The sequence below is a fragment of the Salvia splendens genome, chromosome 2 (genome assembly GCF_004379255.2).
Source record: "Salvia splendens isolate huo1 chromosome 2, SspV2, whole genome shotgun sequence".
Taxonomy (NCBI): Eukaryota; Viridiplantae; Streptophyta; class Magnoliopsida; order Lamiales; family Lamiaceae; genus Salvia; species Salvia splendens.
Genome location: NC_056033.1, coordinates 41,680,526 through 41,794,351, shown reverse-complemented (window position 1 = coordinate 41,794,351; position 113,826 = coordinate 41,680,526). Strand labels below are relative to the sequence as shown.

General features: G+C 37.8%; 16 protein-coding genes, 2 long non-coding RNA genes and 1 pseudogene across 30 annotated transcripts; 12 read left to right on the top strand and 7 right to left on the bottom strand.

The window, feature by feature from the left end:
• Positions 1-3,799: 3,799 nt before the first annotated feature.
• Positions 3,800-6,409, top strand: LOC121770942 (ankyrin repeat and SOCS box protein 12-like). Of its 3 annotated transcripts, none has more exons than XM_042167721.1 (8): positions 3,800-3,825; positions 4,073-4,212; positions 4,462-4,593; positions 4,697-4,836; positions 5,130-5,219; positions 5,466-5,591; positions 5,788-6,131; positions 6,240-6,409. In XM_042167721.1, exons 4-7 carry the CDS (start codon positions 4,711-4,713, stop codon positions 5,944-5,946), a joined length of 501 nt encoding a protein of 166 aa, XP_042023655.1. In that variant the 5' UTR covers positions 3,800-3,825; positions 4,073-4,212; positions 4,462-4,593; positions 4,697-4,710; the 3' UTR covers positions 5,947-6,131; positions 6,240-6,409. The 3 variants fall into 3 exon arrangements, with proteins under 3 accessions (XP_042023655.1, XP_042023668.1, XP_042023662.1); XM_042167734.1 differs by having other exon boundaries at positions 6,223-6,409; XM_042167728.1 differs by lacking the exon at positions 3,800-3,825 and adding an exon at positions 3,965-3,982.
• An 11,793-nt stretch (positions 6,410-18,202) lies between these two features.
• Positions 18,203-18,784, top strand: LOC121780120 (transcriptional regulator SUPERMAN-like). The gene has a single exon (XM_042177642.1). It carries the CDS (start codon positions 18,203-18,205, stop codon positions 18,782-18,784), a length of 582 nt encoding a protein of 193 aa, XP_042033576.1.
• Positions 18,785-21,796: 3,012 nt separating this feature from the next.
• On the top strand, positions 21,797-23,227 carry LOC121792924. 2 transcript variants are annotated; one of them, XR_006048960.1, is made up of 5 exons: positions 21,797-21,927; positions 22,250-22,526; positions 22,602-22,716; positions 22,794-22,885; positions 23,033-23,227. It is a non-coding gene; the product is annotated as an uncharacterized LOC121792924 (long non-coding RNA). The 2 variants fall into 2 exon arrangements; XR_006048959.1 differs by having other exon boundaries at positions 22,602-22,885.
• Positions 23,228-25,225: 1,998 nt separating this feature from the next.
• LOC121792923 (UDP-rhamnose/UDP-galactose transporter 2-like) lies at positions 25,226-27,952 on the top strand. The gene is made up of 5 exons (XM_042191063.1): positions 25,226-25,682; positions 25,826-26,010; positions 26,647-26,847; positions 27,142-27,303; positions 27,387-27,952. The coding sequence occupies exons 1-5, from the start codon at positions 25,553-25,555 to the stop codon at positions 27,741-27,743; spliced, it is 1,035 nt and encodes a 344-aa protein (XP_042046997.1). The 5' UTR covers positions 25,226-25,552; the 3' UTR covers positions 27,744-27,952.
• Positions 27,953-28,427: 475 nt separating this feature from the next.
• On the top strand, positions 28,428-32,123 carry LOC121792922 (chaperone protein dnaJ 10-like). 2 transcript variants are annotated; one of them, XM_042191061.1, is made up of 11 exons: positions 28,428-28,859; positions 28,934-29,029; positions 30,036-30,095; positions 30,282-30,364; positions 30,476-30,635; positions 30,768-30,897; positions 31,057-31,215; positions 31,287-31,465; positions 31,538-31,618; positions 31,692-31,787; positions 31,873-32,123. In XM_042191061.1, exons 2-11 carry the CDS (start codon positions 28,943-28,945, stop codon positions 31,930-31,932), a joined length of 1,095 nt encoding a protein of 364 aa, XP_042046995.1. In that variant the 5' UTR covers positions 28,428-28,859; positions 28,934-28,942; the 3' UTR covers positions 31,933-32,123. The 2 variants fall into 2 exon arrangements, with proteins under 2 accessions (XP_042046995.1, XP_042046996.1); XM_042191062.1 differs by having other exon boundaries at positions 28,428-28,863.
• A 6-nt stretch (positions 32,124-32,129) lies between these two features.
• On the bottom strand, positions 32,130-35,617 carry LOC121792920. The gene is made up of 10 exons (XM_042191060.1): positions 35,561-35,617; positions 35,025-35,119; positions 34,890-34,965; positions 34,756-34,812; positions 34,083-34,352; positions 33,615-34,000; positions 33,433-33,532; positions 33,298-33,351; positions 32,995-33,213; positions 32,130-32,911 (listed from the first exon to the last, which is right to left on the bottom strand). The coding sequence occupies exons 2-10, from the start codon at positions 35,081-35,083 to the stop codon at positions 32,615-32,617; spliced, it is 1,518 nt and encodes a 505-aa protein (XP_042046994.1). The 5' UTR covers positions 35,084-35,119; positions 35,561-35,617; the 3' UTR covers positions 32,130-32,614.
• A 3,173-nt stretch (positions 35,618-38,790) lies between these two features.
• LOC121770331 lies at positions 38,791-39,697 on the bottom strand. Its single transcript, XM_042167082.1, has one exon. The coding sequence runs from the start codon at positions 39,433-39,435 to the stop codon at positions 38,938-38,940; it is 498 nt and encodes a 165-aa protein (XP_042023016.1). The 5' UTR covers positions 39,436-39,697; the 3' UTR covers positions 38,791-38,937.
• A 6,606-nt stretch (positions 39,698-46,303) lies between these two features.
• Positions 46,304-48,148, bottom strand: LOC121766965 (galactan beta-1,4-galactosyltransferase GALS1-like). Its single transcript, XM_042163191.1, has 2 exons — positions 46,930-48,148; positions 46,304-46,818 (listed from the first exon to the last, which is right to left on the bottom strand). The coding sequence occupies exons 1-2, from the start codon at positions 48,054-48,056 to the stop codon at positions 46,458-46,460; spliced, it is 1,488 nt and encodes a 495-aa protein (XP_042019125.1). The 5' UTR covers positions 48,057-48,148; the 3' UTR covers positions 46,304-46,457.
• Positions 48,149-52,827: 4,679 nt separating this feature from the next.
• LOC121792919 (squamosa promoter-binding-like protein 14) lies at positions 52,828-58,388 on the bottom strand. 2 transcript variants are annotated; one of them, XM_042191059.1, is made up of 12 exons: positions 58,035-58,388; positions 56,549-57,190; positions 56,199-56,392; positions 55,741-56,028; positions 55,190-55,647; positions 55,013-55,087; positions 54,817-54,924; positions 54,623-54,740; positions 54,344-54,479; positions 54,115-54,259; positions 53,459-54,034; positions 52,828-53,368 (listed from the first exon to the last, which is right to left on the bottom strand). In XM_042191059.1, exons 2-12 carry the CDS (start codon positions 57,160-57,162, stop codon positions 52,973-52,975), a joined length of 3,108 nt encoding a protein of 1,035 aa, XP_042046993.1. In that variant the 5' UTR covers positions 57,163-57,190; positions 58,035-58,388; the 3' UTR covers positions 52,828-52,972. The 2 variants fall into 2 exon arrangements, with proteins under 2 accessions (XP_042046993.1, XP_042046992.1); XM_042191058.1 differs by having other exon boundaries at positions 55,190-56,028.
• Positions 58,389-62,976: 4,588 nt separating this feature from the next.
• LOC121792917 lies at positions 62,977-64,262 on the top strand. Its single transcript, XM_042191057.1, has 2 exons — positions 62,977-63,475; positions 63,672-64,262. The coding sequence occupies exons 1-2, from the start codon at positions 63,133-63,135 to the stop codon at positions 64,166-64,168; spliced, it is 840 nt and encodes a 279-aa protein (XP_042046991.1). The 5' UTR covers positions 62,977-63,132; the 3' UTR covers positions 64,169-64,262.
• Positions 63,967-69,682, bottom strand: LOC121792916 (squamosa promoter-binding-like protein 16). 4 transcript variants are annotated; one of them, XR_006048957.1, is made up of 12 exons: positions 69,450-69,682; positions 68,330-68,918; positions 67,984-68,174; positions 66,999-67,732; positions 66,829-66,903; positions 66,635-66,742; positions 66,440-66,551; positions 66,127-66,262; positions 65,909-66,053; positions 65,266-65,832; positions 64,431-65,188; positions 63,967-64,108 (listed from the first exon to the last, which is right to left on the bottom strand). XR_006048957.1 is itself a non-coding variant. In XM_042191054.1 (11 exons), exons 2-11 carry the CDS (start codon positions 68,869-68,871, stop codon positions 64,769-64,771), a joined length of 3,030 nt encoding a protein of 1,009 aa, XP_042046988.1. In that variant the 5' UTR covers positions 68,872-68,918; positions 69,450-69,682; the 3' UTR covers positions 64,234-64,768. The 4 variants fall into 4 exon arrangements, 3 of the variants coding, with proteins under 3 accessions (XP_042046988.1, XP_042046990.1, XP_042046989.1); XM_042191054.1 differs by lacking the exon at positions 63,967-64,108 and having other exon boundaries at positions 64,234-65,188; XM_042191056.1 differs by lacking the exon at positions 63,967-64,108 and having other exon boundaries at positions 64,234-65,188; positions 66,999-67,636.
• Positions 69,683-73,995: 4,313 nt separating this feature from the next.
• On the bottom strand, positions 73,996-81,929 carry LOC121792915. Of its 2 annotated transcripts, none has more exons than XM_042191052.1 (8): positions 81,608-81,929; positions 76,761-79,583; positions 76,519-76,680; positions 76,242-76,421; positions 75,865-76,059; positions 75,397-75,495; positions 74,717-75,313; positions 73,996-74,620 (listed from the first exon to the last, which is right to left on the bottom strand). In XM_042191052.1, the coding sequence occupies exons 2-8, from the start codon at positions 79,575-79,577 to the stop codon at positions 74,258-74,260; spliced, it is 4,413 nt and encodes a 1,470-aa protein (XP_042046986.1). In that variant the 5' UTR covers positions 79,578-79,583; positions 81,608-81,929; the 3' UTR covers positions 73,996-74,257. The 2 variants fall into 2 exon arrangements, with proteins under 2 accessions (XP_042046986.1, XP_042046985.1); XM_042191051.1 differs by lacking the exon at positions 81,608-81,929 and adding an exon at positions 79,727-79,841.
• On the top strand, positions 80,466-81,975 carry LOC121792918. Its single transcript, XR_006048958.1, has 2 exons — positions 80,466-81,348; positions 81,539-81,975. It is a non-coding gene; the product is annotated as an uncharacterized LOC121792918 (long non-coding RNA).
• Positions 81,976-88,510: 6,535 nt separating this feature from the next.
• Positions 88,511-89,008, top strand: LOC121780112 (flavonol 7-O-beta-glucosyltransferase UGT74F1-like). The gene has a single exon (XM_042177635.1). The coding sequence runs from the start codon at positions 88,511-88,513 to the stop codon at positions 89,006-89,008; it is 498 nt and encodes a 165-aa protein (XP_042033569.1).
• Positions 88,960-90,129, top strand: LOC121775837 (mogroside IE synthase-like). The gene is made up of 2 exons (XM_042172914.1): positions 88,960-89,014; positions 89,235-90,129. The coding sequence occupies exon 2, from the start codon at positions 89,277-89,279 to the stop codon at positions 89,922-89,924; it is 648 nt and encodes a 215-aa protein (XP_042028848.1). The 5' UTR covers positions 88,960-89,014; positions 89,235-89,276; the 3' UTR covers positions 89,925-90,129.
• Positions 90,130-90,792: 663 nt separating this feature from the next.
• On the top strand, positions 90,793-93,134 carry LOC121766958 (cell division control protein 2 homolog D). Its single transcript, XM_042163186.1, has 8 exons — positions 90,793-91,082; positions 91,636-91,777; positions 91,880-91,941; positions 92,032-92,143; positions 92,230-92,323; positions 92,426-92,495; positions 92,580-92,718; positions 92,800-93,134. Exons 1-8 carry the CDS (start codon positions 90,862-90,864, stop codon positions 92,890-92,892), a joined length of 933 nt encoding a protein of 310 aa, XP_042019120.1. The 5' UTR covers positions 90,793-90,861; the 3' UTR covers positions 92,893-93,134.
• Positions 93,135-98,665: 5,531 nt separating this feature from the next.
• On the top strand, positions 98,666-100,162 carry LOC121766945. 3 transcript variants are annotated; one of them, XM_042163175.1, is made up of 3 exons: positions 98,666-98,725; positions 98,868-98,998; positions 99,293-100,162. In XM_042163175.1, exon 3 carries the CDS (start codon positions 99,305-99,307, stop codon positions 99,830-99,832), a length of 528 nt encoding a protein of 175 aa, XP_042019109.1. In that variant the 5' UTR covers positions 98,666-98,725; positions 98,868-98,998; positions 99,293-99,304; the 3' UTR covers positions 99,833-100,162. The 3 variants fall into 3 exon arrangements, with proteins under 3 accessions (XP_042019109.1, XP_042019107.1, XP_042019112.1); XM_042163173.1 differs by having other exon boundaries at positions 98,707-98,777; XM_042163178.1 differs by lacking the exon at positions 98,666-98,725 and having other exon boundaries at positions 98,766-98,998; positions 99,297-100,162.
• On the top strand, positions 99,913-104,159 carry LOC121780103 (annotated as a pseudogene).
• Positions 104,160-106,280: 2,121 nt separating this feature from the next.
• Positions 106,281-108,000, bottom strand: LOC121766930 (AT-hook motif nuclear-localized protein 27-like). Of its 2 annotated transcripts, none has more exons than XM_042163160.1 (2): positions 107,634-108,000; positions 106,281-107,515 (listed from the first exon to the last, which is right to left on the bottom strand). In XM_042163160.1, exon 2 carries the CDS (start codon positions 107,490-107,492, stop codon positions 106,707-106,709), a length of 786 nt encoding a protein of 261 aa, XP_042019094.1. In that variant the 5' UTR covers positions 107,493-107,515; positions 107,634-108,000; the 3' UTR covers positions 106,281-106,706. The 2 variants fall into 2 exon arrangements, with proteins under 2 accessions (XP_042019094.1, XP_042019099.1); XM_042163165.1 differs by having other exon boundaries at positions 106,281-107,449.
• Positions 108,001-113,826: the final 5,826 nt, after the last annotated feature.

The following is a 113,826-nucleotide window of genomic DNA, read 5'->3' as shown; positions in this document are numbered from 1 at the left end:
GCTCGCCGATCGCAATAGTGGACGAGCGCGACGGACGAGTGGCTCGCCGATCGCTCGTCCGCCGGCTCGTCCACTATTTGTGGATGCTTTTAGGGCATCCACAATGGATGCCCGATCTCACGCCCGATCGCCCGAGATCGGGCTCGGGCGTCGTCGGGCATCCACTGCAGACATCGGGTGTCTTTGGGCGCGACTGATAGATCGGACATCCATTGCAGCCCAGAGCCCGAGCCCGAGCCCGATTGGGCGATTTTTCATTTTTTTTTAATTCTTTAAACCCTTATTCAACCAGTATAAATACTCAACTTTCTCTTCACTTTTCATACACCAATACTCTCTACTCTTCTCACTTTCTCTTCTCTACTCTCATTTTCACACTTTCAAGAATGGATCCAAGTCAATTCCCAAACCCCCGTGGTGTCGACGATGATATGCCGATGTTTGGATCGGAGGCGGTGCCCGGTGGCCCGACCACGAAGATTACCGGGTCGAGATGTCTGGATCTGTAGGGTCCACTTTCGTTTCGGACTCTGAGTTCGATCCGTTCTTCGACATGGACGCGTATCGGGTTGAGGACATGGAGCCTAGTTGTGGGCAACCTCCTGCCCTTGAGCCGCTGAGGAGGAAGAAGAAGATGGCGCAGAAGGAAAAAGGCGTCATCCGTCCCACTCCCACTCCCATCCAACGAACCCAACGAACAATACGCAACAGGCGTATTGCTACGAGTTGGAGGAGTACGTGAAGGTGGCTCAGTGTTGGGTCGATATATCGGAGGATTCGATATGCTCCAAAAACCATACTTCGACCAGGATGTGGGATCGCATTGAGACCAGATACAACGAGGTGAAACTAAGTTGGGCGTACAAGCGGACCAAGGTTCTGCTGCGCAAGTGTTGGGATCAGATCAAGCTCCACGTCAACAAATTCTCCTATATTTACAACAGGAACAGTGACGCAAGGGACATCGGTGAGAGCATGAAGGATGTCCTCAAGAAGTCGATGTCAGAGTACCATTCGCAGTTCGAGCATTTCAAGGTGTACAACGTTTGACTGATCTTGAAGGACAAGGCGAAGTTCAATTGAGAGATACCGGTTGGATCCTCCTCAGCTGCGAAGCGGACGAAGACCACCGCCGCTGGCAGTTACACGAGCAGCGACCCATCTCCTGTGGATCTGAACGCTGAGCCGAAAGGGAGTTCCGGCACGCCTACGTCTACTTTTAGATGTCCCATTGGTACCAAGGTTGCCCAAGCCCAAGCCAAAGGGAAGGCAAAGGCGGTCGCGTCTGGATCGACTCCCCCGCAGGCTGCGCCTCTTCCGTCTACTCAGCTCGTGGCCTCAGCGATCGAGGAGTTCGGTGGTTTTCACGAGGTGGTTGAGAATAGGTTTACACTTGACGAACAAAACAACCTTCATACCGAGTCCGATCCGAATGCCTAACGGAGGACTGAGAGGATGATGAAGAACCTGAGCTAGAAGTTGAACTTAGATGACTAGTTAGGTTTTTATTAATTTAGCAATGTAGTTTTTTTTTAAGTTTTTTTAAGTAATTTAGTAATTTAGTTTAGTAATGTTTTTTTTTTGTTTCGCTAAGTATGATGTAGTTTTTTTTAATTAAGTAATATAAGTGTTTATTTAAATTTGTAGTGTTTAATATAATATATTTTGATATTTTATTAATTAAAACTAAAAATAAAAAATAATAATATTAAAAATTAAAAGAAAGATTGGGACCCCTACGAGGGCATACCATCCATTGTGGATGATCTTATGCATCTTTTTTGGAGTATATAAGAGCACCCACAACCGTGCTCTTGCCAGAGAGCACGGTTGTGGGCACGACCCCACTTTTTCTGCCTGCTCTTCGGCAAGAGCACAACACCCACAGCTGTGCTCTTCCGCAAGGACGAGCACAATTTAATTTAAAATTCAATTAAATAAAAACATTTCCATAATATTAAAATTCATTAAATAACTGAAATAATATTACAAATTACAAATAAAATAAAAAAGACATAATTAAAATATTAAAAATTAAAAAAGACATAATTAAAATTGTAAAATAAAAAAAACCAATACTCGTTGCCGAATTTCGCTCACATGTGTTTGATTAAGTCTTCTTGTAGCTCAATGTGGTTCGGGTATCGCGCATTGCGTGCCTTGTTTCGAGCGTCTCCCCCACCGTCGTATGCCGACCTCGGCATGGGGGAGACCTCGCGGTTGAGCTTCCGGCTTCATCCTCGTCGTAGAAGCTAGCCGCCCTCGGTCCTTCGTCGGCTATAATCATGTTGTGTAAGATAATACACATGTACATGATGTCGGCGATATTATTCACGTACCAGAGCCGAGTCGGGGCCTTCACAGTGTTGAATCGGGCTTGAAGGACCCCAAAGGCTCTTTCGACGTCTTTCCGTGCGGACTCTTGACGCTGCGCAAAAAGAACCCGTATTGGGTCTTGCGGATTGCTGAGCGTCTTCACGAAAATCGACCACCTTGGGTATATACCATAAGCGAGATAGTAACCCATGTGGTATGTATTTCCGTTAATGGTGAAGTCGATCGTCGGTGCTACACCATTCATCACATCATTGAAGAGTGGTGAAGAATAGAGCACGTTCAAGTCGTTGTTGGATCCGGCAACGCCGAAATATGCATGCCAAATCCATAGGCGGTAGTCGGCGACCGCCTCAAGGATAAGTGTTGGGCAGCCGCCTTTGTGACCGCTTAAGTGTTGCCCCCTCCAAGCAGTCGGACAATTCTTCACCTCCAATGCATGCAGTCAATGCTGCCAAGCATTCCGGGAAAGTCATGGACTGATTCGTGAAGACGAAGCAACCGTTGGTAATCATCGGTGGTGGGTACCCGAAGGAATTCATCACCGAAAGCTGTACGAACGCCCTCGCAAAAATTTTTTAGACAAAGGATTCCAGTGGACTCACCGACATGCAAATACTCGTCGAAGAGGTCGACCGTTTGTCCAATATCGAGTTGTCGGACGTCACACGTACACTTCTGCAACGGCGTGATACTTTGCCGGCCGGCTGCATCTGGACCTGTTTGGAAGAATTCAACACGTGTGGACAATGTGTTGACAATTCGCATAAACAAGCGCTTTGACATGCGAAAACAGCGCCTGAAGTAATATGCCGGAAACCGCGGCTGGTCGACAATGAGCCTTTCGTGGGCTCCCTCCCGGTCACGATGAATGTAGTGGTGAGTTGATCTAGTTCGTTGAGGAGGAGGAGCGGAGGTATTCGCCGCGACATATGCTTCATAAGCGGCACGGTGTTGTTCGTAGTATTCTTGTTCTTCGCGCTCCGCTTCCGCCATAAGATGGGTGAAATCCATTTGAGGTTTTGAGTGAGAGATGGATGTGAAGATAGGTTGTATGAAAATTATGAATGAGAGATGAATGATAGATGATTTGATGTGATAAATGGATGATGAATGTGTGTATTTATAGATGATTTTGGGGGAAAAAATAAAAAAAATACAGAAAGACGGGCAAAAAAATGGTCATATTTTTTGGATTTGAAAAATATTTTTTATCAGTTTTTATAATTAAATACCGATTTTTTTTTAAAAATAAAAATATTCAAAGGCAACGCCTATGCCGCTCGCTGGCACGAACGTGCTCGATGCATCGAGCAGCGCCGTGCCAACGGCGCGAGCGCAGCGGCGGACAACCTCCTCCGTGCCTCTGGCACTGACGGACGGCCGTCCGTCCACCATTGTAGATGCTCTAAAGTAGCTGGAGCGGGTACTCTTCTCATTTTCAAGTAATCAAAATTTGAGCCATGGCTGCTCTCTCCCCCACTCAAATCGGTACATTCATCACGAAATCCTTCTCGTTTTCGCTCTATTCAAGCATAACTAAGTAGCTCTTCATGAATGATTGTGTGTATTTGATTTTATTTTGTTTTTTCGCCTTCTAGTACGTGTATTTGAATTTTGTTGGATACGCTTGATTTCTTCACGCATGGTTAGTGTGCTGATTTCTGATGATTTCTAGTTCTTGGTATGCAACATTTTGCGCTTCGATTACTCATTTACCGGTTGATTGAAATGGCAGGTGCTGAGATTTTGAAGGCTACTGCTGATGGAATCATTAAAGCACTCAAGGGTGGAACGCTGCTGAAAAGGGAAATTTGGAGATTTTCACACTCTTAGTGGAACGCTTCGGAGTCTTTGTTGATATCCAGTCTTACTGCGGTTCCCTCTCTCTCTCTCTCTCTCTCTCACTCGTGATACTTATGTGGAAGTAATTTGGAATTATCTGCCTTCAACACTTGTACTATTTGATATGATTCTTGATTTTTTTCGTTTTGGGGATTGGTAATGTGTTATATTTGAAATAGTTTGTGATTCTTGATTTCTTTTGCTCCGGGGTTTGTATTCTTTGTGACTCTAAGTTGTACAACATTTTTTTTCATATTGATTCAAGTTTATAAACTGATTCAGGGGATACTCCTCTGATAGAAGCTGCCAACGCGGGACATATCAATGTTGTGGAATTTCTGATCATCCATAAAGCTCAACTGCAGGCAGCGAACAAAAAGGGATTCACTGCGTTGCATTATGCAGTTCAAAAAGGTCAGTGGTTATTTTGGCCCATTTTTGCTTAGAAGATTGTGATGTCAAGAAAAAATTGCCAGGATCCTTTTTCTGTTGTATTCTAAATGATTGTTTGTTGCAGATAACAGGGACCTTATGGAATTGTTGCTGAATAATGGTGCTCCTACGGAGAAAGATTCTGTGGATGGAACACCTTTACAAATTGCTGCATCTCAAGGACAACTCAAGTCTATCAAGTTGCTGCTGAAATTTGGAGCGGAGGTTGGCAAGCACAACCTTGAGATGCATTCTTTTGTCGATAAATGTTACTTGTCTAAAATCCATTTTTGGCGCGGTGTCACTTGTCGTATTAGGATTTCAGTTGCTGTAACTTAAAAAGAGTTTCATAGATTTATCATGTATAATTTGGTGAAATGTAACCAGTCATACTGTTATAATCCAGTGAGATTGATGTACTATTAACTAATGAGGATATGTGCCTCTGTTAGCATATTATTGTTTGATTGATGCAGCTTACTATGCTTATGTTTCTTTTGTTGCTTTATATTTTGCAGCCGAATTCAAACATTTCAGCAGTTCAGGACTCCCCTCTTATATCAGCAATCAAGGCACTCTCGTATGAATGTGTGAAGCGTCTGATTAAGGTATGTTGGTGAAACTCAAGTTATTATGGACTTCAACTTTGTTATTACTTGGTTAAAACTCTAGTGATAATCCTAGCATCCATATATGCGTGTTAAATGCTGTGTGATAGGTATGCTAATGCTTGTAATGTGCTATTTGATCTCTTTAGCTGTAGCGTAATCACATTCGTCTGTTTGTTTAATTTCATTAGCATCTGCTACTATATCTCTGGTAAATTTATTCTGTATCCACCTTTTTCTATGTAGGCTAAGGCTGACCCAGACAAGTTTTTATATGGGTTAACTCCTTTGGCACATGCAGCAAAACTACCGGACACGAAATATCTCGAATGTTTGATTGCTGCTGGAGCAACTCCTCATAAACAATGCACAGTTAGTTTCTACCTATGATATTATTAGTCTTCAACCTATGATATTTTCATCCCATTAATAGTTGCAGACACCCTATACAACTGAGATTTCCACTTCGTCTTGGTTATATTTCACCTAGCAACCTTGTTGTTTCTTTCTGGTGTTATCAATTAATTGCCTCTTGCACTGACTCAACACTGATAATGACGACGTTCAGGGTCGCACAATAGCTATTGAGGAAGCTGCAATGGTAGATAATCGTAAAGCTGTTTCGATTTTGTTTCCATTAACTGCAAAGCTTCCAGGGTATCAAACCTGGACTGTTGAAGGCATAATGAAGTACAATCGTTCTGGACCAGCAAAAACCTGTCCTTGAGTCTTGATGCTCCATATTATGGAGGAAATTCAGTTCATCATTACTCTTAACCTAAGGTCTCTCTCTCTCACACACACACACTCACTCACTCGTATGTTGTACCACATATCTTGCAGAGAGAGCAATATAAGAAACGTTACTTGGAAGTACTTGAAGGTTTAGGCAACAGAAGAAGGTATAATGAGGTAACTATTTCCCCTCTACTCCCAAATTGTTGTTGTTAAACTGTCCTAAACTAAGACTGTTCAACAATGTTGGTGATGGTGTGATGAGTAGGCTATTTTTGGTGGCAGAGTTGCTTTGTTTGAATACTTTTCTTGGCTGTATCTGACAAGCTGCCCGGGGGAGGTCATGATCTATTTCCAACATTTCATGTAGAGAGATAGAGAGATGCTTTGTTTGTGTTGTGTGTACAAATACATTGGAGCATATAATACTAATATCAACTGCAAATATTGATTGATCGTTTCCATCATGATATCATTTGGTCTCTCCATTTTTTCCCAATTTAAATAGTTTGATGCTTTGATATATTGGCAGCATTCAATAGTCAACAGGGGGTAAGTATGTTTAATAATGTTATTTTTATCTCTTAGTGGTTTTGCTATATCATGGGAATATATAATAAAATATCCCATGCGATATTTTACAAAAAATATACTCCATGTTACTAGTAATCTCACTTTTGAAATAATTTTGATTTATTTCATGTTTCTCCATTTGACTTGAATTCATAAATGATTTGACCAAGTTTCTATATTCAGCTTCTTGGTCAAATTTGTACTTATATAGTTTTGTTTTGAATATTTCTACAGCCAGTTTTTTGTGCGACAAGTATGAATATATATATAAATATATAATTGGGGAGTTTTGGGGTATTTATGAAAATACCATTTTAGTTAAAAATTAATACGATCAAATATAAAAATGGCTGATTAAACATATGATTAAATGTAAAACGTGTGATTAGGAGAATTCTAATAGTAACTAATAATGTATTTCTTTAATAAATGGAAGACAATGACCATTGGAATTAAATTTAATTCAATAAAACCTAATAATATGAGTAGTGGTTGAACTTCTACGTACATTTGGTTCAGATTAAAAAAGTTTCCATTGAGAACGGTTAAAATTTTTTATGTCATTTTATTACTCCCTCCGTCCCGCTTAATATGACACATTTTCCGTTTTAATTTGCCCTAACTAAGATGACACATTTCCTTTTTTGAAACTTTCTCTCTCCAATTAATACACCCAACAACTTTTTTTCACTCCTATTAAAATATTCATCTTTCTTTCTCTCTCTATTTTAATAATTTCACCCACCTTTCATCTTTCCAATTAAACACTTTAACAAATAACTCCTAAAACTCCGTACCGGCCAAGGAATGTGTCATCTTAGCCGGGACGGAGGGAGTACTACTTTAATTTATAATAAATTAGATTGGAATCACTAAGAGTCAATAGAGAAGAATATAAAAGGAATTAGAATGCCAAAAGCTACTAGATTTTCTATAAATACCAATTCTGTTAATTAAAATTGTAATGACCGTGGTGGAAAAAAGTGCGGTGATTCTCATGTGTTGCTGCCTCAGACGTGCTATCGTCGTCATGAACTGAAGGTTTCACAGCGACAGTCCAACAAATGCGTTGTTGGAGGAAGAAAGAAAATGAACATTACTCCTGAGAGAATTGAGAAGTTACCGGAAATAACAGATTAAGCATGGAGGAGTTGCTGGAAATTGCAGGCGGTGAAATGTGGAGAAGAAGATGGAGGAGGAGATTATTTTTAGCTCAGTTTATTTAATTTACATTTTTGTAATTTATTTTTGTTCAATTATTTGATGTTAAGAAATTACTTATCGGGGTCTTTGGGGTTTAGCTGTTTTATGATTTTGGGTTTCTTTATCTTATTTCGCTCAATATTCAATTTTTTAATTTGGCAATATTTATTAAATTCTATTTATAATAAATTGGTTTGGCACAATCTATCCCTATAATTATGGATTAATTAGATTAAATATCATGTTATTTGAGTGTTTAATAGATATAAATAAGTTATAATCTATCCCTATAACTATGGAATTCAAATATGGACGGAGTATTAGGATTTAATCTCAAGATATAAAATCGTATTCATGAATTCATTTAAAAATTAAAATTAATTGTAGAATTACTTCAGTTGAGTTAGTTGATTTTTTGGTACAATGTTATTAACAAAAATTGTGTACTAATTTAAAATGATAAAATAAAAAAATAAGCATGTGTTTAACTGGAAATTAATTGAAGATGTACAATGCAAAATAAAATAAATTATCTCAATACATTACATTAATCTAACTTTTCAAAAGAATGCGTAGTTAGAAGTTTTGAATTGTGATAATATTTTAAAAATCGGACCAGATAGTGTGTGAACCGGCAAGTAGAGGATTAAAAATCAGACCAGTGTAGTGTGTGAAAAATAGATGCCTCTACCATAACTTTTCACTTCATTTATAATAAAAAAATGCTTTTTACCTTCCAAATTCAAAACCTATAAAACGTCCCCTTAAGTATGCTAAATAGGCCAGAAAACTGAATATTAAATTTAAAAATTGATTAGCGTTCAAAGCTATAATGACAGATTTTTTTTCTTCTTATAATGTAGGTAGGGCAATATTAATTGTGGAATTTAAATATTGAATCACAAAAGACATTTAAATGTTTTTATGATAATAGAAAATAATAAATTATTATTATGCATATTTCAATAAAATTAGAAGTTGGAAATATTTTTTTTGTTTTTATGATAATTAGGCGAAGAGGAAGTGAGAAAGTTTATGAAAATTAATACTAATACATATCTCTATATAATTGAGATGAAAGTAACGGTTTAGATCCAGGGTTCAATGTTTAGCGTTTAGGGTTTATGATTAATGGTTTAGGGTTGAAGTGTATCGAGCCATTCTAATTGATCTCAAATCTAGAAGCTAATAGGGTTTAGGGTTTAGTATTTATGGTTTTTTTTTTAGGGTTTAGTATTTATGGTTTAGAGTTCAGAGTTTAGTATTTATGGTTTAGGATTCAAATGTATCGATCGAGTCACTCTTATTGACCCAAAACTCTCTTTTATATATGTATAGATTTGCACAATTTTTTTTTAAAAAAACAGAATGTCATCATGTTTTTTTTAATTAAAATTGCACTTTCTTGATATGAGCATATAATCAGATTTACAACCAAGATTCATGTAAAAAAACCTCAACTATCAGTAAGGATTATCAAGTAGGCCGACCCAGTGTAAGATATCGAATACATATCTAAAACCCCTAAAATAGAATAAGTGATCAACAAAGTAAAATTGAACTGGGGCGGAAGGAGAATTTTATTGATATTTGGCTCATTTGTTGGTCATGATGAGTATATTTTAAAGTTAAGGGTTTGGGATTTAGGTTTCAAGGTTTGAGTTTTTAGTGTATAGGGTCACTATATTGCAATGAAATGAAGCTCGACTAGGAAGTGTCTCACCAGTGCAATCTTAAATTATTGCAACGTAAAGTTGCTCCTGCAGTTATAACTCAACGGTTAATTCATATTTTCACAGAATTAAAATGCCTTTTAATTTTAAGTCTAATATTTAAATGTCAACACAAATATGTGTTGAAATTTTAATGTGATCGTATTGACATTTTTAAGAAAAGTTAGCATTTAAACGCACTCTTGTGGCCATGTGGGGTTAATGTGATTGAAAAAGTATAATCCAAAGTAAGAGGATGTCGAATATTCTTTTGTTTATCATTTCTCAATTTTATTTCGCATAATGAAATAAATATGAAGAAATTAAAATGACCCGTGCATCGCACGGGCGTGATACTAGTTAAAAGTAAAACGCTAGTTTAAGTCGACTATTGTTTGAATTAATGTTTTGACTAATAATTATCGACGAAAATAGAAAATGAATAAGTAAGCGAAATTTGTCCTTCCAATCCAAAAGTAAACTATAAAATTCCTATATGAATATTATAGTATTATAATATTATATTTTTGTTTGCTTATATACTTATTAATGATTCAATTCAACAATGCACACCGAAAAAGATTTTTTCATATATCAAATGAACTTATGAACTACTAGATCATAGTATCAAAATATTGTTTATTTGTTTATTAGTATAACACTAAAACTATTTGTACCGTTGTATGTAGTCAAAATTTACATAACTAATTTTATATTTTAATATTCGTTTTACTCATGATACAATTATTATATTTAATCAAATTGTTAATTGTCCCTCTTAAATAAAATCATTCATACATATCAGGCTAACAGCATCCGCTCATCAACATTGAAATACGCGAAAATGGAAATTAAACTTTTTTGTCGAGCTTTTCGGTTTTCTATAATAGTTTAATTAAATATATTAAGACTTTCCTTAGTAGTAGTATTTGATTAACACCGTTGATTTAAATTTAGATATCTCAAGACCAAGATTGTCACATGTCATTTGATTTGAGAATGCATTAAACGAAAAAAATACAAACAGGAGTGACCGAATTATACATGATCCAAGAAGACATTTCACAACTTCCTCAGCAAAATTTATTTTAGAATCAAAATAAAAATTAGCATCAATTTATAGAAATTTAACAAATTCAAGACCTCCTAACTTTTCCGTAGTTTATGAATATTAATCTTAAAACACTGACATGGAACAAATTATTGATCTTCAAATCTTACTAATAATATTTATAAGAAATTATATTTTGAATATAAAATTACAAAATTGCATGTAACTCTGCCAGTGACAAGTACGCAATAGATAATCCGATTTGGAATAAAACATGCCAAAAAAAAATCCATTTATCTAATTTCATTACATCCACATTATACAAATTCCTACTTCCAACATAAGAGCTGATAATATCTCTCCCTCATTTGGTTTCGACATTTATTCTTTACTATATTTGCTAAAAACAATTTTTAAAGGATCACACACATAAAAAAGAAAGGAAAAAAAATTACAAATTAATTGATTCATGAATCAAACTAAAAAAAAAACAATTATCTTGTTGTTGTTGTTGTTGGTATTGTTAGTTTCGAAATTGTGTCGCTTTTATTTAGCGACACCAAAGCTAGCCATTTGCTTTGGGTAAGCCACCGACGGATGGGACTGACCAGCAAAGTTTCGGCTACCGACCGAGGCCATGCATGGCTTCCCTTCGCCCCCGGGGACCCACGTGCAGCCGCTAGGCGCGGGCGGCCCAGTCGGTCGCCCCCTTTGGAAGGAAGGCAATAGTAGGTTTTCGCCCCTCTTCGTCATCCATTGCTCCTCATCTTCATCTAGAATTCGAGTCGCTTGAAAAGGTTGTACCATAAGCACAAAAACTAGTACCGTGATGGCTAAAAATGTGACAAACCTCATCTTGGTTTTGGATTTGGAGTACTCTATTTAGCTATGAGAAAATAGAAATTGTGGGTTTTGGAAATTGGATTGGTTTTAATATGTGATGTTTTGAGAGTGTGTTGTGTGTGTATTTATAATGCATGCAAGAATGGAAAAAATTGCCACACACATTGGTTTGTTTGACCGTTGACCGAAGGATTTTCACATGAGATGACGAGGAATTGAATTGGTCGTTTTATTGAAAGAAACGGTTTGTATTATTATAGTATTAGTTTTAATGGAATAATATATGTTTGCCACAAAGTTGACAAGTTTATATTTCGTATACCCCCTTTTTTTATTGCTCTGGTAAAAGTTATAACAAGTCAAGAAAAATTATTGACAAACATAATTCCTAATTTTCGTATTTTAGAATGTTTTTTTTGGGTTTGAAGTAAACAAGATATTATAATAAAGAAACTAAAGCGTGTAACAAGTTGTTTAATTAGTGAATGCAAGTAATAAAAAGAAAAATTAGTTTCGGTTTGCTCTATTATTATAAAGAAAAATAAAATCCAATAGTTAATTAGGGTTTGGCATTTGATAGGATAATTATAACACATTTCATCGTCAGCATGACAGAAGGGTGCGTTATGAATGCCCTTATAGAAGTGGGATTGTTGTGTGAATTGGAGGTAAAAATGAATTATTTAGAACTTTATTGAAATGAATAATTTTTATATTGAATTTTGTATATTAATATATTTTATAAAGATAAAAAATATTAAACTTGAAAATGAAACATCTTTGATTTAATTATATTATAAATTTATAATTATAAATAATTTTTTTTGTAATTCTATCAAGATACGTGTAGAAAAAGAACAAGACCTTGACTAAATTATCCTCTTTAAAGTTGAAAAACTTTCGTCCACGTAAGAATTGGATAAATATTAGAAAATGGAGGCCATAATTCTTGGTCATTTAATTTACTTCCTTGCATATCAATCCATTCGTTTTGATTATGTCTATACAATTTCATGGAACTATTGTGATCGTGCATCCACATCCGTGCTCTTGCCAACGAGTACGAATGTGGGCCCGGATCCACTTTTACTCTCTGCTCTTAGGCAAGAGCACAACACCCACATCCGTTCTCTTCCGAAAGGACAAGCTCAAGGGTCCCACCATTCTATTATTCAATTTAAATAAAAATATTTCCGTAATATTAAAATGCATTAAAATTACCCGAAATAATATTACAAATTATAAAAAAATTAAAAACTACATAATTAAAATCCTAAAAATAAAAAATACATAATTAAAATCCTAAAAATTGAGATTGAGAGAGTTGTTTGGTATAGTGTCATTTTTTTGTGTTTGAAATGAGAGTATTTATAGATGAAAGTATGAATTTTGGGGTAAAAATAATGAAAAAATAAATTAAAAGTGTGGAAAAAATGGATATATTTTATTAGGAAGTGGGAAAATATTTTTTTATTAAATCTGATTTTTTCATATTTTTTCAATTTTTAAAAAAATAATAATAAAAAATGATAAACCAACAGGCCAATCAGAGCATGCCACGTCGACGCCTCGTGCTCTTGCCGTTGGCACGGACGTGCTCTATGCATAGAGCAGCGCCCTGCCGTCGGCAGGAGCACAGCGGCGAACAGGACTTGTCCTTGCCGACGGCAAGAGCACGTCCGTCGGCAAGGACACTGCTGTGGATGCTCTTATATTCTAGTCTCTTGTTCCTCGTTTTGTCCCTTCATCTCATTTTTGTCTTATAAGTACTACAAATCTTATTTCAACAAACGAAACTATTTAATATATATAATATTGTATAATACAAAGTTGTTTCAGAGCTTACAATAAAATAACATTGCCTTACGTTCATCATCCAATTAGGCCTGCCCTGAAATATTGATTAGTTGTAGACTCAGAACAAATTAATATTTTAATCGCAAGATCAACAAAAATAATTTATGGATAATAATTCTTGTAACTCACATGCACAACTAGAATTTGCCCATGTGATATATAGACAAACTACCTTAGTTTTTAATTTTACTTTAGAGTTAGTTGTTTATAAAATCACTGATTAAACACAGATTAGTCCACATCTTTTAAAATATAAAAAAAGATTATGAGTTAAAAAATTATCAATCGTCCCATCCTCACAATTTTTTCAAAAACTTCAAAATTTATATACAATATAATTTTCATTTCTTAAACTCAAAACAATCATTTAGTCATCAGATTAATGCAAAATTACATCAATTATTTATCAACCTCACCAAATTTTTACACATGTACACTAAATTAGTATCGGATTTGATCAACCTCATCAACGCTCCACACGATTATAGACATGAGTGGATGAAGCAGCTATCACGTTTGACAGGTGAACTTGAATATTCGAAATAGGTTTCCCATTGTGTGCTGCTATAATGCTTTTCACATTTTGAAGTATGAATTTATCTGTGTAGTCTTAATTTGCTGTATTCGGAATAGTATTAGTGTCTTAATTTTTCGATTTTATTTCAAACATTGGCTGTTCACGTTTTGCAGGTGAACTTGAATCTTCGAAATATGTTTTCCATTGTGTGCTGCCATAATGCCTTTTCACATTTGAAGTATATATTTAGCTGTGTTGACTTAATTTGCTGTTTCAGACATTGTAAGTTTAAGTTCTTCATTGCAGGTTCTTCAAGTGGATGCCAAATACCCTGCTTCAAGTTTAAGTTCTTCATTGCAGGTTCTTCAATCTTGAAATTATTGGCTATCCATCCCACTTCTTTTTCCTCAAGACATTTGATGATTATATATATACTCATGATTGATGAAACATGGGAATTCATATTTGTCACGACCGCCCTTCTAGGGTATAATAAATGCGGCGATCGCGACTTAAACGGACTTAAATATAACAAGGAAAATAGGCTAGGGTTTCATCAAGGAGGTTTGACCGACATACTAAATGAACAATTAAGTATAAAACAAGAAGGGGACTCGGGTTTAAATAATGAGTTGGGCCGGCAATTAATACTCAAAGGAAACGATTAAGAGTTTGACATTATATAACAGAATCACAAGAAAACAATAACCGGACAAATTTAAGTTCGGCCTAACAACTAATAAGTAAAAGAAATATCGCAGCGGAAAACGACCAAGAGAAGGAGTGACGTCATGTGTGAAGATACAACGACACCCATAATTCAAAGATAAACATTTAATTCTTCAAGTTACTTGCTCAACACCACCAACCTCTCGCCGCCGCTCAACCTGCACGTAAGGAAAACACATGCATGGCTGAGTACTATAAAGATACTCAGTGGACTTATGCCGAAAACATTTTCATAAAAATTATTATTTATCTATCATGCCATACGTAAGTAACCATCGGGGTTTAGCTTTAGAAAGACCCGAGGCACTCAAAATCATTTCCCATTGTAAAAAGTTGACTGATCAGTCATTTTCCCATAGACGTTAGCCATATCCGCACGTACATGACAAGGAATGCGGCCGCAAACCAGGTCACTAGACCGGCCAACCCGTACGCTGACACACGGTCTACCATTGATGTACACTAATCCAAGTAGAGTTTGCGGCTCTACGATGACCCGAATTCGATTTAAATAATAGTGGCAAAAGCCACATCAGATAGGCACGTTAAAACCAAACAAGGCATGATAAACACAATTTCTTTCTCATCGGTAAAATACTTAGGACATCGTCCTTATTTAAAAGAAAGCTCACCTCGACTCCTTAGATTTCAAGTATTTCCTTTCCCTTGCTGTCACGCCGAGAGTGCGAGTTATCACCTTTACATTATGTGTATCACAATCAGTCTCAAATACCGACTCAAAATCATGCATGTCCCCAACGTTTCCCTTTTTCCCCATCTTTGAATAACACATCACGTCATCACATATATAAATCATGTATATCACTTATAACAACATAGTTGTTTTTGTAAGGATAGAAATCTGGCAGCACTGCGCAACTATTTTATAAAAATTATTAAAAACTCACCCGACTTCCGTTGGGGCTAAAATTTTACCACAATGTAATAGACTCATCAAATAACTTCCAGTTAAATATTCATGTCAAAATAACCTTTTTAGGTCGGTCAAATAAAAAACGTAATCTACTGGTCGAGAAAACATTTTTGGGCAAAATTGCGCAGTCAACTTCAAAAATTCACCAAAAATTCATATTTTATCCAAATGAGTTGAAATTCACACACAACATATAAGACATCATGTAGTTTACTCAGAAAGAAGAATAGAATAAAAAGGAGTTCATTTGGTCGGTCAAAAATGTGTCGGAATCTACTGTCCGAATCCACAGTTTTCAATACTTAAAAATTCGAATTAGGGTTTTATCCCCATTCATTCAAACACAACCTTTTCATGGTTTTAACACACAAACATGCTTAAAAGAGTCCTCATACTCATGTTTTCATATAATCATACATCATTCACCAATGATTCATTAAATCTTCATACAATTTCATTCAAAACGCATACACACATACAAATATAAATTCTCACCGATTAAATCCTTACATTTGAAATCCCTACACTCACTATATGTATGAGGGAGTCAAAAGAATGTTTAGATGGAGAGGAATGAAGAATAGAGGTTTGATTGTACCTTTCTTGAATGAAACAATCGGTAGAAACGAATATAACTCTTGATTCTTCAACAAACTCTTGACGAATCGAAAGGATCTTGAGTAGAGTAGAAGAACAAGTGTGGGAGGAGTGGGGAAGAGAGAATGGGCGTGTGAGAGAGAGGGTAGGCGTGTGGGATTGGGTGGCTAGGGTTTAGATTTTAGTTTAGTCTCTATTTATAGAGTTGAAAATAAAATATCCCACAATTAATTTGAAGATTTGGGAGAATAAATTAAATAAAGATTTGAGGGGATTTGAGGGAGATGATTGGCGTGAATTTGAGGGAGGAAATAAGGAGAAATTTTCGAAAATCTTGGCTATTTAATTAGCCTTTGATTTAATTTGGTATTTTCATGGAGCAGAATAAAATAATACGGAGCAGAAAATTAATAAAAATCCTCCCACATTATAAGGAAGTAGGCGTGTGATTTGGCCCTCCCACAAGGAAAATTTTCCAAATCCTTAATAAAATAAAGTAGGGAAAGATTTGCTAGGACATTCCAATTAAAACATGGAAAGAAATAATTAAGGGATCAAAATAAATAATGAATAATTCTCTCCTCCCAAAAATTAGGAGATTTCGAAATCTCCCTTAGGAAAATAGTGGGAGTCGATTTTTACATAGGAAATAAGGTAATTAGGCTTTAGGATTTAATTTGGATAATTATCCCAAAACAAATAATTAAATCCAAGAAATAAAATTCCTCTCTAATAATCAATAGTGGTCGAATTTTCTCAACAAAAGGGCAAGGTAATTATTTATGAATCTAATTAAATCTCACCCCCCTTAAAATATAATTCACCGCAATATATATTTCATTCCACATCAATTAATTTAAGCCACGTCATAAAATCAACGGATTTGACTCGGTCAAATCAAAATTAGGTCACCACAGCAAACACATAACAATTCGTCATTTAATCGCGGCAATCAAAGTAATAAATACAATCGTCTTAGGGTTCGAAAATTAAGGTTCGAAAAGTGGGGCGTTACAATATTGATGTAATAATCCCAGGTATTGTTTTGTAAGCATATCCAATACTACTGATTTGGCAGAGAGCATAGTGTTTATATGGATGAAACTCATGATCATTCTCTTTTGAAATTATAGTTGTAATGCATGTAACAGATTCAAAAATTCTATACCTTCAGTGTAGTGATAAAAAGGGAACTCACAGACCATACAAAGATATACTATATGAGAGGGATCAAACGAGTCACCTCCTTATCGTGAGTCTTGTGAGTTCCTTTTTTGTTACTGCGCTGGACATATAATGGTGCACCAAATTCGTTCGTACTATAATTTATTGAATACTTGAAAAATATATAGAAACTACAAAGAATCTCTTTGAACGAGTTATTATTGAATACAGAAAAGGAGCAATCGTACAACATATTTTGGCACCATTTCAATGTTGGCATTTATGACATGTTATTAAGTACTAGCACATGGATTGTCCACTTTTTACTATGTTTCAACACCCTTTTCTATATTGACATATAAGTGTCCATAGTTGCACACAAACCATGCACATTAATTAATTGCATTAGCTAACATAATGAGAAAGTTAAGTTAAAGTTAAAATTGCAAATTTAGTAGTAGGATGCAAATGGCATTACCAATTTTCTTCACAATGAATCAATTAAGTAAATATTACATCTATAATCATTTTTTAAAACAATATATTTGGTATACATCATTTCATAACTAGATATGTAGAGCTTGATTTCAGCCATGTCATCACCACAAAAATGAACTGATTGACAAACTTATTCTTTTGAATGTGTCAACTCCAACTCTCTCTCTCTCTCTTTCTCTCTCTCACATATAATCAATAACTCCATTAAAATCTTGATGAGTTAATTTGTGAGAGTTAGTGCAAGCAAGAATTCTTAGGACTAAATATGATTATTCCCTTGAGGTTGTCAAAATCTGCTAACAATCACAAAAAATATGTGTGTGAAGAGTGGTAAAACAGCCACTAGCTGATTTCACCTCCATTTAGCAAAAAAATAACCCCACTGCAACCCTAATTCTCATTGTACTCATTTTTCAAGCAATCCCCATTTTTGGCAACAGACAATTTGCAGATGAACTACTACAAAACTCAACCACACAACCCTCAGTTGCAAACCCCAAACCTAATTCATTATTATCTCCTTTGCCAAGAAATCAAACAAGCCCTCCTCCCTTTTCATTTTCTCCATCTATGGACAGATATTCCAAGTGGGCTTGTGATCAAAGGCTGAGAGATTCTCGAGACGGGGCGAATCTGAGCTTCGAGAGAGACCGGGCCTACGGGTTCTCGTGGCCCCAGAGGAACTATAATTGCAGCTTTTGCAACAAGGAGTACAAATCTGCTCAAGCTCTTGGAGGTCACATGAATGTGCACAGGAGAGATAGAGCAAGAATGAGGCTTTCTCCAAATCCTAACCCTTACTCTAACCCTAACCCTAGTTTGTCGTCGTCGTCATCTCCATTGCCCTCCACAACTAAGTTCTTGCCTTGTAATGTAGAACATCTTGCTGTGATCAGCTCACCCTCTCCACCTCCTCTCCGAGAAGACGAGTTTGGAGCCATCGGCCGTTCCTCACCGCGCCAAAGCATGGTGAAATGCAACAATGGTGATGTGGAAATGCTTGAGTTTGCTAGCTTTTCAAGAAGAAATGATGTTATTAGATTGGATTTGAGCTTGGGTTTGATGCAAGATGCAAAGGAGGATTCGAATTCGGATTTGGATTTGGATTTGGATTTGGATTTGGATTTGGAGCTTCGACTTGGTTGTTCATAAAGATGGAATCGATCATCATCATCAAAACAAGTGTGATGTATGTGTGGTATGTCCAAAAATGTTTTTTATTTGGACCTTGAATTTGTTACATCTTTCTTCTCTCCTCTTGAAATTTCGATTACCACTCTCTTTAAGTAGAGACAATTAAAAGCAAAAAATTAAATAAAATGAATTGCAACTCACCTTTTCTTTTCTTCTTGCTTTAGAGTTGTGTGACGCCTTGGATCGGTATATGGTTAATTTCTTATGTTTTATTTATGTAAATGTAATTACAAATATATTTCTCTCATTTCCGAGTTCTAACTCTTCAACTAATTTATTTATTTTTTATTTCCTAAATCAAGCTTGTGTTGATCAATTTTCTTGTTTAATGAAAACTTTCCTTTTTGCCAATTAATGTGTAATGATGATGATGCATCATATTTGGGAGAGAAGCATCTCATATAACTTAGCCCTAGTGTTTGGTAGTATAAACCAATAAAGTATTTTCTATAGCTCATATTGTCCCCTTTATTTTTGTATTTTATTTAGCCGTGCATATACCATATATAGTTTGAAATAATAATCCCATCATTCTGTATACACATATAATATGAAAGAAATATGAATGGCACGGCGTGTTGTATACCAATTTTGTCAAAAATGCTATCTATGTATGGGTGCCTAACCCTTCCAAATTTATAATTAAAATAAATTTTCTAAAAATACTATGCATTTATTAATTACAGTAGCTGGCCTTTCACAAACTCATGAGTCATGAGCAGTCCAAAAAGATTATTTATTTAAGAAAAAAAAGAGAAAGAAACATCCTATAGTTTCAATTAATTCCTTTCAGTGCCCGCCGGGAGTAACGCAGTTGACAACGGAGGGGCAGATCTTCCTGCAATTAATTCCTTTTAGGAAAAAAAATTGGTAAGAGTACTATCAAGAGTACTATCAAAATAGCATGAAAGAGGGGAGAGTACAAGCGCTGCAGTGCAGGGTACAAACCTATGTAACACAAAGGAAATAGGGATATTGCCTTTTCCAAAGTCTGGTCTTTTGCATGTTCCCAACGAAAGCATCATCACCTTTAGAACACACACAATTTCTTCCCTTTCTAACCAAAGTAACACCAATTCCTACCTCATCACTTTCTATGTATTATGCCTTCAACCACACATTTCCTACCTTATTCATCAATTTGCAATCAACATGTTTTCATTTTCAAAAGAGAAAACCAAGAAAAGTTCAAGACAGTGAAACCCCAAAACAAATAAAACTGTATAGAAAGTTACCAGCATAAATTTATTCTGAATAATAAATTATTTCAAGATTTGCTATGAATTAAAGGATAACTACTCATGTTTTATTTTTACCTAAAACTTAATTCAACTCATTTTGACTTGTACTCCTCCTTAATAACAAACTCGTCTTAAACCGACTTGGAAAAAGAATCATAAAAAAACCCGACGTGTTAGCCCAAAATCCAAATATTTATGATTAAAGTTGACATGTAACCCAAATGACATGCAATCAAATAGCCCGACATTCAAACAGGTTGGCACGAACCCGAACGGGTTGACCCCATGAACATCCCTAGTGGGCATTTCCGCTCCCTCCATTTTTCGACCATGGATCGGCCACGGGACCGATATATTAATATGTACTCCATATATAAGAACGTTTGTCTAAGAGTTGAAGATATATACTCCTTGCAATAGAGAGAAGAGGGGTTCCACCAGAGGTGAAAAATGATAGACAAAAAGAGGTAATAATTTCAAAAAGGGTGACAGTGGGAGAGGGGGTTCTATTTTTAGTGAAATGAAATTAATAAGACAAGCTGTGATCATAGATAGAGGTATGGGTATATTATATATGAGATAAAAGGAGCAATGGGTAGATATTGTCACCACCTTCATCTTATCACCATTCACATTTAATTTCATATTACTTATTCTATGCTTGTCCTTTCCCAATCACTCATTTTGTACTACTCTCTATTTTCACTCTTACATAAATAATTCATCTTCTATGAATTCTTATACCTCCTCCTTGTCGTGCTAGGATGAATTTTAAACACCAACTAATTAGTTTAAGGGTATATTTGACTCTAAAATCAGATCACCTAAAGGATTAAGAACATAAATAACTAAAAAAGTAAAAAAAAAAAATCATACTCTCTCTTCTTTAATTTATCAGTTCTTTATTTAATCAACTACATAATAAATTAATAATTATTTAATACTTCATGATTTGTCATTCGAAAGGTATAGAACATACAAGAATTATTAATCTTGTTATTTTATTTTATAGGCAATTTCCCTTAATAAAAAGTACAAGGAACAATCCTATGTCAAAAGCAGACGTAAATAACGTTAAACATTAACGTGGCCGAATTACTTGCTCAAATCTCAATGGGCTAGGCCCAACTTTTCAAATCAAATCTGATTTTTAGATTATTAATTAGCCAGCAAATTGGGCCTGTTGTGTAAATAGCCTTAAAAACTGAGGTGGAAGTCTGGCCCACGTTAACAAAAGTTAAATAAATTCGAACCATTTGAAATTCTTTTTGCTATATACTTACTTCTCCCTATATAACTCATTATTTGTCTACGAAATCATAAATCATTTAATATTACAATTTTCACTTTATAATTTTTAATAAATATTTTTTTTATTTCTATTTTTTGTGCATAATATTTTGATATTGTCTCCTTAGAAAATTGAAACTACAACGCGTCGCATTGCATGGCGAGATGAAAATTACGTGTCAACTTAGAAAACCAAATTTACAACGCGCCGCATTGCATGTGAGTTGAAAATTACGGGTCACCTTAGAAAATCGAAACTACAACACGTTGCACTGCACGCGAGATGATATTCACGTGTCGCCTTAGGAAATCGAAACTAAAACGCTTCGCATTGCATGCGCAATGAAAAATCACGCGTCGCCTTTGAAAATAGAATTTACAACGCGTCGCAGTACATACGAGATGAAAATTGAAACTACAACGAGTGAGATGAAAATGACTTTTACCCATTTTTATGACTTCGTAAAGAGCTCCCATTTAACTTCTATTTTCACCACTTTCAAGAAGAAAGCCAAACTATTCTTCACTCGATCGTCTCTAGCTGCTGAAGCTCAACGCTCTCACCTGAAGGTTTAATCTTTTTCACTTATTTCGATCCCCATGTGTATGATCTCCAGATTGTTGTAGGTTTATTTTGAGAATTTGGATTCTGAATTTCGTGAATCTATTACTCCATTTTTGCTTCAAATTGAGCTTATTGTGTTCGAATTTACAGCCTATTGTGTTGATTTACTCTGTTTTATTTTTCTCATAACTGAAATTAAAGGCTGGATTTAGGGGTTTGGTCCTTGAATTTGTTTCTTTGCAATCTGACAACGACACTACATGTATTGCACCACACATGTTTGAGAAAATGACTAAACCACACATGTTGCCTTACACCTTTTGTTAGAATGGCCGTCCAATTCCCTAAAATAAGGCCAACAGCAGAAGCCGATTTTCACGTGATGGGCCGCCCGTTGCCATGGCAGACGCAAACCAAGATCAGCTTCGGTGTTCCTAAACAATGCACTGAAGCTCAATTGTAGCAGTAGCAAGAAAGCTGCTGCCATCAATTCAAATTGTGAGTTTCCTGCAGATAACTCTCCCTGCATCACTCGCCTTCTTGCTGAGATTCTCCGCGATCCTGTTTTCAAGATCAACGATGATCGCTCCACATTTATCCCGTGGTAAGTGACAATGTAGCTTCTTTTACTTGTCGTTTTTGGTGCTACTGCTAATTATCGAAGGTCTGGCTATGGCAGGTACCAGGCGAACCAAATGCTGAGCTGATACGAGCTCCATCTCTTATTTATTCAATCTACTCACATAGGGAAAAGATTTCGATATGATCTCCTTGCCCTTGAATTCTGCAAACTTGTTAGTCTTTCAAAATACGAAAAGATGCTAGTTTTATTAGGCACGGGATATTTCAAAATACGTACCCTTTTATGCAGGTTGGTGTGGAGAAGTTCGTGATGTTATCTTCTCAGAGAATGGAAGTGTGGCTTTCGTTTATAGGGTGACTGTACGGGGTGTGGATGGCGAGGTGCGTTCCTTTCCTTTGCGTATGTGGTTATGATTTACTTCGAATAGGATGGACTTTTTTCGATGTACAATTCGTGTGTGACATACATTATGGCTTATATTTCGTGCATCTGAAGCTAGGTAGTAAATGTTTCTGTTTAAAATGAAGGTGCAACTGTGTCATCTGGCGATGGCGATATCGCCGATCCGGCTGCAGCAGCAGAGGAGATAGCATTTTGCAGAGCAAGCTCTAGATTTGGTCTTGGTTTGTACCTTTACCACCAAGATTAATGAGCTTATTATCTTCCTTTTGGTTTAATATATGTAACGCTTTTCATTTAATTGCAATTTCATCTTTACTTTAGTTGTAGCAAGTTGAAGCTAGATGAATTATTCAAAATGGCGATAAGTATGATTGAAATCATCCACCAAATCTGGAGTCGATATTTGTTTTAGAGAAGAAGACAAGATTTATGATTAAAAAAAAATTAAAATATTTAAAAATTACTAGTAATTGTAAATCAATGAGCTGGATCATAATGTCGTCGTTTTGATCTATTAGACATTCTGGCTTGCGAAAACGAAATCATTTTCGGTCACCTATTTTATCTGACGAGCTACGTATGAATTGGTTTCGTCGGGATCGTCAGTCATGAGAAATCTCAAACAACAATAAAGTTTGTGATTTTTATGACCAAGTTTAAGTTCGTAAGAAAATTCGCAATATTTGGGTAAAGATTGTGGTATGAGCGACCAATGAAGTCTTTTAATGACATTCTCCAGTTTTGTTTTTTTACATGGATATACACCTCATTTTTATTTAGATACATATTTTTGGTTGTATTAATAATATTTTAATATTTTTGTTTATTTATAAAGTATCATTATTTCTTAGTATTTTTTTATCTGGATAAACACCTCAATTTTATTTTAATTACCAGTACTTTTTTTGTTATTCCAGTAAAATTTTACTAATATTTTTGCTTATATACATGATTTATATTGGAGATTATAAAATAAGAAAAAGTATAAAATGAGATGTGAGATATGTAAGTAGGGTAAATGAATTGTTTTTTAATGCTAAGCGTTGCTTATTAGCCTTAGATCTGACTTAGTGTAGAGTGAATTATTTAATGAAGTACTAATATTAAATAAATAAACAATAATTGTAGCAAGGTGTTGAGATTAGAGTGGCGGAAGTCGGTAGCATATGAAATTTTTATAAAAAAAGTCAAATTAATTGAGTTGAAATATTAAACACTTATGTAGATTTGAAGCAATTATTCTCTTATTCCAACAAATACTATACTACCAATGAATCAGATCTATGACTAATATACGACTCTGACTTTTCTTCCCCAAATCTAAATCGAGTCTATATGAATATGGTACTACTCCTATTATATTTGAATTTGCAGCATCCTCCACATGCTTATTTTCCCTCATATCCCTTTGTATATTATCTTCCAAATTTAATTCATTGTTAGTAATTAAAACTAAAAATATAACATATAACTGTCCCACATCGGTGTCAAGATAAAACTGAAACTAGTATATAAGTCTCATCGGGCCCCTCCTCCTATCACCAATTGGTTTTAGGATGGAACCCACAGATTTCTATGATCCATCTACATTTCTAGTCTTATACATGAATCAAACTACATTCACCAATTTTGGATGGAATAATTACAATTAATATGGACATTCCATATTGTGTTGAAGAAAACTAAAAAAAGGGAATAACTTAAAAATAACTTTATCTTTTTATGAATAATTAACACTTATTATTAACAAGGTTGGGTAAAAGAGAGACGGCAAACTTTAAAAATTAGTCAAAAAATTCAAGTAGTATAGCATTATTTTTAATTTTTCTACATTGATAGGTTTACATTAGATGATGCGAATATGTGCTAAGCTTTATTTTTCGAATCATCAAATATTTTCAATGTAAAGATTTGAATGGAAATATACAATAAATATGATTTGTCTAACTGGTAAAATTACACTTCATAATTTTATCATACTACAATTTGACCCTCATATTCCTATTAATCATCTCAATTTTGCTATTTTTGTCTAACCCTTATTAATTTTTTTGTTCCACTTTTATTACTTGTATTAAGTGAGCATCATATAGTATAGACTCAAATTGATTAATCTTTTTCTTTCATCTTTTAATAAAATTAAATAATTTCTTGAAATCGCGATGAATTATGAGACAATTATAGAGAAAATAGGGTTACTATATTGTATTGGATTGGATTTGGCTCTAGAAAAGGAAAAAGTATATTTAAATTTTTTTCTCAAGATTTCGTCATCAATGGCGCTGTAGTCGTATAAGTATTCGCCCTCTCTCTCTTCTCTCTCATTAAATTTTGCGCATCAGTTATACACAGAGTAGTCTCTCTCTCTCTCTCTCTCTCTCTCACACACACACACACACACACACACACAGACACACGCGACGCATCAATCTGTGTGTTTGAGTTGTGATGTGAGATCGATCGATCTATCAGTATTTCCGCCCTTACTTCGAGTAGCGGATGCGGATCTACTCACTTTGCTTTCACACTCGAAGCCTTTTTTGATTTCCTTCTCAGCAAAGCGCTGATCGCTTCTTCGCTACTCCTCCATCGCTAGTAAATAGGCGACGCGAAGTTCAGTTTTGAGAGAGAATTATTATTCCAAAATGGAAGCTGAGAAGAAACCTTCAGCCGTTTCAGATGTTGGTGCCTGGGCTATGAATGTCATCAGCTCCGTCGGAATCATCATGGCGAATAAGCAGCTCATGTCCACCAACGGCTATGCTTTCAGCTTCGGTTAGTGTTTTTTTTTAAAAAAATTCCGATTTGAATTTGTGCAATTTCTGCTTCGATTGCCCTGTTACCGGATCTCAAGTTGTTCAAATCTGCGGCATTAATATAGTTGAAGGGCAATTGACCGAATTCTCTTCTCGCTGCAGCGACGACATTGACTGGTTTCCATTTTGCTGTTACCGCACTTGTTGGCATGATTTCGAATGCTACGGGGCTTTCTGCTTCGAAGCACGTCCCTTTCTGGGAGCTGCTCTGGTTCTCGATTGTTGCAAATATGTCTATTACAGGGATGAATTTGAGCCTCATGCTAAACTCAGTTGGATTCTATCAGGTATGGATGTTTTGATCTTCTTCGCATATGAATTCCTGCACCAGATCCATCTGGTTTTTCGATTTGTATCTGTTAATGTTTTTCATAAAAACCTATCTGTAACTTTCCATAAGTGGATTTCGTTATGCTACCTTTTCTGATTGAAGAGCTTATAAATTTTGAATTTTAAAATTTGAATTTTCTTCCTTTTTTGAACAATCGGGGAATCCTCGTTAGGATTATACGACTTCTCAGTAACCTATATATCCACTAAGATGATTGCATTGATTTCACTCATCTATATCAGTATATTGATCTTACATCTATCTACATTGATTAAACCTTTTCAAATGAACCCTAATTGCTTAACTACAGTGATTTAGGAACACAACTCAGGAGTTTGTCGTAGTTAATATGTAGGGGCGTGCAACTCCAGTCAAATGGATTCAGAAATGTTGAAAAGCATTCAGTTGTACTGATTCGTAAAAATATTTTCTGTAGCCAGTGTGACCTCTTTCTAGGCAACCACAAATTTCAAAAGGCATTTTGGAATCTAATTGATGGATTGACCAATTTCAAGTATTTTGCCCCCTTCCTAATCATGCTATGATAATTTCTTTTGCTGGATTCTGTTAATTGTCTGGAGTTTTTGTGCAGATTTCAAAATTGAGTATGATTCCAGTGGTCTGCATATTGGAATGGATCCTTCATAGTAAGCAATACTCAAGTCAAGTTAAATTGTCTGTTGTGGTTGTGGTTATAGGCGTGGGTGTTTGCACTGTGACCGACGTGAAAGTGAATGCCAAAGGTTTTATATGTGCTTGTGTTGCAGTTCTTTCCACCTCGCTACAACAAATAGTGAGTAAATTGCCACTTTTTCTACAATAGACTAATACAGCAAGTCTTCTTTTAAATGCACATTAACAAATTTAACTTCCAAAGTTGACATATGGAATGCAACGGAGGATTTGGTTTAAACCTCCTTGGCTTATCATGTGTTTTTCTGGCTCTGAAAAACTACATATCTTGTGAAATGAGTTTTTGACCTTGGTATTGCTCAACTTGTGAGTAGAAACACAAGAATGGGTTTAAGCTCTTCAAACCGTGTTTCTTTTCTGCAGTTATATGACTAATGATACATTTTGAATGCAGTCAATAGGCTCCTTGCAGAAGAAGTACTCTATTGGATCATTTGAGTTATTGAGTAAAACAGCACCAATTCAAGCTGGCTCCCTCCTTGTGCTGGGTCCTATAATCGACTATTACCTCTCGAATAACTTAATTCTGGACTACAAGTTTACCACCGGGGCCCTGGTAAAGCTTGAATTTTGATGTAACTAACTGCACTAAATCTAACCTAACTTGAATTTTCTAACTTGAGTTTGAATAATGTGCAGTTCTTCATACTTCTTTCGTGTTCTCTAGCTGTGTTCTGCAATGTCAGCCAGTATCTTTGCATTGGGCGGTTTTCAGCTGTTTCGTTCCAAGTTTTAGGGCACATGAAGACGGTGTGCGTGCTGACACTGGGCTGGCTGCTTTTTGATTCCGAGCTTACAATGAAGAACATAATGGGGATGGGCGTGGCGGTGCTGGGCATGGTGATCTATAGTTGGGCTGTGGAAGCCGAAAAGCTGCAGCCTAAGATAATAGCCAGTGCAAAGCACAGCTTAACAGAAGAGGAAATCCGATTGCTGAAAGACGGCCTGGAAACGGCTCCGATCAAGGATATTGAGCTTGGTCAGCCCAAGCAGTAGCCTCCCCTTGCTTCCACCACCACCACCACCACCACCACCACCACCATTTGTGTAGTAACTTACTAGATTTGATTTATCTTCTTTTTTTTTCATTTTAATTTAATTAAGGACAAAGGGAAGTTTACCTGTAAAAGTGAGAAATTCGTTTGATTGTGAGACACTGCAAGTACCTGTTTATTTAGAAAGCTTTATATAGTTTCATTTGATTAGTTGGTATTGGAGTGAAGGCTTCCCTTTTTGAATGGGTTATATTCATTTAAATTACAGAGTTTGGTTGATTTTTTTTTATTATAAAACAAATTATGAAGTTTTTATATTTTTCAATTCTCTTGTCTAGGGTAGCATTCGACTGAAAAACTAATTTTAAAAAAAATCAAATCAAATCATATTAAAATGTAAATTATTCAAAAAATCAAACCCGAAAAACCCAGATTCTAATGGAAAAAACCGATTTGAACACATAAAACTGAAATTGCACAAGTATATCCACAAAATTCGAAAAACCAAAATTAAAACTACAAAAATTAAACTCTAAAAACTGAAATTGCACAAATATATTCAAAAACTGAAAAAACCCAATAATCTGAGATTAATCTTCTATAATTAGCATAAAAAGATACTATTGTCATATCAACCCATTATCATACCCATAATCTTCATAATATCGAAATATTATAGTGGAGTAACATTTTTTAATACCAAAGTTTGTTTAATACCAACTGACATTTTTGTTAATGTTGAAAAAACAAAAAAAATAGTAGTTTTCATGATTTAATCTGAAAATCAAATGATTATTGTTGATGATTAGTGAATGCAAATGTATATAAATGAATTGAATGAGATGCAACAGAGAGAGAGATGGGGAAGGCGATGGAAACGCGTTGTATTGAATTACATACACACACGTGGTGTGGTGAAAGCGAGGGAAACGGCCATCAATCGGATGGATTGAATTCCGTTTCCAGCTTAGGTCTTCATCGTTTTCCAATTCTATTCCTTCCCTTCGATTTCGAATTTCCATTTCGATTCATCGCCGTGTTTCCTAAGTTTGTTTGATCGATCGATTTCCATCGCATATACATTCGGTAATTAATTATACAAGCGGCTGCGGTTGAAGTAGGTGGCGATTATCTACTAATTACGATATTTCATCTTCAATCAACTCCGTTTTGATGTGATCCAGTTTGTAGGGGTGAGGGATGGTGAAGGAGACGGAATACTACGATGTGCTGGGTGTGAGCCCCACCGCCACCGATGCCGAGATTAAGAAAGCATATTACGTTAAGGTATTCATTCTATTCGCTTCCAAAATGTATTGCTGTTGTTTGTTTCGTATCAACATCAACTGTACAATCATTTCCTTTTTCCTCATTATCTCCATGTAATGCCAATACAATTACATCAACCTAAGGTTTATGAAAATAACCTTGTATTTATTGATTTGAGGGAAAAGCCAATGTGAAACAATGAGAGGCCATCTAGGAGCAGAGTAGACAATGGAGAGGTAGTTTTGGAGGCAATGTGCCATTGAAAACAATCTGATTAAATACTTGCGCAGAAGGGATGGCACAAAGTAGGACTGCCATTTTACGACATGGAGTAGAAGTTAGGTGTAGGGAATGTGTGGTGTAAAATGAGGTGTTTGAGAAGTTGGCACTTCTTACACCCTCAAGTGCTTTATGTTTCTAGGGTTGGAGAGGCCACATTCTGTTACGGAGTAAAGGAAGAATGCAAAAGAACAAGTAGAAAGCGAAAACAAAAGACGTAAAACTTAAAGAAGAACAATCCTCCGAGGAAGGCCTAATAATCCTCAAAAGAGTCCTACGGCTGATACCGTTCCAAACACTTTCCTTTCAGAGATTTCTAGCTCTTCTAAAGAGGAGCTATTCATAGTACCCCTCATACGAACTCTAGACTAGGGAAGTAAATCAACTTAAAACTGAACAAGGAAACAAATTCTGAAACATGGAGTGTAATATCGGGACAATCTATGCACTAATGAAAACAATCTCAAGAGATAACGGTGATCTCTATCTTGATCTCTATCACATTCATCCGTGCATATGGGAGTTCTCTGGCATTTTTCTAGCATTGACTGTTGGAGAAGGGCCAAAGGAAAGATGCCTGATTAGTTTAGAATAAACTAATTGCTATATTGTGTATTCTTTCTTTTGACTGATTTGATGTTCTTGCGTGCTCCCTCATGATTTCTCATTGTTGTGAGGTCTCTTATTTTCATTCTTCTTTTCACTTACAAATGCATTATTAAGTGGGTATGGTTGAATGTTGTAGGCAAGGCAGGTTCATCCAGATAAAAACCCGAATGATCCTTTGGCTGCACAGAACTTTCAGGTTGACCTACTAACTATGGTTATCATGTGTCTTTTAAGGGCATCTAGTTGAAACTATGTTATGATAACTTAAAGCATGTCTCTTGCTTGTTACCTATTAATTACAAGAATCACAAATGAGGCAGCAAATTAAGGCATTGTTCTTGTCTTTTAACATTTCCAATCAGTGTCTTGCCTTTGATATCAGATACTGGGAGAGGCATATCAAGTGCTGAGTGATCCTGGACAAAGACAAAAATACGATGCTAACGGGAAGGCTGGAATCTCAGCGTGAGTGTGTTTTGTTTATGTGCATTCTACAAAACACATTGTCCTGAAATTATTCAAACCCTTTGCCTCCATTTGAGAATGTGTCTCTTTGTTGCTAATTTCTTTCAACAGAGACTCAATTATTGATCCTGCAGCAATCTTCGCCATGCTTTTTGGGAGTGAGCTTTTTGAGGAATACATTGGCAAGCTTGCTATGGCATCTATTGCTTCCTTGGATGCTTTTTCAGAGTCTGAAAACATTGATGCAAAAATGTTGCAGGAGAAGTTGCGGGTATTAAATGCCTTATGCTTCCTAGTATATCGTATCATTTCAAGCGTATTATGTACATCTATCTAATTATATGCTCTATATGGTTTTCTAAGGATATTTCTAAGTTCTAATTTCTACTCTTTACATCTTTAGGCTGTCCAGAAAGAGAGAGAAGAGAAGTTGGCTAATTCACTTAGAGATCGACTCAATGTGTATGTCCAAGGGAATAAAGAGGAATTCATTGCTCATGCCGAGGCCGAAGTAACTAGACTCTCCAATGCTGGTAATCATCAATTGTTACATCTTTTCCGAATTGGTCACCTGCAAATTTTGTTGCTCAACATGTTGGAATGCTGCAAACCATGCACTTCATTTTAGGCTTTATTTCTTCAACTTGGACACAAATAAATGCTATGTTCTTAACAACTTAACATCCTTGCAGCATATGGTGTGGATATGCTGAGTACCATTGGCTATATATATGCAAGACAGGGGGCAAAAGAGCTTGGAAAGAAGGTGATTTATTTGGGCGTCCCGTTCGTTGCTGAGTGGTTCAGAAATAAAGGACACTTCATCAAATCCCAAGTAACTGCTGCCACAGGTTAGTTAGTTTAAGCATTGCTGGTTTGGCATAATTGCCTTGATGAACTATCAGTGGACTGGTGCTGCTAGGTGCAATTGCCTTGATTCAGCTGCAAGAAGAAATGAAAAAACAGCTGAATGCTGAAGGAAACTACACCGAGGCTGAACTTGAGGAATACATGCAATCACACAGGAAGTTGATGATCGATTCCCTATGGAAGCTAAACGTGGCGGACATTGAAGGCACACTCTCCCACGTTTGTCAGATGGTTGTTGAAGAGTTTCACTTTCGATTTCTTTATTCGTGTTGTCATTCACCTTGATGGATTTTATCTTGGTAGGTGCTTCAAGAGAGCAATGCAAAGAAAGAAGAGCTGTGTGTAAGGGCAAAGGCCTTGAAAACCCTGGGCAAAATTTTCCAGGTGAGCAAATGCATATTCATATATATTAGTAATATTCATCTCGGTTATATTGAATGTTTTGTTATTTCTTCAGAGGGCGAAGGAAGTTAATGGAAATGAAACTGACAATATACCAAATGTTCCAAGCATCAAAGCAGGTCCAAATGAGGCAAGCAGCCAGAATGCAGAGGTGGATTTTGGTTAGAATGGAAAATATAATTTTACTCATTTCTTCAGATTGGATTAATGACTTTCATATTTATTGACATTTACAGAAGCCCTCCACAAGTGTGAATATCCCAGTGGCATCAGGTGCTCAGGGTCAGGGACAATGATCAACCTTTTTAATTTTGGTATTCTAAACTTTTTGTCACTTTGTATCTACTTGTTTACTAGTATTTCCTACTTATGTTGTCACTATTAAACTAAGTGGTATATATATCTAGGTAGGTTATTATATTGTATCATTAGAGCATTTATAGATTGATATTTAAGAAGAGGAAGTGGTCAAAATATTGACGAGAAAGCGCAATTTAGCTGGTAAGGAATTTCTAAATATAAAACTATTATTGATTCTCGTTAAAAAAACATTAAAAAACACCAATTCCAGTATTCAACCCAATGGGGTTTCTTGGTCTCGTGCCGGTGCCGATGTTGGTGCAATTTGAGGCCCAACGGAGCTACGTAAACAACACTCCGGGATTCGTCTACAACGCTACCCCGTCATGCACCTCCTTGGTCATGTCGGGTCTCCTTATCTGAGAAAGCTGCGAGGATTCATGGATCCCAATCTCGGCTACCCCTCGAGCTGTGTGGCTCACAAGGTCATCAGTCTCCGAGCTCTTCCTGTGCGGCAGGGAGGATGATACATCCATCACCTTCACCCTACTAGCTACTTATCTCTATTCTCAGAACAAAGACACCCCTGTTTTTCGCAAATCATCGTTGCACGCACGGGTGTAACACTAGTTTATACATAAAAATACAGTTACGAGATAATTAAAAAAATGGATTTGGCTATAATTCCTTGTGGATTAGAAATCGAAACGACGAACTCTGCTCCAACCAATTCACGTACTTTTCCGGCCTACCCTTAACGCAGGCTCTCACCGATTTCTGCTGAATTCCAGGCAGGCATTCGCTCACCACTTCCACGAGCGCAGCCGTGGTCATCGACATATCTTTGGCGTAGTAGCAAAGTATTTTGGGCAGATACACTTTTGTTTCCTTATGAACATAAACATTGGCTAGTATAAACTCTTCCTTTGCTACTTTCATATCCTCAAACACACTGTTTGCTCTATAAGTTCGAACCTGCAATTAATTCACTTACTTAATGCAACCAACTGCAACAGCTCAGTATAACAGAACAAGTGACGAATCGCCCATAGACATACCGCGGGATCTGAATACGCCCCCGATGAAACTGCAAAATGAACCAGGGGTTCCGGGTATTCAATGGCGAAAGCATGCCTGCTCTTCCCACCCTTCACCTTCTTCGGAGACACAAGTGTCTGAAGAAGGCTTACCGGTGAAGAATAGTGCGATGTGATCCCTAAAATGGAGCTTTGTATGTCGTAAGCATTAACGCAATGGCCACCAACGTTATAAGCAGCCTGAGATTCAAATCACCAAATTAAACAATCGTCAAAAAAAGTTCATCAACGCGAAAAGGAAACATGTCGAGTTTAGCAAATTACTCTCGCAATCGAACTACTTTTCAAGTATTGTTTAGTCCCGTATGCTAAATAAGCCTGCAGCGAAGATCGAGACAATGTTGGTTATAGATTCAATTATATTCACCGTATCCATCAAAAAGGTTTCGAAATCCATACATGCATCACCAATGCGTTGTGAATATTGATCCAGAATGCCAGCTTCTCTTCGCGTCTCATCTTCATCGGCTCGACAATCTCAAGACTTTTTACAAGAGATCTGCAGTGATGAAACTATAGCTAATTACAGCTTGTAAAGGAGAATATTGCTCGAGACGATATGATTATGGAGTTATCAGTACCTGAATCTCTGAAGCATTACATCAGCATGTTTATAAGTTTCATCGTCAACGCATAACTTGAGTACTTCTACCATACCAGCATACGGTCCATTCTCCTGCTCAAAATCACAACTTTGTGTAACTTCTTCGTTGCATTGAGGACTCCAACTTCCAGATAAATTTCTGGGAGAAAACGTGGTGGAGGAGCCGAAAGATGAAGTAGATGAAACCGAACAGCCTTTCTCAGTAGCCGTGGGGTTGGCCAATTTGCAGTAAATCGACGATATACATCTTATGATGTCTTCTGACAGCCTAGCCGGACAAGTTAGGGCATCATCTATGCGAGAATTTCCAATATGATCTGCAAGACTACGCTGCTGGGAATAAGCCCTCTGCTTCTCCTGTAACTTTTTTCACGAAACGAGATATAAACATGCATGTTCTTGAGGAAGAGTAAATTAATAAAGATGAGAGGCGAGGCATATCAACCCTTCCAGCATAAGATGATGACTTTTGAAATGAAACTTGAGCCAGATCATGCGGTCCAGCTAAAGAACTTGTTGGGGAGTCTTCACATTGTCGATCTTTCTGAGATGGCTGCTTTAATCGACCTCCTCCTCGAGGTGTTTCCACTAAGTCTTCTGTAACCCTCGGGAGATGCTGCTGAAAAGCCGTTCGGTAGAGGGAAAGAAGATGATGCTCCAAACGCGATATTTCAACCTCAAGTGTGGCAATCTCTTGCACCAGTTCGGCAGAAGGCTGCAGTCAACAATCAATGTGCAACTAAGTATAAAAAGTTCTCAAAGGCGAACTGCTTATATACATACATATTCATGACATTCTTTTGAGCTAAAACCGTAGCTCATTGCTACTCGAAGAATCAGAACAAGTGCAATTTTATAAACTTCAAGATAGTTATAGTTTTGGTCTGGTTATATACATACATATTCTTCTCCAATCATAGATAAGGTAAGCAATAGTACAGCCATGGAGAGCAAGGAAACTACTGAAACTCGCTCATAAACCAACCCAACGAGCCTCCGATTCTTGAACGTGGGTCGAGGCACTATCCCAATTCACAGTTCAAGTGTTGGAACCAACAAACAAGTTGATTTATCCAATGGCAAACTACAAAGTAGAATTGACAAAGTAAAGATTCTACCTTAGAAGTAGTATCTGAGCCACTACTATTAGATGTTTTCCCCAAATGTGCCAAACCCTAGCAAAATCATTCACAATCAAAATCAAGAATAAAGCATCAAAAGAGAAGGAGACTCAAATCAATCAATCACTCACAGTCATAGAATTGGGATGTTGAGAGGGTTTTGGTGACATATTGAGAACATGATCTCTAAGAATCCCACCGCCATATCTATCACCAAACATAAATTAGCTTCATGATTATAATCAAATGTTAATTAAAAATCATACCTTTGTAGAGTGAGGGAGTGAGGAGGAGGAGGAGGAGAGGGTAAGTCCGGCGGCGGCATTGAGGCTGCGCCACCGTCCACCGACAACAACACTAGCTAAGAAAGCAAAAGAAGATTGTGAAGAAACAGCACAAAAATGGTTGAAAACTTGAAATGAGAGATATATGAAATTGTAATCTAAAACCCCTCTCAAGAAGCAAGAAATATTAGATGTAGGGAGTGTAGAGTAAGAGTGGGTGCAATAAATGATTACAGATTTAGGAGCAATAAACAATTCAAGAATGGTGTAAACAAAAATGGGTCAACATAAAAATGGGATCTTTAGTTGAAATGAAGACTGCAATTAAGAAAATGAAATGAGTAATTAATGAAAAGGGATGGGAGTAATGATGGTAGAGGGGATGATTAGATTTGAGTTAGTGAGCTAGAACTAGTACAAAATGCTAGAGACTGATTCCATCTTCTCATCAAATTCCATTTACAAAACAATAGAGAGTAAATAGAGTAGGTGAGTGGGACTGTGAAGTAGCTCATCACCTTCACAGCAGTCTCCCTCACTCATTCTCTCTCTTTTTCACACACACTCAGTCTAGCTCATAGGATTGAGATGTTACAGTATTACTTCGTTCATCTATTCTTAAAGGTTACTGTATAGGTTAGATTATCGAAAAAATCATTAATTTTGGTTAAATTCTGATTGGTCTCACCGGCTTGGAAATTATACTATGAGGTCTATATCTATTCGTAATTATCATATGATGGTATTATTCGATGGAATTTTATTTTGTATGACTGTCAATAAAATTATACGTGGACATTATTGTCAATGAATTAAATAATATTACCTGTTCATAAAGGAAATTGGTTGAAAATATGAATATATTAAGAATATGAAAACAGATATGAATTTGACTAAACTTTATACTCTCGTTCATTGTTCATTCCACTTTTAAGTGACACATTGTCTAACATCATCATCTCTATTATTTTCTCATACTTTATTTTCTCTCTATTTAATTCACAAAATAAAACTACGTAACATCTAAATTCTCATACCGAATAAAAAATGCTCCACTTAAATTAGATCAGAAGAAAGTAATTTTTATTACAATTTGGCCTATTATAAATTTTTTATCTTTTGGAGAAGAGATAACTTTCTGGGACAGATTAATCCCTCGTGAATAATTGACTTTTTGCTTCTTCAACCTTTAATTGCAACGCAAGTAAAAATATTAGATTATAATAATAAATAGTAATATACTATACGTGTAAAAATACATACTATTCTTATCATAATGTTAGATGACAAACATGAATTTTCTTTCGTGTATATAATTAAAACTATATACATTAACTTACTAAACAATTATTATTTTTAAAAAACAATTAGTAACTAAACTATTCTTAATAAGTACTAGTAGCAATAGTAATTGATTTACTTGGATGTTGAAATATCTTTCTCGTATTTATTCCTAGGAACTACAATATTGCCTAGAGATAAGATTATTCTTTCTTCTTCTTATCCCTAGACTTTTTTATTATTATTATTATAGCACACATATCTTGAAATTTAATCAAGACATCATTCGAGATTTTCATAGTCTATCAAATATGAGCTGTAATTGATGCATTAATACCCTATTATAATTTTGTACATTAAAATACAGTATGATTAAATCAAGTTAATGAAGTTGGTCAAAGCAAGCAAGTCTATTTGGGTTAAAGTTCAGCTGTAATTAAAATACAGCTCTTTTTGGGATTGAATTTTCAAGATAATAAAAATGAACGAAAAAGCTCTGAATCAGTTTATCAAATGTATGAATTGATAGCTAAAGTAGCATTCGAAAATAAAAGTATTAATTGATTGTTGAACATATTATATTTCATCGAAACAATAATACAGTAACTGATTTTGGCCAATGTAGTATATAGAATTATAGATCCAATGAAAAAGGTGGAAGTAGTTTATACCAAAATTAGGGGCAATTATACCAATCATATGAAGTCTTTCACCATTATTTTGTATTCACAGTTCAGTTTAATACATTCTGACATGTATGTTTAAGCATAGTTAACTTTTCATCTGTGTGCAAAAAATTGTAACAATGACCAAACATTTTACACCAACACAAAATAATAATGGGATATTTATAAAAATATGAAACAATATTGCCTCATGTAGACAAAAAAAAAAGGTTGACGTTGTCCAAATGTAACTTACTAATCAGGATTCACTTCAAACTTTTTATATTCGATCAGTCTCCCAAGATAGTTGAGTAGTACTCGTTCTTAAGTTATTCCAATGTAGTTGAATCATTTCCTTTCTGAATAAAAACTTTATCTTCCCAAGGTAGTATTTTACTATCTTTACTTTAACTTTTAACACGTTAATTTCTTAAATCTCGTTCCCAAAAGAGATGTCTCAACTACCTTGAAACGGACGGAGTATGTATATGAACAGTGATGAAACATTTTGTATAAATAGTAATCCCTTCGCCCACCATTTTAAGAGTCATTTTGAGCAAGTGTTTTAAGAAATTGCTTGACTTTGTAAAGAAAAATAAATGGAAAAGGTAAGTGGAATGTAAAACTCATTTTTATACACCCTCCGTCTCATTATTCTCTCTCTGACTTTACCATTTCTCCACTTTAACTATTTATTATCATTTTTATAAAATGAGTGTGAAAGTGACCGGGACTCTTAAAGTGGGACGAGGGGAGTATTAGTTTTATAACGAATAGTGTAAAAAGTTAGTAGAACGTGAGGTTTGTATCACAAAAATAGAAAAAAGTAAATAGTTTTTTAAATTGTAGATAATGCAAAATAGCAAATAGTGGTTTTATAAATGGTGATTATCCGAAATTGAGATGAATGAATGTGAAAGGGACAAAAAACAAAGGAATGAGTTAGAAGAAATGGCAAGCAATATATAAAAAAAGTCAAAATCGGGCCGGAATGTAAGGCCCAAATGAGAAAGGTGGAAAGCCCTTGCTTTGGCAACAATAATGAGTTTGAAGGGCCCAAATTTATTTTTTTGGCTATCAAATCTTTACTTTACATACCTACAAAATTTCATAATTCACTTCCACTTCATTCCTTACTACTACTACTATTTTATTTTATTTTATTATAAATGGCCCTCATTCCAAAAGGAATTAGTAGAATAAATTTCAACCATTAAAATTTATACTTCATAATTGCACATTGTTGGTCCACCCACTTTGTTTGGGTCGGAAGATTATTTCTACAAGTAAATAAATACTACTAAAATATAGACATTGAAAATAGCTATGAAAAGTAAAAAAATAATAATAATAGTATTACCAAAAACGTTTTTTTAGGTTGGGCCAGACACTTTTTTATTAACTTTCCAAAAGTTTAAAAAGTATTTAAAAATAAAATAATGATAACAACTAGTAGTAATTTCAAACTGTTTTTATCGGATGACAACTTATTCAATTCGGGTCGGATTATTCGGGTTCGGATTATTTTTTAGCATAACATGTCGAATTGTCGAGCTATTTTCGGGTTTGGATTATTTTGGAGCATAACATGTCGAATTGTCGAGCTATTCAGGACAATCCACAAGTTTTATATTGATTGACGTCCAAAATATACATTAAATTTAGTCAAATTAAATCCCAGCGATGAAATTATTTGTCCCCAAAATCAGTTACGTAGAATGGAAATATTAGATGCATGCAATAACAGAATAATTGTGATGATTAAAGTAGGAAGTAACAAGAGTAGAGTGTAACAAATCAACTCTATAATTAATAATCTTAATTAGCGTCAAAACCTAAATTGCATTGCGTTACAATTTGCATCAATGAAATAGTGAAGAAGTTTAGTTGCTAAATGAAATACTTTAGTAATTTACAATTAATACAAAATCAAGCAGTAAATATGAAGCTCAAGCTTCGTTAATGGTGGAGAGCTTATTCTTAAACGATCTAACCGCCTGCATAGCTCGCCGCGAAGAGTATCTCCCTAGCTTCCTCAACGATCCCGATCTCGACACCGCCGCCGCCGTCTTTCCACCACCGCCGCCGAAGCTCTTCCTATACGTAACAGAGTGATTCGACTGCGGATCGTCCTCCTCCGCCGGCGAGATCCGCGCCTTCTTCTTCCGGCGCCCGATCTGGTCCATCGCGGCGCTCGCCTTCATGGCCGCGGGGAGGGCGAAGTAGATCTGCGCGGCGTCGAGGCGGTCGGCGGGGGAGAGCGGCGGGATGAAATCGTCGAAGTAGAGGCTGTCGGAGCTGCAGAGGAAGAAGGAATTCGGGGGGGAATTTAGGGATTGGAGTGCTTCGGAGGCGGTTGTGGGGAGGGGGAGGCGGATGAGCTCTCCGGTGGCGGCGATTACGGTTGCGGAGGCGGAGATGGAATTGGAGGAGATGCAGATGCCCATGAAATTGATTGATTTTGAATTTGAATTTTGGTGAGGGCTGAAATTGAGTTGGTTATATACATGTGTGTGTGTATAACTAACTGTATATTGTATTGAATCTGAAAGGAAGAAAAACGCGTTGGAAAGAGAAACACTAGCGACGCCATTGTTTCTGTTTTACTTTGATTGTTCTTCATTTCTAGAGAGAGACACACACAACATCATGTGCCAATATATCTAGAACAATCAATAAACTGGATTAAATTGCAGGCTTAGATATTGCTATTTGATGTCACATTTTAAATCTATTTATCTTATTGTACTCTTTGAACTAATACTATAGTCTACCAGAAATTAGTTTATTAAACATTACGTTATTCGTCCTTTCGTAATTTGACTTGATATGCTAAATAAAATGTGTGAAAAATTAGTCTATTTGTCTTCTATTAGTATATTTTTATATGTTGTCTATTTTTGGAAAAATAGAAAAAATTAAATGAGGGTATTATTTATGGAACAATTTTCATGGTCCGCCAACTTTATGAAGCTATCACTTTAGTCTATAAACTTTGAAAATATCATTTGAATTCCATCAACAACGAGTTTAATGTATAATATATAATCCTTATTATACATTAAAGTGCTAACTAAAATCAAATACCTGTAAGTATGTTACACGGTAGTTGGCGCATTTCATTTGGACACGGAAATTAAGGAGTGCAAGTTTAGCGAGTAGAGAAATAAAATGTGTTTGCCTTTTTCCATGATCTCCATGATCATGATCTCAAAGTTGTATTGTATATATATCATGATAATTTATCTCATTTCTTCTTAAAACCAATTTAATCTTAGACAAAACTCAATTGGGTTGATTTCATATTTTGTCACACTATAATCTTGTCTAACAAATCGAATATCACCGAATAATAATAACTCAATTACTATAGTTGAACAAAATGAATACGACTCAACCACGATAAACTGTTCCGTCTCAATCTTGACTTGGTGATGTGCATGAATATATAGTTAGCAGTATATTCAAAGCCAATGTGACACATGAAAATTAAGTTTGATATAACGACTCTTGTAACCTGCAAAAGTCCATAGTTAATTGATAGTTAATCGAGTGCAAGTAAGATGATAGGGAATGATGGACTGTGATGCATTTGGATAAGAATAAAGCTATGCGGCCACATTATGGCCTGCCATAAATTAATTAAATAACAAAAAAAATTGATTTTTTTTCAAATTTTTGGTTTAATACTACTTGATTTTACTTTTATATTATATTCATTATATGTTGCTCAACATGTTAGTGTTGCTCTTTCGTAGTTTTTGCTCAACTTATTACTACTGCCATTTCTTGATTGTTGCTCAACGTATACAGTAATTCGTGATATTAATGTGTTTTACGTAATGGAATTCAAAGATAAGTATCAACTCACAAGTCCATTCACACACATATAAGTTTATATCGGTAATTCTAATTTTTTTTATACATATAAATGGACTAAATTAACTCTTTATGGCCGACCACATTATGACCATTTAGCATCACCCTTTGGATAAAGTCGGATAATAAAATTATAGTCGCATTATAGTTACTCACGCAAATTTATTTTAGTAGATATATTATGGAGTAGTAGTATATACATAAGAGTTTTAAATCATTCTCAAATCTTTAATTATTTCATTTTAATAATTTATCAATTATTTAAAATATTAAATTTTATTCTTAAAATAAAAATCTAAAAAGAATAATCCCAAATAATCTTGTGTGTAATATGGCCGTTTAAATCATTCTCAAATCTTTAATTATTTCATTTTAATAATTTATCAATTATTTAAAATATTAAATTTTATTCTTAAAATAGAAATCTAAAAAGAATAATCCCAAATAATCTTGTGTGTAATATGGCCGTTTAGTATCAATTAATTTATAGAGGTGGCGTGTGGTTTAGTCAACCTTGTTATAGTAAACATTATTATCTTTATCACTCAGTATTAATTATTAATTAGTATTATACTATGATTAGTTGATTACAGCCCTCCATTGACGAATATAGTACCGAGGATTCAAAGTTTATTTCTTGGATAACACGCTATTTAGAACCCTCATTACAGTCCACACATCTCTAAAACATAGAAATCTATAAATATTAATTTGATTATATTTTTAGAATTTATTTTTTAAAATTTAGATTTTAAAATAATAGGAGCAAAACAATAGTACTACTTTAGTTTTTACACTTTAAATACTCCATTAAATAATGCTATTTATTTTTTTGGATTCTGTATTAAAATAAGTACTATATTATGTAGGAAGCCGTAATATGACATAGCCGTATAGTTTTATTTTTTTATTAAATGCACGACTTTAGTATAGACAAGGATTTGATACAAAAATTATTTAGTTATATTGGGCCTAATATGGGCTTTTGGCAGCTGAGATATTGGGCCAGATCAAGTGGAATTGAGTCCAGTCCAGTCCACTTACATGCAACCTAATACTCCCTCCGTCCCGGACTACTCGCACATTTCCTTTTCGGCACGGAGATTAAGGAATGAGTGTATAGCAAAGTCAACAATTGCGGCTGTAGGTGATAATTTTTACTAAAAATGGAAAGAGTGCAAATAACTTGGGACGCCCAGAAAGGAAATAAGTGCAAGTAGTCCGGGACGGAGGGAGTATTTTCTTACTCCACTATATCGTCGTATTATTATTGGTAACATTTTAACTGTAAAATCAATGATTTTATTTCATTTACATGCACCTAAAAATTGAAAATATCAAAGTCCATTAATAAAATAATCTAACAACTAAACAAAATACTCGGCAGATATATCATTCATCACGGAGTCACGACACGATGAAGACGGCAAGGAGCGAGCACATGGTGAGGAATACTGCGACTAACACCGGTGTGGAAAATATCGAGTAATGGTTATTTCGAGATCTCTTAAAAGGGTAGCATGTAAATAGCGAGGCTGAAAGAGAGAAAATGAGGGGAGTGTATCACATTGTAAATTTTAGTAAATAATGATTGGGTTTTATAGTTCATTAATTCCCTGACTTTAGATAAAGCACATATTGTGCCTGATTTAACTGGAAAAAAAAAAAACTAAAACGACATGTTGATTTATTTACCAATTGTAATTCAAAAATAAATTTTGTTTAGAGTTAGGTATGTCACGAAGTCTAAGTGACAAACTGACAATAAACAGCTTGGCACTTGATTTAAGCGTGTTTAGAATAGTTGGACTGTTTCTTGTTGGGTTCGTTACATTATACTACCTTCTATTTGTGAAAATGAATCCATTCCTTTTTCTCATAATCTTTAATAAAATAATGTTTGTATAAAGTTATTCTTCTAAAAAAGATTATACTAGTACACAATTATGATCTCTGTTGACTCACCTACGATTTTATAATACGTTTGATGAATAATTATGATGGTATGATTGAAAATAAATACACTATATTCCAAACGCCACTATTGATGATTCGTGTTTTTTGTTTGATTAATTATAGTAATTTTTTATCCAAATCTAATACGTCAAAATTAAATAATGTAGCAAAAACGTTCTCCAAAATATGCTACATGAAAAAGTATCTCTCAAAAAAGAATAGTAAAATTTATTAATTGCAGTTGTCTTTTTTCGTAACAGAAAAAAGAAAAGAAAGAAAGTGTAATGATATGTGTAAATTGAGAACGGCATATGCCACCATTATTCACTACCATCATTGTCAATATCCAAATAATGTAAATTAAAAATAAATAAATAAATAATTCATAGATCAATCAATCAAGCCCATGCCTCTTTTAATTCGTCTCGCCACGTGTCCAAATATCTACGGCATATTACATGATGACTATCTCTAATCATTAATTAATGTTTTTAACAAAAACACAAGTCTCAACACTAATAAATATAATCCATAGTTGAAAACGAAATTGACCGACAAATACTTATAAATATACTCCAAAGTTGAAAATGAAATTGACCGACAAATCCGCATGAAATCTATCAAAATTTTAATTTTATATGTACAATATTAGTCAAAATATCTTCTCTCCGATCAAGTTCATCGCTTGAAATTAATAATTTACTCCATTTATAACTTCGCCCATCCAAGTTAAATATTTTCTAAATTTTAACAAATATAATATAATTATTTTATTTTATTTTTCTTAATTATCTCTTAGTACTTTATTATCTTTTCATTCTTCTAAATGGTAGCATGACCAGCATTAACCTCTCTTTCTCCCCGTTGCCAACAAGCCACCTTAGGCCATCCACAACGCTGTCTCTATACCGTCTCTTAAACCGTCTCTTAACTACTATTTGAGCACTATTTGAGGGCCCCACTGTCCTTTTTTCCTCCATCTCTTAACTAAGAGACGGAGGCTGCAACGCTCCGTCTCTTAACCGTCTCTATACCGTCTCTTAATTACTATTCATTCAATTTAATTTATAATTTTTTTTAAAACCCAATTCAATTTAAACAAACACACTTTATTAAAATTAAAACAATATTACAACTTAACATTAAAAAAGCGAAGACATAATTAAAATTCTAAAAAAATAAAAATGACATAATTTAATATTCTCCGCCAAAGTTTTCCCAAATGTGCTCAATTAGATCCTCTTGGAGTTGGGTGTGGGCGCTAGAGTCGCATGTCCTTGCCCGAATAGCCAACCGTTCTTGTATAGATGGATGCGCTCCACTTCGCGGCGGACTACTTGCAGTTGAGCTTCCGGGGGATTCGGGGTCGAACCAATTTCCGGCATCGGGTCCTTCGTCTCGGACAATCATGTTGTGCAAGATTATGCACGTATACATGATGTCGACCATGCTCTCCATGAACCACGAACGAGCCGGGGCTTTGATGATGTTGAAGCGCGCTTGGAGAACCCCGAACGCCCTCTCCACATCCTTGCGCGCAGCCTCCTGCTTCTGCGCAAAAAGAGCCTGCTTTGGGTTCGCTGGCCTGCCGCACGTCTTCACGAAGGTCGGCCACTTCGGGTAGATGCCGTCGGCGAGATAGTACCCCATTTTATACCGTCGGTTGTTGGCGACGAAGTTGATGGCCGGCGCTTTACCATCCAAAACTTCGGTAAAGAGGTCGGACTGTTGGAGCACGTTTACGTCGTTGTTCGAGCCAGGGACCCCGAAGTACGCGTGCCAGATCCAAAGTCGGTAGTCGGCAACGGCCTCGAGTACAACGGTTGGGTGGGTGCCTTTGTGGCCGCTCGTGTAGGAACCCCTCCAAGCCACCGGGCAATTCTTCCATTGCCAGTGCATGCAATCGACACTGCCAAGCATCCCGGGGAATCCGTGCACTTGTTCGTGCAGGTTGAGGAGGAACTGACAATCCTCCGTGGTTGGCCTCCGGAGAAATTCGTCACTGAAGGCTGCCCGGACGCCTCTGCAGAAGTTGAGCAAGCACAAGCGCCCAGTACTGTCTCCGATGTGCAGGTATTCGTCGAATATGTCGGCCGTTTGTCCAGTCGCAAGCTGCCGGATGGCTGCAGTACATTTCTGCAGCGTCGTGTGGCTGGGACGACCGACCGCGTCGAACCCTTCTCGGAAGAACTCCTCCCTGGCCGCCAAAGTATTCGCTATGTGGAGAAATAGCGGTTTCCGCATGCGGAAACGGCGACGGAAATAGGTATCTCCCCAAATCGGGTTATCGCAGAAGTAGTCGCGTACTAACCGTGCGGCGGCTTCCTCCCGGTTCCGATTGATGTACTTCCGGGAGCGTCGTGGGGGTGGTGCGGCTTCCTCCGCCTCTCGTCGTCGATCTTCTTCGAGTGATTGTTCCATTAATTGACGCATTTGCTCAAAAGGATCCATTTGTTTGAGTTGATTGAAGATGGAAATTGGAGTGATAGAGAGGATTTGAGAGGAATAGATGTGTGTTTGTGTTTGAAATGAGTATGGAATAGAATTATTTATAGAGTAAAAAAATTAAAATTTTAAAAAATGAAAATAAATATTTAACGGTAATATTACCGTTTGAAAAAAAAAAAAATTTTTTTTTATTAAAAATCGATTTTAAAAAAAAAAATGAATTATTGCGTCATCAGTGACGACGCCCACTCGCGGGCCAGCGAGTGGGCGTCACGCACGCATGGGGACGTGCCACGTGTCTCGGGCGCGTGGCGAGACAGCTCGTCTCGTGTCTCTCCGAGACGAGCTACGCGACGAGCCGGTCGCGAGCTGGAGACGAGACGGCCGCTGCAATGCGTCTCGCGGGGGTCTCGTCTCTCCGAGACGAGACGCGAGCCCGGCGCGAGACGCGTTGTGGATGGTCTTAGAATCAATTTTGCTTGAATCAACTAGCGTAGAAAATCGACAATAATGATGAATTTATGATTTTTGCAATCAAGTTTCAAAAACTGAAAACAATAAATATATTATTTTCGTCTGTAAAAAATAGACTAGTTTTACCAGGATTGTCCATAAAAATTAGACCAATTTCTAAATATGAAAAATTTATTAAAATACTACTAATAATATGAAACTTCACAATCCATTAACATTATTTCTCTCTTACTTTTTTCCTCTTAAAACATGTGTTATATACTATATAATTATATCTATTTTTTTGTGGATGGAGTTAGTATATATTCTTCGTCCCATTTTAAGTGAACTATTTTTTATTTGTGATGTCCCACTTTAAATAACACATTTTTTAAAATAAAAAATATTTATCTCTCTATTTTGTTTCTTCTCTTTTTAACTTTATTTTCTATATTTAATTTATAAAATAACATTATATAAAATCTGGTTTATAAAAGAGAATTTTTTTTTTTTACCTTTTATAAAAGAGAACTTAGAGAGTAACAATTTCACTCAAAAAGAGTAGCCACGCGTCAGCGCTAAACGGAAACATAAATTTAGTGTCGGTTCCAATCATTTACCTTTTCCAGCAATCGCTCAAAGGGAATAAAGAATATTAATAAAAATGAAAAACAGCTGGTAATTATAGTATTTTTTACACGCAAAAATAGCTTCGAAAAAGAATTTTAAATTACTATCGCCGGCGTCGCCGTAGCAGCGCGGCGCCGATGGTGTTCCGCTCAAACTGCTTAATCACCGGCCCCAGCTTCTTCATGCTATCGTCGTACACGTAAGGGATCTTGTCCAGCCACGTCGTCGCGTTCGCCGCCTTCGCCGGGAGGAGGTTGCGGCAGAGCTCCTCGTGCACGGTGATCGTGTTGTGGTAGTGGTAGTACCGGATTCTGCTCTCCGTCTTGTGGAGGCTCCCGCCGGCGACATTCTCCGACATGTGAACGCCGGTCGCGTAGGCGTTTCTCGCCTGAATCGCGTATTTCCGATCTCGCCTCATCCTCGTTCGTGAATCTCTGAATACCAGCTTCTCAAACCCCCATTCCCTGCATTTTCCCCCAAATTTCACCGAATTAGGTTTTCAACTAACACGAATCTAACATTCAAATCATCAATTGATTCAATTCAGTAGCTGATTTAGGTTAGGTTAGGGTTACCTTGAGTAATCTCGAGATGGATCGTTCAAGCATAGAGAGCTCGACATTGCGTTCTGTTCAATGGTGAACTGTGTGTTGTTGGAGAAATCGTTGAGCACCGACTCCAAGGTGCCGCCGTCGGGGAGATGGATGTACTCATCCACATCGAAGTAGAACGTCCAATTCGCGGCGTAGCGGTGGCGGTGGAGGCAATCGTTCACCACCAAAAACTGGTTGTAGTAGTAGCCGTCGAACTCCGCCTGCGCCTTAATATCCTGCAGCGTCACCCTCCCCGCGCGAATCCACGGCTCCAGCACCGCCTTCACCGCCGCCGACACTCCTCCGGCGTCGTGGAAAACAAAATGCGACTTCGCTCCGAAGAACCAAGCGTGGTAAGCCATCCATTCGCGCATTCTCCCGGCGCTGATGTTGCCGTACAGAGACGAGCCGCAGTAGAGGTAATCGTACTTATACGGTGGCTTGTAGTCTAATTCGTTGTAAGCGCCGGCGGCCTCTTCCATGGCGGTAAACTTCTCGAATTTCCGCGGGGATTCGCCGTAGTAGGCGTAGAGCACGAGCTTTCCGCCGCTGTTGTCGGAGTTGGGGTTTTCTGCAAATGTGCAATTGACAACAACGACGGTGTAAACGCGGCCGTAGCCCCAATCCGGCAGCATTTTGTACGCCTTTGCTCGGATTGAGGCGTTGCCGTTGTTGGGGACCCACTCGCATTTGTACCACGGCTTGCCGAACACGTGTGTGGGCTTCGACGCCAGCCCCACCACCGCGAACGTGGCGGGGCCGCCGCGGTAGGCGCCCATCTTGACGAATAGGGCGGCGGCGCTGCCGTAGGATTGGAAGGTGCGCTTGTTTGGATCTGCCGAGGCGGCGGTGGCGACGAGCTTCTGCGCTGAGATGGGGGAGGTGTTTGTGCTTGCAGGCGGAGATACGGCGGTGGCGGTGGCGGCGCAGCGGGTGGTGGGGAGGATGTTGTCGTAGTAAGGCTGGAGATTCCAGACGATGACGACGAGGGTGAGGCCGAGGAATGTGGCGAGGAAGGATTTGGTTTCGAAGCAGAGGAAGATTTTGGCGACGGGGTTGGCGACGGCGGTGGAAGCGGCGGAGGGAGTCGGAGCTCCACCTTTCTTCATTGGAGTGTGAAAATTGACCGACAGCTTTGTGTTGTATTGTGTGGTGTTGTGTGAGGGGGAAAGTGATGCTGTAATCTAATGAATATACATTTTTTTATGGCTCTTTTTATTTTTTTTCCATATTTGTTTTATTTTATTTGCCCCTGGATCTCTTCATATTTACGGAAATGCTATTCTTTCTAATCATTGTCTCTATTTTCCTTTTATTTTCTTTGCCATACGGGAAAATCATTTTTCAAGGTTTCATAATTTCACTATCTTTATCTTTAATTATCGCAAGAAGAGAGTAAAGAATTTGGACTGAGGATACATTTAGGAAAGATAATTTTTGCACAAGCTTCCATCACTGAAATAAGGGCATCGATAACAAAGCTCGCGCCGCGTGCAACAACACGTGGAGGCGTGCGTCTCCCCTGTAAGAGCATCCGCAATAGAGGCGAGCGCACCGGCTCGCCGATTTTTGGCGCTCGCCGGTTCGCTCGCTGAACTATTGCAGCCGCGAGCGCCAAATCGGCGAGCGCACGCCGATTCCCGGGCGCTCGCCGATTTGCTCGCCGATCAGCTCGCCCCTATTGCAGCCTCCCGACCGGCGAGCGCAATTTTGTTTTTTTTAAGTAATGTAATTTTTTAATTAATGTATTTTTAAAATTTTAATGTTATTATTGAATCACGATCGAGCCTCCCGATCGGCGAGCGCAATTTTGTTTTTTTTTAAGTAATGTAATTTTTTAATTAATGTACTTTTTAAAATTTTAATGTTATTATTGAATCCCGATCGGCGAGCGATCGGCTCGTGCGTGGATTAGGAGTTTTTTTAAGTAATGTAATTTTTTTATTTGACTTTTTTTTAATTAATGTACTTTTTAAAATTTTAATATTATTATTAAATTTTTCCGTATTTTATATTTTGTGTGATTGTTTAATTATTTGTTTTTAGTGTTGATGATGTGGCTGGACTATGGCTAGCTATTGCTTGTCCAGTTGCTTATCCTGCTGATGTGGCAGGAGGAATATAGTGCTGCTGATGTGGCAGATGAGTTTGTGGCTGGGCTATTGTTTGTCCACGAACTATTGTGGATGCTTTAACAGATAGTGACGGAGTTAGATATGATTGGGATTAATTAACTCTATCGTTAGTCATGAGTTATGAGCACTAGACCATTAGTAGAAAACACTATTAAGCAATCTAATATCTATGATTCTATATAAACCCTACTTTTGTCCCAATCAATTATTTTTCTTTTTGTTAATGCACTATTTTGGTTATTTTTTATTATTATATGTCTTGATTTATGTTAGAATGAAATTAGTGAATTTAACATTAGGAATAATATTATCTTTTCAAGATTGGAAAGAAGCCGCCGTATCAATTCGATTATAGTAAGATTTTCCTAATAAATTACATTTCGAATCATTTTAAGAGTGGAAGTTTTTGTCTTATTAATCTTGAATAAGATTTTGATTTATTATTTACTTAGATTTCAACTCAATTCCGGATACGATTTTTCGTTCGGTACTTGTTTACATTATTAATAATATAATTGTATCTCAAATTGAGATTTTTATGGAATATAATTTGATATGTGAAAAGTATGAGGCCATCCGCTTCTCTAAACCGTCTCATCTCTTAACTATTCAGGGCCCCACTGTACTTTTGACCACATCTCTTAACTAAGAGATAACATTTGCATCCATTCATCTCTTAACCATCTCATCCCTTAACTATTCATTCAATTTCATTTTTTATTTTTATTTTCAACAAATTCAATTAATAAAAACACACTTCATTAAATAAAAGAAATTTTCAATTTAAAATCCTAAAAAAATAAAAAAATACATAATTAAAATCTAAAAAAGAAGAAGACATAATTAAAAATACTAGAAATTAAAAATTGCACACTGAAATTATAAATACTAGTGTGTTTGTGTGTAAAATGAAAGAGGTTAAATAGGAGTATTTATAGATGAATGTGGGCAAAAAGAAAAAAAAAACGGTAAAAAAACGGCCGAAAAAAGATCAATTTTTTTTGTATTATTCAGATTTTAAAAAAATAATAATTAAAAATAGCCTAAATCGACGCCCACTCGCACAGCCGGCGAGTGGGCGTCACGCCCCAACCGCTGCTCGCCACGTGGCCAACGCGCGTGGCGAGACAACCCGCGTCCCGCCCCTTCCCCACGAGCTACGCGACGAGACGGAGATGATGCAGCGGCGTCTCGCTGCGGTCTCGTCCCCCCGGGACGAGTCCGAGCCCGCAGTGAGACGCTACTGCGGATGCTCTGAATATTTGGTTCGACACGAGTTTTATTGTACAATTCTTAAAGTAAGAGATATGGAGATAAAGACTAGTGTAAGTAGTGCTAGTGAAAAATAAGTTCCATATTATTAGTAGAGTAATTAAATGGTATAAATTGTAAATAAAATGATGTATAGGAGCAATGTGTTGTTTAATTATTTCAAAAATAAAAGGTTCATACTTAAAGGACGCACTAATAAGGAAATAGTTCATACTTTTCAAGAAATAAGGGAGTAGTATTTTATGTTCATACAACATTTTTTAATTTTACATCTTTTTTTCGTATAGGACATTGTTGTATACCACAAGTAGCAAGCTTTTGCACGAAATAGAGATATAGAAGCAAATTGCGGCTAATGAGGCCGGCGAGTTTTAACCCACAAATTCCGTTTTCTGGATCTATAACGGGTGCATGCATGCCTAAGCATCCATCGTTCCGTTGCTAATGCCCTTATTATATAATGAGACAAAATTAAGCTGAAACAGACCCCCCACTCCTAGAGATGGTGATTATATTATGAGCTGGGAGAAAAAGGATACAGAAGGGATTCACTTTTCTTTAATTTATTTATTTATTTATTGGTTTGGAAGCTTTCCTATAGAATAATACATTAATAGAAGATGCATATTAACTAATGATCATATTTATAGTTCTTGTTTGGGTCGTTCACAGTTATTTATATGATTTTAATGAAGATCCTAAAATTAAATTAGATTTATAACTTAAATGAAGTGAATTAGTCCTTTTTTTGGATGAATTGCTGAATATGAAGCATTAGATTATACTGTAATTACTAGGTTCCAGTATATGGTGACATCAAGATTAGAAGTTTAGTTTAAATTTGGTTAAAATATAGAAATAGGCTGCGTGTTATGTCTTTATATTTCACGGATTATACATGCTTCTTAACAAGTTAAACTTCTTTAATTGTTCACTAATTATTGTGTATCCTTAATCATGATTTAAAATTATAATTAGATGTAAGACAATACAGCTCATTATTTTGACACCAATAGATTCCGAAAATGAATAATTGGGTTACAGCTATGTTTATTTTTATTAAGAAAAGGTGAAATTTATCTTAACGACTTATGTCGGCTTCCACCAATTATTATTTCCCATTTTATTGGATAATAATGCGAAAATGGGACATCACAATTTCTTCATGTTCACTCTTGGAAAAAGTGAAAAAACATAGTATATAAATATTATGTAAAGCAATACAATAGAATTGAGACACATATTGAAGCACGATGTCTATTACTGAATCTGTAATTCTTGTCTTCTTTATTTGTTATATGAAGTGATAAAGTTTTCCAAAAGTGAGTAGTTGTAAGTACTTATGTAGAGGCCACACTCTATTTATACTATACTTTTACTATGGATAATATTTTGTTGTAAAATAAAAAGAGGAATCTTGCTTGCCATATTGTCTTGTTTTCATTACTTTGTTTAGCTTATAATTTAAGAGGATTCTTCATTTTTATTTTATTGTTGTGATTGACTAGTACTCCATTTATATATGAAAAATAATTATATTTTTTTGATGTAGTTCATTTTAATTTATAGTAGTAAGTTTCTTTTTTAGTGAGACGGACTCATTTTTTGCTAAATAATACTCCTAGTACTTCAATTATTTTTTCACCCCATTTCACCTTGATTTTACTTTTTTTTTTAATTTAAAATATGTATCGTCCATTACTAAGATTACTTTTCGTGGACAGAATAAGTATATAGTAATTCTTTGTGTCTCATTCAAAATGATCACATTCTTGAACGACATGAGATTTCCAACAGATAATTGGATGTATTAAAGCAAACTAAAATAATCTGACATTTCAAAGAGACAAACTCTTTACTAAATAGTATGAAAACATAATATCTTAGTTTTGATTGTTTATGAAAAAATGGAAAAAAAATATGAGCACATTTTATGTTTATAAAAAAAATGACCACATTTTTTAATACACGGGATTTCAAATGGAGTTGTTGAGTGTGTTAAAATAGAGAAAAATAATCAGATATTTTAAAACAACAAACTCTTTACACTATATATGAAAATATAAGAAAAAAGAGTACATTCCAAGTGAAAAGAAATATAGCACAAAGTACAAAAAACAAACAAACCCATCTTCCTAAATCTCAGCCACCAATTTAGCATGTGATTCCATAGTTGGATGCAGCTGCCCACCTCACCAAATCATTATGCCACAATAATTTAATTATGAAAAATTCAATAAATCAAAATAAATTGATAAAATATAATCCAGCTTCAAACACAACAAACATACATACAAATAAATGCTGGAATAAATGTAATTGTGGTGGCCTTCATTTATTTGTATCATCCATTACATTGAACGTTGGAAACAGAAATAAATAGAGGCATTGAATGAATTTTTTCCCAATGCCCTAAATTTATTTTCTACCAGTAGTTTTAAAAAGGGAAATCCTACCGATCAAAACAAACAAATAGTAATACTAATAATGAATTGAATAAACACTATATGATCATTTTATCAGAGGTACATTACTTATAAATATGTTAAGGAAGAAAGGAAAAAGGAAAAAGGAAAAAGGAAAAAGGAAAAAGGAAAAAGGAAAAAAAAGAAGCAGGCTTAACGCGGGCCGTAGTCGAGATTCTCCCAAGCGAATGGAACGACGCAGCCAACATAAGGGTGCCCTCTCAGGAAGACGCAGACGCAGACACACACAGCAGCAACGAGGAGCATCGAATGGATGTAAGGTTGTTGGAGCAATCCCTGCGAGCCTTTATACCTTTTGCTCTGTAGTCGAAACCCTACAACTGCACATCTGGAGCATCTCCCGTTCTTCACCTCGACTTCCAATGGCTTCCTCTCCTTTTCTATCTCCACACACACCTCCACGTTTCTTGTTTCTGCAACTTTGCGAGCCACGAGGTCGTTGTATGAATGATTGTTCCTCATCAGGGCGTACGCATATGGAGATAATCCGTTCACATCCAATGCAGAATTCCAGCTCTGCAGCCCAATCTATATGAAAACATATGGAGAGAAATGTCAAGGAACCAATCTGCAGTTTCAGTTATTTATCATTGAGGGGAGAAAACGAAATGGTGTTACCTCCATAGGATCGCTTATTAGGGCATCGATCAAGTCTTCTGAGGAAGTTGCAGACGCAGCCAAATGCAAGGGTGTGAGACCGCCAGGTCCGGCTAAATTAGGTGTGAATATGTACTTCTCAGAAGCATCATCAGGGTCGATAACGGAGTAATGGACAAGCAAATCAACCATCCTTCGGCACCTCCTTCTCACTGCCCGGTTCAAGTGGTGGATTTCCCATAGCATTGACATAGACTCCGTTACTAACCCTTTCCTGCCCATGTTTAGTTCTAGTAGGATGTCCAGGAGAGTTTTCACCAAAGCACAAAAGTCGTGCTCGACAGCAAATATGAGAAGAAATTTGAACCGACTAAGCCTGTAATCTGGGACCACGAACAATGTAGAGTTTCTCTTTCTCTGGAACAGCCATCCGAGTTCATCCAAGAAATGCACAACTTCTTCCCTTGACCAGGACCTTCCTGTACTCTCAACGTGAGCATTGCCATTGATATGAGGCTCAAGGAGCCTCAACTCATGGCAGATGGTTTTATCAGCTATGATTACCGGGAAAGTGGTGCCTCTAAAACTATTTTCGACCTGTAAACATTCAGAACGTCAATAATCCACATGCAGTCCTTTCTCTTCTTTTAGGAACTGAAAGCTTTCAAAATTGCTACCTCGATAAAGCAGCGACTAAGCATGTTACTTGTTGTTCCATCTATCTTAAAGCTACTCAAGTTGATTTCATCAAGTGCAGCATCTTTGGACGATGATGCTCTAACTTCTTCAATATTATATCCATCTGCATGTGTGCAGTGCACTCTGTGCATACACAACGAAAGTTGCATGATCAAATAAAACGAAGAATTAACAATTACAGCTCAACAGAATACCAATCACACATACTTGGTCCCTGGAGCTGTCAAACCTCTTCCCCTCAATACAAGAGAGGTCTCTTCCCCAGAAATAACAGCAACAGGAGACACTGATATCAGTTCTGGCATAGCAAAGCCTTTCCAAGTTTTGTAGAGACGGATTTTCCCTGAAGATGCAAAAGAAATGTATAATTAATCAAAGAAACACAATGGGAAGGGCAAAATTGACAACACCCTCAGTCCAGTAAATGACCTAAAACCTTCAGTTGCTGGACCAACTGACAAAGAAATACAAAAACAACAAACTTACCATCTTTATGGGAAGCCATTTGTTTCTCAGTGCAAACCAAAAATCTTCCATTTCCCCAGAAGCTTACATCAACACCTTTTACTAAAGAGCCGACACAATCAAAAAGGTTTTCTTCTATCTGCAGAAGGGGCAGAGAGCTGGTCAACAAAAAGCCACACCACACTTGCCAAGTATATTCATAGAAATGCACTCACGTGATCCCAGGCGTATAATGGCATTGATAGATACAAAGAGAGGACTACGCAACCAGGCCTGATAAAGCTCTCCATTTCTGATGGACTGTTAGAAAGCCAATTGAATATCTGAAAGTAGAGGCATCACATGTCATTAGGTCTTGCCCATAGGCCATGATATTGTGAACATGGCCGAATTAAAGCAGCATATACCAACCTGAGTCCGTAAGGAGCCAGGCAAATGGCTGGGATCCTTGTCAAATAGTTTGAAAATGATTCGGCCAGTGCGATCCTAGTACAGAGATGTAAAATCTGTTAAAATATGCTAAACCAGGAAAATAAGGCATGACTAAAAGTTTGGTAAAATATACCAAAACAATGGTACGTGAGGTACCTGAGCATCAGAATTCAGGCTGGATGGTGAATGATCATTCCCGGAAGAAGATGTATAACCAGCTTGGTATGGGGAACTTTGAATCGAAGCATTTTCAACAGGCTGAATTGAGCCACCAAAAAGACAAAGTGATGTACTGCACCCGTTGCTTATGGTTGATTTTGCGCGTGCAAGTTCATCTTCACTATTTGAAAAATGATTGCTCCTCATTGTTTCTCTCGAAGTCTGCATTGGGAATAGATCACGCACAAGAGGTGGTGAAGATGTGGGTGATATATCTTGTGAAGGATTACTACTGTTTGATGAAGGATAGCTTGCATTTAACGGCAACTTCCTTGAACTATTATCTTCAGGTGAGGAACTAAACAACTGTAAATCCAGACTTGGTGATGTCTCTGGAACATGACAATCCACTTCCTCCATGGGTGAATGATGGCAGCTTGTACTACTCCACTCACCTACAACAGAGGGAAACTCCACAACAGATCCTTTTTGTGTATCTAGACGTGCAGCATTGTCAACATCGGGTGATTTACTCTTTTCAAACTCACTTTTATCTTTGCTTGGCTGAGATTGAATTTCTAAGGCATCAGAAGGCATTCCAGGAGCACCTGAAAGACCAGCTAGTAAGTCCATGGTTGATGGGGAAGAAGCATTTGCACTCATTTGGTTCTGATTTCCAGAATGTGCATGATCGGATACACTTCCACTTGTAGTCTTCAAATGAGGTAGCCTGGCTGCTAAGATTTCCGGTAATGAATTTATTTTACTAAGAATTTGGACCAGCTGATTGTTATCAGGTATGGAGGAGAATTTAGCATTCCCGTCCTCTGGGTTCCCTGTGATTTACAGAAATCAGCAATTCGCAGCATATCTAATGTGTACATGCGAGTAATTCAAAGGACAACACAAGAGCTACAACCATAATTTGTAGCAAGAACAGGATACAGATTACATCTTAGTTGAAATCACCTAACAGACAAAAAACCTTTAGTAGCTAATATTATACCTTGTGGACGAGTTAGTGCCGCCAGTAAATTGATGACATCCACCTCACAATTGATATCATTGGGGGCACCACTGGGAACTGGCGCCTGTGGAGTAGCATCTTCAGGCTGAGTTTTCCTCCTCCTTCGATTATGTCCAGCAAGCCTGCGCCTACAGCTTCTTTTCCCATCATCAAATTCAGCAAGAGGGTGGAACCTGATAAAAACACATGTCCCATCATTTACTGAAACATCTCCAAGTGGAAACCTAGACTACATCCTCTGAGGCCAATAACCTTAGTAAAGTGAAGATAAAATGCAAAACCAATAAGACAATCCACAATGGTTAATGAAAATGATCATTATCACGAACCTACTGCACTGTTGGCAAAATCTTTGCATCTGTTTTCCCACTAAAGCTTTACCAGCTTTGCTGTGCACCTCACACACCTTGTGTCGCCGGTGATAGTCCTTGGCAGTAGAGAGATCTTCCTTGCAATCATCCACTTGACACATAGGACGGTTAGCAGTACCAGGTGATCCAGACCTTACTCTCTTGCTGGGCCTCGACACAGGTTGTGTCTCTTCCATTAAATTCATGCTACCATGGCTGCCATTGCTCACGGCTTGTTTTTCTCCACCTCCAAGCTTCAGTAGAAGATTTTCATCATCTTTTCCGAGTTGATTATGCTCCGAGGGATTCAAAGCACTATTCTGAACTACTTTGTTCCTTGCCAAGTCAAGTGGCACATGTGGCCCTCTTACCACTTGGTTCCCTTCACAGGGCAACGGTCTAGCAATAAACCTTGAACTATCCCAATCCCAGGACTTCGAATTCCAATTATCAGGAGGGTTCTGAGTAACGTAGCCAGAAGAATAAAAAGGCACACTACGTTTCTTAACTATTGGATGTGGACTGCAAAATCTCTGCGCCCGTGTTTGGTGGATGGCAACTGGGGAAGCTACTTTTGCACCTGCCTCTTCCATTGGAACGAGATCACACCTTTATTAACTCCTGAAAAAAGAAAATACAACTTCACTATTCAAAATTATCAATGTCGAGGAACTAAACACAATTTCAGAAGGAGCAAGAAGAAAGATAAGAATGTCCAGCTACCATATTTGTAACATTTGTAACAGAAGTTAGAAAAATCCAGGGCAAACTTGAATGGATTGATATCAAATAGAACGAATTGCTAATGTCACTTACTGACCATATATGTGTATACCACCTAACTCCCAACCAGCAAGTCATAAACTAGACCATTTTAACATGTCAAGAGTATAATAGGATAGATGTGTAACCGTCCCGATTCAAGCATAACATTTTGTTAGCGTTGCCCTATCAAATTTGTTACCTTTCCCCATACACCCACATCTCCTCAATTTGCAGTGAGGAAGACAAATAAATTGGAAACGAGAAGAAACTCAGTCAAGTAATTGATGGCTAAACTAGGGATTTTGCCCCATAAACGAGAAGAGATGATTCATACAGCGTCTTTGCGCCTAACAACAACATAGAATATTAGCTCAAAACTCGGTATTACGCAAAAATTCTCAAAAACTCAACCTAATTCTAGCTCAAGCTAGTCGTCAGAGGAATTAAACGGAAACAACAAATTCAGTACAGTTCACTCAGAATCGAAAATATGAGGTCAACAAAGGTTAAATCCGTACAACAATCACCAAAATTCTCGAAAACTCAACCTAATTCTAGCTCAAGCTAGTCGCCAAGGGAATTAAACAGAAACAACAAATTCAGTGCAGTCCAATCAGAATCGAGATAAAAAAAGGTAAAAATCAGTACAGCAATCACCAATTACACACATACAGATGGAAGATGGAAGAAAAGACAGCACCTTTACGGATCAAAGCAATTCATCTCCAAATTATTCGGTTTTGATTCTACTATTGAAAATCAGAGTCAAGATTTCTGACTCCAGCTATAATCATCGCCGTCTTCGTCTCCGATGAGTCAACCGAGTAGATTTTTTTTCAAGGGGTTTTGCAGTAGAATTGGAGAGGAATTCAAAAGGACGGATTGAATCTTGAAAACTGAAGAAAGTGAGGTGAGATCTGCGAAGGAAAAGGGGGAGAAATGAAGCAAAATGAAAGGATTAAAGACTTCTCTCTCTATATTTTCTGCACAAGTCTCTCTTTTACTTTTCTTCTTCGTACTTTCGTTTCATTTTGCTGCTGTCCCTGTTTCACATTTACCTTCACTTTGTTCTCTTCTTTCCACACGCCTTTTTTAATTAGGGATGTTAAAAAAGTCCGAAAACGCGCGTGTGTTGACTCGCATTTAGTTAGTCGACACACGAATAGCTAGCCGACAATTTAAGTAGGACTGATCCGAAATCTGACAAGCTAAATTGGTCGTGGGAGCAACTATTATCTATTTTTATCGTTTGTGTACAATTTGAGTAGGACTGATCCGAAATCTGACAAGCTAGATTGGTCGTGGGAGCAACTATTATCTATTTTTATCGTCTATGTTTTGTTAAGTGATTCATATATATATATTTGTATGTTTTAGATAAAAGAATTGAAATTTGCAATTTCATAAAGTATAGGAATATTAAAATGTGTTTATGTTTTATTTGAATTCTACAAATTTTAAATATTTTCATCATGTCCAAATCAATAATAATATATTTTAAATAATTCAGTAATTCTATATTTGTTTTATTTTCAAATATTACACTTTCATTGTGTTTGAATATAACTATGTATTCTGAAATTATTTCAATTAAATAGTATTGTGCCATCTATAAATATAAGTTCTAAGTTTTAGACATTGAATTTTATAATTTCTTAAAATTTACTACCATAGCTTTAATTTCTATACCCACACAAATTCATAACATATTGATTTAACTCTAGATTTTTTTTTCATATTATTTGGAGAAACGATGAATAAGAATACATAATACTCTACAAAGCAAAAGTCGAGCGAGCCGGTGAATTAAGAAAACAAAACCCTAATCAAGAACCTAAAACAAAGAGAAAGTGTCACATTAACTATAAGTGTTTACTCTTGGTAATAGTCAAACATTTGAAATTTAAACACAGACATATCATTTTTTTCAACCTCCAAATCGGTTAAAGTCTCCAATTTATCTCATTGAAATAAAACCCTAACTAATTTAATTATTTATATACACAACACATGGAATAAAAACTAGTACTACTATAGTGTTTCATATAAAAATCGGCAATTTTCACCTTTTCACACACGTTATTCTAAGTTATTAATACTCTTGATTTTTAGGTGTGAGGGCACGTGTGTTAGTGGAATGAATGAATTTGTTAATGATAAATTAGCTTAATTGCGTAATTGAATAAAGTAATGAAACGACTTACCATAATTAAATGAAATGGGCCAACTAAGATCTAATAGACAAATCATGAATAACTCTCTTCACTTGTTGCTTTCTTTGTGCTCTTCATCATCACTCACTTTCTCCATCTCACCATATGATTTATATACATACATCACTATAATATGCTCTCATTTTATCCATACATAATTTTTGGACTATAGTTTCCTAGTAATAATTTACTAGCTAGAAATGTTGTGATAAGAGAGAGTGAGAGGGCTAGCTTGTGATGAGATGCATGTATAAAACTTCAAGATTTCTACTATTGTTTGAACAAAGCTTTAATTCCAAAGTGGAATCTATATGGAATTAATGTTAGAGTGTGTCAACCATCAAAATGGCATTTTTTGCATGTGTAATTGAGTTATACAATTAAATACTACTATTGTTTTCAAAATACACACCCTACGTCCTTCTCGAATTTGATATATTTTCTTTAATGGACAAAAGATTCATGAATTGAAATTCTGATGCATAAAGATACAAATATTCAATGATAGCAAGAATTTCAAGAAATATTTGGAACATTTTGTTTTCGAACAGAAGAACCATTTTCAAATAGTGTTCGATCAATTACATGCTACTCAATATTCGACTAATAAAAGTCATCGACAAAAACGATTTGTCTAAGATATTTTATCTTTTGTATAAATCACTTATTTTTTCTCGACGAATCTTTAGGATTTCCATTGATTAGCTTCCAATTAATTTTTGACAACAAAATGTGCATAACCGACATCCTCTCTTTCGAATAAAGACATTTCTAACCATACTTTATATCCTTTACTTTATTTTTTTTCCACTGAATATATGAATAATATGGCATAAAATCACATAAAAAGAAATTGTTTGCTCAGAGAAAACATGAGTATGAATATAATAGTAATAGTAATAATTTGAAAGGGGGAGAGTGAAATTATGTTAGGCATGAAAAGACAAGTGCCAATATGGGTAATGGATGTGGAAGAGCATAGATATTAAGGGGGGCTTAACCTATGTACATATTTATTCATCGTACAACTCTACGTACTATTTCATTTATTTCATGTATTGACTAATCAACCAGCATATCATATCATGTGACAGCTTCACAATTGCCTCTGTTAGGGACAAGAGAGGCAATTGCCTCTCTATATATACGGATAGGGTCGTGATCAATTGAGATCTTTTAGCCTAATTGAGAATTGAGATGCATTATCAGCCACTCATTTTTATTAAATGAGTGGTTCAGAATTTGTCATATGGAAAATATTTTTAGATTAATTAATTATGAAAGGACAGAATGGTAATTTCATAGTATATTTTATTCAATAAATAATTTTTTATTTTTACTTTTTTTTAAAAAATTTTTTTTATTTTTTTTAATTTTTTTGTCAACTACATTACAATTCATGTCAACTACACATGTAATGTCAACTACATATACAATTCATATCAACTATACACATATAATGTCAACTATAAGTTGTTGACATTTGATGTGCATGCTATTGACATTTGATGTGTAGGCTATTGCCGATAATACTCACGAGTTGACATAATCTACTTGCAGTTGACATTTCAAAAAATATTTTAGATGAGTGGCTGAAAATACATCTCAATTCTCAATTAAGCTAAAAAATCTCAACCTAACATGACTCCACGTATATAAAACCACCACTAGACCCCCACCTATGTCATCATTATTTTATTTATGATCCGTACTTGTTAATTTAGTTATACTCCTTCAATTTATGACTATATGAGAGTAGAGAAACGAAAGTGCATTTGCTATTATTATTCACAATAAAAGCAACATAACATAATGAATTCAATGATTATACACTTTATCGGAAGCCCATCACGAATATCGGAAAGCCCAAAACAATAAACCCATCAGGCCAAGCCCACTTCTGCTGAAATCCAAAAATAGGACAAGTGCCAATTGGATTCTAGTTTTTATATAATCACATATATAGGAGTACCTTAATTTTGAAGTTGGTAATGTGTCTCCATATTTCAATTTTGTGGTAAATTAAATTTTGTAAATAGTATTGTATATTTGTATTGAGCATAAATATTAGGAAGTATAAGGTCATGTTGGTTGTTTGTATAATATAGTACTACTGTTTTTGTTTTAGTGAGTGTAGAATATAAGAAGTTAATATTAATGGACATAGTAACTGAATCCAAGATGAATCCAATATCCATATATAAGTGTGTATAGAAATATTATATTTTAAGGGCGTGCTTGGTAGAAAAGTTAGGTCATGACTAATTTATTAATTTTGGTCAAACAATGTTTATTATAGTGTTTGGTAGCCAATATTGATACACCATAAAGAATAATTATTGATCACACATTGATGGGATTCAATTTCACTACATTAATTTGCTTTACAACTCACACAATGGAAAAACGAGGTCGACAAACAACCCAAAAATCCCACTTCAACTATGAATCTTTGCTTTAAAACATGAAAATGTTAAAAGGCTGCAAAATTTTTCTTGATTGGCTTCCACTTTAAATCGAATAAGAACCCTCCTCAAAGATTTGGATTCTCTTCCATCCTTAGTTAATTCCAAAGAAATGAAAATAAACAATTTTTATTGGTTAATTACAATTAACTTCCTTGAGCATAAAGATAAATATTGACTTTGGAGAACATGTGTCTCTTTTAAATTTCTTGCATGTATAATCCTACTTCTCTTGTATGATTAAAGATTATTTTTATCTAATGTAACAGAATCAAACATAGGCATCTTATGACCCCATTGCTTTTGACAAAATTTCCCAACCAAGCGATATTTAAGGAAAGTCATGTCCAATCCTAAATCATGACAAATCGTTGGCATTGCTTGAAAAAATATTAACTTTAAAACAAGATCAAGAATGATTCTATTTGATGAATTCATACCTCCGATCTATTTGATGAACGAGAAACATTTTACCAGCTGAGTTGCACTTCATCCTCGAAAACCATAATTTTTTTATCAAATTTTGGTCTCTCTCACAAAGTTCAAAATATACTTCACATATCACACTTTTGATGTATATTACTTGTCTTTAACATTTTTTATTTTTAAATTTGAGGTTAATATTTGAGCACCCAGGAAGAAAAATGATCAAATATAGACTATACCACGAACAATGGAGACATCTAACATGTGCTTTTTGTTGTAGGCAACTGAGAAAAATTATCAAAGTGGAGTAATATAATTAACTATTTTCTAAAATTGATAACTATACCAGAAGTTGTTCAAGGCAATTTATCCCAGATTTTTAAAAGTATTACAAGATCAATATAAATGATGAGAAGTGGCAAAGAATTATTCTTAACTTGGGTATCTAGTAAACATTTAAATTTTGATTTGTGCACAATCAGGGTGAGGGATACTACTATTAAACATTGATTGAATTTGTAGTCATCAAGTTTATCGTAAATTGTTACTAATAGTTTTATAAAGCATATTTGAAACATTAGGATTTTCAAATAATCCTGTTTGATAAAGCAACCACTTTGATTAATTTAGGCAGCATAAATAATATTCCTCCACTCCCATATCCAAACACACACACAACACAACACAACACACAATGAGAAGCCACACTTCCCTCAAGTCTCAAACTTCTCTCCGCCCCATGAAACGCTCCTCCTCCTCCCCGGCCGCGGGGGCGGTCGAGTTCCCGACGTCGCCGCAGTCGGCCTCGGGAGACGGGATGCTGCATTACGCCCACTCCGAGCACCCATTGCTCCAAGTCACTCTCCCGGAGCTCTTCACATGCGGCGGCTGCAAGGAGTACGGCGCAGGCCGGAGGTTTGCGTGCGCGCAGTGCGACTTCCAGCTGCACGACTTCTGCGCCGCCTCCCCTCCCGTCTTGAACAGCCACCCGTTCCACGGCCAGCACCAGCTCGTTTTCCACGCCAAACCAAAAACGGGTACATAAACTGAAATCCCACCTCTCCAACTATTTACGTGTGTTGGCCAAGCGCTAGCTAGAGTGATTGATGCTCGGACCAAAGGTCACAAGTTCGAGTCCACCGTGGCACGGCATTTAAAATTTCATGTTTATTTTCCCATAAAAAAACGGGCGAGCTTAACTTTTTAATCGCTTGCTCGTGTCACACGATGCAGCAAAAGGCGGGATTTCGTGGCCGAGGTGCGGCGTCTGCGGAAAGTCGAGCAAAGGGTTCGCCTTCCGATGCAGAGCCTGCAGCTTCCAGATGCACCCGTGCTGCGCCATGCTGACGACGGAGGTTCGGTTCCCGTCTCATCCGCACCCGCTGAGGCTGCTGCCGGCGGTGAGCACGACGAGCGCCGGCAACGGGGCTGCGGCGGCGTGCGGGGAGTGCAACAAGAAGAGATCGGGAAGGGTGTATCGGTGCACCGTGTGCGAATACCATCTCCACGCGGTGTGCGCCAAGGTTTTCATCAACGGCCTCCAAGCCAACGGCATACCTACGCCCGAGAAGCCTAGCCCCCTCGGAACTGCAGCCCGTCTCGCAGGCCAGGTGGTCATAGAGTTCATCGGAGGCCTCATCGAGGGCCTCGGAGAAGGGATGGGAGAAGCCCTGGTTCAGAACATGGTAAGAGGAAGGTGTATTAGCAGGAGGAGGATACAACAACCATGACTTACTTTATTCCTCAATTCTTTGCCTAATGCAACAAATGTATGTATAATTATGCAATCTCTTCATTGCTGTAATAATGAAATCAGTTTGTATATATCCTCTTCAAAAACACACACACACACACAGAAAGCAGATGGATTAATACAAGATTCAGACTATGAATACAAAGATTCAGATCAGTTAAATGTGACTAATGAAGAAAAACATGTATATAGAACCACCTAATCTCTTCAACTAGTATTATATAACACCTAGGTCTTACAGTGAGGCAATCCCAGTGAGAGTTTCGTTGGCCTCGTTGTTAGCACGATCAGTTCGGATGAACATCCACGAAAACTAGCTCATGATGATGAGCTTCGGCAAAAGCATAGAGCGTTCTTTCACCTTATCTTGCTCTGCTCCAGCCTCCTTGTACGCTCGTTGAAGTAAGTTATGAATATCAGACGACAAAGAGATCCACATTACTCGAAGGCCTTACTCAGGGAAACCTAACTATTGCACCACGGCTTTTCACTCTCTGATACCAGGTTAGGAAAAATCACGCTTTCGTCTTGGTCATCACCCCGTGAGTGATTCATCAACTGACGATGATGTTGATACTTAAACTGTGCCGTATTGCAGGTTCTCCCATGAAAACGGGGAAACACGGCCAACAAAGGGGTGTCCTCGTAAGAACAAACACACACAAACACAAACAGCAGCAACGACTAGCATTGAGTGCATGTATGGACGCTGCAGCATTCCACTGGAACGAGGAAGCCTCGTCCTGTACGCATACGTACACCTGGAACAAGATTGTTGACCCCGACTGAGGTGGGATTTCGTCTTTCCTTCCTTATCCATCTCAACCTGGAAGGCTTTTACGTTATCCTCGATTGTTACAGAGACTTGACCGTTGCTCTTATCTGCAAGCTTCTGAGTAACAAGGGCGTTGTACGAATGATTATTCCTCATCACGGCACATGCATAAGGAGAAAGCCCGTTGGCATCAAGAACAGAATTCCAACTATGCATCCCAACCTACAAAGTTTGTCAGTAACAGATATTAAGACTTATCGGTTTAAATATCCGGGACGTAAGGGAGAGAGGAAAAGTACCTCCCATGGATCGTTTGTCAGTAGATTAACGATATCATCTGAAGACGATGCTGAAGCAGCTAAATGTAAAGGTGTGAGACCACCGGGTCCAGCCATGTTCGGAACGAAAATAAACCTTTCGGATGTACCACTGGAATCTACAACGGAGTAATGAATAAGAAAATCAACCATGCTCGCACACCTCCTTTTGACAGCCCGGTTCAGGAGGTGAATTTCTGATAACAACTCCAGAGACTCCTCTTCTAATCCTTTCCTACCGGAGTTGAGTTCTTGCAGAATGTCGAGAAGGGCTTTGACCAATGCACAAAAGTCATGCTCGACAGAGAACACAAGAAGAAACTTGAACCGATTGAGCCTATAATCCGGGATCTCAAACAAGCACGAGTTATATTTTCTTCCGAACAACCACCCGAGTTCATCCAGAAAATGCAGGGAGTCTTCCCTGCATCGGACATTGCATACGTCAGGAGTTCCATTTATCTCAGGCTCAAGGAGTCTCAATTCTTGACAGACAGGGCTATCTGCTATGATAATCGGAAAACTTGCCCCTCGGAGACTATTTTCGACCTGTGAACAGGGTAGACAAAAATGATCCAAAGCTTTTATCTAAAATCTAGATGTTGACAGCAAGATAAAGTTTTACCTCAATGAAACAGCGGCCTAGTATGTTCGATGCTGCACCATAAACCTCAAAATCGTCTAAGATAACTTCATCGTATGGAGTCTTTTGGCTCGATGACGAATGAACGTCCCTCACATTATATCCAACTGCATGTGTGCAGTGTATCCTGCATATTACGAACATTTCCAGTCAAAATAATTGATGAAAGATTCAATCTTGTTTAAATATCAATCAGTTACCTAGTGCCCGGAGCCTTCAAACTTCTCCCCTTCAATAGAAGAGTGGTCGATTTTCCACCAACAACTGCCACGGGGGAAACTGAGATGAGTTCCGGTGTACTCCATGCCTTCAATGATTTGCATAGACGAATCTTCCCTGAGATCAATAAAACAGAATTAAGATAAAAGGAAATTTTCGAAAAGTGTGTAAGCAAAAGCAACTAAGCATAAAATTCAATAGGGATCAATCTCAAACTCCTTAAAGAAAGACAATAACATGGAAAATGAGACGTCTGTTAACAAACCGGATTATAAACGAATTGAAAAGAGCTACCTTCTTTATGTGAAACCATTTGTCTGTCTGTATGAATCAAAAACCTCCCATTCCCCCAAAATTCAATATCTTTGACTAAGGACTTCACATAGTTAAGAAGGTCTTCTTCAAGCTGCAAAGACGTTAAAGGCAAAAAAGAAGGTTAATCAAAGTCAATAGTAGCAAAAGTTTAAAACGATCATAGAAATAACTCACTTGATCCCAGGCGAATGATGGCATCGATAAATACAGCGATAGAACAACACAGCCAGGCCTGATGTAACTTTCCATTTCTGATGGACTGTTAGAGAGCCAATTGTGTATCTGGAAATGAGACAAGATGAAGTTTTTCGATATTATACAGAGAAGTAAGATTGTGGAGGAAGAAAATCCAAAATATTGGCACTGACCTGAGACCGTAATGATCCAGGCATATGGCTTGGATCTTTGTCAAATAATTTGAAAACTATTCTACCGTTACGATCCTATGAGAAATCAAGGCAAGTTCAACCCAAATTATCGAACGAAATAAGGATACAGAATAATAAAATACAAGAACATATAATAAACGTAGAGGTACCGCAGCATCAGAATTCTGGCTGGATGGTGAATGATCAGACACAGAAGAAGATGTACATCCAGCTCTGTATGGAGACGTATGAACTGGAACATCTTGAGTACCACTGATTGGCGCTCCAAAAAGCTGAAGAGATGTACTGCATCCGTTGATCGTGGTTGCTTCCATGCATGCAATTTCCCCTTCACTATTTGACAGATGGTCATTCTTATTATCCGTGTCTCTTGAAGTCTGCATTGGGAATAGATCATGTACAAAAGGTGGTGTAGATAGAGGCGATCTCTCCTCTGAAGGACAACTCCTGCCGGATGAAAGAAAATTCCAGTCTGATGGCGATTTCTTTGGCCTATAATCTTCAGGTGAGGGACTAAACAGTCTAAGAGGAAGGCTTGGCGAGGTTTCCTGAACGTCCATTGTTGATCCACAGGGCTTTTCGAGACATGGTGACTTGCTTTTTTCAGAGTCACTTCCTTCAGTGCTCGGTTGAGATTGAGTTTCAGAAGATGGTACACTTGCAGTTGCTGAAAGAGCAGCAAGCAAGTTCATGGTTGATGCGGAAGAAGCATTCCCATTGATCCGGTTCTGATTTTCCGTCGACATATGATTTGAGTTACCTCCATTCAACTTAGCTTCCAAGTTCGCTGCCAATTGTAACGAATTTATTTTAGTCAGCATCTGCATGAGATGATCTTTGTTGGTCATTAATGGGAGTTTATCGTTTCTGTCCACAATGTTCCCTATGGCCACCGAAAACAACAAAGGAGAATTTAGAGTGTATACATGTGAATAAAAGGGCAATAACTCTTATGCTAAATATTGCAAATAATTTTTTTAACATGCATAGTTTGTACCCTTTTAGAATTCCCGAGTGGCAAATTGCTTCACTCGCCCTATTAATATTCGGATAATGCACCAAAGGCCGCCACATGAGCTATTCACCGTGTTTTAACGAGTAAATCATTAAGCCACTAATCTGCCAACATTATACCTTGTGCACTAGTTAGCACCGCCAGTAAATTGAGAATACCATTATCACCGGCATTGCTATCACCAATACTAGGAGCTAGCAACTGTTGAGAAGTATCTTCTGGTTGAGTTTTCCTCCTCCTCCTGTTATGTCCAGCGAGCCTACGCCTACAACTTCTCTTTCCCTCGTCAAATTCTGAAAGAGGGTGAAACCTGGAAACATGGAACCATATCATGCTAAAACATCGAGTCTAAATGCACAACTCATCTTGATGTATACAAATTTTATATGTGGTTAACATTTTCAACACTTGACTATAACCGAACATAATGTTAATGCATATCGTTATTCGTTCGCGTATACTAACCTGCTGCATTGCTGGCAGAACCTTTGCATCTGTTTCCCCACTAAGGCCTTACCAGCTTTGCTGTGAACCTCACACACCTTATGCCGGCGATGATAGTCCTTAGCAGTAGACAGATCTTCTCTGCAATCATCCACTTGACACATGGGATAGTTAGCACCACCGGGCGATCCTGATCTTACTCTTTTGTTGGGCCTCGATACAGGTTGTGGCTCCACCAAATTGATACCACTACTACGAGTTCCATCCCCACCAGCAACTGTAGAACATGGAGCACTACTCATCACTTGTTTTCCGACTGGCTGAATCTCTCTGCCACTCCCCACTTGGCCTCCATTACGTTGCAATGGTTTGGCGACAAACCTCGCACTGTCCCAGCTCCAGGAATTCTGGTTCCAATTCTCCACGGTGTTCAGTGGTAGAAAGTTCGATGAGTCAAAGGGCAGGGCGCGTTTCTTAGCCATCAGATATGGAACACGAAATCTCGCAGTCAGATGCTGGTGGAAAACTGCCGGAGAAGCTACACTGGCACCTACCTCTTCCATCTATCAAAGATCCAAACTTTGCACAACCCCAGAAACTACAGAAACACCTGCAATGAGTGTTGGGAAACACAAATACAAGTCTTCTTTAAAAAAAATTGGTGGCTTTCTTCAAAACTGGCATGATTTTGTTCCATGAATTACAAACTACAATTGAACCATACAGCAACCATAAACTTAAAAGAAACAGATAAAAATAAAATCTTTACGAAACTAAACCATCATTTTATGCCTAAACCTCAATCAAATTTCTTGCTAAACTCAAATCCCTTCAAAGTAACAAAACAACACTCTTCCAACTTCCAACTCTCATTACAAACTACAATTGAACAATACAACTACCATAAACTTAAAAGAAACAGGGAAAATTTCAATCTTTAAGGAGCTAAACCGTCATTTTCTTCCTAAACCTCAATCAAATTTCTTGCTAAAGTCAAATCCCTTCAAAGTAACAAAACAACAGTCTCCCAACTTCCAATTCTCACTAATACACAACCAATTAGGTCAAAGACTATGAATTACCTAACCAAAGTTCTTTCAAATTAATAAACCCCAAAAACAAAAGAGAAAAAAAAAAATACCTTTAGGGGGCAGCTGAATTCATCTGCAAAAGGGTGGTCAAAATTTGATTCCTTTTCCCCCTTTCACATTCACAGCCTTCAAACTGATTTCTTCTTCCCCTTCTTCTCAAGAACAAATATTCCAAATTTGAGTTGAGCTTCACATGATCCAGTTGAGTAATTTGGGAAACACAGAGGAGAGATCTTCTGCACAAGGATAGAAAAATAGGGAGAAGAAACAAAGGATGTGAAATGAGAAACGAAATGAAAGGACACAAAAACTGTCTGTATATTTCATGTACAAGTTACAACTATCTTTTTTTTCTCTGTCTCTTTCCCATTCCTTTTTCCTTCCAACTAACTTTTTTCCTCTCTATCAGAGCATCTCCAATGGAGGCTAGCAGACCGGCTAGCCGATTCCCGGTGCTGGCCGGTCTGCCTGCCGAACCATTATAGGCGGCGAGCGGAAAAACAGCAAGAATTTCGGCGAGCGCACACCGATTTTTGAGCACTGGCCGATGCGCTCGCCGATCGGCTGGCCGCCATTGTAGGCGGGCGATCGGCCAGCACTTTTTTTTTTAATTTTCGAAACACTATATATACGCGATTTGCACGTCATTTTCATTCGAACCGCTTGTTTTAACGAGTTTTCTCTCTCACTTAATTTCTGTACAAGAGCAATAAAGCAAAATGGAGAACAACAACGAGTCTACTCCAGTGACGAGCGGGTCTCAAACTCCCACGGTACCCGTGGGAGGTGGATGGGGTCAGATGGCCGGGTACTACAACATGTACCCTTGGCAACAGATGATGTCCGGGATGGCAGCCGGGAGTAGTATGCCGGGATGCAGGGCGGGCAGGGGGTACCGGGGATGCAACCCGGGATGCAGATGATGTCGGGGTGGGCAGCCGGGATGCAGATGATGCTGGGGTGGCAGCCGGGGATGCAGCCCGGAATGCAGGGGACGCCGGGGGGGACAATGTCTATCGCCCTAGTCTTGATTTTTTTACTGCTTCTTCGCACACATCGACCCGCAGTTCACTTTGTGTGAGACTTTCTCCTTAGAGGAGTTGGGGATAAATCTCGAGGATGCGGACACTCTCGTTCAAACGGAGGGAGTAGGGCAGGGTCGGGACGCACCAAAGAAGAAGAAGGGCAAGGGGAAGGGCAAAAGGGTGGTGGACGAGTCGTCGCAGCCGGCTGATGACGACAGCCCGGCACGGAGGAAGTGGACGGATGCAGAGAACGTCGTGCTGTCCAAGGCTTGGGTGAGTGTTTGCGATGATCCCATCCATTCGAACAATCAGAGGATCGTCAACTTGTGGGCTAAAATATCAGCAGCCTACAAGGCATTTTGCCCGGAGGGGAGGCCACACAGCGGGGAGGAGTGCCAGAAGGGGTGGACCGAATCAGGGCTGCGGTCTCCCGATTTTCAGGCATGTACATTTACGCCCTCCGCATGCAGACCAGTGGCCAAACTGACGAGGACTGCAGGAGGATAGCGGAGAAAGTCTTCCTCGTGCCCGGGCTTTATAAGGAGTTCACCTACTGGAACTGCTATGAGGTGCTAATGGACTTCGAGAAGTTTCGGGCGGGTGTCGATGCTGGCTGGCCGAAGAAGCAGCGACTGAACTATGCCGGTGATTACAGCGGCAGTAGTGACGGTTCCCACAACCTCCCCGAGGATGTTCAGGAGTTCTCGTCCCCTCCATCGTTTACTCGCCGCACTCGCCCGGTTGGTCAAAGGCGGGCGCAACAGGTAGTGAGGGGGGTCGCTCAGGAGGTCCAGTCGGCATCCCCCTGATGGCAAGTCGCCAACCGAGCTCGCCTTCTTCGCGCGTCAACAAACGCGGGCTCAGCTGCACAAGATCTTAGCTGAATGAAGGGCGGCAACTGACCCGTGGAGAAGAGGTTTCTTCACTCAATGCTCGAGAGTATGCAGGTCGATTTGGATGCCGCCTCGGCACAGTTGGGGGGCTCAGATGACGTAGATTTGGGGGTCCCGGATAGCGGCGGCGACGGCGACGGTCACGAGGAGTGAGGCAGAGGCGGGGGCTCGTGTGTGGAAGAGGGTTTTTTTTTAAATTAATGTAATTTTTTTAATTAATGTACTTTTTTTTAATTTTACTATTATCATTGAATTTTCCCGTATCTGTGTCGTAAATTTAATTCTGTATTTTGTGTGATTGTTAATTATTTGTTTTTTATAATTTTGTTTATTGTGGCTAGCCTATTGCTTGTCTAATTGCTTGTCCTGATGATGTGGCAGGAGAAGTTTTTAGTGCTGATGATGTGGCTGGAGGAGTTTGTGGCTAGCCTATGAATGGTCCATGACTGGCCTATTACCATTGGAGATGCTGTCAGACACTTATTTTTACCTATTCGGTTCCCTCTCTTTTTCTTGTTCGCTCCAATTCTTGTTATTTTCAAGCGATATTGCTTTGAGAAATCACATTAATTTCTTGAATAGGAGAGTTCTTTTAAGCTTTGAGTTGAATTTGGAATCAGTTTTATAGATTTACTATTGAAGAATATTGCTAAGTTAAGTAGACTCAATTAAGGTTTGAAACAATCAAACTCGAATTAAATATTTTGTAGGTTTTGAATGAATTATCTGTTTTGATTAAGTATGATTTGAGTCGTAATCTGGTAATGTTTCTACTTATATCGTCATTTTCATGTTTTTAGCATCCGTTTTACTAAGGGTGCATTTGGTACCATAAAATTCAAGATGTAAAGTTAGATTTTAAATTATAATTCTAAATCCATTACAGCATCTCCAATGGTTCTGGACATGCAATAGCCCTCCCATAGCCTTCTCACTGCCACATCATCTGCACTAAAATCCTCCTGCCACATCATCTGGACATGCAACTAGACATGCAATAGCCCTCACATAGCCTATCCACACCACTAATAACAATTATATAATTTAATTTACAGACGTAGCAACATACGGAATTTAATTTACGAGACAAATACAGAAAATTGAATAATACTATTAAAAATTTAAAAAGTACAATAATATAAAAAAAAGTACATTAATTTTTTAAAAAAATACAAAAATTTAACTCTCCAACCATCGATCAACCTCACCGTTCGTATAGGCATCTAGCTCTTCGTTCATCATACGCTCGTACTCATCAGCATCCCCACCACCGGCATTACTCATTTCTCGTTGTTGATCTTGTACAGAAATTAAGGTAGAGAGAATACTCGACGTCTAAAGCGAGTATATATAGTGTTTCGAAAAAATTAAAAAAAAAATAAAATTCTGACGCCGGTCTGACGCCGATTTGGGGCCTACAATGGCGCCGTGAGAATCGGCGTCATACCAAGAATCGGCGTAGGCACGCCGATTTTGACGCCGGTTTCGCTGACGCCGGCTACAATGGTTCGGCGTCAGCACCGGCGTCCGCAAAAAATCGGCGTGCCTACGCTGACGCAGCCATTGGAGATGCTCTTATTTAGTGGAGTACTAAATATATATAAATTTAAATTTTATGATTTGAATTTTATTGTCAAAATAAAGGTTAAAACTTACGAAAATTTATTTATAAATTACATTCACTCATGCACACCCGCATGCCGCATACTCTCACCCATACACAAAGCGCGCACACAACCTTAATGCACACATTACACACAAAAATCAAATAAATAATTCACTTGAACAAAAACAAAGAATTAGAATTAGAATTAGAATTAGAATTAGAATTAGAATTAGAATTAGAATTAGAATTAGAATTAGAATTAGAATTAGAATTAGAATTGTATAAATTATTCTGATTACTTAATTCTACTACAAATTATTCTGATTACTTAATTCTACTACAATATGAATTGGACTTTAATTAGAGTAGTATAACTTATCTAATTTCATAAAAATTCAATTTCATTATATCAAACACACTATAAATGAATTCCAAATGAATTTTGAACGAATATTTTCATGAGAAAAAAAAGGCTTATTTTGGTTGTAATTGGAAATAACTTGTGTAGGTTAAAGTCTCATAATTTTTTTGTGACTTCACATGGACTTTTTTCAATAATACTAATAACTCCTTCAATTATTTATGCATATGTGTGCGCGCGTTTGGTGCAGGAGCAATGAACCCAATTCCTTTTTAATAGTGAAAAAACATTTAATAGATGTATCTTTTCTTTTATCAATTATTTTATGAGACGTATCAATTAATTCTTTGTTAGCAATGACAATATCAATTATTTTATGAATGTTTGTAAATACAATTCAGAAGATTTAGGATTTATCAACTAATTTATGAATTTTTCAAAAGTAAAGCCGAAATTACGAACACCTACAAAAACCTACTCATAAAGTTTTGAGCTTATATTACTGGCCTATTACAGGTTAAACTAGTTTAACTCAATCTTAAAACTATATATTCATCCACAATTAGGAATCCCATTTTCGCAGGCATGACTTCCAAAAAATATGAATTTGAAAATGACGGACCTCCTGAAATGACAAAATGAGACAACTATCTAACGGAGTAGTAGAAAATAGAGTTGAAACTGTGCTTAAATGGAATTGAGAAGAGAAAGTGAACAACCAATTGTATCATAGTATACCCAGTGGCAGTTTCCAGACAACACCACCATTAAAATGTTTATGTACCATACAAATCAAGACAACCTCTCACTATCAACCTGTCTTGTATATAAACTATAAAAACTCAGATATATTCCATAACTATAAGCTAAATAAAGATGGTTGATCCGAATAGGGGATGAAAATATGTGAATCCGGCTCTATCTGTATCGAAAAACCCGTGATTATATCCGGCTTGGCTGAGGCGAAAGAAAGTTAGTAAACGGGGGCTCGGCGCTTGAGAGCAACGTTGGAGAACATACCCATGTTTCCCAGCCAGAAAAGAACTAAAATAATGATGCTTGTGATGCCCACCCACATCCACTGCTGCAGTTTCTTCTTGTTCCTATTTCGAAGAGGTGGGGGGATGGATTTTCCCTTGCTGTGCTTCGCAGCCAGCCAAGGCTTTTGAGCCTTTTTGGTCGTTGCAGTAGTCGTCTCCTTCACATCTACGTCCTTGCTATTCTCAGCTGCGCTTTCAGAGCTTGCTGCTGTTTCACAGTTGTTGTTGGTGATATCATTAGCGTCTGTTCCTACAGCCTTCTTCCTTTCCTTCTTTCTCAGTCTCTTCTCTCTCTCCTGCATAATTTGTATGCATGTACAGATTAAGTAATCAGAAAGGTGGAAGGAAACCGAGGGGTGTAGACGAAATTAGTTTTTTTTTCTTTTTTTTACCTTTTCTCTCTGTTCTGCCTCCTTCTGTGTCTTCAGTTCTGCTCTTTGCTGCATCTTCTCTGCTTGCCGCTTCTTCCTTTCGCGTGCCTCATTGGCCTTTGCAAGTGCCTCCAAGCGGCGTTGCTCTTTCAGCTTTGCTGCGTCTTCCTCTCTTCTCAGTTCGTCCGCTTTCCTTATCAACTCAATCTCCTCCTTAGATTTGACCGGCTCCATATCAGCAAGGTGGCTTACAGTATGAGTATCTGGCCCGTTTTCTTGTACAGTGACAGCAGGCGCGTTTACTACATTCTGGTTCTTGGGTTCTGTCACTTTCTTAGTTGATTTACTATCTACAGTCATTTTCTCAGTAGGTATTTTTTGATTTAGCTCCATAGTTGGAACTTGTTGCGCTAGATCAACCTTGACTGGTGTTAAGACCACCAACCTCTTATTACCTCTCTCGTTAGCATAACTGGGTACGACAGGTGGTACCTCGTCAGGTCCAAGTGAACGACAATCCAAAGTCCCGAATCTCCGGACATTACTCCTTGCATTGAACTTGGCATAGTCGCTACGGAACTCAGGGTTCGTATTCCACAGCTCCATAAAACTTTCAACCTATAAAATCAAGATGTGTGCAGAAAGTTAGGAGGCATATTTGAAACATCGACTGCTGCTCGGGGTTCAATTCCGAAACTTGCCTGATTCATGCACAAGAGGTAAAGTGCTTCTGTATCCCTGCTATATGCATAATTGCTGGCAACAGCAGCAGCATCCTTGTACTTGAAGAAGTATTTGCTCTGCATTTTCAATTATTTAATTACACTGGGCCACTTTACCATTATTTTCAACCAAATAAGAAAAGAAGAAGAAGAATTTAAACTATTCAATCCACACAAACTTCTCCTTGACATAGTTTAACGAGAATCTATGCAACTAGTTTGATCATAGCATTAAGATAACTCCAAAAACTACTTTGATTATCATAGAATTCATTATATTTCACTGTTTGAGTTTATTCTCAAAATACTACAAAGAGGAAAAAGTAGGATTTTCAAAAGCTTATGGTGCATGGATGCATACGCCTTTCTAACTAATACAGAATCAATCACAATGTACAGGCAATTCTCTCATAATAAAATACTTAAACAAGTGGGGATGCCCATTACCTTTTTGGTGAGTTCTTTTCTCAAATCCTGCCACTGAGCATAGGCTTCTTGTCGGACATCATTGGCAGCCCTAAACTGAGCTTGGAGTTCCTTAACCTTCCTGTTTTCATCATCATATTTTTTGCCAGCTTCCACAGCAGTTGCTTCAGCCTTTACAACTCTACTCTTTAGAACATCAAGCTCTTTCCTTAGAATCTGCACATTCCCCAGTCCACTTCAGAAAACACAAAAGACCTTTCTGTTCTACTGAACTTCTAGCACAAGATAATTATGCATATATCTTTCGATAAGGTTCGAGTCTTGTAACAAAGGGGAAGAGTATAACTAAGGTAGTACGGTTTATTAAACTTATTGCATAAATAAAGAGATCATCAAACCTTTAAGCGCTCTTCAGTCTCCTCTCTCTGCTCAAGAGCCTTCTTGATTTCATCTTGGCTACCCATGTTAGAAGACAATTGTTCACGAAGTTGCTTCAGTTGCTTGATTTCACGAATAAATTGTTTTTCTTCCTTCAAGGGAAGAGTCTCATGTTGTATCATATGTTCCATATCATGTATCTGGTGAAAGGTACACGATTCAGACATTACAAAAGCACACAAGTAAATGTTACGATTACAATACAACATGTGAAGTTGTGGGTAGGAGAATGCATACCTGTTTATCAATATCCTCAATAGATAATGCATTCTTTGCCTTGTTAATCACAGACTGAAGAGAATCTATTTCTGTGCGCTTTGACCTGACTAACTTTCGATTATTCCTGCCTTCACTCTTGGCATACTCATAATCGATACCATGAATCTGAGTGTTGGCCAGCTAAATTGGAGAACTCAAAAATATAAGTGCATAATTCTTGAAATCAACTAATAGAGGAAGTTGAGAAATATATGTCTTACTCTTTTCTCCTGGATTTGAAGTTGAATAGCATCCCTGAGCCTTGTCGTCTCATCAACTTGTAGCTTTGCAAGTCTGATTTGTTCTCTAAGACTTTCATCATCAAATCTTGGAGTCCTAATCAGAAAGTTGAATGGCTTTGTTTTAGTCTTGATACTGTTGTCTTCTACATCAGTAGTACTTGTAGTGGACACCCCTGCTGAAGACACAGAGGTCTCTTCGTTCTGAGAATTCTCAGTGTTCTCTTTCTCTTGCACCAGCAGGTTCTCTGGAGCACCTGCCAGCTGATCTGCCACATCTTCAACACCATCTACATCCAACTCAAGGTCCACTACACGAGCATTACAACTATCAGAATTATCGGTTCTACAAGAGACAGTCAAATCATCAATCATTTCTACACTGTTAATGGCAGAAAAGTCAGGAACATGACCATCAGGTTCCAATTTCACATCAAGTGTTTCTGGTGAGCTATCTCCAACTTCTGATTTCCCACTTGAGACTGTAGACTCAGAATGCGCCTCACCAACTTCGAAAGCTATTTCCTTTTCTGGACCCACCATGTCAAGCACACAGTCAGATCCTGAGGTTGCCTCCTCTACAGTACACCTTATCCCACTGTCATGAGCAGGAACTACTTGCTCAATGATTTGTGATTCTAGACCAGCAACTGAAGGAGAAGAGAATTTTCCAATTTCTGCAACATCAGAAACTTCAAATTCACTTTGAGGTCCATGAACATCTGCTGTTGGATAGCATTCAGTTTGGACAGAAACCTCAGTTGAGGTTTCAGATGGCAAAGTATCATCAGATACTCCAGAAACATCAGGTTGTTCCTGAGATCCTTTGGTATTTTGAGAACCACTGTCAGCTTCAGATACAGATACAGACAAGTCGTCTTCCTTTCCATCTAAAACCAAGTCACTAGCAGTTTCAACATGAGAATCAGAGCTACTCACCACAGGATGCTCCTGAGATTCTTCATGACATTGAATACCATCTTCAACTTCAGATACAGATACAGGCAAGTCCTCTTTCTTTCCTTCTAAAACCAAGTCACTAGTAGTTTCATCATGAGAATCAGAACTACTCAGCACAGGTTGCTCCTGAGATTCTTCATGACATTGAATACCATCTTCAACTTCAGATACAGATACAGGCAAGTCCTCTTTCTTTCCTTCTAAAACCAAGTCACTAGTAGTTTCATCATGAGAATCAGAACTACTCAGCACAGGTTGCTCCTGAGATTCTTCATGACATTGAATACCATCTTCGACTTCAGATACAGATGAGTATTCATTTTTTCCTTCTAAAACCATTTCACGACTATTTGGCACTTGAGAAGCAGTGCTGCTCACCACAGGTTCTTCTGATTTCTCATCACATTTAGCCACATTTTCAACTTCGGATACAGATGATTCTTCATTTTTTTCATCTAAGACCAAGTCACAAGTGGTTAGCATTTGAGAATCAGCATTGCATAGAGCCTGGAGTTCCTGTGATTCTTCATGATATTGTGCGCCATTATCAACTTCAGGTACAGGCAAGTCCTCATTGTTTTCTTCTAAAACCAAGTCACGAGTAGTTTGCACATGAGAATCAGTACTACTCACAACAGGTTTTAGATCATCTGTTTCTCCCACCATATCTTGAGCAATGTTGCTAAACCCAGAGTCACCCTGTTGATTTTCAAGTACATCCGAGCTCAAGTCTGTCTTCGCCTCCTCCTCAAGGATCTTGTCCATATTATAAACTGAAAACGGTTCTGAATCCAAACCCAGCGAAGTTGATGTAGGAACTTCATGTTCTGCAGCTTCTGAGGTCGGTTTTGCATCATTCTCAGTCTCCATAGAAACATTTTGCAAATCATGCTTATCTTCATCCACAACCATGTCTTGAGAGCTTTGTTGTACCAATGCCTCAGTTACACTTGTGTTACTTTGATTCTCACCATCATTGGGACTGTGGGAACCATTGATGTTCGAAAAATTGTTACGTGATTCTCCATTCTCTTCTACTTCTGCTACCAACTCTAAAGCCCCAACTTGAGTTTCCTGATTCTCAACAAGACAAGGAGGGGTCTCTGCTATTTTAACACCATCAACATTCTCCTGTTCGCCATCTTCCACGGCCTCAATTCCTCCATTTTGATCAACAGCCTTCTCTACCTCAGCTCCCGGCATGCTTTCAGATTTTCCGTTTGAAATTGAATCCTCAACTTGCTTAACAGTAGCTTCTGCCACACTTCCAGGTTTCCCAGTATGCACCTCCTGAGGATCAGCAACAGAAACGTGGAACCCCTCAACTTTTGCCAAGCTCTCACTTATTCCATCTGAATCCACAAGTTCAACTTCAGCTTCCAACGAACTTTCAATTTTATTAGCATTCAACTCCCCAGAGTCAGTAACAGAAACTTGGACCCCCTGTCCATTCTCATGGGAACTCTCATGATTGCAGGTAATATAATTTACTAGGTGACAGTGCCCATTGCTCGGCCTAACTTCCCCACTCTCCCCCTCAATCAGGTGTGGAGCTTCCTCACAAAATTCACCAACTTTTTTATATTGGGAATCCTCAGGTGGAGGCGGAACACTAGAACCCCCAATAGCCACACCCTTGTCATCGAGAGTATCATCAGGGAGGCCATCAGCCCCAGTAACAAAAATATATGAGTGATCCAGATCATTGGCTTGGTTATGGTGGTTGTTACCGTTGCTGTCGGGCTTCAGTATATCCTGGTTAGAGCTCATGTCCAACCCACATATCTCCTCAATTGCAACCATTTTAGACGCCACATTTGAAACCTCCGTTTCGGCCATTATTTTCTGAATTTTCCAATTCCAGATCAGAATCAACAGTAAAAGGACAATGAATAAACAAACAGCTATAAAACACTAAAATGAAAAAGCATTCAAGAATCAAGATCCAACTAATACTCAAATTGAGTCCAGGAAATAAGAAATCTAACCAGAAAAGGGTAAAAACTGAGATGGCAAAACTTATTTGTTCAATTTTTTCTCTCTCTTCATGAAGCGGGCGCTCCTGCATTATGGGTTTTGCCTTTTACTCTCTCTTATGATTTTATCTTTTATACCATTACCCAGTAATTGATGACAAGACGATAATAATAAAGGATAAGGATATAATATCCTCAAAGCTATTAAAAATATTCTAATTTGCTAATTACAAGGAAAAAGATATTTGATATTTAAATAAAATGTTGAGATAATTCTGACGTTATTAAATGTTATCATACCCAAACCTAATCTTTTCGGTAATTATAAAAATTTGTAACAAAAATCAAAACTTTTTTGATCGGACGCCCAATTAAACTTAACACTTTACAGTAAGCTTGAAGCAATCTACTATATGGAGTGCTTATCGATAATTCGTAATTGTATAGTCACAAAATTTAGCATAACACCAAAAAATTTCCTTCAATAGATTTAAGTTATACTCTAAAATTTTCTTTCGAATTTGTTCTATTGGTTTGTAAATTACAAATTCCCGAAGAAGTTCAATTCTCTCACATGGTTGAGATAAGCATGAGTAATGGTGACGTTACGGAAAGGGGGTTGAGTACCCGTAAACAAAGTGGACCTTAGTACTAATTTCATCTTTCACTTTTTCTATTTCGTGGCAAAATTTTGTTTTATTGTGGTCCATATGATTAAAATAGAAAAAGACTAATCTTTTTTGTTGCGTTTCTAGTTTTCACACGCAAATGCGCTCACCACTTTATCATTCCACACCTTCTATATATAACTAAATAAACATAAATAGTTAAGAAATTATTGATTCCCATCGCATGAGACATCTCTTCAATGTCGCATTAAACAAAATTTCAACTGACGTGTTTCTTTCAGTTTCAGAGCTACTAATTCCAAAGAAGTACAGGTTTTAAGTTTCAACTTTTTACTCACTTTTAACTTTTTAATAGATTAGATCGAAATTGGGTAAATTAGCATTTAATGAGGGACATTCACCGTGAAGCCACCCCTCTAATTCAACACCTAACTAATACCTCGCAATAAATCACATTCTAATCCTACTAATCGCCAACAGAAAAAGCAAAACGAAATGGAAATGCAAAGAGAGCAGGCAGAATGTGGGCCCCCAGCATTTCACGAGTTTTTCCACCGCCAATTCTATCTATCTGTTTATTTTCACAATATAATACTCATGACTTCAGATTTGGTCAAAGAACGGAAAAATAATTAAATTAGGATTAATTAATATAATAATTACCATCTTTTAAAGTTAATCAACTTTACATAACCTGCATTTTATGCAGCATACTAAAATCTAAACTACCAGAATTCATCTAATATTACAATTTATAATACATACATACATTTCCCACTTTGACAAATTCAAGATATATTATTTTTTCAATTACGCGTTTTTGAATTACTCAGGTCACCCTTTTTAACGGAAAGGCTACAAATCAACGGCCCACTTTCCTACTTTTCTATCATCCTGGTGAAAAAACACATTCACAGACGTGGAATCGTAGATTATGCCAATTTCAGATGAACAGAACATGATTATGATGATAGATGCAGAAATGACTCCACTAATAAGCAAGCGGTATCTACTATCTCCCTTCCCCCTTTCTGTTCACCTATAGATAAGCAAGCACAAATTCATATCTATGAAAACATTCACTGAAGCAAAAAAATGACTCCGATCATCAATGACGGCGAGATCATCCACACACACACGCAAATCACAGCATTCAGCTCACAATTTAGACCTAATTCAAACCAACTCGAAACAGAATACTGAAATTCGAAGATCGCACGAATCAATGGATGCAAAACAGAAGAAATTGAACGAGCCGACTCACTGCGGAATGTGCGATCCCGGCGCGAAGAATCCAGATCCGATTTGATAACCCGATCGCGCAGATCACGATCCAATGCCGACTGAATTCCGAATTCTCAGATTTCAGTATAAATTACACACACAGCTCGATGTGTGACTGCGTCCTCTCCTCAGACACATACGATGATTGCACGCGCGCACACACACGGAGAGCGGCGGCGGGCGGCGGAGAGAGCGATTTCGCAGTGGCGGTGTGTGAATGTGTGTGAAAATGAAAAAAATGTGAATTGATTGATGGGTTTGGCGGTGTGAAGAAGGTGTCCGAAACCAGATCTGTTACAGTTATAAATAGAGATTTAATGAAATATAAATAAATACCAATTTAATTCACTTTTTTTCTTTTTTACTTTAACTTATTTTTCTAATTAATTTTTATTTCACTGCAATAATTAATTTCATTTGACTTTTCCATTATATAAGAGGAAAGCAATGATATTTAATTATATGATTAAAATCGAATCTAACTGAAAAATCTAGTTACGTAAGATCGACATTTTTATTAACGCGTTCGCAAAAAAGTGGTTTGATCCGATTCGGATATAGATTCAACGCGCCCAGAGTTCACGTGGATGCTATCGTTTCTATTTTTCATCTTTTTTGTTTTTTTCCGACCAATTAAGCACCATTATAACATTTATTGTAACTAAATTTGAAGTAAGGTTAATGTAAATTATTCAATTTCATTCATGACCATTGACCAAATTGTGGTGGCATATACGCAATTTACTTTACATATCTTGAAATATTCCTCTAACACAATAAAATTTCCAAAAAAACATAACAAATAACCATAGAGAAAAGGATTTAATTTAGTACCTCGTGACAAAACAATGAAAGAATAAAGACATTTGGTTTTTGATGAATTTACTTCGAATTTCATGTAAAGAGCAAATTCATTTGTCGGTAATTGGTTTTATTTTCTATTTATTAAATCAAACACTCTATTCCGTATAGTAGTGCTTACTAAAAAAAACAAAAAATGCAAAATAATTTCATGTATTGTGCACAGCAATAACATTCGAAATTAATTAAAGGATATTATGGTTTTTGATAAATCACTTTAGAATAGCGCACATGTCTTTAAATCTATTCCAATTTTCACAATACAATCTTTTTAGAATTTGTATACTAGAAATCATCTTCTGAGTGATTGAATACTGTAAAACTCTATATTTTATTTTTAATGGATGCAATAGATTATTTTTGTCATAATGTTGTTATGTTTTACATTTAATAGAAGTTTATTGCATGTTTAAATGTATAAGTAACATAACAAAATCTAAGTCTTTGTTTTAGTAGACCGGTTGTGGGCGTCGTCCACTTTAAGGTAACACAGTCAGTTCTGAACAAAGAAAAATAAGAATTTCACAACCTAGATAGGCCTAGACTACCTATCGTGAAATGTTGCGATGTTAGTTCGCATATTTCTAAGCCTTACTGAAATAAGATGACATTGGTGTGGTATAACACTGAATTGGATCTAACAACAAGACGAGTCTTTATGCTATCTACTGAAAGACGAGGTCTTGATAATTAATTTCTTAATCAATGTATGTTAGCATTGAGCATACGGTATTGATTATGCACTACTTTGACTTACCAAAAGGTGCGGGTTTTTCGCAACCCAAGAATCCTGGTATATTAGGTAGTGGTGATTGATATCTAGCGGTACTAGGATTGCTATTATATTGAATCGTGCGCGAGGTGAATCTCGTTTGATAACATCCACAAGAGGAGCTCGAAACAAGGTTTTATTATTCGGAACCTAGCTAGTTGGAGTTTGATTACTCTATGAATAATAAATAATCGTTTCTTGCTAAGTCCACTCTTGGAATTAATAATATGTTAATTAATTAAGTTCATAGCAGACATTAATTAATTAATGGACGTTTCTATCCTAAGCACGAGAAATGAACGACAAACAAATGGAAACTCGAAATACAGGTAATTTCGGATTTGGATGGGCAATGCAATATTACTTCTGTAGTGGTTGCTCGTAATATTGCAATATCAGCTTATATTAAATTGTGGGTTCAATTTAATTAGTAAAAAGCTAATTGGGGGAGGCCATATCAAAATTCTTCCATAGATCTCTGACTGAGCCCAATATGTGACTTAATATAAATATGAGAATAAAGGAGATAGAAAATACACTTAATATTTTCTCCAAATTTTCGTCCCCCTCTCCTTGCACAAGAGGGACGATTTTTCAGCTCCCTCCGTGAGCAGTTTTTGTCTTTTTTATTTAAGTCCTAGTATTCTGGTGAGATCAGCTCACACTGATATCAGCATACAATCCGAAAACCAGTCAGAAGATCCGTGGTTTAGTTTTCAAGATCTTCACCTGGAGAAAGTGCTAGCCAACTTCGATTATTTGGAGAATTAACGAGGTAAATTGGCTAACTCCGTAGTAAACATGTTTTAGGTTTCAATTACGCTAAAACATGATTAAATTCAAGTTATGAGCATGATACATGTGATAATTATGCGAATAGATTTTGTCTAAATAATCTGCTAAATAGATCAGAATTATTATGTGATCAATTTGATGCATGCTTCTGCTGCCAACCCCTTCACATCTAACAATAAAAATTCATTTTGGTGAATAAAACAAGCAATCTCGGGCTAAAAATAACTTTTAACAATAATACAATACACATAATCTACTCCCCCCGTCCCATGTTACTCGCACTTTTTATTTTAGGCCGTAAATCTGTGATTGATTTTTTAGTGTAATTATATTAGAATTTTAAGTGTAATGAGACATCACTTAATAAATGAGCTCTTAACTTAAACTAACATATTAATTAAATGCATTAATTCTAACTTAAATTATAAATAATGTAAGGAGTTTGTAATGAGCCGAAAAGTAACAGTGAAAGTAACATGGGACGGAGGAAATATCATATAAAAGTCAAATATTAAGACATGTCGGCGAATAGAGCAAAACATGCATATAATAAGTAAAAGTATTTCAATTTCCTCATCATATCCGACTGTAAAATTTTACTCTTTTTGGTGAATGGCGGGTCGACCCCAAGCTAAAAATAATTTAACACCTGTCAAATATGTAAATATGTCGGTGAATCCTTCAAAACATGCCAATTATGAATAAAGATATAAGCATACTTATAAATATCAATTGCTATAAAATAAATCATATAACTATATATTTTGAAATTTAAGATCATTCACGAAAAAAAGTGACGTATCGGAACTAATATATAGAGTATAATATAATCATCTATATTCAAAGAAACTTAGAGCATCTCTAGTGGGCGGATGTCCCACTAAGACATCCACTAGGACTTCCCAAAAACACCTCATGTCACGTCACTAGGACTTCCCATCCCACTGCCACGTCACTAGGACATCCCCTTCACAATCCGCCCTTCCCATCGCCCTTCCTACTAGGACTTCCCGCAATAAAAAAAATCATAAATTCACGAATATACGTAACGGAATTATAATTTTGACACGGAATACAGGAAAATTGCAAATGCTTCATTAAAAAAATTACATAAAAAAAAGAAAAAAAATTACATAATAAAAAAGAAAAAATTACATAATAAAATTTTTGACTTGGCTCACTCCTCGTCGTCCGTGCCGCCTTCGCCGTCGCCCGTGCCGCCCCCGTCGTCCCCGCCGCTAATCTCGGCGCCATCATCTCCAATGGGTGGCATGCCCAAATCGCGCCGACATCCATCGATGACATCCTTCAACATCCTTTTGTACACAGGATCTGTCGTGCTATGCCACCTATGCATGGTCCGGACAAAGCTAGTCGTTATCTGCGCGCGGGCGAGACGGTCGTACTCTTCTGGGGGAGCAGGGGCCTCCGATTGGACCTCGAACGACCCGCTGCTGCTTCCCCTAGCCTTCCGCTGCGCATCCTTTTGCCCAATCGGGCGACGACGCCGGCGGGAGTCTGATTGAGGTAGCGGGGACACTTCCTCGGCTTCTGGGAGCTCGTGCGAACCAACACTGCTGCTGTATTCACCGGAAGCGTTGATCTTCGCCCGCTTCTGCCAGCCCGATTCAACACCCCCACAAAACTTTTGGGAATCCTTCACCACAAGATAGGACTCCCACTGGTCGAAATCTTTGAACTTCAAAGATCTGTCGGGGTACTGCGCCAGGGCACGGTTCTTCACATCCTCCTCGGACATACCGCTGGTTACCTGGCGGAGATTGTTTTGGTAGAGGCCGGCAAATCGACTAAGCTTAGGCCTCAATCGCTCCCACTGTTTCCGGCATTGTTTGGGAACGCGACTCTTCGCCCCAGCCGGTTTGTGTGTGAGGTAGGCTTCAGCTACGCGATGCCACAGTTTGTCAATATGCTGGTTAGCACCCACATAGGGATCCTCGACTATTGAAACCCAAGCCTTCGAAAGCGCGACGTTTTCCCACACGCTCCAGACCGTCCGCTTTCCCGTCTCCTCATCATCCTCCTCCTCAGCCACCGTTCGCGAGGAAGAGCCAGTGGCTTTCCCCTTTCCCTTGCCCCTGCCACGACCCTTGCCCCTGTCCCTTGCCGCTGTCCCCACATCATCGGGAGTCTCCCTGATTAGAGATAGCCCCAACTCCTCAAAAGAGAAAGTTTCCACGCCGGTGAACTGAGTCTCCGGAACAAAACTGGAGGGGGTATCAGTAGACAGCATATCGATAACCGGGCGATAGACATCGTCAGCTAGTGGTTCAGGGCCCCTGCCACCCCCTCCACCAGGCATGGTCTGCATCATCCCCGGCATCATCCCACCCATCCCCATCATATTTGGGGTCATGCCCCCATCCCCATCCCCCCCATCATATTTGGGGTCATGCTCCCATCACCGCTGCCCTGGGCATCATACCACCCATCTCACCCATCCAATTGTACATACCGAAGTAAGGGGACATCATACCACCCATCCCACCCATACCACCCATTCCACCCATCCCCGACATTGCCGGAACCATTGGCGCATTTCCGCTAGGGTTTCCCTCCAGTTCGGCGGGAAACGTCGGAGTCAGTTACTCGCTCGTGCCGGGGGAGGTTATGTCGTTCTCCATTAAGTAGAAATGAAATTTGTAGTAAAAGAAGAGAGAAACTTGTTAACACAAGTGGTGTGAATGAACTGACGGGCAACGAGCCGTATATATTGAGTTTTTTAAAAAAAATTTAATACCGGACGTCCGACCCACACCACAATGGCGGACGTCCGCCCGCCCGTCGCCTGCACGTCCGAGGACATCCGACGTCCTTACTGGACGTCCGTATCCTACCTTCCACGCTACAATGGCGGACGTCTCGGTCGCCCGTCGCGTATGTCCGACCGGACGTCCGCTATTGGAGATGCTCTTAGGTAGTAGATAAGAGGTGGTTCACATCACTCTTTGAAAATTAAGTCAAATCAAATAGTAAATTATTAATAAAGCCACCTCATGTGGATCCAGTTAAGTAGTAATTGGCATTACATGTGAAGGCACAGCTCATTTAGATCATTATTTTATTAAAAAAATATCTTATATAGCAATTGGGTCCAAATTTAAATATCACACGTTGATTAAGTTAAGGAGACACCCTTTATTTGTGCCACAATTACAATAAACACATTTAAAGGAGTTTTAAAAAAGAAAAGGACAAAAATCAAATTAATTAGTTGATTTATATGAATATGACCCTTACCTAACTATAAGATTTCATGATGGAATTAAAATAGGGCAGACATAAATAAAATGAACTAGTAATAAAGTCTTACTACAATTTTAGGTTTTTACCCTTTCGAGGTATGAGTATATGAGGTAGTTCGACTTTTAGCTTACTATATATATGAATTACTTTGAAATATTTACATATCGTAATTCATGGGAATATATTTGTGGTGAATTCACAAATACTTCCGTAAATCTACTTTAAATCTTTAAGCAATACTTTATGATAGCAAATTTATGTGATTTTGTATACCATCTATGAAGCAAAATGTGTGTGCATCTATAGCATAATTAATTATAATACATATTATTCTCTTATACTTTTGAAGTAAATTCTCTTATAAGTCATACTCAATATCAATATATGTGTATAAATAGATATCTTTTATTAAAACAATGTGGTTCAATCATCATTATAAAAAAAAACATCATTCAGTATATAGGATAATTGAGGGGAAAAAATGAAACTTCATTCAATTTTCAAATATTAACCATAATTCGACCAAAGTTTAGTAATATCCCAAAAATATAAAAGTTGGTTACTAGCTATAATATTTATTTTTAGGCCCAATATTTCGAACCATTTTAAAGCCCAATTCTATCTATGCAATAAATAAGTAGCTAAATGTTTGATCCAGTGGAATAATGTTATCCTTAGGCCCAATATTTCGGCCCCTTTTTCTAAGCCCAATTCCGTTGAGCAATAAAAAAATTAGATCCGTATGAACAACGGTCCAATTGAATTAGTGTGTTATTATCACTAAGTTAGATTAGCAAAAACAATTATATTTAACCATGGCATAATGTATGAAATCAACATCACAAGCAATATAATTTGAAAAGAAGGATCTTATTTAGATTAAATAGTTAAAAGCGACTGCCGGCCTCCCATCACTATCTTTATTTAATTCTTATTTTATTAATTTGGTAATGCCAAGAAAAATATGTAGTTATATAGTTTCTTCTCATATTGTAAGCTATTGTACTAATCAAAAACAACAACTTGCTTTCTCTTGAGATGGACAAGGAAGATGGCTAGTACAAAGCTCATATCATAGTTCTCCCATATCATGGGCAAGCCCACATAAATCCCATGCTTCAATTCTCCAAAAGATTAGCTACAAAAGGGATCAAGATCACACTAACCACCACACTCTCCAACACCAAAGCCATGGCATCAACAAATCCACCATGCTCCGTCAATTTCGAGTCCATCTACAACGACCACGCCCAGGGAGGCGTGGCGGGCCCCAGTGGGTTCAAGGGCTTCCTTGAAAGGTTCGAGGCGGCCGCCTCCACAAACTTGATACATCTCATCAAAAAATTTAAAGATTCCAACGACCCCGTGAAATGCTTAGTCTATGATGCAAACATAGCTTGGGCATCTAAGGTGGCCGATGAGGTCGCCATCGCTCGAGCTTCCTTCTTTATGCAATCGTGTGCCTTTGTTGCAAGTTGCTACCCGATGCACTGTGACTTGGCCGGGGTAGTGTCCCCAGTTGTCCCTCCTTTGCCCATGCCCGGCCTGCCCGAACCTCGCCTCCCAAATTTGCCCTCGTTGGGCCCTCAAGTAGGTAGATACTCCCCTGTTATGAGGTACATATTGAGCTTGTTTGACAACAATGAAAAAGCAAATTGGGTTTTCTTCAACTCCTTTCACAAATTGTAAGATGAGGTAATCAATCTATATTATTGGGCTTTTACACTTGTTAGATTAATCACTATTTTTAATATATTTGTTGAAATTTTCTAGGTTTTAAGATTCATTGACACGGTTAAAAAAGGGAGAGGGGCTTAAAACTTTATAATTATTAGAAAATTATAAAATAAATTAAAAACTTTATATATTTATGTGTCTGCCACTGGTCATAACCTATGTTCTGTTCCGAATATAGGTCAGGTCATAACCTATGTTCCGAATATAGGTCATCAACTGGATGTCGAAGCTATGGCCGGTACATGCCATCGGGCCAACGCTACCGCCCCTATACCTAGACAACATAGTCCAACACGACCACGACTACGGCTTCAACATCTTCAATCCAGAAACACACACATGCTTGAAATTGCTTGATTCCAAGGCGAAAGGCTCAGTCGTCTACTTCTCCTTTGGCAGCGCCGCAACCCTAACCACAACGCAATACGCCGAGGTAGCCAAAGCCCTTACCCTCACCTCCAAAAGCTTCTTGTGGGTGGTGAAGCCATCCGAAGAAAACAAGCTCCCGACCAATTTCAAAGACACAGGATCATCAGGATTAGTGGTGTCATGGTGCCCTCAGCTGCAAGTGCTGGCGCACGAGGCGGTTGGGTGCTTCGTGTCTCACAGTGGCTGGAACTCGACTCTGGAGGCAATATGCCTCGGCGTGCCCGTGGTGGCGATGCCTCAGATTTTAGACCAAGTGACGAATGCACATTATGTGGAGCATGTTTGGAAAGTGGGGATTAAAGTTGAGAGCGACGAGGAGGGGCTTTGTTCGAGCGAGGAGATACGAGGATGCGTAGACGCGATCATGGATGGTGAGAGAGGGGGTGAGATTAGGAGGAGTGTGTGTGGATGGAGAGCTTTGGCGAAGGAGGCGATGTAGGAAGGGGGAAGCTCGGATGTTTGCATTGGTGAATTTGTTGCTAAGTTAAGCATACTCTAGTAGTAGTGCACATGAATTTGTGACTAGTTTGAATCATTTAAAACAAGAGGGGAAAGTATAACGAAAAAGTGGTTGATGTGGTGATAGAGTGATTTATACTCCCTATTTTGTTGTGATATATTAAGACTTGAGGTGGATTTGAATTTTTCATGTGTGGCAATATGCATAGATAATAGGTACTATGAGTTAAGTACTTCTGTTATAAAAATTTTAAAATTTGGTCTATAGTATTAGTAAATTTCTCAATCCGGTTTGATTTGACTCTTTTCTAGCCATATTGAAATCAACGTTGTTTTAAATGTTAAAAAAATAGGTTGCTCAATCTTAAGTCATGTTTTCATTTTTAACCCTCCTAAAGTAACACCGTGCTCACTTCATCTTGATCTCTTCCTCCAAGTTAACAACAACCACCACCACCTCGCGGCGGTTCCCTAATGCCATTGGACGACCACATAAATTTAAATTTTGACATATTTGTTTTGTTATCACCAGAAGCCGAGTCATGAGAAATTCTTAAAAGTTCATGGTATTTACAACCAAATTTAAAGTATGCGAAAATACTACTCCATAATACCAAAATTATCTAACTTTGTGGTAGGAACCATGCCCCTAATAAATCTTGTTTTACAAAAATTTGATTGACTTTATCGCATTTTAAATGGCTACAACAAACGCTCCTCGGGGTTAGTTTTGGTATTCTGCCCCAACCAAAGAATCGGTGATTTGAATTTTGAAACGTTTTGAAATTCAAAAATGTTGCCGTTATATTTGCAGATGCCTGTGTATATAATATCAGTCGATTCCACTCCCAAAAAAACCTAATTCTTTCTCCAATTTCGAATCGCATTTTCTCACACAAACACACGCGCTCGCAGAAATGGAAGAGAAGCCGAAATCTGCAATGGAGGCATTCGAGAAGCTTGAGAAAGTCGGAGAAGGAACATACGGGAAAGTGTACCGTGCGAGGGAGAAGGCCACCGGAAAGATCGTGGCGTTGAAGAAAACGCGCCTCCATGAAGACGAAGAAGGGGTGCCCCCGACTACTCTTCGTGAGGTTTCGTTGCTCAGAATGCTGTCTAGAGATCCCCATGTGGTCAAGTAAGATTCTCACGTTTGCCTCTGTTTCTGCATTCTATCTGTTCGATCAACTGATTTTTTTTAATCGACTGTTTTGGATGTGTGATTCGTAGGTTTTCATTTCCTAGCTCGATTTTGTGTTAATTGTGAATTTACTTTCTGGTTAGATTTCAGTCTTGTGAAGGTACTGATTTGATTTGGTATCTCCAATGAGTAGGTTTTCGTAGTTAATTTAGCTGATACTTTTCGTTCTTCCATGAATTGGGGTTTTTTTTCGCAATAGCGTGAATACTCAGAGCGATTAGCTTAGTGTGTAGGTTTTCTTCTTTGATTTTACCGATGCTCTTCAATTTTCCAATAATTAGGGGTTCCTTTAGATACACGAAGCAATAGTTTGAATGCTTAATACGATTAGCTGCAAAATGACCAGGATATGAATATGTGAAAATGAGTTTGATTAGTCTTAGCGATTAGGTAACGACTTTACTACGACTTTAATACATGCCGAGGAGCAGCTTAATCATCAATATTGTGCACTTCAATTTCAAGCATCTGAATTTGATCCATTTTGTAGATTGATGGATGTGAAACAAGGCCAGAATAAGGAAGGGAAGACTGTCCTATACTTGGTGTTTGAGTACATGGACACTGACGTCAAGAAATACATCCGCAGCTTCCGCCAAACTGGGGATAACATTCCTAGCGAAATTGTGAAGGTACATCGCCCTTCCTACTTGTTTGATTTCTCTGCATTACTAGTCTTATCAATTGATTACACTTCGATGCATCTTAACACCTTTTGTCATTGGTGTTATCAGAGTTTAATGTACCAGCTCTGCAAAGGTGTTGCCTTTTGCCATGGCTCTGGTGTTTTACACAGGTAAACTTTAGTCTTACTCCTAATGCACATCACTGCCTTCCGTTAGCCTTCCACTCAATGACTAAACATGTTTATTGTGCTTCCGTGCAGGGATCTTAAGCCGCACAACCTTTTGATGGATCGTAAAACAATGATGCTTAAAATAGCTGATCTTGGACTAGCCCGAGCTTTCACTGTGCCAATTAAGAAGTATACTCATGAGGTATATTTTCTTAATTCTCAAACCAACTTGAACGTTATTCCAGTAATTAACCAAGCAGATTGTAAAAACGAACTCAATATTTGCAGATATTGACCCTCTGGTATAGAGCTCCCGAGGTGCTTTTGGGGGCTACACATTACTCCCCTGCTGTGGACATGTGGTCTGTCGCATGCATATTTGGTATGAACTATTCAAGCTGAAATCACACACAAATCTTAGTTTATCAGAAAATTTTGAGTAAGCTCTGAGATGTTTTGGTTGATTGAATATTGAATCTCTCAGCTGAATTGGTGACAAATCAAGCTCTATTTCCTGGAGACTCTGAGCTGCAACAACTTCTACACATTTTCAGGTCATTCATCAAATCATAGTAGTTCTTGACACCTCACCTAATTTTCCTATCTTATTCTCATCCATTTTGATCTGATGGATGCAGACTACTGGGAACTCCAAACGAAGAAATTTGGCCTGGGGTTAGCAAGCTCATAAACTGGCACGAATACCCACAGTGGACTGCCAAGCCACTTTCATCAGCTGTTCCTGGTCTGGATGAGAACGGCCTCCATCTCTTAGGGGTAAGTTATTGATTTCGAAATCAAGCTTCATGAGAAGCAAACGATGTCACTCGATCCTGATCCAAATTCTCGTTGTTGCAGGAAATGCTGCACTACGAACCATCAAGGAGGATTTCAGCCAAGAAGGCTATGGAACATCCCTATTTCGATGACCTTGACAAGTCCCTTCTCTGAAAACGGAGCCCCGGTTTTCCGGTGTCTGGGATTTATCTGCTTGCTTGCTTCCCTCGAGCATATGTTTTGGCCAATGCTTATTGACATTTGCTGATTTTACTGATTAGAGCAAACTATGCTCTCTTTTGGTTTTCATTACTGTAGTAGCTGTAGTCATGACTTCTTCCTTGGGTGCTCTCTACCTAATATTAGTATCTTCTATTAACAATGAAATTGCTTAATTTGCAACTGTTTAATTTCAAGCCTCCAACATCTATATCTATATATTATGAGTACTAAAATATATGAGCATGTGTAGATCCTAAATAGAACAAATTCTACAGTTACAAGTATCGTTTTTTTTCCTTTCTGAATCAAAGGCCAATTAAATTAAGGTGAAATGCAAAGATTAATTAGATAAACCAAAAATTAATTACATCAATAATTCAGTTAAATAACAATCGATTAGAATAAAAAATAGAAATAAATCTGATCTATAAAAGCATTTTACCAATTTATTAACATGCAATTGAATTACTGTATTTTAGTATCGCAACACATTAAATATTGTTTCAAACTTTATTCTTAAGATTTGTGGAGGTTATGATAAAATTCATTAATTGCGCATAATATATTTTTATAAATGAAAAGAATGCACAATCGGTTGCATTTTGCCTCTAAAATTGAAAATGAATGGCGAAATTGAATGAATCCATAGACTTAATTAATATACTTTCACTTATCTTAATATTAAACGATTTATGCACTCCATAGCTAAAATATGGATAAATCAAGTCAAATGTATATAGGAGGGGCTGTTGTAACACCCCTTACCCGGTAGGTAAACCCACTGAATACGAGATGTCACGTTTCAGTATCGACAAGCCGTACTGAAATTTTCCTATTTTCTTTTTAGCTTAAAAAGCACAATTAAAATCTATTACATTTAAAAACTTAACATTTATCCAGCGGGAGATCAAAGATTGAACTATTATACAACATGCCACGAACTTTTAACCATGTTGACCACCAGTGACCCGCCAAAAATTGCAAAGCTGTGCAACCACACTGACATACTATCAACTCTAACCTGCAGGGGGTAAAAGAAGATAGGAGTGAGCTTTCCACAGCTCAGTAGATATATCCAAACTATGAAAATCAATTCTCTAATCTAAACTATATTGAGACTTTTACATTATTTATCTTTTACTTAAAACCATTCATTCTTAGCACTTCCCACTTTCATAATTTACTATATTAATCTTTTACTCGTCAACACATATTAATTTCCGTATCACCTTCCACATGTTATCATTTCTTAAGACATCATATATCATCATTCTTTTCTTGTATTACCACACATCACTTTATACAACATCTATACGTTCACCGTGTTTTCCAGATAATATCTCATATCAATACTATCACATTGCACCATAATTCTTCATATACTTACTTACTTACAAAATACATGTTTCCATATAATTCCTTAATTTATTCAATTAGCTAATTATTATTTATTCACACTTATTCTTATCTTATAAGCATATTACTTCCCATAATCTGTCATACGTCTTATTTCCATATCCAAGTCATTCAGTCATCTATAACTTTATATCACATTCTTATCCACATACCAACGCAGACAAATCGCAAACGTTAACTCATTTCAAACACGTATAACGATCACCAAAGTACTCATTTACCGAAATACATATAATCAGAAATAATATACAACCTATATCATAAACAATTTCATATCCATATATACATATGCCTCTCTATTCCTTTTCATTATTCTGTGACGGATCAGGCCTGGTATCTGCTCGGGATTTCCAATATGATTGACCCGAAGGTCCCAATATGTTTGACCCGTAGGTCCCAATATGATTTGACACGAAGGTCCCACTGTGATTTGACCCAAAGGTCCCAATACGATTTAACCTGAAGGTCCCACTGTGATTTGACCCGAAGGTCCCAATATGTCCACTGTGATTTCAGATCCAGGGCAAGACCGTCACAGATCCTCTTTAGTCGAATGATTCATATAATTCCAATATCATATGCAAAACCTATCAATTTCATCAATCACATATCCATATCTTATCCTACCAAATAATTCGAATATAACATATAAAACATATCTGTTGCACCAATCATATATTCATATCGTATTCCACCATCAATATCAAATAACGCTTAACCATATTTAGTTCACACCATATAACCCAAATTTCACCACAATCAACATATAGAAATCAACCACATAATATACGTAAAATTAAAAGTGTGATTCATACACACTTCAACACATATTATCACATTTCACACCATATTATTTCTATCATCATCATATAATTATATTTATACTATTTCTTTGTAGAACTTTCATATCAGGTTTATAAATATCATAATAATTCCATTTGTGTCTTCTAATGACATATATACAATTATCACATAGAATAACACATTATTATACATTTAGTTCACATAGTTTAAACCAGAGAAGTAAAGTTCATAGTAAGGATATCCTACCTCTTAGGCTAATGAACATAAGCATATTTCACCTTGATACTTCTCTACCTTCTAGGTTCACTCCTTTGCCTCCAAAACGCACTATAGGTTCCTTCGCTTGATTTGCTATGTTTTATACGATTAAATCCCTGATTTGCCGACGTACGAGCCAAATAAATGAGAAAGAAGGTTTTTTGCTATGGAGGTTGAGGGGAGCTGCTCATGGACGAAAATCATGAGGGAGAGAAGATAAGTCTTTGGCTTTTAAATTTTATCCAACAACTTCTAGATTTTTCTTTAAAATTCTAATTATTTATTTAATTAAGTTAAATTTATTTCCTTGTACTAATTTATTTTCATGTCATATGACCCCATATTTATGAATTCTATATACCATCTAGTAGCACATTAATTATAGTTTAATCTAAAATTATTCTCGTCCGACACCTCAAATGTTTCGACGATCGATTTTGCGAAAAACCGAAATAATCGGTGATAAAAAATTCCAATTACCCTTAAATGGCCCAAAATAATTCCTCACATTATTTACAATTATGTTAGGCCATAATTTATAATTTATAAAATTATTAGCCCTTAGCTTCGATTTACGATTTTACGTGGGTAAAAGAAATTGCCGAAAATCGCATAATCGATATTTCGTATTAAATTTCTACCTTATAGTTTAACTTAAGTACTATTCCTCATCATATATCCAAATCTTTTGTCAAGCCCTATAATTCGGGATGTTACAATTGTAACAATCAAAAAAAGAAGTCAAGAGTTTGAAATTTAGCGACGAGACGAGAAATAGATTCAATTCAAAGCGCTACCAACGTATTCCATAGTTATAACGAGACAACTAATATATTGTTATAAAAGCAATTTAATATCACAATTAAAATCATTAAATCCCTATAACCATTTCGACAATACCCATATACCACTCATCAATATGACATACCATACATAAAACAAAACCATATTACTAAATTCAACAAATCACCCATCAATTCATTGCAAAAGATCGTGGTAATAATTATTAATACACATAATCACAAATTACCCCAAACCATGGCCAAAAAATTCACAGAAAGGTCAAAATCAGAAGGGCAAATTCGACCTTTCTTAAACGGTAAATCTATAAGAGCATCTCCAATAAGAATAGTCCAGTCATAGCCCAGCCACAAACTCCTCCTGTCACATCATCAGCACTAAAACTCCTCCTGCCATATCATCAGGACAAGCAACTGGACAAGCAATAGCCAGCCACAATAAACAAAATTATTAAAATCAAATAATTAACAATCACACAAAATACGGAATTAAATTTACGACACATATACAGGAAAATTCAATATTATATTAAAAATTTAAAAAGTAAATTAATTAAAAAAAAGTACATTAACAAAAAAAATTACATTGATTTAAAAAAAAAACTCCTACTCCACGCACGAGCCCCCCGCCTCCGCCTCACTCCTCGTCGTCGTTGCCGTTGTCGTCGCTATCTGGGACCCCCAAATCTGCTTCATCTGAGCCCGCGTCTAAGCCCCCCACCTGTGCCGCGGCGGCAGTCAAATCGGCTCGCATACTCACGAGCAGTGCGTGAAAAAAACTCTTCTCCTCGGGGTCAGTGGCATTCTTCCTATCAGATATGACCTTGTACATCTAAACCCGCATTTATTGACGCGCCAAGAAGACGAGGTCGGCTGTCGGGCTACCAACAATGGGGGATGGCGACTGGACCTCCTCGGACCTCTGGCGAGCCCATTGCGCCCTCATTTGACCAACCGGACGAGTGAGGCGAGTAAACGCGGGGGGGGACGGGGTCTCCTGAGCATCTTTGGGGAGGTCGTGGGAACCGTCGCTGCTGCCGCCGGCGTAATCATCTGTATAGTTTAGAAGCTGCTTCTTCGGCCAGCCAGCATCGACTCCTGCCCGAAACTTCTCGGAGTCCATTAGCACCAGGTAGCAGTTCCAGTAGGTGAACTCCTTGTAAAGCCCGGGCACGGGGAACTCTTTCTCCGCCATCCTCCTGCAGTCCCCGTCAGTTTGGCCACTGGACAACATTCGGAGGGCGTTGGTGTACAAGCCCAAAAATCGGGAGACCCCTTGCTGGATTCAGTCCCACCCCTTCCGGCACTCCTCCCCGCTGCGTGGCCTCCCCTCCGGGCAAAATGCCATGTAGGCTGCTGCTATCTTAGCCCACAAGTTGACGATCCTCTGATTGTTCGAGGCGAGGGGATCATCACAAACACTCACCCACGCCTTGGACATTCGAGGCGAGGGGATCATCACAAACACTCACCCACGCCTTGGACAACGCGACGTTCTCTGCGTCCGTCCACTTCCTTCGTGCTGAGCTGTCGTCACCAGCTGGCTGCGACGACTCGCCGACCACCCTCTTCCCCTTCTTCTTCTTGGGCGCGCCCCGACCCAGCCCTACTCCCCCCATTTGAACGGGAGTGTCCGCATCCCCGAGATCTAGTCTCAACTCCTCTAAGGAGAAGGTCTTAAACCCAGTGAACTGCGTCTCCGCTGGGGTCGATGTATGCGAAGCAGCAGTAGCAAAATCAAGACTGGGGCGATAGACGTTGTCCCCCCCGGCGTCCCCTGCATCCACGGGTACCCCGGCGTCTCCTGCATCCCCGGGTACCCTGGCGTCATCTGCATCCCGGGTGTCCACCCCGGCATCATCAGCATAGGGGGTTGCATCCCCGGTCCCCCCTTCCCTCCCGGAACCGCCGGCCCGCCCTGCATCGCCGAACCCTCCGGCATTCCCTGCCATCCCGGCATACCACCCCCGGATGCCACCCCGGGCATCATGTGCTGCCAAGGGTAGTAGTACCCGGGCATCGGACCCCATCCACCTCCCGCTGGTACCGTCGGAGTTTGAGACCCGCTCGTCCCTGGAGTAGGCTCGTTGTTGTGCTCCATTTCGCGTTGTTGCTCTTGTACAGAAATTAAGATAGAGAGAGTACTCGTTAAAACAAGTGGTGCAAATGAAAATGATGTCCAAATCGCGTATATATAGTGTTTCGAAAATTAAATAAATAAAAAAATCCCGCTCGCCGATCGCTTGCTGATCTGGAGCCTGCAATGGCGGCCAGGAGATCGCCGAGCGCATCGCCGAGCGCTCGGGAATCGGCGTGCTCGCCGTTTTTCTCGCCGATTTGGCGCTCGCCGGCTGCAATGGTTCGGTGAGCGGACCAGCGAGCGCCAAGAATCGGCTAGCCGGTGCGCTCGCCGCTATTGGGGATGCTGTAACCAAGTGCTGTTAACATCGGCAAGCGCAGAAACAGGGGACTTTCTTTCCCGCTCTCTCTCTCTCTGGCGATTCAAGGTGCTCTCTCTCTCTCTACCTCCGCCCTAAGCAACGATTTCGTCCACGCTTGGTTACGATAAGAGCACAAACTCCTCTCTTTTCTATTTCTTCCCCAATTTGATTTTAACGACGTGTTTGAATGGAATTTGTGCAAGCGCAGATGTTTGGACACTCGTGATGCTTTTTGTTCTGACTGACGAATAAATTGAATCCATAATTGGATTAGATTGCGTCGCCATTGTGATGTAGGCGAGCTCTGGTGCGGTTTGTTGCCTCGAGTTGGTTTTTTAGGTGAGTGATTTCGCTTGTTTGTGTGCATGAGTGTGTTGGATTTATAGCTGCATGTGAGTTTGGAATTTCAATTGATCGGATGTTGGCTGTTGTTTCGAAGTTTTGACTGTTCCTCCACTGAAATTTTTGTTTATGTGGCTCTGTTCATGCATGAAAGTTGGTTTATTTATTTATTAATTCGGAATTAGGGTTTGTAACTGCTGCGATTGTTGGGATGGATAGTGTTGGACGATAACTTATGTGCATATTCTGTTTTCTCTGTTAATTATATGATGATCATGATCTAATTTGTAGATAGATAGCATAATGGATAACAAAGATGTAGAAATGGAAGACGCCGAAAAGTGTGATTCAGGGAATGAAATCAAAGAAACTGATGACAAAGTGAGCGACGTTAATATTGAATTGAAAAAGGATGAGCCTCCATATGCAGTGACTGTTGCAGAGGATGCAAATAAAAGCGAGAATGGTGATGGCAGTTCGAATAAACTGAGTAGCTTGAGTGAAATGGAAAGTCAAACTAACTGTGTAGGTGAGACTCATGAGCCAGTGTCGGTTGAGGGTGTTGAACAAACAGGTGAGAAAATTGATACTGAAAGTAAAAATGAAGGGGGAATCAGCATTGGTGCTGATGCGGAAGTGCAAGCGGCTGCTGAAAGTATAGTGGATGAAATAACCGGTCTCAAGAATGGAGTAGTTAACGAAAGTGATGCTAATGATGCGTTGAAAGAGGAAGATCCAGTCGGGAATGATGATGAAAGTGAAATACCTGTGAACAATGTGGAGGGAAATTCCAGTTGCAGTGGAAAAGCCTATAGAGAGTATGGAGACTGAAGATTGTGTTAAAAATGTTGCCCAAATAGAAACAGCAGGGGAAAATGTTGCAAAAAGTGAAATGGCAGATAAAAATGTGAATGGCGGGGGTGAGGCTAGTGAAAATAATAAATTTCAATCCGGATTATCTTCAAACGAGTCTCCTCAAGTCCAAAGTGTTCCATCAGTTGAGGTTCCACAGAATGGGGACAAAGAGGCAGAATATGCAGCTAATGCAAATGAGGATAAAGTAGTTAATGACGAACTAAAACAACAGGGTAATGAAGTAGTTTTTGCTGGCCCTGTAACTGATGGGAATACCAAGAGTGTATAAACTGTAACTAGACACGGAGGGAATGATTCATCTATACCAAATACGCATGAAGTTTCTACACCCAATTCCATTGACAGATATATGCCGACGAATATGGGGAGCCATAGCAGAGAAGCAGACAAGACCTTTTGTAGCCAAGCCACACTGGTAATGAAAATCACAAAAAAAAAAGTTCTATATTAAAAGAGACAATAATGCTTCTAATAATCTGTTTTCATTGTCAGATGCCAGAATGTGACGATGGAACGCCAGAGGACCAAGCAGCATTCATAAGGGAACTTGAAAGTTTTTACCGTGAGAGGGCAACAGACTTTAAACCACCTAAATTTTATGGCCAACCATTAAATTGCCTGAAGTGAGTACTATTTGCACGTTTGGAGCTATGACTTTGCCCTTGGATAATAATTTATTTCTTTATCTTATTTACTTCTAGGTTATGGAGAGCTGTGATTAGATTGGGAGGTTATGACAGGGTAAGAATTTCACAATATTTGTGAATTGTTATGCACCTTTGTTTTTCTGTCCTTTGTTTCAGTATTTCTTGGCATTGAAGGCTTGGAATATGATGTTTGGAACCAAAATTTCAGGCATAACGCTGTTTCTCTAGATTATTTGCTAACTTTAAATTGAATCGACAACCGTGTCTAATTGTTCTTTGCATATATCACCCCCTGCTCCCTCCCAGCTTCTAACTCAAGAAATTTACTCACAAAACAATCTTTTAATGACTAGAAGAATTATTTTATGTTTGAGAACTTAGTTCTCTTCATTATGTCCCATGAGTTGGTGATTTTGAAAGTTATGTTGGATATTCTGGATAATGATATTGCTTGATGTGGTGCTGGTTTTCTGAATTCGAATCTCTGATAGGTAACTGGATCCAAGTTGTGGCGACAGGTGGGAGAGTCATTTCATCCACCAAAGTAAGATTTTCATGCCTTCTCTTTATCCCTTTTTGACGCAAATCTGATTATTTGATGTTTCTCGTCCTTTGTTATGGATATTTTCTCGCGTTGACCTTTCAGATAATTGTTGTGTGGAGTTATTAAGCATTTTCAAACTTGATATCTTCAAAATATGTGTCTCTGAATAAGTGAATATTAACAGCAAGCCGTTACCGGATGCTTGTTATATCTTCAACTGAATTTTCATCAACGAACTTGTAAAAATAAGTCATTTGTAAAAAAAGTAGGAGTATTTTCATTTGTCGTCCAATTAAAGAATTTTATGAATACCTTCACATTCCATCTGCATGTTATTTGTTAATTACTTATTCCTGTACAGTGATTTGCAACTATTTGAGATTTCAGATATATAATGTGTTAAGTTGTGAAAGGTGATTCAGGGAACATGTCTTTTCTTTGTCAAGACTTGTACAACAGTTTCATGGACATTCCGCATTTTCTATGAGAAGGTAAAGATTTGAAGCCAACTTTGTGTTGTGTAACAAGCATAATTCTGATCATCGTTGAAGGATGTGGTGATTCTTTTCGTTTGCCCCTAATCCTGGACTGAAACTTTACATTCTTATTACTGATTGCCCTTTTAACTACATGGTGTTTCCTGGGTTATTAGCTATAATTAAAGTCTCTCAGTTTTTTTTGACCATTTAAATAACGATTCCATTTATATGTTGTATCAGTCTCTTTTAGAATATGAAAGGCATAAGAGACTAAGTGGTGATCTTCAACTCCCAGTAGCAATGCTCCCTGAAGCTTCTGGTGCTATTACTGAGGTGAATTTGCATTATTGTAGATCGTCTTATTAATTAAACATTCACCCTCCTCTCTGTCTCCTACCCTTCATCTCTCCTAGTCCCTGCTGCTTTCTTTCTGCTGATATATATGCACTGGATATCTATTCTTGTGCCATAATATCTATGCTGTCACAATGCATATGGTCTGCATCTATTTCTTTTTGTAGATCTGGTTGCATAAAGCTCAGTGTTTGTCATACATTATAATTCGTTCTAATGATTGCTCAGAGTAATGACTATTAAGGATCAGGACCAGGAAGGGCTAGAAGAGATGCTGCTGCTCGTGCCATGCAAGGTTGGCATGTCCAGCGCCTTTCTGATTATGGAGAAGTTGGTGAGCCTATTATAAAGGTTTGTGAAATCATCATCTTGAAGCCCATCTTGTGACGTTTGAATGTAGCAGTAATTTAAATTCAATGTCTCCTCTTGTGATTTGATAGGACAAGAACATCAACAATATGGTGAAGCGTGAGAAAAACACCAAAAGCATTGGTAAACTGGTTTCCTATCAAATTTTACTGATAATGTTCATATTTTATAAGCCCTCTAGGTATAGTTATTATTGATTATGCCACGTCTCAGTATCACTATCACCACCTTCCTCTTATTTTAGAGTATTAAGTTTTCAAAAGATAGAATGATATGTTCGGGTAAAGATGATAATATTACTATATATGGATATAATATACTCCCCCGTCCCATAGAAATAGACCATATTTCATTTTCGTATGTCCCATAGAAATAGTCCATATCCATATATGACAACCTTTTATCTCCTTCTCTTTTACTTTTTATCATTTATGGGCCCACCACTCACTAATTCAATTTCAACTACTTTTTCTCCTGCTTTTTTTTTACCAATTATGCATTAAAACTCGTGTCAACCCTAAATGGCCTATTTCTATTGGACGGAGGGAGTATTACTGAATTTGACCTGTGGATTTAGCTTCTCTCAAGCAAAAGAGACCAAATGAGGCGTAGCTTCCGGTCAAGGCTATTCGTACTGAAACATCAAAGCAGTAAGTCTTGATTATTTCAATCAGTCATTCCTTTCTATTAAGCTGCTGACATAATTGATCATTTACAAGTCTTAATGTCCTTAACACCTGATTGTTTAGTCTTTGGATGTATGTGTTCATTGTGGAATTATGATCTCCTTAACAAGTGATCCAACTGTGCTAGCAATCAACATGAAAAAGAAAACAGAAATGCTTATCTTTGTTGATCTTTGCTTAGTTTCCAGCAATAGTCTTTGAATGCCTATCCATTATTTTTCATATTAGCTTTAAACTTTTCAAATTGATTTTTGCTTGTAGGCTTGTGACATCAGTAGTTGATGTTGGCCCTCCAGCAGATTGGGTGAAGATCAACATACGGCAAACGGTACATTCGTCTCCACGCTCCTCCTTTGCACCTCTTCACTTCACTCATGCAATTACATGCATAAAATTTGACCAATTAGTTTTACTCTGCAGAGGGATTGTTTTGAAGTTTATGCACTGGTCCCTGGGCTTCTTCGCGAAGAGGTGTGCACAGTTCTTATTAGTTATAACACATATTAACTCTTTATTACACAATTCATATGTATTGCACACAATCTGCTTGCATTTCTGCATGTGAAACTGTAAAAAATAGTGATGTGCAAACTTTTTGCTAAATGGCTGCTTATGTGCGCGTCCAGTCAGATCCTGCCGGAAGATTGGTCATAACAGGTCAGCCCGAACAAGTTGATAACCCCTGGGGCATCACAACATTCAAGAAGGTAATCTTTCCATCGCCTTCCCTTCCGTGTGATGTTCATATGAACCAAACCATCTGTTCTTCCGACAACTGAGAATCCACTGGTCTAAACTAAATCTGAATAAGTTCTTTGCTTCATCCCATTTTCGCCTGTGAACGAATTTGAATGTTATCCAGGTGGTCAACCTACCTGCCAGGATCAACCCACTTCAGACGTCAGCTGTCGTTAGCCTTCACGGACGCCTCTTCGTCCGGGTTCCTTTTGAGTCAAATAACTAAACAAACCAACCGATATCGCCTGCAAAAGTTTGGTCTGTGAATGTGTAGCTTTTGACCATTACATGTGCATGATTTTGTTTGCAGTTCAGATCATTCACAGTTAAGTTCAAAGTTGGTAGTGTGAAACACCATTAACTTATTAGTTCTACAGTGTAAGATATAAGAAAAGATTCTCATTCTTTTCCTTCCTTTTGGTATCAAATCTTGCTTCACATTACACTAAAACATGATAATTTATACTACCATCTTTTATTACCACCTGGGATTTTTGAATATGTTATAATCAATAAGTCTATTTTTGGATTTTGTGAGAGTTTTAAACCTCGAATTTCAAAATTTTCATGGGTCATTTGAAGTGTCTCATTTTTTTTTCGAATATTACACTTAAAGTGACATATTTTCTATGAAAACCTCACTTTATTTTTACTTTTATATCTTTTTCTCGTTATATGAAATGGGACAAACAAATAAAACCCCTTATGGCCATAACTATACCCAAATTAAATGGGCCAAACACCATTGAAGATAAAAGGACAAAAAATCAAGATAGAAAATTTGTCAGGTTGTCAACGATTGAGGGAAGGACCACACTCATATGGATGATGGTGATGATGTGTGATGAAAATTGAAGATCAAGCTAAAGATATCTACATATATGGATTGGCCATATCATTATTGTCTTCACCTGCATCAACCAACCCATCATCTAGGGCAGGTAATTCGGTCGGTTCAGTTCTAACACGGTTAACCGAGCCCAAGCCTAACCGAGACTGAAGCACTGGAACCGAAACCAAATTGGCCTCAATTCGGTTCGGTTCCTAACCGAATAGGGTCGGTTCGGTTCCGGTTAACAGAACCGGAACCGAATTAAAAAAAAACTATGTATTTTACAGGTATTGATCCTTGGACGTTGCACACGAAAAATTCCCACCTTGACCACCACTTGCGATGCATTGCGGTTTTAGTGTTTAATCGGTTCTTTAATTTAATAATCGGTTAAACCGATCGACATGCAGAATTTGGAACCGAATATAACCGATAACCGAATGGGGCGGTTCTCGGTTAACCGACTAACCGAATTATCAGTCCTACCATCATCCATTTCAATTTCACGCATAGAAATGTGTGCCTTCCACCCCATCCCCTCATTGGCATTTTTCATGTTTTGCATGCTTGAAACAAGACGAACTTCACTTCAAAGCCAAGAATTCTTGAAAGATGAGATGACTTTGCAGGCATGTCTAAATAATGCATTTTGTTTCCAAGAATAAACCCATATTAAATCTTCCTATATTGCAAGATCAATGAATGCAGTGAAAAAAAGAAGTTACTTGGAATAGAAGGCATTGCCCATTTAATTAATGCAACTCTTGAAATTGCACAAGATTATTGAAACAGTCTAAATTCAACATGATGGAATGCAAGCTTAGACAAATTAGTAAAGGCAAGAATTCAAGAATCAATCAAACAAAAACCTGCAAATATTGATGCTCATGAAAATTTGTTTTTAGCAACCTTACTACTTGCAGTGTGGTCTCTATACACAGACAAAGATCACCCATCTCACTTGCATGTGTGAGTTCTTGTTCATTTTTCAAGATCAATCAATCTCTATATAGTTAATCCTCTATGTGGGTGTTTTAAGCTTTTTAGGTTTTCCTATGGGGAAATTATTGAGATTCTCTTCTTCTCCACCAGCCAAATTAGGAAGGCATTGCTTTCTTCCATAACTTCAGCCATCAAAGCAAGAAGATCATACACATCTCACTCAAGAAGCAACATTCAACAATATATTTCTCCAAACCTAACTCGGAGCAAGTTTACTTAATTAGTCCAACCCAATGAAAAGACGAGTAAATGTAAGTACGAAGATATCGCCAACATAGATAGATCTAAGTAAACATGGAGTGGACACGGATTCTAAATCCAGGAGGAAAAGGGAAGAAACCTTAGCTAGGGTTCATTCACTATAACCAGCCAAATCCAATTCAAGTATGAAAATTGAAAACTAAAGAATATCTCTACAAATGCATGTATATAAACACGGCATGTTTAAGTTCAATCCATACGACATCCTTAAAACAACCCGGTTGATGTAATTCAGCGCGCTAATTTCCACCTCTAACGCCATTACTATACCGTTTTCGTACATGTACACCATATATGCTAACCCCCCAGAGGTATGGAAGAACTTCTAACTCATTGAAATAAGGGTTTCTTCACTAACACAATGCAAACACGATGTAAATCACAAGAAATTGAATATAAATTTCCAAATTGCATACATATGGAAACAACCAATACATGATGACAAAAGAAATAGAAGCTCAATCTGAGTATGAAATTAAAAAATTGAAACATGAAGATAACAGCCACGCAAATGCCATTAATTAATAAGTACTACTCCATAATGTCATATCTGATTCCGATACATCAAATAAGATTATAATCCTAATAAACAAAATGGTAACTGATGTAGTAAATCAAACCATTAGTCAGAATCATGAGCAAAAGATGTCCAAGACGTACTACTATCTAAGCATAAAGTGCAACCTATACTAACCTCCACATTCATCATCTTCTGCACTCCCACCTTCCATTCTTCAAAAATCACATCTTTGCTTTGCCAATTTCCATCAAACTCTATGCCATGTCACATAATGTGGTAAGCTCCACAAACAAAAAAAAACATCTTTTCCATCACATTCCCAAAATCTTCCACATGAAATAAAAGCTAAGTAAATAATCAACACAAACTACATTTCAAGAAAACATTACATTGATCATCAAAACGCCCCACTCCCCGATCCTCCGCCGCCTCCTCCTCCTCCCCATCCGAAAAGATCCGCCGAAAACGGATAATTCCCCGGTTGCGCCGCCACATTCCCCCCTCCCCCGCCGGAATTAAAAAAAGATCCATCGCCACCAGCGCCGCCGCCGCCTCCCGCCGTGACACCAGACGACTGAGACGCGCTCGGCGCCGCCGCAGCGCCGCCCTCCTCCTCCTCCTCCAACGGCAGGCGCTCGAACACCGCATTCGCAAACGACGCCGCCATCAGCACCACCGGCCCCGACGCCACGAGCGGCGCCACCACAATCCCACCAACCACCTGCCCCTGCCCGCCGGACAGAAAAATCGACAAGCCGCCCGCCCCCGGAGGCGCCGGGGGCGGCAGCACGGTGCCCGAAATCGAAAGAATCTCGAAGCGGCCGTGCAAAGTCACCACCGCCCCCGCCGCCGCGGGCTGGCGGAGCGTGACGTTGGCCACCGTGCCGCCGCCGCTGAGGACGCAGACGCCCCTCCCGCGGCGGCGCGCGTAGACGGAGACGCTCTCGACGACGTCGGCGCCCGAGGCGACTTCCAGCACGTGCGACCGCAGCGCATTGGGGCTGTCACGTGTCACCACAATCGGCGGCTTCGGCTTGTTTTTCGAGCCCGGCGGACGCCCCCTCGGCCGCCGCCCCCCGCCGCCGGAGCTCGTGGTGGCCCCCGCTTCCAATTCTTTCTCATTTGGGGAGTCTTCCATATCTGAATTAGGGTTTGTTAGAAGCTGATGAACATATCCCTCCATTCTTGCATATATCTCTCTATATTCTATAAAGATTGAATTTTTTTCTGGTAAATATGGTTTGTACTAATATCTGACAAGAAAAAGATTGAATTTTTTGATATAGATTGAGAGAGAGAGAGAGGGGAAAATATTACTACTGACCCGAATCCAAGAAGTGTGATTGGACATCTACATCTCCATAAATTGAATAAAAATATTATAATAAGAATTTCCAACTACTCAAAAACAGCAAGTTTGAACGCTGTCTTGTAATGATCTTGTATAAAGATTCAATTTTTACGACTGCAAGTTGCATAAAAGACCAAGAAACATAGAAATATAGTGAGAAAAATTGAAAATAATGAAACCCTTTTGTGAGTTACGTCAAAGAAGGATGAAGTCTGAGGGAAGTAATGTTTCTGAGATGCTTTGCGGTGAAGTGATGAGGGAATCTAAGAGAGAGGCGGTGGAGATATGGAAATAAGTAGTTCTTATAAATGAAGTAAGCAAAGAAAAAGGGAGAAAAGTGGGAGAGGTGTAATATTATTATATACGAGTAGAAAAGAATGAGAGAATAAAATAATTATTTAGATATGCATGTATTTAAAAGAAAAGTGGAAGAGGTGGAGGAGATGAGATATTTGGTAGCTTTGCATTGATCTCTAGAGAGGCGGTGCAGTAAAAGAGGGGGGGAAATTGTGAAGCAGACAATTTACTTCTCGACTGCTTTCTACTTGTATTTCTCTAGTGGAGTATATTTTATTCAACAAATAAATGGATCAAGTGATTTCATGTTCTTTGTTCTTTGTTAATTGGTGGGGATGGATAATATAAGGAGAGAAATGGCAAGAATTTTTTGGAATTTTTGATATGATGTTACATTGATGAATGGAATGGTATTATGAAGTGAGGTTTGGATGGTTAATTGTGTGAAAATGTTCACTTGTTCGAAATTGAAGAAGGGGTGGCAATGGCATGTGTGGTGATCATATTTTTATCCAAGAAAAAGCTCGAATCTTTCTCCCAAATACGCAGGTAGAACAATAGGTAGTTTGTAAATCAGTGGAAAAAACAAGAGAAAGACAATGTCACGAGACTCATGACATGAAAAATAGTGAAATTTGAAATGAGAAATTTGAAAATAAAGTACGTTTTGTATCTTGCCACTATAAAGCTCATATTGTATATTTCGATGGAATATTTCAGTCATGCATGTCGAAAGAATCATGGTTTCCATTTCTTATTTGAGAGTGTGGTGAATAAAAGTAGTAAAATTGAATTAATTATAATAAAATCAAATAACACTAATTTAATCATTAATATTCAACCATTTTGAATAAGAAAAACTAGTACTAGCTAATCTTGAAACTATTTAAATAAATTATTTCCCTTTCCACAGTTCCATTACCTATTTAAATCAAGTAAAGTTATTTAACATATGGGGATTAAAAAATAAAAATGCAGGTGGTGTAGTTGGGTCAAAGAGTCAAAGGGTATGAAGCATGTGTAATGTGTCTTTATTGGAACTTCCCCATTTCAATCTATTCCATTTCTGAATATTAATCTTATCACTTTCCATTTTTTGGATTTTCCCATGCATCATTTAATGCCAATCAATCAACCCGTCCATTCAAATAATGTAAGAATTATAACAAAAAAAAAGTGTCAATTGTCCTCAATTTCTAGACTCTTCCTGTCTTCCATTCAAACTATCTAATTGCAAAAAAAATCAATCATCTTGCATCTGCGACGCTCACCATTACGGATGTTTCGACGTACACCCGACGAACTTTCCAAAAACACCTCATACCACGTCATAAGGACATCCCATTGCACTGCCACGTCATAAGGATATCCCACTGCACAATAACGGACATCCCGACGGACGTCCACAATAATAAAAATTCACAAATTCACTAAATTAAACAATTTACGGAATTAAAATTTCGACACGAATACAGAGAAAATGCAACCACTTTATTTAAAACAAAAAACATACATAATTATTAAAAAAATACATAGTTAAAAAAAACCTCAAGCTTTGACAAATGCGGCCCCCCGTCTCACTCCTCTTCACCCCCGCCGCCAGTCCCGTTGTCACTTATAGGCAGGGGCCGCATCCCCAAATCGCGCCGCAAACTGTCGATGACATCCTTCAGCATCAACTTGTATAAGGGGTCAGTCACGGCATGCCACTTGTCCATGCTGTGTATCAGGCTCTGATGCTGTTGCATGCGGGCAAGTGGGGGGAGCTCGGCCAGCCATCTTCAACACACGCACTAAACTTGGCGGAAGTCTGCACCACAAGATAGACCTCCCAATATTTGAATTCCCCAAAACCCAATAAACTGTCGGGGTACTGCTCGTGAGACAGAAGCTTCATATCATCGGCGAACATGCCGCTGGTTGCCGTGCGGAGGTTGTTTTGGTAGATGCCGGCAAATCGGCTGAGCTGCCTCCTCAGCCGCTCCCACAGTTTCCGTGCGGAGGTTTGAATTGGAGGTAGATTTGGCTAATGCGCCACCACATTCTGTCGATGTGCTGGTTAGCCCCGATGTAGGGATCCTCGACTACACCGACCCAGGCCATGGCCAGCGCGACGCACTCTCCTATGCTCCAGACGGTCCTCTTTCTTCCGTCGGCTTCCTCCCCCACCCCCTCGGCCCCCGCCCCACCCTCGTTCCCCGCACGTGAGGACGAGGTAGTGCCCTTGCCCTTGCACTTGCCATTGCCCTTGCCCTTCCCTCTCCCCTGCTTCCTCGTCCTTTTTGCCGCCGGTTGCATCTCAGTGGGAGACTCCCTGACCGGAGATAGTCCAAACTCCTCCAAAGAGAGTCTCGTTACCGGTGAACTGAGTCTCCAGAGGAGCACTCTGGGGGTAATCACTCGACAATAAATCCATGTATGGGCGATAGACATTGACCCCAGGTGATTGGGGGACCCCCTGCCTGCTCCCCCTGGCAGCGGCAGGCATGCCCTGCATCATCCCGGGCATTTGGGGCATCATCCCACCCATCCCTGCACACCGATGGGGTACATATTGTAGTACCCCTGCATCATCCCCGCCATTTGGGGTTGGGGCATCATCGGCGTCATTCCGGGCATCATCCCGGGCATCGGTGCACTTCCGCCGGCGTTCCCCCCAACTCTAACGGGAAATGTCGGCGTTTGTGACTCGCTTGTGGTGGGGGAATCACTATCGTGGTGCTCCATTTATCTTCAAAAGAAATGAAAGTATATAGAGAGAAACTCGTTAAAACAAATGGTGCGAATGAAATGAAGTTCAAAAAGCCGTATTTACAGAGTTTTTTTTTAAATTATAAAATCGGGACGTCCCGCGCGGACGTCGCCGGAAGGTCGCGGATGTGCGGTGTCCGCAGCGGACGTCCGCATCCGCGCCTCTCACGTTTAATGGTGGAAGTCCCGCGCGGACACCCAACACTCCGGTCGGACGTCCGCCGGGAAATCCGCCATTGCGGATGCTCTAAATGGATTCTAACGTCCGCGTATAATTTCATTCATAGCTTCAGTTATAATTTCACTAAACAAATTGTCATGAAATTATAATTGCAAATGAATCCAATGCCCATGGTTTTTAGGCTGATTTTTTTCAGATGCAAGACAACTAAAATTCGTCAATTTTCCAATAATTATTTATCAAATTTAAAAACTAAACTCCATATAAAATTAATCTTGTGTTGAATGTTGAGTTTTATGAACATGTACTACTGCCAATATATTGTGTCCAATTTTATTTGATTTAACTTAAATATCAACTTAATTAGTAAGACATTTTTATAATCCAAAGTGTATAAGATATACTTCAAATAAAGATATTTATTAAATATGAATGACATTAATTATCTTTATGTAGATACATCCAAATAATGAAAAGTTTAATCTACTTATCACAATAAACGTGACTTCTTGATTGCCAAATGCAAATGAAAGATTATACCCACACAAATATAATTATTTATAAATATGAGACAAAAAAGGTGCTTATATAATTAATTTCACCCATATTGGAAACAAAAAAAATCAAAAAATGCCCCACAAAAATGTCCCCAAACAGTCCCCACCCACACAAATATTGACCACCGCCACACCACCAACCAACCCTAAACCCTACCCTCCAACCAATATACCACTAATTTTTATTTTTATATTTTTTATATTATAAATTCACACACGTGTATTTTATTTATATAAGAATATATTTAGAAGTTGAGAGATGAGGAAATATTTTAAAAAGAGAATAAGAAATAGGTATCTGTATTCTACTTTTTTGCATTATTATATCAGTTGACATTATCGACCGTAGATTAGACTAAAGTATTGACTAATATGTAGGCATATAATATATGATGGTACTTCTCATACTGAATAGATTAGATAGATCACTTAAAACAATTATTATTATTATCTCCATCCACAAAATAATAGACCTAGTTATGTATGCTACAAGTTTTAATTTATTATTAATAAAGTAAGAGCAAGAAAGAATAAAGGTAGGGATTAAACTATAGATCTTTTTCTTTGTACATTATAAGTCTCACTATTTGGGGGTTCATCAAATGGATTGAATTTGATTGTAATAATTAATAAGTCACATTAAATCGTGTATTAACTAAACTTGAATTATTGCTGTGGCGTTGCAAAAATGCTAAACACAATCTAGATGCTTCAATAAATCAATTTGGCAAAGATTGACTTTAACTCCTAAACCATCACTTCCACGTCAGCTAATTTAAATTATCTTCTAATATAGATCATGATTAATTAAATGAGACATGGAAAATCGACATGCATGCATCTTCCCTATTTCTTGATGGGACAAAAAAAAGGTTGTTTCTTGATGTGGGAAAAACAGAGGACATCACACTGAAATTGAGCAATTAAAATGGTTATTGAATACTCCATTAGTTGTCGCAATAGACCATAATACTATGGAAAAACATTTTTTATTCATCGATGTTGAAAGATTGGCCGTGTAATTAAATTAGGAAAACATAGATATTATAGCAAATTGGCCCAAATTACGAAATTTGGTTAAGTAGCAGTAACAAAAATTATGAAGTTGATTAAATTATGACATGTTCTACAGTTTTAAAAATTAGTCAAAAAAAGAAAATAAAGTTTGGGGTTATTTGTAAGTACAATGCGGAAAAAATCTGATTGCCCACACTCTATATATTGATGATGTTATTCAACCAAGTCGAATCGTTTACTTTATGAACAATTTCAAACTTTATAAACTTTGTAAATGATTTTTAGAATTATAAAATGAGCTAGAATTTAACCAAACTTCTCATGGTTAGTCTTGACAATTGCCCTATTTAAAGCATTCACAATGCGACCGCAACAAGCACGTGGACAGGTGAACGACTGGACAATGAAGACATGCGATGGTAGGATGTTTTTCGCTCTTTTTTTCAGACATGAAACTAAAAAGAAATGGGTTGAATATAGATATTGCGACTGAAAAAAAGAGACTGAATCGTGGATAAAATTTGAGCGTTTTATAAAGAATACCAATAGAAATGCTAACCATATAGAAAATGATAGTATGATAAGGATTTTTCCAAATAATTTAGCAACTTGAAATAGGGGATGGGCATACAAGAAGTCAAATATTGATGCAACCATATATCCCCAAATTAACATCTTTAGCCCTACCACACATATGCCCATTTTGAGATGACATTTGCTGCTTTGGTGCCAAATTCGAAACTAATTAGTAGTGCACAAACATATCTTATTTATTCATTTAATTATTGTGTGAGGAAGGGAGAGATACTAAGGCCATCCACAACGCTGTTCCTATACCGTTCCTAAACCGTTCCTTAAACTACTATTTGCGGGCCCCACTGTACTTTTTTACTCCATTCCTTAACTAAGGAACGGAACCTGCAACCCTCCGTTCCTTAACCGTTCCTTAACCGTTCCTTAAATTACTATTCATTCAATTTCATTTTTTATTTTTATTTCCAACTCAATTCAATTAAAACAAACACACTTTAATAAAATTAAAATAACATTACAACTTAAAATTCAAAAAAATAGAAAAAGACATAATTAAAATCCTAAAAAAATAAAAATTGACATAATTTAAAATACAATTTTATAGAGACAACCAAGAATAAGTTTGTCCCACATCGAAAGTGGAACATAAAACATTCAAGGATGTCTCTATAAAATAGAGACAACCAAGAATGAGTTTGTCCCACATCGAAAGTGGAACATAAAACATTCAAGGTTGTCTATATAAAATAGAGATAACCAAGAATGAGTTTGTCCCACATCGAAAATGGAACATGAAACATTCAAGGATGTCTCTATAAAAGAGAGACAA

What these genes read in the sequence shown, in the direction of transcription:
- LOC121770942 (XM_042167721.1), top strand. Translation starts at nt 4,711, where the DNA reads ATGGAATTGTTGCTGAATAATGGTGCTCCTACGGAGAAAGATTCTGTG. An exon ending in TGCTGAAATTTGGAGCGGAG is followed by an intron (nt 4,837 to 5,129) that starts GTTGGCAAGCAC and finishes TATATTTTGCAG; the next exon opens with CCGAATTCAAACATTTCAGC. An exon ending in CTCCTCATAAACAATGCACA is followed by an intron (nt 5,592 to 5,787) that starts GTTAGTTTCTAC and finishes GACGACGTTCAG; the next exon opens with GGTCGCACAATAGCTATTGA.
- LOC121792919 (XM_042191058.1), bottom strand. Translation starts at nt 57,162, where the DNA reads ATGGAAGAGGCAGGTGCAAAAGTAGCTTCCCCAGTTGCCATCCACCAA. An exon ending in GCCTGAATTCTGATGCTCAG is followed by an intron (nt 55,088 to 55,189) that starts GTACCTCACGTA and finishes TCTCTGTACTAG; the next exon opens with GATCGCACTGGCCGAATCAT. An exon ending in CATTATACGCCTGGGATCAC is followed by an intron (nt 54,741 to 54,816) that starts GTGAGTGCATTT and finishes CCCCTTCTGCAG; the next exon opens with ATAGAAGAAAACCTTTTTGA.
- LOC121766930 (XM_042163160.1), bottom strand. Translation starts at nt 107,492, where the DNA reads ATGGAGGGATATGTTCATCAGCTTCTAACAAACCCTAATTCAGATATG.
- LOC121792923 (XM_042191063.1), top strand. Translation starts at nt 25,553, where the DNA reads ATGGAAGCTGAGAAGAAACCTTCAGCCGTTTCAGATGTTGGTGCCTGG. An exon ending in CGGCTATGCTTTCAGCTTCG is followed by an intron (nt 25,683 to 25,825) that starts GTTAGTGTTTTT and finishes TTCTCGCTGCAG; the next exon opens with CGACGACATTGACTGGTTTC. An exon ending in ACTCAGTTGGATTCTATCAG is followed by an intron (nt 26,011 to 26,646) that starts GTATGGATGTTT and finishes GTTTTTGTGCAG; the next exon opens with ATTTCAAAATTGAGTATGAT.
- LOC121792915 (XM_042191052.1), bottom strand. Translation starts at nt 79,577, where the DNA reads ATGGCCGAAACGGAGGTTTCAAATGTGGCGTCTAAAATGGTTGCAATT. An exon ending in TTGAGGATATTGATAAACAG is followed by an intron (nt 76,422 to 76,518) that starts GTATGCATTCTC and finishes ACCTTTCACCAG; the next exon opens with ATACATGATATGGAACATAT. An exon ending in ACCTCTTGTGCATGAATCAG is followed by an intron (nt 75,314 to 75,396) that starts GCAAGTTTCGGA and finishes TTGATTTTATAG; the next exon opens with GTTGAAAGTTTTATGGAGCT.
- LOC121766965 (XM_042163191.1), bottom strand. Translation starts at nt 48,056, where the DNA reads ATGAAGAAAGGTGGAGCTCCGACTCCCTCCGCCGCTTCCACCGCCGTC. An exon ending in CCATCTCGAGATTACTCAAG is followed by an intron (nt 46,819 to 46,929) that starts GTAACCCTAACC and finishes GGGAAAATGCAG; the next exon opens with GGAATGGGGGTTTGAGAAGC.
- LOC121766945 (XM_042163175.1), top strand. Translation starts at nt 99,305, where the DNA reads ATGGATAACAAAGATGTAGAAATGGAAGACGCCGAAAAGTGTGATTCA.
- LOC121766958 (XM_042163186.1), top strand. Translation starts at nt 90,862, where the DNA reads ATGGAAGAGAAGCCGAAATCTGCAATGGAGGCATTCGAGAAGCTTGAG. An exon ending in AGAGATCCCCATGTGGTCAA is followed by an intron (nt 91,083 to 91,635) that starts GTAAGATTCTCA and finishes TCCATTTTGTAG; the next exon opens with ATTGATGGATGTGAAACAAG. An exon ending in GGCTCTGGTGTTTTACACAG is followed by an intron (nt 91,942 to 92,031) that starts GTAAACTTTAGT and finishes GCTTCCGTGCAG; the next exon opens with GGATCTTAAGCCGCACAACC.
- LOC121770331 (XM_042167082.1), bottom strand. Translation starts at nt 39,435, where the DNA reads ATGGGCATCTGCATCTCCTCCAATTCCATCTCCGCCTCCGCAACCGTA.
- LOC121792922 (XM_042191061.1), top strand. Translation starts at nt 28,943, where the DNA reads ATGGTGAAGGAGACGGAATACTACGATGTGCTGGGTGTGAGCCCCACC. An exon ending in GGGAAGGCTGGAATCTCAGC is followed by an intron (nt 30,365 to 30,475) that starts GTGAGTGTGTTT and finishes TTCTTTCAACAG; the next exon opens with AGACTCAATTATTGATCCTG. An exon ending in CAAGCAGCCAGAATGCAGAG is followed by an intron (nt 31,788 to 31,872) that starts GTGGATTTTGGT and finishes TGACATTTACAG; the next exon opens with AAGCCCTCCACAAGTGTGAA.
- LOC121792916 (XM_042191054.1), bottom strand. Translation starts at nt 68,871, where the DNA reads ATGGAAGAGGTAGGTGCCAGTGTAGCTTCTCCGGCAGTTTTCCACCAG. An exon ending in CTGGATCATTACGGTCTCAG is followed by an intron (nt 66,743 to 66,828) that starts GTCAGTGCCAAT and finishes TCTCATTTCCAG; the next exon opens with ATACACAATTGGCTCTCTAA. An exon ending in TAGGCCGCTGTTTCATTGAG is followed by an intron (nt 65,833 to 65,908) that starts GTAAAACTTTAT and finishes CCCTGTTCACAG; the next exon opens with GTCGAAAATAGTCTCCGAGG.
- LOC121792920 (XM_042191060.1), bottom strand. Translation starts at nt 35,083, where the DNA reads ATGCCGCCGCCGGACTTACCCTCTCCTCCTCCTCCTCCTCACTCCCTC. An exon ending in AAAGTAGTTCGATTGCGAGA is followed by an intron (nt 33,214 to 33,297) that starts GTAATTTGCTAA and finishes TTTGAATCTCAG; the next exon opens with GCTGCTTATAACGTTGGTGG. An exon ending in GGGCGTATTCAGATCCCGCG is followed by an intron (nt 32,912 to 32,994) that starts GTATGTCTATGG and finishes AATTAATTGCAG; the next exon opens with GTTCGAACTTATAGAGCAAA.
- LOC121775837 (XM_042172914.1), top strand. Translation starts at nt 89,277, where the DNA reads ATGTCGAAGCTATGGCCGGTACATGCCATCGGGCCAACGCTACCGCCC.
- LOC121780112 (XM_042177635.1), top strand. Translation starts at nt 88,511, where the DNA reads ATGGCATCAACAAATCCACCATGCTCCGTCAATTTCGAGTCCATCTAC.
- LOC121792917 (XM_042191057.1), top strand. Translation starts at nt 63,133, where the DNA reads ATGAGAAGCCACACTTCCCTCAAGTCTCAAACTTCTCTCCGCCCCATG. An exon ending in CCACGCCAAACCAAAAACGG is followed by an intron (nt 63,476 to 63,671) that starts GTACATAAACTG and finishes CACACGATGCAG; the next exon opens with CAAAAGGCGGGATTTCGTGG.
- LOC121780120 (XM_042177642.1), top strand. Translation starts at nt 18,203, where the DNA reads ATGGACAGATATTCCAAGTGGGCTTGTGATCAAAGGCTGAGAGATTCT.